The following is a 126,925-nucleotide window of genomic DNA, read 5'->3' as shown; positions in this document are numbered from 1 at the left end:
AGCTACTATTCTTTTATTATTGCTATTCTGTACAAGATATATTTCAATTGTCTGTTCAGTACCTTAATAAGATCAAAGCGATGTTTATTGCCCATTATAATATTCTACATATAATGTCGATTTTTAGTTTCTTCTTGTTGGTTGTTCTCTCATGGCTCAGGATTGTGACCAACTAAAAACTCCGTCATCATCTAATTCCATGTTTTTGGTAATGCACCAGATTTCAGAGCCTTACATGACAACTGGTCATGGTTACTATTCTGTACAAGATATATGGTAATTATGCCGCAGAGGTGGACACGAGCTTTTATATTTTTTTTTTACGAAAACAGTATATTCCATCGTAGTAGAATTTTGGGTTTTCACCGCGTGTCCTTCTTCCTTCTTTACTCGACGTGTCGGGCTCGTTGCAGAGGCCATTATCAATAGATGGTATTATGTTTTATGATGAAAATGAATGAATGACGTTTTTAACCGTAATCCATCATCTCTATTAATATTTTCAGGATTTCTATGGATATCAATGGCCTTCTTTATCAATCGTGCGAAATATCCTTTATTCCGACCTAATATCTTGGTTTCAAAGTCAAATTTTTGTCTTGTATCCATTGAGTGCTCGGAAATTGCCACATTTTGACATTCTTAGAGCAACGTTTACATTCACATACCTACACTACGTTTTCATCATAAAACATTATCATCTCTTGATAATGGCCTCTGCAACGAGCCCAAAACGTCGAGTAAAGAAGGAATAAGGACACACGGTGGAAACCGAAAAATCTACTACGATAAAAGACAACCGTGAAAGCCTCAAACAAAGTTTATTCCATGTAGACAATTATAATAAATACCTTTTTCTGTCAGCGCATCGGCTTTTCGATCCAATAATCGTTAATTGAAAATTTGAAATTTTCACACATTTTGATACACTATTATCACAAAATAAGATTATATGATGTAATATTAGGTTAGGGTAGGTTAGATTAGGTTAGGTTTGTTTTGGTCTAAAAAGAAAGTTGTAAAATCTCATGTCCACCTCTGCGGCACATTTACCAGATATATTTCAATTGTCTGTTAAATACCTTGATTGACGCGATATTTATTGCCCATTACAGTTATTCTTCTTATAATGTCGATTTCTAGGCCCTTCTTCTTGGTCGATTCCTTATGGGTTAGGATTGTGACCACCTTCAAATTCCATCATCTTCTGACCGAGCAAGACTTTCACGACTCAGTCATTTGCTTCTCACAGGATATAGTGAAGTCTTCCCCTAATAAGCTCATATAACAATTAGTCGCTTCAGCGCGTTTCACACATATTATTGAGACTCGTTCCTTTATCTGTACTGGACTGGTTCATCAAACACTCTATTCAATAAATAAAAAACATTTGTTATGTAATTCTTAATCTCTATTGAAAATTGTAGAAAAAGACAACTGTTTTTATATTGTTGATGTTTCATGACATTATCAAAAGGAACAAGTGGAAAAGTTACTCATTTGTTTCAAAACAAATGAAAATAACAGAACGTGAAAACATGCCCCATTTATTTTTAAATCAAATGGAAATGCAGTAAACTGCATTACCGCTCGAGCTTTTATTTATAATTTTCGTTAATTGATGTCACTACATCTCCATTGTCATTGATGCTAATGTTTGCACAAACATCATTTTCTTGGCAATTGAACAATATGGCAATATTATATACAGTAAAGTCAAAGAGTTGAAGTAATGGCTGTATACTCATTGAAATCATGATGTTTTATAATACATTGTTGCATTCCAATGAAAATTGAATAACGTTAATGGCAGTTAACGTTATTATCATTATTTTTTTTATTTAATAAGGAAAACAAACAGTGAAATTGATTACAAATATATATAAAAATAGATTGGAAAAAAGATATTCTAACCAGCAAAAATTTTATATAGTTAAGCCTTACAATGTAGAAAGAAAGAAAGTAAGAAGAAAATAAAATATAAAGAAATTATATTAGAAAAATGAGAAAAAATATTGAAGAATTATAGACAAACAAATATTTTTTTTTAAATATAAATATAATATGTGTATTAAGAATTATTGAAATGTATACATAATATGAGTAATCTAAGATAGAAAAAAAGAATAATAAAAAATAGAAAAGACATACATTCAAAATTGGATTAATGTCAATTTTACAATATTTTGGAAATGGCTCGTTTAAATGAAACTGGTGATTGAAAGGACCAACGGTGGAGAAATACATTTTGAAATTTAAACACGAACGCCGAATAAAGGAATTTGGTGCATATAATTAGAATCACTACGACTGAATGGTACAAAGTTTCTTTTCGCGTAAGTCTTGATGGAAAATGGAAACCCACCCGTTCGAGTAGGTTTGGTGAGTCAACAAAACAAATAATTATATTTTTTACAGTTACATAATATTAATATGTATTATTCGTTGGCAACTGTTAAATCTCAACAAGTTGCACCAGACAATTAACCTTCAACTTACATATTCATTTCCTCTAAATTATGCAACAAAAACTAAACCAAGACACAATAGATCTATGGAACAGCAGCTACCTACAGAAAGTCCACCGTAGGGTTATTAACACGGAAACTTATTCAAATCTTAATATCAGCCGCCACTCTTGACAGAAACATAAAAAACATTACACGAACTAACACAGATACTAATACTAATAGGCCACTGAGCACTGACAGCCTATCTAAACAGATTCAAACTGAGAGACGATGACTGCTGTTCGTGAGACGGAAACACGTCTCAAACTGTGTGACATCTCATTAACGACTGACTAATGATGAATGCTTTTTCCATTTTTAATTTTATGTGACAATGTAATCACCGGATAATCCAAAAACCTACTGCATGATGAGAATATTAAAAAAAATCGGTGTGTGTAGTACTTATGTACGCGTGTACTTATGTCTTTGGCTTAACAAAACAAAACTTGTGATAGCCTAGATTCTTTGACTAGCGCTTAATTATCTTGTTAAATTACACACGTAAGAAAACGGGCCGCTTATTGAAGCGCCGTTGGTTTATTTCTATAAATTTTAACTTATATTACCAAAATATATAACTATTTAACGTTGTTTTTATTTTAAAGTAACAACTGCCACTATGACGGTTAATCGTTTGTTTACGTAAGGAATTGCAAAAGGCCGAGAATAATAAATTTGCTGCCTAGGCAACGGAAAAATTCTAAACTATAAGATTATACTGTATAAACGTCACGATTGCAGTATCATTCTGTGGAGTAAAGGAAGTGCGTTCGGCTGTTCGAATCCAATTGAGTGCGTTATTTTTTGTGTGAAAAAATAAATTATGTGTTACATGCCACACGCCAAAAATATACTCTGATCTGATTTCCCAAACGCACCAAAAGACGTATAACTTCAAAAATGATTGTCTATGTAAAAGGTTGAAAGATTTATCTTTCATACGTTCATGAACCTGAGTGTTTGTGACGCAGTTGTACCAATGTACCTTTAAGATTCGGAGGAGACATCGATTCAAAAGCCGATATCTTTGAAGCACAGTAAGATATTACGTCTCAAAGGCATACATGAGCACAAATAGCACGCACGCATTGAACAAACGATATTTGGCCCCCACAGGATACATTGTTGACCCCTATGAGACTCCGAGTTGGCTGAATGCAGACACCGTCACACCTGTGTGTGGATTTAAAGTTCACTGGAAAGACCCGGCCATCGACGGCAACTGTGGGCTTTAGTTTTACATCCATCTATACGTAATTATTGGTTATATATTTATTAAAAATATATATATTATAATTAGTAATTCCAACATTTTATTACATTTTTGAGCTTCAACTGGATAGTATTATAATTCATTCATAATCGCAGGTTATTTTAATTAGTAAGCTAATTGAATAAAAAACCGAGGTTGGTAAAAAAGAAACATGTTTATTTAATCCGTCTCAGTTGAAAATTAGTCAGATTTATTTAGATGAAATGATAATATCATGGGATTGGTGCCAAAACTTGGTAAGTTGACAATTTAGGTATTTTGAATACATGATTAGTTATTTGTGTATTCAGCTAAATACTTATGAACTTGGGAAGGTATTTTTTCAGGTAGTGATTTTAATGGTAAAATTATGTATATAACTGCTGATTTTTCTCTATGTGGCCAGGAAAAAGTTTTTAAGTAAACATTTATTATTATTTATGTTGGTTAAATCGATGAACCTTTCACAAATGTATAACAAAAAGTTTTCAAGGCCAATTACGGTATTTTGGACGATTTTCTTCTTTGATTCTAATAAAAATGCACAGTAGACTGCAAAAATACCTAAAATCTGGTCTCCCAAATGTTGGTAAGTATAACGGCTTCAAAAATAAATAACATTCTTAGATAATGTGGGATATTAATGAATATACTGAAATAATAGAACATACTCCAATCTGTTAAAAAATATCATTCAATTAGATTTAGACTGCATACGTCTACCGTTTCGAAACGAACGTTAGGCGCCAAACCAGGAGCAACCTTCCAATACCTTGGTTGGCGTTCACTAGAGTGTGCGTGATTTCTGCTTTAATATAGTAAATTACAGTAAATTTTTGACGAGAAAAGACCTTTCCGTAAAATGCTGCAAACTTTTTGAAAGCTGAGAAATTTGAGATACAATGGCCGACCGATTTAACTGAGGGTCAGACCGACTTGAGAAGCTCTTCCCTTTCAACCGACATATGGGGATACTCTCACTGATCAGCATTTTGGAATTCGCCACATAAGCAAGTCGGAGATTCTATAAATCCAAGCTGACAGAGCTTAGAGTCAAAACCAACGAACTAAGGTCCGGTTAAGAACTAAGAAGTCCAGGAGTCTGGAGTCAATCTAGGTTATCTCCATGAGCCATTTTTTATTTGGAAAAAAATTAATTAGGCTAAAAATGGTTTATATAATATGTCAAACGTTAAATTTGTTTTTAATTCAAAACATGTTTTGAGACATAGACTTTTGGCAGTAAACTCACGATTAATAACGCCTAGTAGCAAGCATAAATTAATATAAACGTGGGTATTTAATTTTTTTGTTTATTCATAATGATAATATGAAGACTTTCATTAAAAAAGACAAAACAAAATGATGTGTTGCCACACAAACAACATAGCAACAGGCGAGATTAATATGGTAATAGTAAAATTACAAGATAAAAAGAACTTTTTATGTACCACGTTTTTAAATTTTCTGTTGAATGATATAAACTTGACAATTCTATGTATTGATAAATAATTTTTATTGTACTTGATAGAAATACTGAATAAATAGAGAATACTGAAATGTCATTTTGACATTTCATATTAATTTCCATAGTAACGCACGTGTATATATTAATAATTTAGTTGCAAGGACTCCTTAGCAACCAACGATAATAACTTTCCGTACAAAACAGAATTATTTGAAAATGAATTCAATTCTGCTTAAAAATGGCTGAAAATATTAAAAGAATGCTTTGTCGTCGTGTTTTGATATATTATAAAAGTTTAAAATGTCTAGCTAGTCGGGAAGTTAGTTAAAAATCTTCAATCGTCTAATACAAATCTTGGAAAAACTAGAAAAAATTTATACTGGACACACAAGAATACGAGTTAATAAAAACGTGGTAAAAATGTATTGTTTATTTACACTGCACATTCCTGTTTACCCTGTCGATAACAAGAGATTTAAATTATTCTCCTAGAAAAAGTGCAGAATAGACTTTCATTATTGATCGTTTCAATAACTTTATGGGTTAATATTAATATTATTATTATATTAATATTGATATTAAAATTATTTTTCTGTGGTATTCCAAATTATGTACTTACCCAAATATTGTATCTCATTTATTGAATTGAAAATAGTACATCCGAAAATTATTTTATTATAAGGCTAAAAATGATATTTAGGAAATAAAATTTAGGTTACCTTGTGTAATAAGCTAGTGCCTTGCTCATTTAAAATTTAAGAGGTCCATATTTACGACTTTCAAAATCTATCAATGGTTTTTTGTTCAATTAAATTGTCTCAAAGTAAATTTTATGAAGTATTTTTCTTTGAAATTTTATTCAATATTGGTTAGGCAGCATGTTTCAACTATATTCGTATTCGGAAATTTGTACGTAAACAGTTCACCGCAAGACACTTATTCGTGCGCCGCAGTACGTGAAACAGGAGTTCGTGTAACATTTAATCAAATGACGAGTTCTTCGTTAAACATTTCACCGTGGAGTATATTTGTACGTATGCTACAACATATGGAGACGTTTTTACTAGGTTATGGTTAATCTAATTGGAGCTGTACTATTTGCAAACTATCGCCCCATTTTGTAAAAAACGTACAAATGTATTCTACGGTGAAATGTTCAACGAAGAGCGCACGAATAAGTGTCCCACGATGAACTGCATACGTACAACTTACATGTAACCGTTTCAATATTAGTCTTGTTATAGATGCATTTTTTTTAATATTATATACATATTGTGTATATTTTATTATTCCATTACTTACATTTAAAAAAACTTAGACTTCACTCGTGTCAAGATTTTAATAGTATTAACATAATTATGTGCATTTGATAATTAAATAGTAGGATTATCTTAGCTTAAAAATTTTTCTACATATTATTTTTTACGTTAGTTTTTTTTTTCAAGGATGTTTTTTTTAATTAATGTCAATGTTCAAAAACCAATGTAGGATATGCAAAAAATTATTACTATCTATTATATTCCATGCCTATTTAATTAATATTAATATTTATACCCAGGATCTGAAAAGCGCTTAAACCTCCACTGCAAAGCTATTAATAATTATTTCCTAATACGCGAGATAAAATTATTTATATTTTTGATTACATGTTATAAAAAGAAGCTGTATTAATTTAGCTTATTAGATACAAATTGACAGTATTATTTTTATTGGGTACGTAAAAATTAAAATACATTCAATTTTATGGCAACATAATAAATTATTGCCTTTTTTCAAATTTTTTTGTATAATATTATATATTTTTTGTGTATTTTATTAACAATATTTAAAAAAAAGCCTTCAATATAGTATTATTAAAAAAACTATAGGTATAAGATTTATATTTATGTTGAATAAAGAAAATACTACTTGTATACACATTGGTATTTACTAATAATTATATAAAAGACAAAATAAATATATCGGCAAACTTGTTTTTGCGCAATCTAGTGATGACTTAGATACCTACTTATTTGGTGGTTCTTTAGAATTTAGATCATTCTAGTAAAACATCTTCTAGACATCTTTATTCCTAGTGGTTTCAGGTACGTGAAGGTCTATGGTATTGACAGATTTTAAGGCACCCTTGCGAACCGCCATTATAATATTATCTATCGCAATGCTTATTACAATGCAATAATTGTTATGTTGTCAGAATTTTTAAGGCTTTGATTATTTTTTGAATTTTAATGTTTTTTTAATGAAGCGTCAACGTCTCGCTTCGTGAAAAACCGACGCTGCTTTCAAAAATATTTGTATACGTTGCTTCATTCGCCGCACCTACGCAACGCGTGACCTGCCTACCCTCACAAGATGTCACTGCTGAACAAGTGAAGAAAATCTTTCGCCTACTCGTCAAATCTTTCACGAACTACCAGTAGTGGTAGGTATACTATTAGAATTGGGAATTACTGTACTAAACTATCAAACGGTTTAAAAACAGGGAGCTGTGCGTGATTAAGAATTTTGATCACTCGAGATGGTCGAATTTCAAAGTGGTCACGTTCTTCAACCATAAGGAAATCAAGAAGAGTAAGTATATACTTCGGTAAAGTATACTTCCAAATACATATTTTTATTTTTAATCGGATATAAGCTATGAGCGCGTTTACGCGCTCTATAATTCCGTATATAGGCGGCCATAGAAAATTAATGTGAATACGCGCTGTATTTATTATACTAGCCATGGTCGATTGTTTAAAATAATTTAATATATTATTTATACATACTGCCATGTCTTGGAATGAAAGTGAAATGTCTTTTGATATACTTTTAATATATTTTCAAAAAAATTGTTTAAAATGCTACAAAAATATTATAAAGTTTTATTTTTTCGCCGATTTGCGGCTCGCTGGGTATTTAATAAGTTGATAATATGTCAGGTCTTGAGGCACAATACCAGTTAGTAATTTAGTATATCAATGAAACAATCACAGAAACACCCAGGTTTTGAGGAAATGATATATATACTTACATAAATATATTATGTATCAATATGACGTCACCAGGAATTTAAATTTGACCCCCCGGATGACAGCCTGTGCCTTATTTATTGAGCTATAAGGGCAGCTATGATCATAAAAATAATTTAAAAAAATTACAGAACACCAAAATTGTATATTATTCATTAAGTTATTTTTATGCTGAAAATGAATAAAAGTTTTAATTTTTTTTTCTTAATTCAAGTAATATAACCAATGACATTAATATTATGGACGAAGCATCTGAAAAGAAATGACACTCACTTTTTTGTCGGGTCTGCTGAATGGTTCGGTTCGAACGAGTTCGCTCAAATGAGCATTGACACTAGAAACACTGCTCTAACGCCATTACGATAAATGTGACATTGCTATAAATTCCCGATGCGTGATATCGCATAATGGAAATTGCGTGACGTCTACCTATTCTGAATTTACTTGCTAGCTACTGTATTGAGTGCGTTGTCCATTAATAATGTCATTGAATATAACTTTATAATATACATTGTATTGTTATATTATATTTTTTCGCCTTAAATTGCAACAAATCAAACTACCCGATCCCATAGAAATTATTATGCAACGTCTTTCTATACTCTTTAGTTAGCATTTCAATTGAACGAGAACAAAATTTACTTTAATTAATAAATAGTTTTTGATTCAATACTAAAATTATTTTTTTATTGAATCAAAAACTTTCTTTGTTTATTAATACATACCTACTTATTAACTTGTAGGACAAGATATTATTCTGCATGTGAACAAATTAACATTGTATAAAAAAACGTGTATTATTTTTTTTTATTCCGGCGCCGATGTAAAACATGTACCAAAATACTGACAAGCAATCATGTGTGGTCAAATTTTGAACGAATGGTTTTATGTAATGTATTTTTATACTATGGCGCGTAAATTTGTCCAGTTTAAACTGTTCAAACTGCATTTGATGATTTGATAGCAACGTTTATAGACATGGACGTGCGTAGAGTCTGAAAACAGTGAAATCTGCACGGGTATTTGTATTGGAACACATTTTTACAAAGACAATAATTATTTATTTTATTCACGCACAGAGGTATCTAGACATGACATTGTATAAATCAACATTTTCCAATCAAAAAATATTACAAAGTGCGTCATCTATGAACTGCGCCGCTGTTATTTATGTTGATAATAATATTAATTAAGATTTGAGTAGCTTAGTATCAAAGTGGGACATAAGCCATTTACAAAATTTTACAGTAGACTCACAAACATGTCGTCGATGTAAGATTGGTTTCCCGAATAGACTAAATGTTCAGGAGACGAAAAAAAAATTTCATAATCCTATATTTAAATACATGGAGATATTTAAATTGTTATTTTTACAGCATAGGTATAAATGATGTTTTCATTACCATTACAAAGTAATTTCAAAAAAGGGATGGTTCTCGTCCAATTAGATACAAAAAAACATTCTGCATTCAGAGGTCGATTTCGACAAAAACGGATATTCGGGAAACCAATCCTATAGCGAAGATGTGTAAAAAGTGTCCGTTTTTCATATAACATTCCATCTTTAAACTCAAAAATCTCTATGAAAACTACCGTGTTTGATACTTTTGGTGGATTTTTTGAAAAGAGCATCACTTTTGCACTACCATAATCAATAATTACAACATGAATTTAGTGGGAGGTGGCATTTGTCCTACTTTGATACCAAGGTCCTCATTGACTATGCACATAATGTTGGGGAATATTATGATTTTTCGACGATTTCAATGTCTAGTCGAGATCAAGAGCTATACGTGAGAATGTAGTTTTGTATAGGGTATTTCCGGCGGAAAACAAAACAATTCAACTAGCAGAATTCATATAACTAGAGAAGGTGTACTATAATAAAGAAAAATTTGACGGCGGAAGGGTATAATTATTCTAAAAGAACGACTACAGTATAATACAGAAATAATTAAAAATGAAAGTTATTAATTACACTCAGTGGCCACCGCGCGGATTAAGCGTTGGACTATCACGCCGTGGGTCCCAGGTTTGAATCCTGGGTTTGGCAAGTACACATATTGTTTTTCGATTTGTGTCTGTCAGGGGATGGACCTAATATGTTGAGCAAGTAGCTGACATCCTTTTCTCGTAAAAAACAAAATCTGTTAATACAAACCTCTACTCTGTGGAAGCCCGTATGATCCTATTAGAATCGAACATGGTCGAAAAATAAAAAAAACAATATTTAAAATTGCAGCTGGATGGTATCAAAGGACGGTAACTGAGTGTGTTATTATAGATAATGCTCATGTTAGTGGGTTAGTGGTGAGTTATAACAATATGTATTCACAGAACCTTCCCACTTTATAGTTTACATATGACAGCCGTCGCTAGTTGAGGTGCTGTGTAACCTTAACATTTGATTGAGGAAGTATTTGTTAATTATCAATTATTTATTAATTAAAATTCTTACAGTGACTACAATTATGTACAGAAAAAATCAATTATACCCTGCGAAACCAAGTCATAACAAAAAATACTCGTCTATCTATAAAATATTTAAAATTATACCAATAAACCATACATAATTTTGGATATTTTAGAGATATAATAACATTTTTATCTACTATGGTTTGGTTTAAGAAGGGCTTAATAAATTTAAAAATAATAACCAACATGTGATATATGTACTCTTATTTCGACGAAGACAAAAATAAATATTAGTGAAAAAGTATGCACTGTATTTGTGTACCTATTAGTTCAATAAAAACAAATACGAAAATATGACAAAATTTAATGTGCACTATTTATGTTGGATCTTAACAGCCTAACTCCACCCTTCACCACTGCTAGGTATCTAATTTCATATATAATATTACACGTACATAAAAGATTTTAAATTACCAGCAAAAATGTTTAGTTTTAATAATACCATAATAGAAAAATTTGTATAATTTTATTTTCATTTCTGATATAATTTGCTGACTGACATTGAGTCAGACAGCAACGATTTTAAATGATTAAAAAATAAGTTTTAACTCTAAAATACCACATGTGAATAAGTAGGTAGCGTTGCATAATAAATGTATAATTAAATGTACTTAAGGTTTTTTCGTAAATTAAACACCATGTATAGATAAACAATAATAAAGAGTTTATGATATTTATAAATGTGACATAATATTATATTTACCTACATAATGCTGTCCGCATGAATTTATTTAAAAGCTCGAAGAGTCTTTCACTAAGTAGTTATACCATCACATTGTGGGTGACCTCCGTAGTCCACTGACGATAATAAATAACTGCTGGAAGAATAAATTATTCTTTCCAGACTATCCATTCTAATGTTGTTATTAAAAAAATAGTAAGATTTCAGTATTTTAGTAAGAATTTAATAAATTTTAATTGAAAACATTTATACTGAATTAATAATTAATAATTGTAAAAAAAACAGGAAAAGTATTATATTAAATAACACATTATAAATCAAAAGAAAATTACAAGATAAAAAGAACTTTTTATAATTAACAACGTTTTTAAATTTTCTGTTGAATCATATAAACTTGACTTGACTAGCTTAAACGATCAAAAAAAATTGTACTCGATAGAAATAATTGATTTCCATAGTAACGCACGTGTATATTATTAATTTAGTTGCTAGGACCCCAGACCTCTAGCAACCAATAATAGTGGATTGGATTTCTTCCGAAATAACTTTTCATACAAAACAGAATTAACTGAAAATGAATTTAATTCTACGTAAAGATGGCTAAAAGTATTAAAAATATGCATTGGCATAGTGTTCTGATATATTATAAAAGTTTTAAATGTCTAACTAGTCGGGAAGTTAGCACTGGACAAATAAGAATACGACCTAATAAAAACGCTGTAATAAAATGTAGACTAAATTATATTAAATAAAATCTATTTTAATTTTTCATCATCAATACTATCTTCCACACTATGTCAGGTCTTTAATGGTTACAGGATATTGCTCTAAAAGTTAAAAAAAAAAATGAAACCATTTTTTTCAGTCTGTAAATCTTGTTAATATTGCATTTTAGTAAAAATTTCCCCATATGTCATGATTTCGAGTGTATCGTCCTTTGGTTATTTTCAATCTCTTTTGGGGTTTTTTTCATGATCGGTGTTCTAAACTAGCACGTTGTAGACCATACTCGTACTTGAAGGGTTCCATAGATAAACAGAACAGTGAAAAAAAATAACAGCGATAAATATAACCATGACCTTTCAGGAAAAATATAACAATTAATATTGAAATAATTGTCGTATCTCTATAATTATGTTGTGTATAGATTTTTAGTAACTCAGGTTATCAATACGCCGTAAAAAAAAAAACAAAATTATATAATTTCTAAATTCTCTCTTCTTGGTCGTGCACTCATGGCTGAGGATCGTGACCACATTTAAATTTTGCCATCCTTTGAGCGACCAAGACTTTCCATCATTCTTGATCTTCCGCTTCTCTCAGGGCAGAATGGATGGTGCCTCTAGTCTGCTCTTTCACTTGGTCGCTCCGTCGCGCAGACGCTCTTCCTCTGCTTCGCCTTCCCTGGAGGCTACCCAAAACTACCAGTCTCTCCAGGTTGTCCGGTCCGCGCCTGACAATATGTTCAAAAAACTGCAGAATTCTTCTCAGACATATCGTCGAGACTCGTTCCTTTATCTTCAGTCTCTGGATGATTGACTGGTTCGTCCTGTGCTCCGTCCAAGAAATGCGAAGCATTCGGCGCCAACACCACATCTTAAATGCATCAATTGCCTTCCGTTCTCTTGCCTTCAGGGTCCACGACTCGGCTCAGTATATAATTATATATACGGGAATTATATATACTCCGTATATCTGCATTCATAATCATTGAAAAGCCTCAATTATAACGTGACTCAACTCGATGTTGCCGGCAAACTAGGTATATCTCGTCCTAATCAATCTAATAATATGTTCAAAATATTTGGATACAATCGTAGATTTAATATATAGAGCAAGGCATTCTAAGAGGGTAGTAGATTACGGGATACAACGAAATAATGAGTTTAATAATTCTGTGGAGTTATGCATGATTATCAAAATCAAGAAGATAAATTGAGGTTTTTACGCCGGATGGCCAACATGCACTGAATATATATATTATTAAATATTTATATTATAAACTCAGTTTTTATAAGTATTTAATAAATAAATAAATACGATAAAATGAATGTTTTGTTTTTCCCCTGGCTGTTCTGTTTGATCCGTTTACCACTTAAATATCATTTGAAGGTATATTTGCTTCCCAAGTGCATTGTAAATATTTTACCTTAACATATAAACGATGTTTCATTGGTAAGTGATTTTATAGTTTAAAAAAAATCGGTGTGTGTACGTATGTACGCGCGTTAGAAGTTATACATTTTTGGCGTAACAAAACAAAAACAAAACTTGTGATAACCCAAATTCTTCGACTAACTCTTAATTATCTTGTGTTAAATTACACACTCAAGAAAAAGGACCGCTTATTGGAATGCCGTTGGTTTATTTCTATACACTTTAACTTATATTACTAAATTATAATAATATAAGTATTTATTGTTGTTTCTATTTTTAAAGTAACAACTGCCACTATGTTGACAATAATAAATTCGTTTCCTAGGCAACGTAATAATTCAAAACTATAATATTATACTCTATAATCGTCACGATTGCATTATTATACTGTGGCGTAAAGGCAGTGCGTCCGGCTGATAACCGAACAATTGTGATTCGAATCCAATCGAGTGCGTTTATTTTTGCGTGAAAAAATTAATTATGTGTTACGTCATGTCACACGCCAAAATACACTCTGATCTGATTTTCCAAACGCGCCTAAAGAAGTATAACTTCACAAAAAAAGCTTCAGAAACAACGCTATTTTCAGGATAAATAGTTTGTTTTTATAGTAATTATTCACCAAATAATTAAAAATAATTAGATATTTAGATGACCTTATACCATGGGAAAATCCATGGACGTCATAATATTACTTGTGGGTTTACAAATGATTTTTTAAATCAAATAGTTTAATGAAATGAATAATACATTTGAATTAAGAATATAGCACTTGTTATTAAACAATCGTAGTTTGGAATACTTCAGAAATGTTAATATTACAAAAATAATTATTATGTCAAGCAAGACTCTAAATAACCTGTTTGCTGATTTTATCAATTAAATAATTCTATACAAAAATAATCACAATTCTAATGTATCAAAGCTCTGTACTATTATACCATTTAAGTAGTTTTTTTGTGACCCGGGTTTCGCCTTTCGGCATCTTCAGGCGTCATGTACACTCACCAAAGGCAAACACACACTGACAACGAACACCCTTAACTCTACCTTATAATAGTAAATCAATACAATAAAGTAGGTAAAAAACGACTTAAATGGAATAGTACAGAGCTTTAATCCATTAGAATTTAAATTCAAATTCCATCAAGTACCTTCGGTCGAAAGTATTAATATTAAAAATAATCACGTTAAAATTTACAAATAGAAATAATGCGTCTGTTTTGTTATACCAAATTCCATTAATATTTGTGACCATCTTTAAGCGGAAGTGTATGGTAACAGAAAACTGAAGACCGGAAAGATTAAAGACTTCAAGGACAAGCTTTCTTCGAGAAGTGGATCGAGATTGGCTAAGATGATTTAAAAATACGTTTGATATCCAGACTAATTTTCTCAGAAATTATTCTATCTGTTCACATTTTCAGTTTATATTATGTAAAATATTGTAATCGTCATAACGATAATCAGCCAGGATCAATCTACTATTGGATGAAGGATTTCCATAGCCCATTCTACTTAGTTCTTTAGTTCTTTACTGCTAGAAACATCTGCTGAACTTGGCAGGTTTATTGATTCAGCGGTTTTAGGGCGTTTATATGGTCACTTTACCCCTTAAGCCAGCGGTTTCCAACCTGGGAGGCGCGCCTCCCAGGGGAGGCGCGATCTATTGCCAGGGGAGGCGCCAAAATTTTTGAATACATTATTTTTTATACCATAATATCTACAAATAAATAAAAGTTCATATCTTAACGTAACAGTGAAAATTCAGTGCATGAATGTTTATTTTAATATATAATACATATATTTAAATCCTATTAAAAAAATATTTGGAGCGGAGAAATTTAAAAATGGCGCTTTTGCAATGGCGGTAATGCACAAAACGACCGCTGGTTGCATGAAAACAATAACCTCAAATTTAAATGTCACTCGTAGCTAAAGTGTCAACTGAAGCGTGTAGGCAGGGTGTGATATTTTTTTTTTAAATTGTTTTTGACGTGATTTCTTTAATATAATATAACAATAATACATGTCTCCACTTTTAAATGATTTCTACGCCAGATATATTGAAGCAAACCAAAATCTATTTCCTGAGTTCTTGGTTAGTTTGCTAATGCATTTTTCATATAATTTTATTAATAGTAAAAAAAGTTGCCTGCGGCGCTGCTTTGTTTCAAGGCTATTAAATATTTTTAATATGTGGGTGAAAGATCCTGGCCTGTGGGCCCTATTCACTATGTGGAGCTCATGATAGAATCCATTAATTTTTGTCAATGAACGATGATGAATTTGGTTGAATTCTTTTAAAATTGATTGTGGTAATAAACAAGCTCATTCGTCGCATGAAAAAAAAATTAATTAAAAAATTAATTTGATATAAGTAAGTAGTAAAAACTTGTGTGTTAAAAAAGTGTCTGTATTATTTAATGAAATAAAGGGGGGGAGGCGCCAAGATTAGATTTTTTTAAAGGGAGGCGTAGTAACATAAAGGTTGGAGACCACTGCCTTAAGCACAACTTTACGAGTGCATTTCTGACCTGCTAAGAAAAATTGTGAAAGAAGAACACAAGTTGTAAACTATCTTTTCTATTTTATTAGGTATGTAAAATTATTGGATTGTTTTGACATATTTTTTTTTTGACCATGTCCGATCCTATGGGCATCCACAGAGTAGAGGTTTGTATTAACAGATTTTATTTTTTACGAGAAATGGATGTCAGCCACTCGCTCAACATATTAGGTCCATACGCTGACTTACACACACCTTGAAAAACAATTACCATAACAATTGACATAATTAATATAAGAGAAAGGGAAGCTTAAAACTTGGGTTCTAATTCCACTAAAACCAAAAACACTATCTTTTTAAAGGGTAGTTTTGTCCTGAGCGGTTGGCCACACGGCATTTTTGCGGACATCACGTACTCTGTGATTTTTCCGTGTTGTGTCCAACATGCAGCTTTCCATGCCACGTTGTGATACTCTACAATCTACTGTAGTTTTGGGATTCCTCTTAATATATTTACGATATATATTTTTTTTACTTACATACGTGAGCATTGATAGTAGGTATATATTGGTTGAACACTACGGCTTACACAATGGAAGGTAACATTTAATTTAAAGATTCTATTCTGGCACCTAAACGCGCGTTATATCAGTTTATTTCTCCTAGCAATCTCGTCATATCCATTTCTAAGAAGATCATTTTTTTAGGCTCATTTACGAGAAATCATTATACATACTTTGGTAAATAAATATTTTTTTCTCCACGATAGACATAATTTGTGGCACACCCGATTTTAATACTATTTTGGGTTATGTATTAGTTTATCGTTACCTATCTTTGAAACATTTATTTGCTAGGTCCAGCATTCTATCATGGAGGTCTTTTGAATAATTTGGAAAGAAAATAATATCGTCTGAAAGGACTATGTCACTCAGTACTGAATAATTACAATAAAACAGATAAGTTAGGTCTAATTCAATATTTTTTGTAGACCATTCTGTTCTCATATTTTTTAGAATGGTTAAAGTCAGGGAACAGAATTTATATTGGATCCGTATTAAAAAAAAACCTATTAAAATTTTATGCACGAACGCCTCGATCTGATTCTTGGGGAAAAAAATGGTACAATGGTGATGCCAAGTAATAATTATTTCGGTAATTGGTACTGGTTATGCTTCGAAAATTGACCACGCAGTTTTTTGCAGTTATTGGAGAGCGGAGGTTCTAAGCATATGGGTCGCGCATATTGTGTGGGTTGTGAAATATTTTTAGCAATTACAATATTTTTGAGATAATAATTATATACCATACGTTGGAAGAATTCGCTAAAACTTATTATGACGACTACTGTTAATGTCTAATGTATAAAATATCATTATTTTTAACAATAATAATAATATATTTATATATTACATTATTACATACATTTGACACTCAAAACAATGTGGTCGAAAAAACAAATAATATTTTATTATGAATAAATGACAAATTTATGTATATATACATTTTTATTTAAGATTGGACTTGGTGTATGAATTTTAACTGGGATTTGAGTGAATATGTATCGAATGATCGAGCACATTTTTTTTTTTTGCTCAGTCAATAATTGATAAGGCTTTTAGTTATAAAGTCGATAACCTCCATATTCCGCTATTTCAAAATAATCGCAAAAATACATATTTTAAAACTGAATACTTCTTTACCTTTGTATTAAAATGTAACAAAGCAATCAATCAAATAACATTTTCTTAATGTCTTTTTAGCAATAAATAAGAAAAAATGTGTTTAAAGTCAGTTGTACGATGTAAAAATAATGTTTTATGAGTATAAACGGCATTGATATCAACCTATGATTTAATACGGAGCTGAATTTGATATTAATTTTATGAATATTATAATTATAGAAAATTACTTATAAATAAATCACAGACAAAAACATAAAAATAAGTAAAATAGAGGTTACTGACTTTGAAACTAATATACCCATTTATGCATACTGTATATTTTGTCAGATAGAGTGTATTTATTGAAATTTTCTTAGTATTTATACAGTATAACCTCGTTTTTGCGTGCCCAAAATTCACGTTATCCCGGCAATTGCGTGTAATTTTTTTCAGTCTCAATGTATTTTAGTACATTTAATACCCGCATTTACGTTTTTCTTTCCCGCGATTTACGTCGGAAATATTCAAAATATGCGAGTTACGTGCGCTTGACAATGATTGGTTCGTGACATGCGAACGGCGTAAGGTGTTTGTTATAGAAATGTGATATTATAGAAGGCTGGGACCAACCCCTGGAAGATTATGTAAACCTTGACTCCAATGTTATGACATCAGACTTGGTGGAAGTTGATGACACTGTTGACAGTCATTTAACACCAGTAGACCTTTTTTTTTTTTTTATAGAATTATTAATAACCATGTCCTTGCTTTTTCGTACAAGGTGGTTGTTAGTAATTTTGAACAATCACAAACACCCAGGCTTTGAGAAAAACACATAAATGTTTTTGTCATGACCGGGAATCGAACCCAGGAACTCTCGGGTGGAAGGCGAGCGCCTTACCCACTGCACCACGAGAGCCGCAGACTTGTCTGCTGAAGAAGAGGTTGATATTCCAACAAAAAAAGAAGCAATGAGATTCATCAAGGGTTTAAAAACCTACTTTACAAGCTTTGCTGATATTCAAGTTGACAATTTTAAATGTTTATATAGTCTTGAAAGAGAATTGCATAACAAAAATGCAACAAACTAATATACATGATTTTTTTAATTAAACGAATGTTGTTTTTTAATAAAACGTTATTTTTTTAGAAACATATAATTTAAGTGTTCTTTTTTTCAATACCCCCCTTTTACATTTTCCCTCCAATTAGGTTTTTTTTTCAGTCCCTTAAAAAACGTAAAATCGGGATTATACTGTAATTATATTGAGTCACGAGGATTTTTATTAAAAATATACAAAAAGCCAACATTAGTATCTAATCTAAAAACTGACTGTGTTAATACGAGTACATTTCGCAATAACTTATATGTGGGAGTATACTTTTATAACTCTGAATATAGAACAAAATATAATAAGAAAATGACTAATTATGCAATATCCATAATATATCTCCGATTTTTGTGAGTAAATACAGTAATGTTATCTGCAAAATGTAGATGACTAAAGTATTCACCGTTAGTAGATTCCATAGTTCTAGTAATCCAGTTGCCTGAATAGATCTTTCAGAATAGTTGAACATAGTTAGGGTAAGGTTATATTGCCTTGCCGGACCCCCCTAATAATACGAAACAGTATGCCGAGATTTTCTGAAGCGTGTTGAAGTGTTCAACTCATGTTTACTGTGAGTGGTCACGCATGCATAGCACGGATCTTTAATGTAAGAGAAATCCAAAAACGACGAGTACCGCAATGTGGCATAGAAAGGTACATAACGCGGAATGCAAAATACACCAAATGATAAACTGATAGAATATGAATATGCTGGTGTGGATAATGTTAGATTAGTACTAACAGTCATTTACAGTGATCCCAAGGAACAATAAACGACCACAGGTATGTCCTAAAATCCATCGAATTAAAGAACTCATTGAATTCAGTGGATGTACTTGGCAATGAAGAACTAGGGATCGAAGAATGGAAAGAGATTTTTATCCAGTTAGTAGATAGTAATGTTTTAATGAAAATTCAGCGTTGGTTGCTCTCGTAATCTAGTGCAGGCTCTGGCTGTTTATTCGGGGGCACTGAGCTTGATTTACGGAAAGGTCACAATATATTTATTTGATTTTTTCAAAGCCTGGGTGTTAGCGATTGTTTATTTTTTTTTTTACTAATTACACTACTGTTGTCGTGTCTCATGGTTTATTGTAGTGTTAAAATGAATACTATATTAGTTTACATATTATTAATATTTTTAACGTTACAACTTTTTCAAAGCTATGGTTTTAAATAATTACCGATATAAGTTTTATAAATTCTAATCTCAAATCTTGTGTCTAATCCGTTTAATGAAAGAAATAGTTTATTAAATTATTAGCAAGTCTAAGTACGTTATAAGAACTAAATAATAGAGTGATCTGCGATGTTGGTTGGTAATTAAGGAATTAATTACCTACCTTAATAATTTAATATACTAAAACCGACAGCCAACATTATAGCTATTCTATTAGCATTTCATGTAACAACTACTACTTTAAATCGTCGTAATTTAGTAAGATGCCCGTAGCTTAATTGGAAAAGCATACTGGCGCAAATCCAGAAGATACAATTTCAAGTCCTGTCAGGTGTCGTATTTTTTTTCTTGTCTGTTAATGCATGAGGTATTTTCAAATTATGTACGTATAATTAGTTTGTTATAAAAATATACAATTCATTAATTTAATTGTATGTGATATTTAAGTATTATTTTTGTGGGATGCGAAACCAAAATTGTTATCCTAATCTGGGTCGCGGCTTAAAAGGTTAAGAGAGACTGCTGGAGACGGAACTAGGTATGTAAGTGAGTTGTGTATTGCCAGTCTTAAAAAATCTATTGCGAGTGTAACAAGTGGTGCAAGTGTAATAGGAATCAAGATTGGATTTTGAAAAGTATTTTAACTAAAAAATATATTGCAGTGAAGTTATTCAATCAAGTGTATATTGTTTAATACCGTGTAATCACAACGGAATATTTAAAAAAATACTTGAAAGGTGAGAATTTAAGTTTTAAAAAAATTACAATGTTCGAGCTTATTCAATATTCAAGTTGTTCGAACAGTTTTTCCAAAAAAAATAATTGCTAGTCTTTCTCACAAAATGTGTTTTTATTAAAGTGGTAGAAAATGAGTTATAAAATAATTACAAGATAAAATAACTAACTATATAACTACCTATATAACTAAACTAACTATATAACTAAATATACTAAAAGAAAAAACAACTTTTTATATACAACGTTTTTAAATTTTCTGTTGAATCATATAAACTTGACTTGACTAGCTTAAACGATCAAAAAAAAATTGTACTTGATAGAAATACTGAATAATGAAATGTCATTTCATATTGATTTCCATACTAACGCACGTACATAACGTACATATTATTTAATAATTTAGTTGCTAGGACCCTCTAGCAACCAATAATGGTATCGCAATAACTTTTCATACAAAACAGAATTAACTAAAAATGAATTCAATTCTAATTAAAGATGACTAAAAGTATTAAAAAAATGCATTGGCATCGTGTTCTGATATATTTTAAAAGTTTCAAATGTCTAACTAGTCAGAAAGTTAGTTAAAAATCGATTGCGAGATTTGTACCGGACAAACAACCACCGGACAAATAAGAATACGACCTAAGAAAAACGTTGTAATAATATATATATATATATATATTTTTTTTTAATTTTAAGGCAACGTGAATAGCCATTTATTATATTATCATTGTGAAGACAAAAAAATATAACCTGTAGAAATCTAAGATAATTTTAAATCTAAAATTAATTTCCAATACCTTATTAAAATTGGTGTTAATTTATTATTTTTCATTGTTCGGAATAATGACAGAAGGTATTTCGGGCTTTGATTTACTTCCATTATTACAGGAGAACTATTTCCTTTGTACACACAAAATGTACAAAAACATCCCATGCATGTACTTACTAGAAAAAAATAACGACACCCGACGAGACTTGAACCTGTAACCGCTGGATTCGCGCCAATGTGCTTTTATAAATTATTTATGATCATTGTATTATAGAATGTTAAAATTTCAAATCTTGTCTATTGAACGTTGTGCGTTGAATAAAAAAAGTTTATTATTTACTTTGTAGTATAATTAATATTGTGTATTTTAAACAGTAGGTAGCAGTTTTTAGTAAAATTAGCACCTCATGCCACCACGTATTATAATTTCATCCATAGTTAATTAGTTATGATGTTATTTCTTATGTGGTGCTCTTATTATGAGGAATGATTTAATATGTAATTGTCGTTAATACTCCATTATATTATTATGTACGGCATTTTTCCCCATAGAGTGTTTTAGTAAATCTTGCGTATAATAAACCAGCAAAGAATGAATTTAAATTGATAAAAATAATAGAAATTGCCAATAATATGATAATAAATTTGAATTAATATTTAAAATATAGAATAGCAATATACTAGAATAATAAATGGCAAAAAAATATTTTACTACACAATGTTTATAAATAGTTCACAGTCTTTTCAGTTAATATACCATACCTAATTAAAAATATGAAAAATAATCCATTTGTCCTGGCATATTATTATAAATACCGTATTTGTAATTATTGAAAATATGCAAAAATACGTGTAACATAATAAATATCAGTGTTTGATATCTTGAATTAAGGACCTAAATCATAGAGTGAGTGCAATAATAAAATATAGTAACGACATATTATGACTATAGAAAGAAACAATATATTTTCTCTCTACTCAAGGTAATTAATACATTTTAATTATGTAATACCATAATGTAATCTAAGATTTTAAATACCGGTTTATCAGAACGCACAATATGTTTCCGTGCCATAAAGATTTATAGCCGAAATAGCTATAATCTAATTTTTTTTTTTTTTAATAATATTAATATTGAAATTTGCAGAATAATAATGTTACAACTTTTAATTGTGACGGTCTTGTTTTTAAATTCACAATATATTAAATATAATATACACGTTATAATGTTGTTAATAGTTATAAAACCATTTTATTATTTTCCGTATAATGAATAAAATACCACTTACGTAGCCTAATATGTGCAATATGATCAAAGTAATTCTACACCTTGCATAACAGGATAACTTCCTAATATATTGCTATTTAGAGCTACAGAATATTGAGGAATAGACTTTATTGGATACTGGCGTAAAATACGAAAATTAGTAAGAGAAAGATAATATTATATACCAAGCACTATTAGTAACATATATCAACATAAAGTATAACTAACGAGCTCAGACAAAAATTAAGTAATCGTCACTCGAACATCATATTATACAGTCGATATCAAACCTTTTAATCAAGTAGTTTGAAATTAACTTGACAGTTAACTAGTCGTACTTCGCACACTCTATTTGTCCTAATATTACATTAAACTATTAAATACTAAATTAATATCATTTTAATATATACATCCTCAAAAGATAATAGAATGTATAAAACAAATGCTTACAATAAATAATCATTAAAAATAGTTCTGTCTATCAATCGATTATGTATCGACATGTTGTACATGACAATAGTTGAAAACTACTTAGTTTAATTATTGCTACTTTATATTACTACTATATTACTACTCTTTTTATCTTGTAATTATTATAATATAAAATTATGATTTTATTTAATAGAAATATGTTCACCCATGATATGCAATCAATTATTTCAATACTGAACACTAGTATAAGTCCGATTTTTTATTACTTCATAGTTAATTACACATTTGCCACTATTTTATTCGTGACCTTTTGCGATCATTTCCTAAAAATATGCTGACTGCGATGAAAAATATTACTCGATGATAGGTTGAACATAATTGACATTTCAAAACATTTTATTTTTGCGGGAATGATTCATATTATATCTAAATAATTACAAAAGAAAAAGAACTTTTTATATACAACGTTTTTTAAATTTTCTGTTGAATTATTATGCTCAATATGCTCAAATTTGTACTTGATAATATGAAGTAAATAAAAAACAAACAAATATAGAATACTGAAATGTCATTTTGATTTCCACGGTAACGCACGTATATATTAATAATTTAGTTGCTGGGACCACCCCCTTAGCAACCAATAATAGTCTTTTATTTTTTACGAAATTTTTTGAAATAGCTTTCCATACAAAACAGAATTAGCTGAAAATGAATTCAATTCTGCTCAAAGATGGCTAAAAGTATATATTAAAAGAATGCATTGTGTTCTGATATATTCTAAAAGTTTCAAATGTCTAGCTAGTCGGGAAGTTAGTTAAAAATCGATTGCAATATTTATACTGGACAAACAACCACTGGAATACAAGCTAATAAAAACGTTGTAAAAAAACAAATAATCCACCAATATAATATCAATGCATCTCAGAGTGTAACACTACACGGTAGGAATATTTGAATTTCGAAACATTTTATTTTTGTGGGAATTGATATTTTATAGATGTAAAAAAAACAAATAATCATATTATAATGGAATTGCGGGTGTATGTGCATTAGGCAACATAACCGTCAAGCTGCTTTTATTTTACCAGGGTTGTTTTTGCTGCACGGGGTTTCGGATTACCATAATGCAATAAAATGCATTATTTGCCGACTTGTCTACATACATTTCTAATTTTTTGAAAATGTATTTTTACTGTTGATCAAGTAGCCCGGAGCTTAATAGTTATTATTGCATGCACGTTTAGTCTAGATACAACTCAAACTGAGATTTTAAAGCATAATAATTCATTAAGACTCATTAGGTATATGATATAACATATTATAATAATACTTAGTAACATAACGTCGCCCCAAAAGACAAAGGGCACATGTGCATAAATTGAGTTTTGAGAAAAACGCATTTTAAGTATTTTTGGAGTAAAAAAAAATTGTGGAAAAGTTATTACTTAATATTTTGAAAAAAATTTGGTACACATGTGACCTAATTAGATTAAAATGCATTTTTTATTATTTTATAATTTGTCAATTTTTGATTTTTAAGAGGTTTTAAGTCACATGTTACCTTTTTCCTATCTGCATTTATGAATAGCTTAATCTTCATCTTTTGATTTTCGATCATCCACATTACGCTTATTGTGATCTTCCAAAATATTTTTTTGGGTCTCTTTGTCCGCTGCCAACATGTTTTTAATTTTTTCACAAAGTGCCCTTTTTCTGCAACGAAAATATTTTTTTTATACAAAGGCCCTTACTCACTTTTAAATAATTACACTTGTTACCTTTTTCCTATATTATTTTTGTAAACATTGCACATAGTTTCTAAAATCGTGTACATGTTACCTTTTTCCTATACATTAAATGAAGATCAGTTTACAAATACACAAGTAACCTTGATTTTCTTTTCTCAATTGTGAATTCATGGGTTTTGCTTCACAAATGCCGTTATGTAGAGAAAAATTACGAAGAAAACTGCATTCATAATTCAAAACCGTCAAAATTACACATGTGCCTTTTTGCTTTTGGGGCGACGATAATATGCTCCAGTCATAATTAATATTGGGTCAAAATAACCTACCTAAAAATAGTTCATGTAAAGACTTTGCACAGTATGTATAGTGTTAGTGTCCATGTAATATCACACCAAAAATCAATACTTATACATGTTATATTATACATGTTATATTATACATGATGATATTAGAGGTAGATGAAGAGTCGTTGTTGCTTGGTTATTGAAATGTGGGATTGGTTGATACAATAATACCCTGACTATAATAATAACGATAATGATGTGAGATTATAATCTCGAGGTACTTACGTAAGATCGATATGCTATAAGAATGAGAGATTTGATTCAATAACGGATGTACTATCTCGAGAGAAGAACTCGTGCCAATAGCAGTACCTACGTCTCTACGGAGTGCTAGTTCGTAGATTGTTCTTCTTAATTATATTTAAAAAATGCAGTACATATATAATTATTATCGTAATTCTCAATAAAAACAAACACCACTGATCTAGTTATGATTGAGGAAATGCTGACAATTATTATTATTGCTAATGTTTTGTTTCAATAAAAAAACCTACATGTCTTATTAAAATGTGTCACTAATTTAATGAAGCGTAACATGATCGCTACAGCTACAGATTACTGCAGCCATCTTGGAAAATGGTGGAATATTTTAAGTTTTTCAGTTATATCTCATTATCGCCTGAAAATATTGAACAATATTTCAAATAAAAGTTATAAAATAACATTTGTTTTGTAAGTTTGATAATTTATTACAAAAAAATGTGTATTTTAGATAAAGCTAAATATAAAAAGAGTTTTTCAAAACACAGCATGTACAAGGAATGATTTTTGGTATGTTTTACTGGATACTAGCACTATGCATTCATGCAATTTCCTTTTAAGAGGAATTAATTCCAGGTAATGGGGCTGTTTGTACACATCAAATGAGTCGAAACCACTATAAGAAATTCTTTTATACGGAAGCATTGAAACATTAATTTTCAAAATAGTTCCTTAGATATCACGTTTATTTGTAACCTTAAATCCTAATTGAAAATGAAATATCAAAAAATGACGTAAGAAGTGTTAATTTAAATGATGCTAGTCCGTCTATTCGATTTGGGATAATATAAACTTTTTTTATTGGTAAAAAATATTGTAAGTACACAAAATCAGGTTTACGATAATATTATACTATATCAAAACACGTATTTACAAATATTAATGATAGAGAAACATTTAAATTTTAGCAAATCTACTTATTACATTAGACGAGTTATGGTTATTTACCTCTATATTGATAATGATTATGATAATATTTTTTAAAAAAACTTATGTTTTTATGACTATCGTATTGTATAATAATTCGATACCATATTTATATAGAGAAACAGCTTTAAATTTCAAATATCAATTAAGTTTTCCTCACTCAATTTCGATGTAGAAATATGTTTTCTTTATAATTCAATAAAAAAAAATCATCAACGGCTCATAAAATCGAATAACCCTTTCTGTGAATACTTATTAATATTCAATTATAAACGGGAATATTTGGGTTGATTATTTGTTAAACTGTAAAATTTTACCGTGCTAAGTTCATATGAAATAAATAAAAAATAAACAGATATACTTCAAAAATCGAAGCTTTAAAATCTTTGTAAAGGATATTTTGAGTTGTTTTCCTATATAACTAAGGTAGATGTTTATTGCACCCAGTGGCGGCTTTCCATGAAAATGATTCGGTGATCACTTCTTTCTGCACAAGACTCGGATGTTAGATGTGGTGGATCTAGACATATTCATATCACAAGATTATAAATAAATCTTAGTAGCTAGTGTGTTTCTTCGAATTACCTCATTAGAGACTTTTTTAATGTCGTCAATAGTAACACTCTTTTTAGTCCCCATTTACTTCTTCTAAATAACAATTGTAAATTACTTTTATTCACACAGGTAAATTTGTCCACAGTTACAAGACAAGTAGCGTTCCAAAATAATTAATTACATAACACAATCCATGTAATCTTGAGATAAATAGCCAATAAGAACATTCTAAACAAAAAGAGCAGTGTTTCAATTACAAATATCATTATTTATAACATGCTATTCAGTATAATATTTTTTTTTCAAAAAGAGTGTAAAAAAATACTTTTTGTTGAAAAATATATTACGCTGAATCAAAAACACAACGCATATGTACTTTATGAGTAATATAATATATAGGATGCGAAAATATTTTTAGGGGATTTTTAGGTTTCGTATTGCAATAGTTAGCGACTTTGTCCAAAGGTAAACGACTTGCCCATAGGCACTCGGTATCTGGTACGCCCCTAGAGGAGATAGGAGGACGACGACAAAAGATATGGAGAGAGGCTTAGTGTGAACGACTGAAGATAGAGCTCATAATAGAGATCCCTACAGACTGGTTGTACGGTCAACAATGCGCTTGAATGGGCTGTAGCGACAGTTTAAGTAAGTTTTAATATTAATAATCTTATTTTAATGACGATCTTAATTTCATTCTCCAGCTGACGTGATCTTCTGCGCCACCTATCCAATCTTCCACCTTGAGCAGGTCTATTATTTTTATTTATGCCAATTTTATAATTTGCCTAATGATGGAATTTACAACACGAGGATATAAAATAATTTACTTGTGTCATTGACGGAATTGTTAAGGTGACGCATCAGTGAAACGCCAAATAATTTTCAACTGTACGCGCGACGAAATTTTGTACTCGCTTCGCATTCATTGAGAGAACGTCGAGTCAGACATACGTCACTTTGCTGCGTGATGGCGACGGGCCAATTAATTCTAAAATCGTGTAAAGATGACTAAAAACGTTACCCATTTACTTTAAAAAGAAAACATGTCAATGAATATATTATTATTGTTACTAATAGAATAATAAACAGAACATAAAATGGACGTATGTTGGATTTATATGAGAAATAATATTTCGTTTGACAGGCGTCTTTTGCACCCGCGACCCGCAATCCGCACATCGCCTAGCAACGATCTTTTTAGACCGTGCCTCAACTAATGCATGGCCTTAATGGTTAAGGGCAATTACCCGGAAAATGAATGATGTGAATCGAATCCCGGTCGGCTCATAATATATTCTTTTTAATTTTTTTTCTAATAATGTTTCTGTTGTTTTTCAAAATCATGTAACTTAAATCTTATGTACAGAAATCAATATTAAAAAAAATAATTAATCAACTTAGGTAAGTGAAGGTCAAACAAATTATTCAATATTTTTAATTTTAACGCTTGAAAAAAAATCTTCATGATACTCTATTCGAGATGAACAAGTTCAGTTTAGCATTGTAAAAAATGTATAATTATGTGCAAGAATCTACCTGAAGTTATTTTCATAAAAAAACTGCGATACCTGTACTATAAATATTGAGTAATATAGTTTGATTGCAAAAAAGCTTACCTGCGCTTAAACTTGCTGGCTCAAAGTTTTGTAAACCTGTGTGCTGCATCCATATTGATTATTATATAATAATAAAGGTTGTATTAACTTATCTATCAGTCTATAATAATATGAAACACATGAAAGAAAATGTATTATGTAAATGTGTATAAGAGAACGAGACAGGAATAAGATGTATTAAAAGAGAAAAAACTTACACGTCCATGCAATATAAAAAATAAATCGGGTCGTTGAAGTAAAAAATAAATACAAAATTCTTTGTTAGTAGTACCTATTATACTCTTCTTAGATATTATTATAGAAAATAATACATCTAAGGCAAACACTTGTACGTGTAAAAAATTACACGTCATCATTGGCGGAGACATAATTTTAAAACACTTCTGATATATTTTTTTCCGATTATGATGATCCTAATTTGACCGACATGTCTACCAATCTAAATTTTTGCCGTATTACGAATTAGAGATAGCCGCCGATAACCGTTTGGTGTAAAGAATACCCTCAGTGATAATTTTGAAGAATACAAATGTAGCTGTCAGTATATTATTGATCATTATATCTATTTTTAGTGTATCAAATTATTCGACCGTAATAATAAATTCCCAGCAACTCATATACCGGTAAAAAAACTGTTTACCTGTGTCAGCAGATTGATTGGCAATATTAAATACGGTATCGCAATGGAAAATTAGTCTAATATCTATTCCCATAGTATCATATTATATTATGACTGTAATAATAAATAAATTCACAGCTACTCGTATTTAAACCGCTGACTCGTTAAATATAATTATGTACTGGAATATAATGTTTAAGTATTACTTTCAACTGTATAAATTACGAATACTGATTTATCAAAATGTCACTCGAATATACGTTTCCAGTCTGTTACCATCGCAGTCTCTATATCGCTTCGCCCAACATCTGATTTTACTGAGATGCAGACCTCGGATCCGTACCTATTATAAGTTTAGTATTGTAACATAACTGCTGTAACATACTATTGTACCAACCGTTACGCCCAATAAAACTCGCTCCTGCATACATCTTCGACTTCTTCATCATCATCATCATCCTCAACACCATAACCCACACATCAAACACCACACAAATAATATCTGAAATATGATAAGTGATAACTGACAAGAATAGACCAACAGGAAGCTTAAAAGCTCTTTGCGACGGAAAAATATTATTCGGCATATTTTAAATAAATTGTATTTATTCTTTATCGTGAATTCCAAAACTAAACGTAGTCTGCTTGAGTGGTAGATACGGAAGAAGGTAAGGTGACCATTCTATGTCAATGTTAATTTACAAAAAACCGGTGTTTTAATGGGAATACAAAATGGCTAAATTACGTGAGCAATTTCACTGACTAATATATTATTCACGTCGACCATCTTGCGCAATCATCAATCATCAATCATTCATTGCAATATTACAGACAACTATTGAGATCCCATCAATTGAATCGTGTTGCCACTTGTTGTGAGTGGTTTATATCAAGGGTTCTGAAACTATGGGTCGCGAACAAAAATTGAGTAGTAAGATAATAATATTTAGCCACGTGGCGTTTTTGACATTATATAATATAATTACAATTTTGACGAATCTTATTAGGCCGCTGCTTGGTTAGAATGTTTGAACATGTATATTTTTTTAATATTTAAGACATTCACGGTTGCTTGTTATGTGAGAGATTTTTGGATTATCATCGCGTTTTTTTCTCTTTCTTTGCTTCATGCTTGTTTATTACCACGTTTTTATTAGCTCGTATTCTTGTTTGTCCGGTACAGATTTCTTCTTGTGTGTCCAGTATATTTTTTTTTGTTTGTCCAAGATTTGTATTGGACGATTGAAGATTTTTAACTAGCTTCCCGACTAGCTAGACATTTTAAACTTTTAGAATATAGCAGAACACGACGACAATGCATTATTTTAATACTTTTAGCCGTTTATAAGCAGAATTGAATTCATTTTCAGTTAATTCTGTTTTGTATGGAAAGTTATAATTGTTGGTTGCTAAGGGGGTCCTAGCAACTAAATTATTAATATATACGTACGTTACTATGGAAATCAATATGAAATGTCAAAATGACATTTCAGTATTCTATATTTATTCAGTATTTCTGTCAAATACATTTTTTTTTATTAATACATGGAATTGTCATGTTTATATGATTTAACAGAAAATTTAAAAACGTGGTATATAAAAAGTTATTTTTTATCTTGTTATTATTTATTCATAATGTCAAGATCAATGCGGACGATGGGTTACGTTTAGGAAAAATTAAATATCCAATCTGAAATATCTGGTCGTACAAATGACAGTATACTGTCACCCTTATTTACCTTGAGCAACGTCCCTGCTAAATACATTCCTTTAAAAAATACACGCTCAGAGCTGCGTTTTTATCCATATCATATGGTACACTTCAATACATGCGCCCCTCATCTTGAAATGCCCCCCAGGCTAGGATGTTTGGCAGGCCTCCCTATCTATCACTAAGATTAAGGGCAGTGTGATGTTTTACAGTAGTGTTCCCCAAATTCAATGGTATTCAGTGTATTTTGCGATTTTCTACATTTTTAAATAAATCGCTTTGAATAATTGAGTTGTCGGTAGTCGGCATCATATTATGAACCACTATTTGCGACTCCCTCTTGCAGTAACCTAGAAACATAGGATATTTTTATTATTCAGGAAATATTACAAATAATTATAATAGTACCTATATAATCACGTGAATTATTATTTATTTATATCAATCATCATACCGTACCAAATTGCATAATTTACAATGTTTATATTTATTTATTAAGTGAAATAGCACTACAAGCAACTTTTATTTAATAAGAGAACAAAATTGTGGTGTGTGTTTATCTCATAACTAGTCGACCCTCCACGCCAGGCCCCCAGGGTGGAGTCCTGTCAGCCTCCCCTCTTGTGTGGACCATGCTTTTCAATACACTGTCTTTTGCGAATGGTTTCTGCAACGAACCGTAAAAAACGCGGTGATAAGGAGGATTTATTATGATTCGTATTTTTGTAGGTATTTACGATATATTTTCGAAGCTAAAGTCTGTATTGGTACTATTAGAATATTGTCGCTAAAACCTACATCAACGTAGGCAAGAAAATTGCCAAGTAGAGTTTGGCAACACGCGTACTGGATTGTAAATGCACCATTAGGAATATAAAATTAATTCGTTGTTTTTTGATCCATTTTAAAGAATTAAAGCACCTCCATATTTGTAGAACACGGATAATAAAAATTACTAGACTTCACAGGAAATGGATTTTTTTAAATTATTAATATCCAAGGTTAAGATCCAGAGCAATACGGAAAAAAAATAAAAATGGACCAAGAAAAATAATTATTGCATAAAGTATTATCTATGATAATATAATAATATATTATGTAAGTATTTACATACCAATCTTTTTTATCAAACAATTTTTAATGATAATTATTATTTTAATTCGTAATACATTAAACCAGAACACCTGCATATCAAATAACTGATTAAAATATACTGGATTTTCACATAACAGAATGCAAAAAAATGTACAGATAATTGTTAATACGAGGGTGGGTCAATAATTCCTTAGAAAAAAGCATTAAAACAGTTTTTATTTTTGTATTTTTTTTTAATTTCTCAACATAATCTCCTTGGAGCTCAATACACTTGGTTAGACGTTTCTCAATTTTTTTTAAACCGTCAGAAAAATAAGTTTTCGGAAGGTCCTCAAAATAAGCATTTGTCCGATCGATGACTTCTTCATTTGCAAAAAAACCTTGTCCACTTAGCCATTTTTTTAAGTTTGGGAAAAGGAAAAAGTCACTGGGGGCTAAATCTGGCGAATACGGTGGGTGGTCGACCAATTCGAACTTCAATTCTTCAATTTTAGCCATTGATCGTAAACATGTGTGAACACGGGCATTGTCCTGATGAAAGAGGATTTTTTTCCTGTTTTAATGAGGCCATTTTTCTTCAATTTCGTTTTTTAGCTGGTCCAATAAAGATGCATAATAATCCCCTGTTATTGTTTTTCCTTTTTCCAAATAGTCAACGAAAATAATTTCACGTGCATCCCAAAATACAGTAGCCATAACCTTACCAGCTGATTTTACGGTTTTCGCCTTCTTTGGACATGGTTTGTGCTTTGACTGTTCTTTCGTCTCGGAAGTATAGTGGTGTATCCATGTTTCATCTACAGTCACAAAGCGACGAAAAAATTCATCCGGATTGCGTTGCATGAGTGACAACAGGGCTTTAGAGGTCACCACCCTATTGCGTTTATTGTCGACTGTGAGCAAACGCGGCACCCATCTTGCAGAAATATTTTTCATGCCCAATTTGTCATGTAAAATAGAAATGACGCTACCTTTTGAGATCCCTGTAACCTCAAATATCTCACTCAACTTTAATCTTCGGTCACTTAACACCATATCGTCTATTTTATTGATCATTTCTGGTGTAGTCACCTCTACAAGACGTCCTGAGCGTGGTTCATCCTTTGTTGATGTACGACCACGTTTAAATTCATTTAACCAGTTATAAATAGTTGCGAGTAAAGGAGCAGATATGCCGTGAACTAAATCCAACTCATTTTTTATTTCCTTTGCTGTTAACCCTTTTATATTAAAATGTTTAATAACAGCTTTAAACTCAATTTTCTCCATTTTCCATTTTTCCATTTTCCACAAGAAATTTTTTTTTTAAAATGTACGAAAAACACACAACAACCCGACCAATCTGATTGAAACTTCGCAGCATACTGAATCGGTAGTGCCGCTGCATGAAAACAAACCGCTTACAGTACTAGTCGCGCCACTTGTCGGCTTTTCTAAGGACTTATTGACCCACCCTCGTATTAGTAGGTATTCGTCATTCCACGCCAGAATACTTACCATGAATTGGCTCTTTTATCCAAAGCATAAATAAAAAAAATATTGCTAGCCAGTCGCTCAACGTATTAAGGACTTCAGAGGTTATGCGAGTTGCTAACTTCCATTTATAGTTTTAAAAAATCTGTTAATACAACCACCAATCACAAAGTGGGAATTAGGCAAGTCATAGTAAGTATAATAATATCTATTATCATAATTTAGGTAAACATCTGTACTAAAATGTACAAATAAAAGAACAAGGTTCCTAATTAATATTTTAAAAAGTTGAGTTAGCTAGATATAATGCTTCATAAATGATGTAATATATTTAAAAAATATTTGTTTTATAATCATCATCAGCCTGAATCTATCCACTGCTGGATGAAGGCCTCTTCAATTTGCTTCTACTTCTCTCGGTCCTGTGCGTTGCACTGCGACGTACTTCCACAGAACTTTATCATTTCATCGATTCAGCGGCCCCTAGGTCTACCTTGTGGACGTTTTGTACCTCTTGGATGACTAAATTTGTCCAACGATTATCTTTTCTTCGAGATTTGTGTCCAGCCTATCTCCATTTGAGGCTTTTAATGAACTCTATTATATCGCAAACCCTTGTATGCTTCTTAATCCACTCATTCCTCTTTTTGTCCTTTCGCGTTATGCCCAGCATGCACCTCTCCAAATCATGTTGTGCTACTCTAAGTTTCTGGATCTCTCTTTTACTTATGGTCCATGTTTCACACGCATATGTGATTACGGGAAGCACACACTGGTTGAACACTTTGCGCTTTAGGCAACGTGGAAGGTCACTTTTGAAGATGTTATTCAGGCGGCCAAAAGCACTCCAGCCTAGCTTTACTCTACGAACAATTTCATCAAATATACATCCATCTATAGACACTTCTTGTCCCAGATAGATGTAGTTTTTCACCTGTTCAAGCTGAGTGCCATTGATGAGGATCTCTCTTTGGCCCGCAAAGCAGTTGAACATGACTTTCGTCTTTGTTACATTTATTTTCAAACCTACCTACTTTGTTGCTTACTCCAGTGAGTTCCTGCATTCTGCTTTGGAGGTCTTCTGAGTCTTGCGAAAAAATTACTACGTCATCGGCAAGCGCAAATGACTCAGGTATACTACATTTATGGAGATCCCTTTGTCATTCCAGTCAAGTTGCTGAATAAGTCTTCAAAGATAGCAGTAAATAGTTTAGGTGAGATTGTATCACCTTGTCGGACTCCTTTACTGATAGAAAAATATATAAATATAAATTACAATATAATATAATATTATCTATTTATTTTAATTATTACTGCGTATTAGTAATACAAGTGAATATCGTTAAATTTGATCTAATTGTATGTGTCAGTATGTATTAATGTAGTAAAAAATGCAAAAGAGTGCAAAGTTATAAAATGTAAACTGACTTTGAATTTATTTTTATCGTTATTTATGGCAATTTTAAAAATATTACTTTTGAAATCACTATTGCTAGTGCAGTAATGAAGAAAAATCAAACATTTAAATGAAATAAGTTCTGGGATTAAATAAAATAAATGGAATACAAAGGTAGTTTTCTTCATATTATACTATAAATAAGCTTTTCATAATATTATTATAATATAAGTTATTAAGTATCGAAATCATGTTATGGAGTAATTATTGCCATTTGAAAGTCTGAAATGCCCTCTAAAATCATGCATAATGCTAATATCTTTATACTTTATGTACATGTTCTACATATCGGACGACCTTGATTTTTTCTTCTAGCATACATATTTATATTATAGACACATAATCCGTTTAACTGTAAATAGGTAGGTACTTAAATTATTGACTTACCAACTTTTGGCAGCAACCTTACGGATATAAGTGCAGGACTCGTGTCCACTTGATACTGTTGCAGTAGTTACTCACTTACTTGTACTAGCGCAACAGATCATTTTATTTAAAAAAATATTCGTTTTTTGCTGCTGTTTTATAAAAATCAATAAATCTTGTTGAAAATCGAGTTTCTAGTTATTTTTGATTCTTCATTACATTTCAAAATAAAGCATTTTTATTATAATTTCGGATAATTTAAAAGTTTTGTATGATGTTGAAAAATATACCTTTCTTTTTACCACTACAACGTGGCGTAAAGCCCAATGGCAGTAGTGTAGCGAAACAGTAGTGAATTAATATAAGTTAAACAATCACAAATACTCAGATTTTGAGAAAATCATTTAAATATATTACCACATCTAAATATAAATTCTTTATCAGAAATTGAGTCCGTAGCACCTGGGTGAAAGGCAAGCAACGTATGCACTAGACTACAAGAGCTCCCAATGCTAAATGCTCATCAAATCATTATTATCTGACAGATAAAAACCTCTTTCCATTCTTTTAATATGTGGTTATTTATTGTTCTTTGGGCATCACTATATCAGTGCATTTATCCAATATGGTCACTGGACTACAAGAGCCGCCTGCAGATACAGATTTGCAACATATAAAATGATATAGATTTTTTTTTTAAATAATTTAATATTATTGTTGGCCGTTTGTGACCCATGAGCCTCTGGTTGCCGACTTCTGGTCTAGAACATCGACGCTAATACCGTTAGCCCATCGAAGTCTGGTACTTTCTTCTCCTATCCGCACACCTTATGGAATTTGCAAGATACCCGCCTATACGACTCATTGTAATTTATGCGCTGCACGTTTTCTTGTGTACGCATTGTGAAGTCGTCCAATCGAGATTCGGCTTATGATTTTCATATCCTTGTACAATATACATAATGATTCGTGATTGCATTTTTAATACCCTACAATCCATCGACCTGAATTGGGCAATTGATTTTGAGTATGATTGTTCAGCACTATGAGAAAACATAATATTATGATTAGCAATAAGTCCGTGTAAAGAATTCGTATTTATGTAAATAGATACCTAGTGATTAGTAGCGCTATAAGTATTGTTACAAAAAATATAATATTAAATAGGTAATGAATAAAAACAGAGTATTTTTTTTTATACACATACTTACGACTGTAGTATTTTTGAGAGGTATAATCGTTATATCTACAGCTAATATAATTACATCTAGATATTGAATAAATTATACGGATTTAATTACATTAGCTGTTTATATCACGATTATAATACAAAATAAATATACAGCATTTTGATTAAAAAAAGGTATACGGAGGAGGTGTGTATGTTTTTTTTCGTTTTCTCGCTGATGACGACGCGATATTATTTTTGATGTGATAATTAATAATTGAATCGCTTAGTTTCAAATCTCTCAAAAACGGTTTTTGAATATTTATTTTTATATATATATTTTTATGATGGCCGAAGATTGAGCTTTAAAAAACGTCAAAAACTGTCAATACGTATGATCAAAAATTAGGGTAAAATTCAAAACCCAGTAAAATGGTCTGGTATGCTTTTCAAATACCGCTAAAATGGATAAGCCAATTGCAGTGGCGTGAATTCAGTGTCTACAGGTTTGAGTCCCGTTGAACGTATTATTTAAAAAACATAATTTTATATTGATAATTTTAGTTACTTTGACTATTTTTTGAATAAATACAACCACATTAATTTTTTCTTCAATAAAAATAACAACGATATGCCTTTGACGATTTATTCATGCATTGTTATAATTTTTTTCAAATACAGTAAGTCCTCGACTTACGTGATTAATTCATTCCGAAGATATTCGTGTAAATCGAAAAATCGCGTAAGTCGAATAAAACCTAAAAACATGCAATTTTTTAAAATAATATGAGTAAGTTTCAAAGGATAAGTGAAAATAAAATGAACCTACATACAATCATTTAAGAAAACATTATTAATTGATGAAATGGTTAAAATTGTGCAATCCCCAGCAGCATCTCCACCAAGTAAAAGGGTTAGCCTATCTTCAGACACCTTAAAACCTGGCATAGATTTTTCTGGCAGGGATATTATTATATGACTGATTAGGTGTTTTTTTTCCAATAAGCCCAGTTTCGTCCACATTAAAAATTTGTTGTGGCAGGTAATCTTAATTGTTATGATTTCTGCTTAGACGCTTGATAAAATTCATAGCTTCCTCTGTATCTGCATACCTCGGCAGCCCCACCTGTTACTTTGATGTTGTGTAGTTTATTACGGCTTTTAAATTTTTGAAACCCTCCATGGCTTGCAGTGAATGTATTAGTATCAACACTATCATAATTTCTACTCTTTTTGTCTTCAAAACGACTTTAGCCTTTTTCTGTATGAGTATAAGCAGTATAAGTCGTATTGGAATTTATTTTTGCTGCATATCTTCCTTTTTCTGCCTATCTATTCTTTTCTATGGTATGGAAGTATGGACGCTAAACCAAGAGATGTCACGGAGACTTGAAGCTTTCGAGATGTGGCTGTATAGATGCATCCTCAAAATTCCTTGGACTGACCGGGTGACAAATGTTGAAGTTCTCAATCGAATGGGGAAGGACCGAGAAGTTCTACGTAGTATCAAAACCAGGAAACTACAGTACCTCGGCCACATTATAAGAAGACAAAAGTACGGCATTCCCCAACTTGTCATTCAGAAAAGATCAATGGGAAGCATATCAGAGGACGGCGCCGCATTTCATGGCTTAAGAACCTCCGTGATTGGTACGAGTGCAGCTCCATTGAACTGTTCCGGGTAGCAGGCGACAAAGATAAGATTGCTTTGATGGTGGCCGACCTCCGCTAGGGGATGGCCCAATAAGAAAAAGCATGTCTTCCTTCCATTTAACCAATCTCCATTTCTTCTATTAATATTCCTCTTTTCTTGGTAATTATCGTAGATTACATTATTTACTACTATTTTTTTAACATGATCTATATGCATATAACATAATCTTCTATGTAAGCACAAGCACAGATAAACAAACTGCAGCAAAAAAAGCATATTTTAAAAAATCGCAAAAAAGTACGAATTCCCGTAAGTCGAGGACTTACTATATGATTTTTTCTAGTGGGTATATTCAATATAAGAAATGTTACATTATCAAAATCTTATGAATTATTCAATGAATAAAATAAATGGTTTATTAAAATCATCTGTTGACAGAACTTTCATTGTGTGGACGTCCATTTATTATCTTCTTAGGATCAAACATTGTAAAAAAATCTCTAAATATACGCCGAATTATTATTAACACAGCACTTTTTAATTTAAAATGAATACATGGATAATATGTGTAAAATAACTAATAAACATTGATACACAGTTACGTTAAAGAAATGCTATGCTAAAAACTGTATCTGTAATGAAATAATATAACTAGGTGTCCGTCAAAGTGTATCGACCAACCAGTTTTTATTGGCCTAAAAAAGAGATATTAAAAAAATTGAACCAAGTACAGTTGTATCATCGTTGATTATAATTGCGGGGCTGAATACTCAAGCGATATAAGTGGCATGCGTGTAAAAAATAGTTGAGCACATTTAATTATTATCACGCCGATTCATTTGAATAACCGTCAATTATTATGCATAATTTGTGTAATTTTGGTCCCTATAATTCATATTAAGCGTTTCCTACATATTCTTATTAATAAAATTGCTACCTGGAATAAAATTTTGCAGTAACATCAGCTATATAATATAATAGTAGCTCATATTATTTAGATTCTAGTTATATCAAAATTAATAAATCGCCATATCTATACATCAGTTGGAGCATGTCGACACCAAACGGCACCTCCAAAGATACTTTTGTTACTTTTCAGTCTTCTTGCGTCATTCCAGGATACCCCAAACTCTTTATAAATAGTATTTCTCAGCCTATCAGGACACCAGAATCCGGTTGGCTTAAAGAATAGGCAAGCTAGGTTGTAATTTTCTTCAGGTGTCCGCAGCACGTGGCCGAGCCAGATACAACGTCACTCTCTGTATCACTCTGAGTATTGAGATACTGTTTATTCCGCTCTCTTATTTTAAATGTATACCAAAACAAATATTTATTCTCGAAGCTTAGTATACGATTGCTCTGAGCTTTCATACGTCAGAATGCAAACGTCAAATAGGCGGCATTTGGTTTTAAGTGAGTTTTGTCCCAGATACTTGGCATTGAGTTGATTATAGCGCCAACCTTCTCATTCAGATGGCGAGTTTTCATTTCAAAGCATAAAAAATAGTTTACCATATTATATTCGACGTATATGCAATAACTAGCTCTACTATCGAACTATCGAAGTTTACAGTTTTACGTCCTGACTATAGTAGGACTTTGTAAGTGTTTTTTGTCACACAATTTTTGTCTGCTAAAATCATTACAATATTTTATTCTTTCGTAATAAACTGATAATTAATGATGATATCAATGGAAAATTATCTTTATCAGCATTGTAATAAGGGTCAATTTCAAAACTGCATTATTTTGTATGCGTCAATCGAATTATTAAAATAAAAGGAAACAATAAAATACATTTTGGTATATATTATTACTTTACATAATATATTGCAACAAATGTGTTTTATTAGCTTTCTATAACCTCTTATAGAGAAAAAACCCATTTTTATTCAGATACTGTAATATGGATTGGTATATCCTGTAGATATACCGATGTCATCTTTTTAGATACTTTGTCTCCAATGAAAATATCACAAAAAATTATAACCTAAAAATACTATTGTTAATAGATAAAAGTCAAAATATAAAGTCAATAATAAAAATAAAGTAAAAGTAAATAATATATATTTTAAATATACGAAGGCGTATTACAATAATATTATAAATTGTTTTTAACTGCTTACTTATATTTAACGTTAATTTATTTAAATTAGTCATTATAACAAATGCGCACTTAATATTATGTGCAGTTATATCTATTACCTTCTCATCATCTCAGCTTATGATTCGAAAAAAATCACTACAAGTAATAATTTACATACAGTACCGTAAGTAAGAATGTACCACTTTTTGGACAGAGTTCATTCAACTTTCTAAAAGACTTGCTTAGTATGTCTTGTGAAGAATAGTTTTCACTATGTTGCTCTACATAATATTAAGTTTCATTGAACCTATTAGGGCCACGCGATTTTGTGAATAAATAAAAAATACACAAATTGTTATACTATGTTATATTATAATATCACAGATGTATACCTATACTATGTTATATTATAATGACAGAATGAAATGCTAGCCTCAAATGACAATCAACCAGGGCGCAAAACAAGATTATTTCCTTCTCATCTCTTCTGGGTCGTGCACTCATGGCTGAGGATCGTGACCACATTTGAATTTCGCCATCCTTTAAGCGACCAAGACTTTCCATCCTTCTCGATCTTCCGCTTCTCTCAGGGAAGAATGGATGGTGCCCCCAGTCAGCTCTTTCACTTGGTCGCTCCAGCGCGCAGACGCTCTTCCTCTGCTTTGCCTTCCTTGAATTCTTTCCTAATGATAATCATAACTTTTTGAATAGGTTACATTTTTAATTATTTAATTGTCAATTCTATAAGAATATCTGTGCTTTTATAATTATAATGTTTGTTGCCATCGGTAATTAAATATTTTTTTTTAAATTTCAGTCATATTTGTATATTCTGTTAGGTATATTATGACGCAGTCTAAACAAATAAATAATAAACATGCATTTATTTTACCATCCTTTCTGTATTTCTTTTTAATTATTTCTAAAAATAGGTTGTTTTCGTTTTTATTTTCATTAAAATTTTGTTTATAGCTTACTTCTGCTTTTAAATTGGCAATTTTGAATCCCTTATTTTTTTTATAAAGGACTTCATTTTGTAATCTAAATACCAAATTATTGAAACCTTGTTAATTTCCGGTATGGTGCCATAAAACAAAATAATAGGTAATAAAAAAAATTAGGTATAACCTTAGAATTTAGGTAAGTATATTTTTTAAATTAAAATTATGTGTAATTCAAAGTACCTATTCACAATACAATATTGTTATTCATTTGATTTTTATCATTTCACAACTTGCGAATTCCTTATTAATATCATAACTATTTAATCATTTATTATTTTTATTATAATAGTATAATAATTCCGTAATAGGTAATATTTTTAAAATTCGTTTATTGCACATAGATAAGGATTCAAATATATATATTAATAATATGTTTTGATATTATAAGTCGTAATTTTTTTTATTAATACCGAAAAAAATTACGAATATTTTTAATAAATAGAAAACAGTAGCGTAACTACATTCTACAAGACACCATAGTACCCGGTGTCCAGGGGGTCACATTTAAAATAAAATTATATAAAGTATAATTATTATTAAGTATGTCCAGGATATTTAAACATGCATTGACGTAGACTCGAATAAACTATTCTATTTATAGAGATAATAATACACTCAAAACGCTAGAAGAAATCTATATAAATGTGGCCACGTATTCAATTCAATTTTTTTTTTTTTTTAATATATTGTAGACATTACAAATTATAAGTTTAAGAAGTTCACAACATGACATTTAGAAACAAAGTTATATAAATATAACAGTATTACATAAAAAAGAGATAGATCAGTAGATAAATTAGATTAGAGGTACAAGGAACTACACCGGATGAGTTAAGCAGACCCTATTTTAAGAATTTATAAAACAGCGTCCACCTAAATTCATTCTCACGTAGGTGGAATATATCAACGCCCGAAGCAATTTCATTGAACATAGTTATCGCCCTCCCAATTGGCATTAGCAGTGGCAGGTTGGTTCTGCACCTTGGGAGAATAAATAACTGATGGTCTCTATTTCTAAGATAGTCATCTGGGACACACAGGTCAACACTACCCAGAATGGGAGAGTTCTCATTTATACCTCGTATAAGTCGAAAAAAAATACGTAGTTAAATAAAAATTTCTTCTAAATTGCAGACTGCAGTATGTAAGCATGCCTAAGAGAAAGTCAGTTGGATAAAGCCACGGATAGTATCCATGCAACCTCAAGTAAAGGAGTATATTTTACACGGTATAAATGAAAACTCTACTATTCTTGTATTTTTGACATGTGTGTCTATCTATAGACTATCTTAGAAATTCGGAACATCAGTTGTTTGTTTAATGTGTAGAACTAACCTGCTGTTGGTAATCAATATTTGGCCACGTATTTTTTTCGACTAATACGTGGTGTGAATGAGAACTCTGCCATTCTTGGTAATATTGACTTGTGTGTCCCTGATAACTATCTTAGAAATTGAGAGCATCAGTTGTTTATTCTCCCGAGGAGCAGAACAAACCTGCCATTGGTGATGCCAATTGGGAGGGCAATAACTCTGTTCAACCAAATTGCTTCGGATGTTGATATATTCCATCTACGTGAGAATGAGTATAGGTGGATGTTATTTTATAAATTCTTAAAATAGGGTCTGCTTAACTTATCCGGTGTACTTTCTTGTACCTATATACTTTACACATTTATACTGTAGAATAACTTAATATTGCATAATTACAGTATTACATAATACTGTTTTAATAATATTTCTTTATTTCTAAATGTCATGTTGTGAACGTCTTAAACTTATAATTTGGAATGTCCACAATATGTAAAATAAATTAAAATTTAAATTGAATTGAATGGATGCAACTAGGATGGCAATAACGGTGTCAAACCAAATCGTTTAAAATATTAATATATCCCATTTACGTGAAAGTGAGTTTAGGTGAATGTTGTTTGTATAAAAGCTGCTACTGAGACCTTACGCTAAGAAAATTAGAGATAATGAACATTGCAATACTTTGAAAAAGAAATACAATTCACTATGAAAATAGATTTAATCATGTTATTGGTATTTTCGTAATATTATATAAACAGGTAGGCAAAATCATATTGCGCAAAAGCAGTACATTATATTTTTGTGATGATTACTACAATATTTATGGTAATTGCATTATCATATGCCAAAGGTCAGCAAAGCGGTACTCACAGGCATCCAATTATAGCACCCGACACATTTTCAAACTCCTCCAATTCCATTAACATTTCCTTTAGGATGCCAATAAATTCTGTACAAAAATGACAATATTAGAGTAGATGAAAGGGAAATGCATATTATGGCAACATGACTTAGGTTATTAATAATTCATCATCATTATTTGCTTTTCTATAAAATCTCTAAAATTATTAGAAAGGCATATCAACACTACGAGTTTTTCTTACAGCCCACAAGTCAAAATACCAACTATTTTAATTTAACTCATTACTTTCATAATATCTTTTTCTTACGATCGAGTAATCTATGTCTCTCTTTGTCTCATATACTTTTAGATCTAATAATATATCATTGTTTCATATTTATATAAGTAGAATATTGAATCGCTGTCCTAATGGAAATGATTGGGTCTCACGACTAGGGAATCCAATCCCGATCCAAAATTCTGATCCCGGGATTACAATTTGACAATCCCGGGATTGACATTTTTTTCTACTGTTAATATAAAATTTTTATATTTACAAATAACATTAATAAAATCGGTCAAAAATAAAGCTAGTATAATTTATACTATTTAATATATTCATTGTAAATATTGAATACGCTCAATCTTGGAAATACACAAGTTTAATGGAGTAAATAATATTGTAATATAAATAATAATTTGAATTTAATATGAGATTGCTGTTTCTGATAGTAAAGACTTAATGAATGGGTTAGCGAGATTTAAAATAGTAAAGCAAATCATGGCGTACTTATGGCCTTTCGGCTTCATAAATCTAATTAGTCAGCCAAATATGAAACTGCCGTAAAACGTATGAGATCATGGTGAAATTACTTTGTTAATAGTGCGAAGCATTGTTTTTACCAAACTTTTTCATTTTTATTAATTTATGTGAAAAAAATAAAATGAATCGGCAACTTGCACATGGGTATAAATCAAACTTCATTCAAACTCAGTTTAGTTCTAATGTAGCTATATGTTATTAAAAGTATTTTTTTTTTTGTTATATTTTCGTTTTTATTTAATTTTCCATTAAAATTAATAAAAAAATCAATATTGAAAGTTTCGGGATTATGTTTATCAATCCCGGGATTCGTTGGTATCGAAAATAGCTCGGGATCCCGGGATTGGAATCCCTACTCACGACTGTACTCGGGTAACCATTCCTCAATTACTTAGGTTACCATACGAAACTGAAAATAATACACTAGGTAAAATGAAAATGCTTCTTTGGTAACATAATAAAATAAGGTTTCATCATTAATATTTACCATTTATTTTATCTATAAAATATTTTAAAAATCAAAACTCAATTAAAATCGTACGAGATTTTTTATACATTCTTACAACAGCCAACAAGACATAATCTTTGTCTCACCTCTTACTTTCATATCTCTTTCTCATAATTGAGTATGTCTCTCTTTGTCACATATAGTATTAGATGTGACTATTAGAATGAGATGTGCATTTATAATTTATGATTAGGAAATTAAATTTGACGGACATCTATCAATAATTATAATAAGATTAATATACTGGATTATACTATCGTTTTTGAAATAAATATCATTTTAATTAAATGCAATATTGATAATTCTATATTAACTGAAAAATTTGCAGTTTAATGAACTGAGTAACCTAAGGTGACATATTACAGTAACGGTAGTGACATTCTAATTCTTATAAAAAGTTACAGTAAATTTATTCAATGACTGTACAGTAAAACATTCGCTTGCGGCATAATTTTATTCGGTAGGTGAGTTTTTAGATTTAAAAATAAAAGTTTTTGCCCTGGACTATTTATTGTCAAAACATATTCTATAATTTAAAACAGTTCCAAAAAATACTTTTTTATGATTTGAGACGGTCAAGGCAGAATTTTATTTAATGTTCCGTTACTGATAGACAATATTGAACAATAAATGAACGGATGTAAAATATTAAGACCTCAGCTGAGCCATGGTCTAAAAAGATCGTGACTAGGCGATGCGCGGATTACCGGTCACGGGTGCAAATGACGCAAACCGAACGAAATATAATTTGTCATAAAAGTTCAACATGCGTCCTTTTTATGTTATGTTTATTAATATATTCGTAATAATAATAGTATATTCATTGGCATGTTTTCTTTTTTAAGTACATACGTCAAGTTTTTTTGTCATCTTTGCAAGATTTAAGAATATTTTCATCCGACACGATGACAAAACGAATCGACGTGTAAACACTTCGACTATCGCTCTCCGTATGGCAACGCGGCCGTAATTTCGTTCCATATACAGTTGAAAATTATTTGCCGGTTCACTTATGTACGCTCTTAAGCATAACTATATATCTAAGTAAATGCTTAAAGTAATTATCAATTAGTGTGTTCCCTGCTTCTTATGCTAAGAGTAATAAATTTAAAGCTCTTGGCCATTATTTTAATACAATACAATAATTGTGCCACGAAATTTTAATATAATTGACTAGTATTAAATAATTATCTGTCTAAGAATTATTTATATGTTCACAGATTTAAATTTAATTGAATTTAAAATGTAACCGTGACAGTCATAATAAATTTTATTGGACACATAATTTAATACTTATCCTAATTATTTTTAAGTAATAAATAATCAATATAGTAGCGTAGTGTAGTAGTGGAAAACCTTTTAATTTCATTTTAAAAACTACATTTAAATAACACGTTAATTATATCTAATGGCCAACAGCCCCAAACGCGCCAGTCGCGGTGTTAGCACTAAATGAGTTTTTGTTTATTGACTTATTTTTTCTGATATCCGGGCATGGGTGTATAGTACTATGACCGTCTGCTGGCCCAACTTGTGTTTATTAAGTTAGAACAATTTTGTATGTATTACATAATTGCAAAATTTGGCAGGTATAACATACTATGAAACTTAAAAGGTCATAATATGATAGATCGAGCAAAATCCATCACGCGATCGATATGATTGTACACATCATTGAAAAGTTGTAAATTTTTTCTCGCTTTTTAAGTAGGTATTATTTTAAGACCGGAAACTTTTAGTCCAAAAAACAATGAAATATGGTTATATTCAGCCAAACATTATTATGACGTATGCAATACTAGAATCCGTATATTCATTTCTTTATCTGATGATCGGAATGGAAATTTTTTAAAGTTTCAGTCAGCATATTGTATTATTTATTTCAGCAAATTACCTTCTAGGATATCGCCTGTATTAAAATAAAGTACAAGTAATACGAGAAAATTTTTAAATAAATGTACTTAACGTATTATAATTGACTAATATGTTTGGTTCCAGGTTGTAAAATCTTGAATCCAAGATGATGACTAAGATTCAACATGAACTGATGAGGACCAACGATGACAATCTTTACGTCAACATAGAATACCATGATAAGACACTTACTATGGTGCAGGAAAGTGTTCAAAGGATAAAGGATTGGTACAAGTATCAGCCACATCTGCCAGCAGTCGATCTTGGTAAGTAATAATATATTATATTGTAAGCATATCTTTGAAGCGTCTTCGTGCATGTTTTAACTGAGAAAACGGATATGATATAAAGTCGATTTGGTGTTAAAATAATTACTAATTAAATAGAATACGTAGCACACGTACTAAAAATTTTATTTTGAATATGTATTATTAACCATGTGGCGAGTCGGGACGAGAGGTCGGCCACTGTCAAGGCGATTTTATCTTTGTCGTCTGCTACCCGGAACAGTTCAGTGGAGCTGCACTCGTACCAATCACTGAGGTTCTTAAGCCATGAAATGCGCTCTGCTACGCTTCCCATTGATCTTTCCTTGAATGACAAGTTGGGGAATGCCGTACTTTTGTCCTCTCATAATGTGGCCGAGGTACAGTAGTTTCGTGGTTTTGATACTACGTAGAACTTCTCGGTCCTTCCCCATTCGATTGAGAACTTCAACATTTATCACCCGGTCAGTCCAAGGAATTTTGAGGATGCATCCTATATAGCCACATCTCGAAAGCTTTAAGTCTCCGTGACATCTCTTGGTTTCCTTGAATGACAAGTTGGGAAAAATTTCTTTAATTAACTCAATAATTAATACCAAATTATTATATTATATTATGCATTTAACGGTTATATCTATTTTATATTTTTAATTTGAACGAAAACCATCGAAAGGTTTCTGTCTCTCCTGTACAATTTGATTTGTGTGGATTACGTCCTTGTTCTTTTCTATATAGTCGATATATTTAACGTTTATTTTTGATATTACTGCAAAATTGTCTACCCGATTTAATATTATAATTTAATTTCATTTTATATTATTTAAAATGGACACATCAAATTATGTTATTCTAGACTTTGGTCATTTGAGATTTCAGCTTTCGGGATTTTGGCCATTCGAGATTACAACCCTAACTCCATTGATTACTTGAAAAAACACAAGTGCAAAAACATTTTATTTATCTCAATAAGCACTTCATAATACACAATATAAACTATTTGAAAGCAATAATTATTGCAATTGATTAATTAATAAATACAAAAATTACAAACGATGATTTGCGTTTTGTGTATCGCCATCAATCATATGTATACAACGCATGAGTACTGTCAGTTACTAAGTGGTGAATTAATATAAAAAAACTTCTTGTAGCTATATTATATACATATAACTTGTTTATTTTTTTAGCCATATACAATTTTTGTATTATATTGGACCTTTTGAAGAATATTCGCAAGGCACAAGATTGTGGTTTGTCCTGATTGTTTATCACGTGGTGTCTTATATATTAAGGTAGTGGCATTACACTGTGTACCGCGGCGATCTTTTCTTAAAAACTGTCAATAGCTTGCGATGCTCCCATGGAAGAAAAAAAATAAAACATTCTAGTGCAGTGGTCGGCAAACCGTGGCTTGCGAGCCAAATACGGATCTTCCACAATTGCCCTCTGCCTTAAATGACCTACCGACCTATATTATTCGTCGAGAAAAATTGGCGCATAACAAGACGCTTTACAACTAAACACGCTATGTCACATCATTTAGCACTAAATATCATATCGGTGATGCAAGGAAGAAAACAGTTGAGGAACTTAAGAAAAGTCAAGAAAAATCAAGTTCTGTATTTAATTACTAAAGACAATCTTCCAACAATGGTATTATTACAAGTTTTGTGGTTAGTAAAGAGATTTATAAGAGAGGAAATCAAGAGTAAATTGAGAAGTCGTCTTATTGATGAGAACTTGGAATTGTGCTTAAAATTAAAAACAACAACATGCAAACCTGACTTCCCAAACTATCCAAGGAGATGCAAGACCACTTTTCACATTGCGAGCTTGTCAGTCATTGTCATGATTTATTTTATGGATACCATACTTACAATTAATTTTTTTTCAAGAAATAAGATCATTATTACGTATGATATCAAGTTAATAAACATTGCACCCACATATTATATAATTTAAGATTAAGAAATTTGGCTCTCAAAAGAAATCTCAATCATTGTACTGTAGATATTTGGCTCTGTTGACAAATAAGTTTGCCGACCACTGCTCGAGTGCAAGAAACACATTAACATCACATATTGTATATAAACATATACATCTAACAGGCCGTGAGGTTTAATGATAGTAGTGTATTGAAAAAGTAGTGTAGTTAGTAGTAGAAGTGAAACGATCACAATCACCTAGGTTTGAGAAAATTACATAAATATATTATTGTGACATCATCAGGATTGAATCCGTAGTCCCCGGATGAAAGGCCACTCATCATTTCAGTTGAGCGCACGTAAGCGCATGGTAAAAATAATATGCTCGCTATGTCATTTTACTTGGTATTTAAAATATTATTAGGTAGATGCTCCTATCGCATAGTTAAATAGCATACTTTAAACTGAAAATGAATAATTGAGTCAGTTAGGAAAATCTGTCAAAATTTATAAAAACCACACTAAGATCACCTCACGCGTAACACGTCACACCACTAATCTCATGCGTGATAGAAAGTTCTTTTTATTTTCTGAAAAATTACAAATTTTCCAATAACGTACTCCATGTTGGTATTTTTTAATTTCATTGATTTGGTAGGGAGCTACAAATGACAATATTAATTAACACAATGTTTTTGTAGGCTCTCAGTTTTATTAGTAAATGTTTTGATTATTATAATGCATGCGCTCTCGTGAAGTGATGGTTATGTGTTTCTAGCAGGCACTACGCACTCTCTCTAAAATGGTCTTATGCTTTAGTTCTGGGTGGAAAGATTATTTTGGCGAAAGAGGAGAGAAATTTCGTTTTGGATCTTAAAACAGAGAAAACAAAATTGGAAGGAAAAGTTTTAAAAATGAGTCTGAAACAGTTTTTATAATATACAAAGAGATTACAATATCACTATTATTTCGATATAAAATGACCTGTGTCTTGTGTAACTAATATTAAAACTTTGTTTTTAATATACTTACTGTATAACAGTTATAACCATTTCGTTAATCCGCTAGTATTTTTTTACGGTTACTTTTACGGTTCAAGCCCAATTTGTTTCATTAAACTTTTCCATGCACCTTAAACCGAGGTCGACTTGTTTCTTTAGTTTTTACCAAAATATTTTTTATATTCCTAATCAAAAGATGAATCGTCATGTTTTCGGTGGATATATTGGAATATTTTGAGGGCACACAATTTTAAACCCCTGTCATCATGGGTTTCATGTAAATTGTACTTAAAACATTTCACCGTAGCACAGTTTGCTATAAACTTTCTTATCGGAAAGAGATGACCGTACACTATGCGGTCTCCAATTTTATTACATTCAATATGAACATAATGCATTGCTGATTTTAGCAAAATTCATGAATTCAAGAATGAAAACTTAACCTCACCTAACAAATAAACCAGTATATTGGCTATTTTCAAAATTTGTTTGCTGCCTGGCTTCCTTTAAAGTATAAACCGACAAGAACCGTGTTTTACTTAGACATGAATTTTATGTCAGTACTATACAACCAAAAGAGATTGGGCGGTATTTAATACTTTGGACGCGGAAGACGCACACGGTGCGTAATGACCAGGTGGCCGATCGATGTAATTAACGTGCATTTTAAAGGGGGCAATTAAAATCTCATTATCTATTCAGCAGCGAAAGCGTTAATGTACAGCCATATATTTCCGGTACAATATTTTACGGTGAACTGCATACCTACAAGTTTTCGGATACGGTTATAATGGATCAAATAATAAAAATGTTTAATTTCCATCAATTCTCACACAACAAAAATAGATTTGGTGTCTCTTAAGCCACATTTTAGAAAATCGTGTCTTTGCTATGTACTCGTACCTATACTGTATTATATAATATATTTACAAGCATATTTTTTAATTAACTCAAAAATAGTATTATCACACTTGAAACAAGTTAGAACTGTGGTGAACAATCAAAATCTAAACCGTCACCTACTAAAAAAATTAACTAAGTATTCAAAAATATTTATTTTAATTATAATAATATATTATTTTTATATACAAAAAATGTATTGATTCAAATTGCTAAACAGACTTCGTTTAGTGTGTTAATACAGTGGAACCTCTAATAACGAGCATATTTCGTTCCAGAATATTACTCGTAATGTGAAACATTCGAAGGGGGGACATGCTCGTCGAAGGTCAAAATTGAGTTTTTATTGTATTTTCAAACCATGATCCTGGACACTCCTTAAACGTTTTAGATAATCTATTTATATAATTTTGAAGCCTTATTATCCTCATAGTTATTTTAAACATTTGATGACTGCATAAAGTATTTTTGTTACATAAAATAGTATTCTTTTAAACCTCTCGCTCTAATGTTTTAGAGTATAGTCATATTTCGGTACATAACTGTGCAGTGGTGTTAAGATTTTTTACGTTTATTAATTTGTAAACGCATTTATGAAACCATTAGTATAATTTATTACGAGATAATTTTTGTAAAATATTCACGATAAAAAATTATATTGATAATCTCTGTGATCCCAAATTTGACAAGAATTAGGCATTTTATTATTCAAAAAATCAGCAAGATTAACACATTTAAAGATGATTCTAAAGATACTTATTATTATAAGCTATGTCTTTGACCATTCAAGTATGATAAACATCTTATGAATAATGATTGCTTTATAATAATTATTTACCTAAGAATAAGGTAGTGTTTTTTAGAAATACGCCATTTCTTTTGTCATTCCCCAGTGGTTAAGCTACAACATACGGCCGTAGCCATACATTGACAAACTCAATATCATTTTACTCCCTACTTTAATTATAGTTTGTCAATTTATGGCTACGGCCGTATGTTGTAGCTTAACCACTGGGGAATGACAAAAGAAATGGAGTATTTTTAAAAAACACTACCTTATTCTTAGGTCAATAATTATTATAAAGTTTATATATAAAGTAATTATAAGGCTTTTATTACATAAAATAGTATTATTTTAATCCTCTCGCTCTAATGTTTTAGAATATAGTCATATTTCAGTACATAAATGTGGAGTGGTGTTATGATTTTTCACATTTATTAATTTTTAAACGCATTTATAAAACCATTAGTATAATTTATGTTGACATTAATATAGTGAAATATTTACGATAAAAATTTTATTGATAATCTCTGTGATCCTAAATTTGACAAAACTTAGGCATTTTATTATTCAAAAAATGGGCAAGATTTACACATTTAAAGATATTTTAAAAGATACTGATTATAAGCTATGTCCTTGACCATTCAAGTGTGATAAACATCCTACGAATAATGATTGCTTTATAATAATTATTGACCTAAGAATAAGGTAGTGTTTTTTTGAAGCCATTTTTTTTGGCATTCCCCAGTGGTTAAGCTACAACATACGGCCGTAGCTATAAATTGATAAACTATAATTGAAATAGGGAGTAAAATGATATTAACGCGCGTGTTTAAGTGTAAGCAAAACAATTTTTCTCATTTAATAAATTAATGTACAATACCGCGATCCATGCTGAAAAAAATACTCATTTTTTTTTTATTTGTAACGTTTATTCAAAGAAAACTACTTATTATATTATTTATGAATTTATGACAATAACTAATTATTTTTTACTAAAAATCTGTCGAGAGATATTTATTTTTGCTAACGCTCAACATTTCGTGAAAATGTGGCATTGAATAAATTTGTAGCGCCCACAGCCACCGCTTTATGAGGGTGATGCTTCTCAATATATGACGCAACAGTTTCCCATGCTTTCAGCATTTTTCTTATTGCGCCAAAAGTTTGTTGTTTGCTATATCTTTGTTACTTAACTTACCGTAATAATATTGTATTTTCAGAGGATCGGTACTTGATGCGGCATTTAATCATCAGTAAATATGACGAGGAGTTGCTGAAGCAGAGGATAGATGCGCTGTTCACTGCTAGAACACTTATGCCACATTTTTTTAGTGACCGCGACCCCTGGCAAGATCGACTTTCAAAAGCACTGGACTCGCTAGAGTTAGTCATAATGCCGTCACTTACGGATAAAAAATACAGAATTATGGTTCTCAAGTAAGTGAATATCTAATATTATGTGGGAGGTTCAAAATAACTATTGATCAAGTCCAATTTTCAGAAAATTCGATTTTTTTGTTTCATTGTACCTATAGATAAAACAGATTTCCTATTACTATTTACAGAAGGTGTTAGGTAATTTAAATAAAATCAATTAAACTACAGTAGTTTTGATATATTTTGGGAAATTCGACAAAATTTTATACCTACTTACACTTTTTCATTCATACTTATTTGTTTTCGTTGAATTATGAATACTTATTACACAATTATTTATATATTTTTTTAAATTTAGTAAGCCCTGCTTACCATGATAAGTAGAAAATAATATTCTATCTATAAAATATCCAAAATGATGTATGATTTAATGGCATAATTTAATATATTTTATAGATGTACGAGTATTTTTTGACTATTATCTATTATGGCTTGGTTTCACAGGGTTCATTTAAAAACTACAAGCACAATCTACACATTGTAGTCTTAGTTCAATAAAACGAATAAGTTTAACTGTCAAAGTTTAGTGTGCACTTTCTTTGTCGGATCTTAACAGCCTACCTATTTACTCTTCGCCACTGTTGTGTGTTAATATCACAACCGTAGCTCTACAATTTTCCGCATAAATGGCGATACTGGTATTGATAAGTCATCAAATTTAATGACGTGAATCATGTCCATTTTGACAGTTCCTTTAGCAGTATAAAGAGGTATTTGCTAATATTATTAAAGTCTGAATATACTATAATATGATTCGACTATTTATTTAAATTGATCCATGTACTATCAAAATATGTATATACAGTGAAAACATTCCTGAATTTTACAAAAGGAGTTTTAACTTTAGGTCCAAATGTGTCAAGATCCATCTTGATGGACTTAATCCATAATTATTGTGAACCACCCATTTTATACCAGAAAAAATACAAGGTAGCAGTGCCACCTGTAAACATTATTATCGAGACGCAAAATATTAAACTCTTCCTCTTATGCGTTAAGAATATACATATTATCTTGCCTTACAACTTTATATATATTATTTCTATATCCCTCTCTCACACATATTTTCATATGTTTTCTCTTACCTTACCCCATTTAATACGTCTTACACTCATCCTTTTACAAGTATGTTCTATTTTTTCTTGTGTACTAGATACTTCACACTATCATGCCCCAGCATTGGGACATTGAGCAAGCACAAGGTCACGCTACTTCCGTGGATCCATCATCACGTCTCGCGTCTGTCGCCATTTAAGACCTACTTAGAGCATAGAACTTTTGTAGCACCGATACAGGGTGATAGGGTGATACACCGATAGCAACGAAATTCTTTAAGTTATTCCAGAACGAAACTAGGTGTTGCACTCTTACCGGCCGGAAGACATATCCCGGTCACGTGAACTCTTCGTGAGTACTTCAATCACCGATGTCCACCGTGTCCTCTGACAATCTTTTCGTACCAATGTACCCTTAAGATTCAGTGGAGACCTTACCACTATGTTAATGATTACACTTTTCCTTTCGCCTTCTATCATGGACTTACATTATGTTTTCTCTCACCTAACTTAGTACTATTTCTTCTCTCTCTCACGCGCTCTCCCGTACAGTTTTATATTATATGATTTATTTCTACCTCTGCTTTATAGACAGAATAATAAACAACTCATTAAATTATATAATATTATACATAATGCCATCTACTTTTACGGAAATTGACCGTTTCGTTGAGCCAACAGCCTTAGATCTATTTTTTTTGGAGGTTATTGTTATTTCCTATCCACTATAAAATTATTATTGTGACAATAACGTCATATTGATTGTGTGTGTGACTCTGACGTAAATTACATCGACTTGGTAAAGAAAGGACAAATTCTTCTAGTATTGCGGCCGCGATGAAATCTATTTTCAATGGTGTTAGTCTCATTTGAAAGTAACAATACAAACACCGGAATGAGTCACCTGTACCGCCACAAGATTTAAATACCTTTCTACGTGATGTGACTTCATATAAAAAAAAATTATAAAAGATCCTAATTCGCTGTTTTTTTTGTATGAAAATCATAAAACCAAGTATTTAATAAAAATGGCGTTTTATGTTTGCCATCCAATGACATTATTAATGGAAAACGCACTCAGTACAGTAGCTAGCAAGTAAATTCGCGCATAGCGATATTCGCACTTATATAGGTAGACGTCACGCAATTTCCATAATGCGATATCACGCATCGGGAATTTATAGCAATATCACCTTTATTGTAATGGCGTTAGAACAGTGTTTATAGTGTCAATGTTAATTTGAGCGAACCCGTTTGAAACTGATTTTTCGGCAGACCGACAAAAAGCATCGGGAATTAATAGCAATATCACCTTTATTGTAATGGCATTAGAACAGATTATCCCATTCGGCAGACCCAACAAAAAAGTGAGTGTCATTTTTTTCCCCAGATGATTCGTCCATATTAATATCATTGTTGCCATCCACAGTACCGTCTTAGTTGTAACGATATCCATATAAAATAATGCAGATTTTGTCCATTTATTATTTTATGCATTTCATAAAATGTGTTATCATTAATATAGATTAACAAACAGTACCTTTTGTTATGTTATTATGAACAACTATTCATGGACCGCTGGTTGCCGATATCTATTTTCAATGATACGCAACCGGTAATATTCAGGGTCAAGATTCAAATCCTCATGGTACCTGTATAAAAATATTTTTAAACGACTAAGATAAAAAAAAATATCATGCGCCGCCCATGGGTCACTGGTTGCCATCCTCTGATTTAAATAATTATATTTATTATAACTGATTGTTTCAGGCTCAATATCGATAATCGAGAGGACTATGACTTGGACATGGCATGCTTTTGTGGCTTCATGTTGGCTGACATCAGACTTCATACCGACACGTCACTGGGAGAGCTGTACATCTGGGACGCAACTAACCTTTCCATCAGTCAAATCAAGCAACTAAATTTACCATCATTAAAAAATTTAATGTTTCTATTACAGGTAAGAAAAGGTCAATAGAAAACTCTTTAATATTGCGTCCTCACTTTTTATCATTTACCAATCACTGAAATTACATGCTGTTTGTCAATAATTTCATTATATATATTTAACGTAACATAATAATATGTGCACCAATAAGATTGACTAAATTCACCCATGGTGGCCGCGTGTCTCAATCATTGGACTATCACGCCGTGGGTCCCAGGTTCGTATCCTGGATCTGGCATGTACACATATTGTTTTTCAATTAGTGTATGAGTCAGGGTATGGACCTAATATGTTTTCTCATTTCTCGTAAAAACAAAATCTGTTAGTACAAACCTCTACTCTGTGGAGGCCCATATGATCTTATTAGTATCGGACATGGTAGGAAAAATTCGTAACACATTCTTGTCACGTTAACAAATAATATATTTTTATTGGCGAGAGTTGAATTTTGATTATCAGCGCGTACACTACCAATATACGGTAGGCATGTCCGTTTTATTATTTTCCTGTCATTTTTGGTAGACATATTTGAATCTGTAATTCCATCAATCTGGCGCTGCAATGAAAAGCTAAATCATAGTGCTATATTGTCACAAAAAATTGACAGCTTTCAAAATGAAGCTCGATCTATGGATTGTAAAGTTAGAGAGGAAAAATTTTGCCCCATTTCCACAGCTGAACACATAATAATATATTGATGAAAATGAGCTTGAAGACGATGGCGATATCCTTGAGGTGATGAAACAGCATGTATTTATTCTTAGCGAATAAATTTCTTACTATTTTCCCGACCTACGAGAATTTGAAAAATACCATTGTTTTATCAATAACCCATGTGTAGTCTCCATTTATGATCTGCCTTCAGAGGACAATTTAACTCAGGAACAGTTTATTGATAGGGGTGCAAAACATGTTTTCTGTGACACGTGTCGTACCTAGTGATTTTGGGATTGAAATGGCACAGTACTATCCCGATGTTGCAAAGATGGCTATAAGAGTGCTGATTCCATTCGGAACCACCTATGAATGTGAGACAAATTTTTTTCTACACTACTTACTATCAAAACAAAATCTCGAAATATATTATACGCGACAAAATTACACAAGAGTTACACTGGCCAAAACAAAGCCAAACATAGAAGAACTGGTTTCGGACAAAGCAGATGCATCCATCCCATTAAAATTGTTATTTAAATTTAATGACTACATAATATGTAATATTTTCTGAATACAAAATTGTTTATGTTTTATTCACAACTTCCTATAAGCAGTGCCGCGCTGTAGGTATATTATGGCACCCTTGTGCAGTATTTGTATTTGTACCTAACCGATTTTTTTGAAACGGTACATGTTCAAACGCGCGCGATACCATGATCTTACTCTCCTTACTTCATTTATCGTTTCTCAATTTATGGCTACGGCCGTATGTTGTAGCTTAACCACTGGAAAATGCCAATAGAAATGGCGTATTTCAAAAAAACACTACCTTATTCTTAGGTCAATAATTATTATAAAGCAAACATTGTTCGTAGAATGTTTATCACATTTGAATGGTCAAAGACATAGCTTATATTCAGTATGTTTAAATGTGTAAATCTTGCCCATTTTTTGAAAATAAATTGCCCAATTCTTGCCAAATTTGGGATCACAGAGATTATCAATATAATTTTTTATTGTAGATACTTCACTATAATAACGTCGACATAAATTTTACCAATAGTTTTATAAATGCGTTTAAAAATTAATAAATCTAAAAAATCTTAACACCACTGCACATGGATGTACTGAAATATGACTATATTATAAAATATTAGAGCGACAGGTTTAAAAGAATACTATTTTATGTAATAAAAATACTTTATGCAGTCACCAAATATTTAAAATAAATTTAATGGATAATTAGGCTTCAAATTTATATAAATATATTATCTATAACGTTTAAGGAATGTCCAGGGTTATGCTTTGAAAAGCTCCATTTTGACTTACGCTGAGCATGTAGGCCCCTAAGTTTCAAGGCATTAAACCGATACTTGAAATGCATCTTGTACACAACGCTAATACAACTAAGTTGAAAGGCTCGGAGACCAGGTGCATGACTCAAGTGTTAAGTTTCTTTGAGCGGAGTATTCTCTGTGATATCTTCGGACTCATCATTGACATATAGTTGGAGTGGAGACAAATATGAAGGAATTATTTCGCATGGGCATCAATTACATAAATTATGTAGTTATATAGAATAACTCAAAAATATTCAAATAATAATATACCTACAGTAGAATCGACAAGTCATATTAAATTCATACAAAACTTGATCTGTTGCTAAAACTCCTTAGAAAAAGTATACAAGTCTCAGGACTCCAGCGTAAACTTCTTAATTTGGGAAAGAATTATTTTTATCTCGGAATCCATACTAGTTACGTCGATAGGCATTTATTTTGCTTGCTTTCAATCTGAATCAGTTCATCTGTTGCAATTCAGAAATAGTTTCTCGAGCGCAAAGTCATTCTTCCTTCAAACGTTATGTCAAGTAACACAGGATTAATGTAAACTGAAATATCTAACGGGTGTGAAGTAACAAGGAACCGATCTCGAGTGTACAAGAACATGGGTTTAGCCTAAACACGTGTTAAGAATACGCTTGCGCTTTGTTCTGATAACTTCTCATGGTTTTTGCACTGAATTTCATTCAATATTGGTGTATTTGAAGATTGCAATATTCACTATTGCACGTCAATAATGTGTGTTTTTGTAGAATACTCACACATTCAAAACCCTGCGTCAAAATTTAGTGTATTGGGGTATTACCATATCGGAATTATATTTATTAATCTGTTTTGTGCTTTATGTTAATATGCAGCCAAATTTTAGTATCTTTTATATTATTATTTTAATGCATTCTTTCTCTCTTATTTTTTACCCTACAATAGGCCAGGAGGCACAGTGACAGTAGTTTATTTAGTAATATAAGAGGAACAATCACAAATACCCGAGAATCGAACTTGGCAGAGCCATATAAAAAGCCAACATATTACGTACTGAACTACGAGGGCCGCCTGCAGTCAGGTATATAATATAATATTATATTGAATGTGGAGAATTTTTGCCAGCGCCATACTTTCTCTAATGAATGCATTTGACTTCCAACTTTTATATTATTATTATAAAAGATTGGCATAGTTTAAAAAATAACAATTAAAGCAGTCACTCACAAAAAAAGATAATCATACTTAAACAAGATTATTGATAGTGATAAACTCGTAGAATTTTTTGTATAACGTAATTAAAACTCCATCTATCTTACTAACTTAACAATTAATACAGTTAGTGCAAATAACTGCTTTTTTATAATTGCACAGCTAGTTTTTGTCTGCCATATTAAATTGCATTCAGATAACTGTAAGTCATCATCATTAGCCCGGGTCAATTCACTGCTGGATGAAGGCCTTTCCAAGCTTTCTCCAACTCTCTCGGTCCTGTGTCGTTCGCTGCCACGTATTTCCGCCGAACTTTACCAGTTCGTCAATCCAGCGGCTTTTAGGGCGACTCTGTGGCCGTTTCGTACCCCTTGGGTACCACTGGATGACGGCATTTGTCCAGCGGCCATCCTTTCGGCTAGCAATGCGCCCCGCCCATCTCCATTTCAGCTGTTTGGCAACGTCTATTACATCGCGTACTCTTATCTGCTTCCTAACCCATTCGTTCCTCTTACGGTCCTTTCGCGTGATGCCCAACATGCACCTCTCCATGCCTCGCTGTGTGACTCTTAGCCTTTGGACATCTCTTGTGTTGAGGGTCTACGTCTCGCAGCCATACGTGAGCACGGGTAGCACACATTGGTTGAACACCCTACGCTTAACACATAATGGTAGGTCACTCTTGAAGATAATATTCAGACGTCCGAAAGCACTCCACCCCAGCTTTGTTCTTCGAGCAATTTCATCGTGCATGCTTCCGTCTATGGACACCTGCTGTCCAAGATAGACGTAGCTGCTGACTTGCTCGAGTTGGGTGCCAGAAATACAGATAATCGCAGGGTCCGAAAAACAGTTCCTCATCACTTTTGTCTTTGAGACATTTATCTTTAGACCGACCGTTTGACTGACATCCGCGAGTTCTTGCATTCTACCTTGGAGGTCTAGCTGTAAGTAAATAATTTTAATGTGTAAATGTAAAAAAACCCGTAGTATAGTGATATGTAGACTGACTACACATCGAGCGGAACAGTTTTATCTGATGAGAAAGTTGCTTCAATGTAAGAGTATTAGAAAATTCATGAGGTTTCTTGCCATTTATATACTATAGTAATACAATATACTAAAAGTAGCCAAATTTTTAATCACTACGGGCGACCTGCTTTTGAAATTATTGGCGGCGGTCTACTCATATTAAAAGTAGTAATTTAAAGCCGAAAACAAGTCAAAATTGAAAATAAAGATAGATAATGTCAACAACATTTCAGTATCAAGTTATTTTTATAATATAAATTAATGATAACTTCAGACAGACTTAAGAATAGTATGTAAATAAAACAAGGTGTTTTTTTATTTTACTTTTATTTTTGCAAGTAATATGCTAATTATTATCTTTATAAATCGTAAATATTAACGTAAATAGCGTAATACCTTAAATGAGGCCATGGTGGCTGTTTTTGATTTTGTACGTAATCTTGCAAGAAATGTTATTAATTGTTGTAGGTATTTTTGCTTTCCGTAACTTGGTGCCAAGTGGATAATTATTCTCATATTGTTTATGGACTGTTCTAAAGTGTCTTTCAATATTAGCCACTTTTGCAAGTGCTACGCTTGAAAGACAAATAATTTATCTTTTTTCATCGTGAAAAAAAACTCTGTTCCCATTCATCATGATAATGATATATTTTGGGCTTCTTGGAACTTGTGGTCGGGTGATTCATTGTGGGTCAAAGAATAAAACTTCACTTATAGCGGAATGTCACTTCTAAACCCGAAACGGCGTATACGCCACGGTCGCCACGTGAGTTACCTACAAGTCAACTCTTGTTTTACCCGTCGGGTTTTAGGGAGAGACTGTCGTCGATAATCGGCTAACTTCCAGATTGTAGCGCGTTGTCTTTGTCGCATGGCTTGTCTCGCACGCTGTGTGGGACGGGCATCAAAGATGTGTACATATCAGATAGGCGGGCGACTAGGAATGTGGTTGACGTTTTGGCCACTCCTGTACTATTATACTGAAGATTTGTGAAATTAATATTATATTGTGACAATCGAAAGTTTGTTGAAATATATTACACAACTTGCTTAAGGCTAAGCTTCAGCTGGGGCACGATCTAAAACGACCGTGACTACGCGACGCGAAGATTATGCAAATGACTCGTCCAGAACAAAACATAATTTGTCATAAAAAGTCAACATGCATCAATTTAATGTTATGTTTATTGTTCTATTACTAATAGTAATAATATATTCATTGACATGTTTTCTTTTTATAGTAAATGGGTAACGTTTTTTAGTAATCTTTACACGATTTAAGAATTAATTCCCTCGTCACCATCACAAAACAAATTGACGTGTTCACAGATCATTTCCTCTTCGATTGCCAGCCAGTCCGAAATTTCGTCGCACTTATAGTTGAAAATTATCTGCCGTTTCACTGAAGTATCGTCTTAATATTGGTATGGTTCAGTGTAATATTAGAATGTGAAAGCACACCATCGACATCATTTTTTGGATCAATCATAAAACTCGTTTTATTTATTGCCCGGTATCCAGTTATTCTATCGCTCAGTTGTCTATATCGTCTACAAATTATCCTAGACGCCTTTTATCAAAATTCACAAATACTTCTCCCAGAGAATTTATGATTGAGGCTAATTATAGTAGCGAGATTCCGGTAGCTGCGAAAAAGAAATTAAGCAAAGATTTGTTTAATGACGCTATGAATTGTCTGACCAAAATATAGATAAATTTCAGGATCACAAAAAACACTGAACAAGATTCGTTAAAACACAAATATTTTGAATCTTTCTATATGGTTTTGACATCTGCACTTACAGATAATACAATAGGAAGAGACTTGATGCGTTTGCAATGACAATTGTGGTACTAGAAGAAGATAAACTGTATTTGCAGTCAAGCGATATTTTGGATACTGGAAGAGCCTGGCACTAAAGAACGTCTCTAAACCAACTGCAAGATACGCATTCTCTTTTTTATTTATTCTTTGATCAGGGGGTAAGAAAAGATTAGAGAGATCTTGGATAGTATTGAAAAGAAAAGGTTGCAAGGGCGTGAACCATCAAAATTGAGCAACACCACCTAGAAATCGACCCAATTAACAATAACTGAAGCAACCAGATTAGATCAGGGTCGTTCTAGAGAAGTAAATTACGCGCTGTAGCATTCCAGAGAGATTGTATTGGGGGGCGTTGAATATAAATACGGAAGCGGTGAGAGTAAAAATAAAATAGAAGAATTAAAAAAAAAAAAACTGTTCATACGTCATGTTTCATGTGTTGTGTAACGCACAGTTTATGTCGTGGTGATAACTATATTTTATAGAATAGCAACACACAAAATGCCAGCTATAACGATATGCGCTCATATTAGCTGACAAAACTTGTTGGAAGGCGAGCGTGTCGCCTAGATAAAAAGAACTTTTTATGTACAACGTTTTTAAATTTTCTGTTGAATCATATAAACTTGACTTGACTAGCTTAAACGATCAAAAAAATTTGTACTTGATAGAAATAATACTGAAATCTTATTTTGACATATCATATTGATTTCCATAGTAACGCATGTATATATTAATAATTCAGTTGCTAGGACCCCCAGACCTCTGGCATCCAATAATGGTGTCGAAATAACTTTTCATACAAAACAGAATTAACTGAAAATGAATTCAATTCTACTTAAAGATGGCTAAAAGTATTTAAACAAATGCATTGACATCGTGTTCCGATATAATCTAAAAGTTTTAAATGTCTAGCTAGTCGAGAAGTTAGTTAAAATTAATTGCAAGATTTTTACCGGACAAATAAGAATACGAGCTAAGAAAACCGTTGTAAAAATAGAGCTGAACATTGATAATTTGGTGATAGCGCACACACACGTTAACTTTGATTTGGATTATGTTTAATATTATTCATAATTTTTTTAATAATTAAAAATATGGTTTATTTTAATAAATTTAAAAAAATCCTATGGTTTAGAGAGATAAATACATTACAGTTAATAACGAAAAATTGTTACTGCATATTTCTATTTATTCGCTTTAAAAAGTGCGTTGGGGGATGTTGGGTTTTTTTTTTTGAAAAGGGGCAAAATCGGTTAGGGAATTTCTATTCTAGATGGAAAGAGATTGTTGGCAACGTCTGTAATTTCAGTGATTACCATCTTCAGTAATAAGGCAAATGTTATGAAGATTATGTACTTATCTTTAATAATTTGTTTTATTTATTTTTCAGAGCTGTTATGGGGCACCAATAAAAGGTATCCACATAATCAATGCACCTGCGATAGCAGAATTAGCGATTAGTGTAATAAAGGCAGGACTGAAGAAAAAAGTGAGTGAGAGGCTTGTAGTTCATTCATCAAAGGAAAGTTTAGAGGAAGCTTTCCCTATAAAGTATCTACCTAAGGATATGGGCGGAGAAGAACCATTTACTTTAAAAGAAATATCAAGTAAGACACTATTACATACTTACGTATTAACCTATTGGAGATAATTGGCGCCAATTTGACGCCGCTGTTAACCAAGTGATTCTGGACAATTGGCATTAGTTTGGCGCTGATTAATCTTGGTAAAACTATTTTTTTTATTATTTTTAGATATTTTTTAAAACTAGACAAATTTAACTACATAATTATTTCAAAAGTGTTTTAATACCTACATTTTGTTTAAATATTGAAAATAAAAATAATATAATAAAACTGTAGGTTGTTCATTTTTGTCTTAACTCATTTTAAATCTGACTAAAAAAATGTTTAACTGCACTATTTTTATTTAATACCGAATAAATATACACACCTGTTGTAATGTTGTAGTTAGTCTCCAAAAATAATTTGACATTACATTATATTATTAATATTTTTGGTAACATTTTTATATGAAAAATGCCAAATTGTCACTAAGATCTATATATTATTTATTATTGGCATTGCATTAGTTTATTTTTCACCGATTCAAGCAAGAGTGTCACGTCAGACTAACGCGGATTGCTAATAATTTTGGCAGATTCCTATTTTTTAATCGACTATAGAAAATTTTCAATTTATACCGCAAGATGTCGATCTCTATAAAATAAAATACAAAATAATACTATGTAGTATTAAATTTATGAATGTAAGCAGCGCTCGAAATGGAAAATTTTACGAACCGGAGCGCTCGATAATTTTATGAAAATATTAACGTTGTTATCTGATTGTATATGTATTTTACAAAAATAAGTCTGTTAGATTTTTTATTATATGACATATCTAGCGCAAGCGGTCAAATTACGAGTTTTGGAGATTTTATGAACCGGAACGGCGCTCCGGTGCGTTTTGGTGCATTGTAGGCCCTGAGTGTAAGATTTTTTTAATGAAAATACAATATTTTTAAAACTTTAAAGATAATAATCCCACATCGAAATAACGTTTTATTTTAATTGTATCTTTTTTTCATTTTAGTTCAATGGCAGAAGGCTATAAAAACTCCAGAAATGAGAGAGTGGTTCATGGACTTTGAAGTTATGAAGTCTGATGAATCCAAGAGGCTTCAGAAGAGCGATTTCATGATTGATGATATGGCAGGAATGAGAGGAACATTTAGAAAATTAAATCTCGATTAAATAAATATTTTCTTAACAATATGGTTGATACATTCAAATTGCTCAAATCCATCATAATAAATATACTTGCTAATTTAAGCTATCGCTATCGACCATTCAGATCCATATCCGACTGACAACCGTCATCCTGGAATCTTTGCCCGAGATCTTTTTCTCCAGTAGGTAACACTCCGCCTCTCTTTGTCTCTATTGACGTTATTCTCACATCTCCTCCGGGGGCGGCCCAGTAGTCGAGTTTCTACAGGGGTTTCTTCATAAACTTTATGTAGAGGTGGGGCTTAAATTATTAGCAGAATTAGTACGGATGTGGCACATTTTTTATTTGTGTCGCTAGATTTCAAAATCAGCCAAGTCCATAATAGACGAATAGGAGAAAAACAGTTTTTTGTTTTCTCAAGTACACAGTCACAGAGGTGAAAGTTTATAGTATTTCAAGTATAGAATATTTAAAATTAATAAGTTCAACATTTCGATAATGTAGAAATGTTAGAAAGCAGTAGTTCTTCATGAATTCACAAAAAAGTAAAAAATACATAAAAGTGGACTTTGAGATTTTGAAATCTAGCGACACATTTAAGCGGTTGAAGTATTCTTCAGAGAATTTTATTTTCGAATACTTTGATAGCCTTATCTTGTTTCTCCGTAATGCTCCAGGTTTCACTCAAACAGAGGGATTGGTTTGACGGTCACGTTGTATATCCGGAATTTTGTCTTTTTCGTACAATAGCTATGCCTTGAATAGACTCTTCAGTGCGAAGAAAGCTATATTTCCACTATTCAGTATATTTTAACATTCAAAGCTCATCTCATACATAAGTATGTTAATTAATTATTAAAATTTTTCAATAGGTTTGGCTACCCTTTTCTGTTTATTCCTAATATAAAATAATATATCAATTTAATTAAGTAATGCGTTATATTTTACAATATTGGATAAGATAGAACGTGAAAAATACATAGAAATGATATAAACCAAAGTTAAAAGAGAGACATAGTTACACAGTTAAAAAATATATTAAGTAGTAATTTTCTAACAGACATAATATTATTATTATTAGTATATATATATAGCTATTATAGCGTGAGGTTAAACAGTAGGTATTTCTGGAGCGCAGTTTAGAAACAAATCGATTTAACTGTCTAATTTATAAAATTGAATATATATAGTATAAAACTAAAAAAGATATATAAAAATATTTACGAGGTAATATAATTTTATTGCCTTGCACTTTTGCGTAAAGAGGCTCCCCTGTTTTAAAGTGGTTAGCGTCACAACTACTGAATCAAACTACCTGATTTGATTGCTTATTTATTATTACATGTGAATTACCTAGGTACTTATTGTGAATACAATTTTAAAACCCATAACTCGGTGGAGAGTCTAGCACTTCAAATGGTACAGTCAGGTATTACGAACCAATATTCCATACCTACAATAAATCCCTAAAATATATACACCATAAAAGAAATACATTTCCGCTTTTAAACAAAGCTTTTGAATAAACTGACTTAGAACCTAATAATAATTCACACCTATAGATTATAATAATATTGATTGACAGATAAAATAATAGGTAGATACAAAAATAATTTACTATAATTAATAAACTCAATCCTATAGGAAAGGGTGAATTGGCATATATATATGAATAGGGTGGCAGTGTTTACTGATTATTAATACTCACACCATACTCTAAAGTGATTAAAAAAATACCTATCATGCTATCAACTAAACGCGCGTGAAAGTCTTCAAGTTGAATATACGTACCTGTACACAATATATTCAAACATGTATGCCGCAGACTCGCTTGAGGAAGGGATTGGACGAAAGTCGTGTTCTATCGGTGTCTATACAGAGAGGATCTACAAAAAAATAATAAGGGTGGGAAAATGAAATACTAACACATATTATTCAATAATTAAATAATTGATTTACGTCGACAAAAATATATAAAATAAATTTAGTTATATTTAGTATACTGATTTTTTGTAATACAATTTAATATAATATAGGAAGAATTAATGTTTGTTGATTTTTTTTTATCCAATAGGAAATTCTAATCGGATGCATTCGGAATCAATTAAGACCTGAGTCGATGCACGTAAGCTGCAGTGTCGTGTATTTGAACCCTAAACCAATGCTCTACCTACTAGAATCACCTAACATAATAATACTAATAAAATATTAATCTTGCAATTGAGTTACGTAGAAAGAGTCATGCCTAACTCATATTTTTCAATTTTCTATTTTTTTTTGGTTAATAATGCCATGTGATTGATTATAAATTATTACCAATTATTAACAATTATTAAAAAAAATATTTAATTAAGAAAACTCACTTTTCACTATGTAAAAACCAATTCCAAAAACAACTCTTTGGTAAATTATATTTTGGCCATAAGTTCTTTCTAGCCAGCCAGGAAACTGTATTTGTTTTCGAACTGTAATGGTGAATTTTACATGTTTGAAGGAGATATAATGAGATTCACAATATTTAAATACATCAAATCGACAATGTCACTCATTAATATTCATGATATTTCATTAATTAGTGATTACGAAAAATAGTGCTCTAGTGTTTTTGGGGATTTATTCAAAACTTGATTTTTGGATAATGTGAGTTATGACTCTATGCGACTCAATTTATAATTATTGTCGAACAATAACTTCTTGTCTATGTGTTAAAACTGTGAAATAACAATCCTCTCCAGTGCAGCTAATCACACTTCCGTTTTCAAATGAGGAACGCACCAAAATTTATTATTTAATTTTACGCCCTCGTAGTGTACGGATCTATCAATGAAATTTGAGACTTTATAATAAAAATATGTCTAAAATAATGTTAGAATTATTATTAGTAAGCTTTTAAGTTCGCATCTAAAAAGAGAACCGACACATTATTTAAATACGCCTGCCGTGAGCACGTTGCCGCAATAACAGGTATGTCACTGAGAAGTTTTCTATAATAATTATGCGACTACACCTGTTGTTGCCAATTTCTTGTTGTGACAGAATATTCAAAATATTTGGGTAAAACCATTACAATATAATATATTTTAAATTGTCGTTATATAATAGTCTGCACTATGGAGCTTAATTTATAATTTTCCCAAAGTAACTCATGGAGTAATTTTGTATCACACTGTATTTGAATAGGGGCTTTACTATTAATATTTAACTGATTGTTTGTTTTGTTTTGTTTTGATAATTTTGGTGTTTCAAATAGAAAAACTACTTTCGTATAAGTCATAAGATGAAAAAGTTTTGGATTGAGAATGCACTAATATCATTCGAGACTTTATTCTATACAGTTTTTTCACAAATTTGTTTCATTTAACTGAATACCAATTATTATTGTAGTCACCTTTTTTATTTGATTTTTTTAGATATTATTGTATGAGGTGAAGTCACAATATAATATTCTTATATCTCAAAGTGTTTCTGTGATTGTTTCACTGCTACTATTAATTAACCTATTGTTTAACTCCTACTGCACTACTGTGATTAGGCCTCATGACCTGTTGTAGTATTAAAAAATAAAACAAAGACAATAAGTAAACGAATACTCAAATTAATTACATTGCTATGAAAATAACAAATTTATTCAAATGAATTGTTAATATAATGATAAATTTACACCTATATTCTGTGGCTAGGGCATAAGACTACTTAAGTCAAAAAGTCACCAGATAACTAGAACATCATCAATTGGACAGAATAAAACCAATTATTATATAAAGACTTTTTTTAAAACTATACATCAGTTTGGGTTGTGTTTATCCACCCTTATTTTCATATATAGATAACTTACATGATTAAGCTTGTTTGTAGTAGGTATACCATTTTCCAAACAACATTAATTATGACTTATGTGTGTATACACAAATAATGTATAGAATCTTATGATTTTTTGAATTACCTAGTAATTATTAAACAAAAAATGCAATTTCATGACTTATGTGATTTCACACCCACAGAATTTTTCTCAGATCGAAATTTTAATTTAGCTGATTATGAACAGTTTTAATAATATTGCCTATAATCTTGCCAACCATTCGGTTTTTTGCAATACGTACAGTAAAAGCGAAACAATAATGCGGTCGGTCGATAGTGTGCGTGCGTATGGGGAGCCGTGGTAAATGCCTGGCAGCCGATGACTGCATATTCATACGTATACGTACATAATATACAATCGACGAACCGCATCATTGTTTCGTTTTTACTGTACCTCTTTCGGGGAGAAAACAACTCGTAAGTATTATTGTTACTTGGATGTTACTTGCATCTTTTGAATGTTAAACCTCTCAATAAATATTATTGCAAATAACACTATATTATTACACAATATTATGTACTATATTGAATAGTAGATTTCTTAATTTTATATAAAAAATGTAACGAAAATGTTTTTCCAAATATTTATATATTTGTAAGTAGGTATTGTAAAAGAATACATTTAAAAAAAAAAATGTAATTAGTTTAATTATTATCTAAATAAAATTGTGAATGTATTAGAAAAAATATAGTTATAAGAATACATAGTGAATTTTATAAATAAATTTAATACGATTTTTTATTAATAAATTTCAGTTGAAACTACATGGAAGTTTTTATTTTTATTACAACGTTTTTCTTAGCTCGTATTCTTATTTGTCCGGTACAAATCTTGCAATCGATTTTTAACTAACTTCCCGACTAGGTAGACATTTGAAACTTTTAGAATATATCAGAACACAATGCCAATGCATTTTTCTAATACTTTTGGCCATCTTTAAGTGGAATTGAATTCATTTTTAGTTAGTTCTGTTTTGTATGAAAAGTTATTTCGACACCATTATTGGTTGCTAGGGGTCTGGGGTCCCAGCAACTAATTTATTAATATATACGTGCGTTACTATGGAGATCAATATGACATTTTAGTATTATTTCTATCGAGTACAAATTTTTTTAGGCTTAAAGCTAGTCAATTCAAGTTTATATGATTCAACAGAAAATTTAAAAACGTTGTACTTATATAAAAAGTTCTTTTTATCTTGTAATTATTTAAATTTACTTATGTTTCAGATATTCTTACTGATTTTTTTTTATAATAAAAAAAATATTGAATTCAAACTACATATTCGTGGGGTTACTGCCAGATGTTGGTAAGCCGACATTTGAGATATTTTGAGTAAATTATCATAAACGTGTATTCAGGTATATGAATTGCCTAAAAAAAAGGATCTACGGGAAAGTTGGTACTTTAATAGGTACCTTGTCATATTATTGATAAACGTTTGCAACTGCTGATTTTTCAATATGTGGTCAGAGAAAAATGTGTTAATTGACACTTATTAATAGATTAAATTTATTGTTGAACATTCAATGAATAAAACCAGTTACAAATTATTTATTATTCTTAAAATATAGCATTCTGATTTTTTTAAAAAATGCCAAAAATATTTACAAAAATGAACAACTCGTTTTAGATGTAGAATAGTGTATGTTGCAACATTCAAATACGCCAATATTGAATGAACGTCAGCGCATAAGCCGAAAGCAGTTGTCATAACAAAGGACAAGCATATTCTTTACACGTGTTTAAGTTTATACCATATTGCCTGTTACTCCGTACCAGTTAGGTATTTCAATTCCCATTATTTTTGAGTCCTCTGCTTTGGCCGGAATCACGAGAGATATCAAATTCTGTATCATTATTGTGTTATTAATTAAGAGGAAAATTTTTGATAAGCGAAACGCTGGTAGAAGAATGCTGTTATAATTAAAAATTATTAGAGAATGGGTAAATTTCAGTACGTTATCTTAATTTAGTTAGAGCTGCCACTAGCAGCGAAATCATCATCGATGTCCAATAACGGATAATGGCATAGGAAAAAACAGTTCTCTGTAACTAACACAGTGAGCGGCAAAATAGTTATAGTTTTTATTCATAGGTGCCATTGCTAATTTTATTAAAATATTATCTTATAATTTGTTACCACACGGCGTATTCAAGGGCCAGTTGTGTAAGGAATACTGAAATTGTAATTTCATTTGCATCGACGAATATTATTTTTCGTATTATTTATTATACACTTTAAAAAAAGTTGGAAAACAAAATTAATAAAATAAAAAAAACTAAATTTAATATATTATTATTGATAACATGGCACGAAAATACGTTAGGAAAACAGATAACAACCCAACGCTATAAAAATACTGACAAAATAAATATATTTTATGCCCGATTGTTATAAGTCAATAATTAATGTTTGCATTGAGAAACAAATTTAAAGCTAATATTATTCACTGAAACAAAGCTGGAAACCATTTGAAAATACCAAATATAAATCAATAGGTATTTGTGTATGTAGTAAATTGAAAACAATAATAAGAACTTAGAACTTCAAAGGAAAGTTATTGGTTTTATAAGAAAATACTCTCACGCAGTGTTGTAGTAGTGCTGCGCAGAAGCAAAGGGTGAAGGTAGGCTGTTAAGATCCGCCATAAATATAGTGCACATTAAACTTTGTTAATCATATATATTATTGTTTTTATTGAACTAAGACTACAATTACAGATGGCGTTGGTTAGTTTTTAAAAATCAATTAAACCCCGCCTAACCAAACCATAATAGTTTTGGTGTACTTTGGGCGGTACAATGAAATTGTGCACACCTTTTCATTCATATTTAATTGTTGTCATTGGATTAAAAATACATATTCCACATATTGTTGGCTCATTTTTTTTAATTCATGAAGCCTTTCCCTAAAGCAAACTACAAAAGATAAAAAAATATTATTCTATTTATAAAACATCCAAAGTAATGTATGATTTAATTGCATAATTTTAGATATTTTATATATAGATGAGTATTTTTAAATTAAATTAATTTTTAAAAACTAACCAACAACATCTGTAAATTGTAGTATTATTTCAATGACAACAAATATGTACGACTGATAAAGTGTAGTGTGCACTATTTATGGCAGATCTTAATAGCCTGCCACTATCCTTTGCCACGGAGTGCTGTGCATGGTTCCCATAAGGCTCAGCGTGGAGGATCGGGCAGTTAAGTGCAATCAACACATACCAATTTTTTTTACCTAATAGTTAAAAATATTTTATTTGAAGACTATTCACATTTTAAAATATCTGACTATGCGATAGAATTTGATAAATGCATGATGGTTGGTACTATAAATGTTAGTTGACGTGTTGAATTTTATTTTATAAAATTTTTGAGTGTGTTTCTTGACTGATAAAAATCGATATTTTATCCAATATGAAAAAGGCTTGCCTGATTCTTCACAACAACAAAAGGGGTTCAAGATCAGTGATTCATACTATTGTGATGTCCAGTGCCACTTCAATAATAATAGCGGATTTATTTAATTTTTAAATTTTAAACTTGTCAATCTCTATATAGATAAAAATCTCGTGTCACGATGTTTGTGCTCGCACTCCTCCGAAATGGCTCGACCGATTTTTATGATTTTTTTTATGTATATTTTTTAAATATGAAAATAGGTCAACAAGTATATTTCATACCGCTAGGTGATTAGATTATCTCTATCCAGAAAATTTTTTCTTCTATTTTTTTGACAATTTTTTTTTTGTATTTTTTTTATTATTTGGCATTAAAAAATACCTATAACCTCAAATTTTCACCCTCCTACCCCCACCCTCCCATTTTTTAATTGCGATTTTATTATTTTTGTATGAACAAATTTAACCGTCGTTCGTATTTCACACAACAGAACGAAATTATTTATGTTGTTGAATGACAGATGGCGCTACGTCCGAGAAAAATTCAAGAGAAGCGTCACGTCATTTTGATATTTCCTTCGGCATATCACAACGCAGTGCGTGCAAAATTTTGTACGATTTATTGTAATTTACCTATTTTTGTGTGCGTGTATTACAGTGCACAATGCCAGCAAGATACAAGGGGGGCCATTTGGGCCATCGAACGAATAAAGCAACAAACATGCGAAATAGTAGAGCAGAAAAAACAGACGAACAAATCCAACAAGATAACAAAAACGTGCGTGTGAGCATGTCGCAATTGCGTGCATCTCAATCACAATAGGCACGAGCTGAACGAAATCAACAACGACAATTGGAACGGAGCCAAGCGCGCCGGTTCGTAGTTAACACACGCAGAGCAAATAACCGACAACGCCAACAAGTACATAGAGCATTTACATCCGCTTCGTTCCTTCGTCTCGCATTCGGATGCGAGCCAGATATTGAATATTCCGCTCATCCGAAAGTGCTGATTGGTGTTATGGACAAATAATGTCCCCATTGTCATGCGCTCAAATTCAAACATGAGTCAGCCGGGATGTGTTGCGCATCAGGAAAAGTGCAAATACCAGAAATTGAAATACCACCAGAACCATTTAACGGCTTGCTCATCGGCACGGTTCCAGATTCAAAGCTGTTCCTGAAATCCATTCGCACATTCAATTTATGCTTCCAAATGACTTCGTTCGGAGCAACAGAAATAGTTCACAATACTGCGGCAAATGGTTAACAATTCCATTCTACGTTCGAAATCAAAGACTAAGTATACCACAAAGTAGGCTCATTGCTGCCAATACCAAACGAACCACATATTTTTTTACAAATCTACTTCATGGGCGGTGAGGACATCAATCGTGTGGATGCACGTTGCGGCTATAATAACCTCAATTTGCCTAATGCCAAGCGCATCGTCGGCGAACTGGACGCTCTATTGAATGAGCACAATGAATTATTGAAATTCTTCAAAGCACACATGCACGAATTGCAAAGTGACAATCACGCTATTGTCATCAATCCTGATAAACCACCAGCTGGAGAGCACGTGCGTTGATTCAATGCGCCTGTTGTTGACGACATTGCTGGAATCATGGTTGGCGACCGCACATCGACGCAAGAAATCGTGATTCGAAGAAGAAACAATAATCTGGAGTTCATCGCTGACACACACCGTTCATACGACGCTCTCCAATATCCGCTAATTTTCTGGAAGGGACAAAACGGATATTGCAAAAACATTAAACAACGAGATCCTGTCAAAGGTAATTCATTCATTATGAACGTCATTACTCATTTTGAATTGAGAAAATGAATGGTTGGTGTTTTTTTGTTTTTATCGGCGGTCATCGTCTACAGCGCTCCATTCCTCTTTCTGTCATAGATCCCATCCCCACACACTCACGATACATTCGTTATTGTTTATTTAACAACCAAAATATTCACTAGAAATAATTTATATGGCAGAACAACGTTTGCCGGGTCAGCTAGTAATATATATTACTTATAGAATATATTATATACGTATAGAATATATGAATATATACGGACACTTGAAGCTTTCGAGATGTGGCTGTATAGACGCATCCTCAAAATTCCTTGGACTAACCGGGTGACAAATTTAAAATGTTGAAGTTCTCAATCGAACGGGGAAGGACCGAGAAGTTCTACATAGTATCAAAATCAGGAAACTACAATACCTCGGCCACATTATGAGAGGACAAAAATACAGCATTCCCCAACTTGTCATTCAAGGAAAGATCAATGGGAAGCGTAGCAGAGGACGGCGCCGCATTTCGTGGCTTAAGAACCTCCGTGATTGGTACGAGTGCAGCTCCACCGAACTGTTCCAGGATGCAGACGACAAAAATAAAATCGCCTTGATGGTGGCCGACCTCCGCTAGAGGATGGCACAATAAGAATAAGATAGAATATATTATAATAAAATGTTCTTAGAAATTCAATTAATAGTGTGTGATATATTTGCCAAATATCTACGGATATCACATTATTGAACCATCCGACATTGATGCAGCGACTGCTTCTATAAACATAAATTCAGTGAAAATACATATTATATTTGATTTCTAAAATAATTTCACCGGAAAAACTACTTTTCCATAAAAGCAACCAGTATAAAGTTAAGTTATTCATATAAACAAAATTTAATATCACGTTGAGTATGCGCGGTGAGTACTTGAGTAATTGGATCTGCTCAGGATGTATACCATATTTTTGAAATCGTGCCGGAAATAACTTAGAAACATCTTAGTGTTCTTGGAAAATTCTTATTTTATAAACATAATTTTCTATTATATTTATGGAGCAACTAGTACCTACTCGGAATGCTATTAAAATATATAACTTACAATATTTCACTTTCAACCAACAAAGAAAATAAAATATTTGTAATGTTGTCTGACAATTAATTCTTGATGTAAATCAGAGGTTACCAACGTTATTTTCATCAGGAGCATACTTATTAATAGGGAGCGGATTTATATACAACAAAAATCATGATTATATGCATGCACGTATGCACCTAAAATCATTAAAATATGCACAGAAACCGAAGAAATATGCAGTTTAAAATTGACATTTACTGACAAAAAATTGAATAACTAGCTAGGTAATAATTTTTCAATATAAGAACAAAAAAACACACACAATGAATATAAAGTTAATCAATTACAATTTTCAAAATAGTTTTTTCACAAGTACAAATAATTGAATAAGAAATGCAATATAAGCCCAACATAACTTTAAAAACAAAAACGAACTTCTTAACTATTCCTAAATACTATTTTCTGTTTTTTGCACGAAAAAAAAACATTTTTATAACAATATTTTTTTCAATATTATGAATGCTCTGGCATTAAATTTTTCCGTATAGGTATCTGTCAGTATTTTGTTTATATGCGGAAAACGACCTTTCAACGTCCACAGAGGTGATTGGGCAAACTTTAAATAAAAGTGCCCGAGACTTCACTTTTTCTGATAAATCCACAGCTCGGAGATGGCATTAAAAATGGAAGTGCATCTAAAATATCTACCTTCCTAATTTAGTTATATTTCGATGAAATAATTAAAAAAAACTAAAATTATAAATTCAAAAGCTCTAAAATATGCATTTATTTATGAAATATATTATACTAATGTCTCAAATATGCATTTATATGCACTATACAATTTCATTTTTGGATTCCGTATCTTTCAAAACAGATTTCTGTGCAACTCTCATAGCTGTGCATACACCCTAATAAAACATGCACTAGCATATAAATCCGGGCCCTACTTATTATCTTTAACTTTAATCTGCGTTGAATATAATATATATTTATTTGCTGTTATTTTTTTTAAATTCGATTACTCATTTTGGGTACGTCGTATGTCAAGTGCAAAGAAAATGTATTGTATCGTAACAACCGAGTATACGCATACCTATAAATATACAAAATTTTCACCTTTATCTCGCTTGGTGGCAGCACTGCTAGTTGCGCTGTAATAAGTAATGTAAGAAAAAGGAAACATTTTTCAGAAATACGGTTAAAGCTCGTGGGCCCCACAGAAATACTTGGCGGGCCGGGCCGTAGTTTTCTCAGGCCTGATTTAAATTAATATTATTACCACTTTAAAATTCCAATGAAATCATATCTTTTACCACTTAAAAGTACACGATTTTTACATTTTCACCACTTAAATCCGATCGACGCGTTGGACATGCCTGTATTAGGTAATTAAAATAAAGTACACAATAATGATAATACTACAACATATTATTAATATATTGATTACGTATAATAAAATCCACTAGTACAGGGATTGGGTATCCTTTGTGCCAAAAAAATAATATTTAATTAATATATAATTTTAAGGATTTTTATTAAATTAACAGTATTTTTTTTATCTTCAAACAATAGTGCTTTTCCCCGAAACCAATTTTCAGTTAAAAATTTTTGAGGGCCCCATTTTTTGAAGAACAAAGAAAAATAATAAATGCTTTATTTTTTTAGCTTTTCCGGTGAATAAAATCCTCCAGAAGTCAAGAGTTTTTTTTACCTCTTAGTTCTAGAAAAATGTCTTCAGTTTTTAAACAGCTCTTTTTACTAACACCACAGAACATTATTCGTTATAAGTTATTTTATCAAACATAAAATATCTGAGTCGATTTTTCATTTTCCTATGACGTGCTACGTATCGTCGGTGCACTTCATGGTTCAAAGTGCATGTACTACAATCGCGTGCTAGCAGAATTCCCACGTGTGTCAAAGATGACACGTGTCCCATATGATTTTCAGCACTGTACTAGTGTATAATAATATAATGTATATTATTATCTATGTTGAGTAATTTCACTAAAGTACACTGAAACACCACTGTCAACAAATCGAAACGTCATAATCTAGTACCTACCTAATTATATTTTAATTTTAAAACTTATTAAACTAATATTGTATTAATATTAGTTACTAAGTGAATTAACATTAATTCATAATAATATGTACAAGACTATGAATGGTCCTACCATTTCTACCAATACAACAATTTATTATAAATCGGAGTGATGGACTCTCACCAAGGCCGATGAGTGTGTGCTCGATATATTCGAGATGAATATGGTGCGTAGGATATAATATGGGAATGGGTCCATACTAGAAGGAGGAGAAGGATGTAGGTGTTTGCCAAAACTTTGAGCTATATAAACTTTTCCAAGTAGATTCCATCGCCGCAATTGTTAAAATTAGCAGGCTTTCACGGACGGCCCATGTAGCAAAAATGGATAACACAAACAAACACCTCTCCAAACCAATCAGTCCGGCACCACACTCGGTCTCAATCGAGCGTATCACGAGCTCTTACGTTTGGATGCAAATGAATTTATGCCTTGTAATGTCGCAGGAGCAGATACACAAGACTAGGTCACCACGCTCTTAAGTGAGTTTTGATTGAGTTTACTGATTGACATAATTTAATAAAAAATCCCATGGTAGAGAAAATCACGGAGAACTAACATCAACACTAATACAAAAACAAAGCTGAAATAATACAGACATACAATAAATATGTGAAGAGATCTTTACGTCTGCAATAAGACGCTCAACTATTCCCTTTCGGAGCACATTCTCGAACATTCCCAGAAGATGTGGTTTGCATATTGTAGCTCTCCGCTACGATTATCGGGTGATAAGTTCAAGCTCAATGAGGCTGACAGTGAATCCAACATGGCCAGTCAAAAACTGACTGGTTTAGAGGTCAGGAGTCAGTTTAGCTATCTCCAATCGCCATTGTAGTGCTCAATCGCTGAGGGAAATCCTGGATACCAGATCAGACAATCAGAGGTTGATTGGCAGACCCAGACATCTGAAGGATACTGGTTGTTGGAGGAAGCTAAGACCCACCATAGGTTATTGGGTCACTTATCATGATGATAATTTAAATCAATTACACATTTATGCAGATTATAAATGTGTTAATTATTCCTTATAAAAGACAGATATTTTTTTAATTTTATTGGGATAATATACTATGTATTATGTATTCACATTAACACAATGGCAGAAAGTACACAAGACGAAATATTAAAAATTAATATTGAATTGGTATGTTTATATTTTAATAATAAGTGGCATCTGTAGTTGTCAATTCAGAACACTTTTTGGTGAATTCATTTATTATTTATTATATTATATTAATATTATACATCAGCAGATTTTTTGTTGCACACGGATTTCACGTTTTTATATAAATTTACCATTTAAGTTTCTATAACAAACATATTTCCCCTCCACAGGTTTATATTAAAATATATTTTACAAGAGACAGTTGTTTAGCTATTTGTAAATTCTTGCCCGAGTTAAAAAAAATATTTGACTACTATAACTACCTATATAAATGTACGAGAAATAACTCGAATAAGTGACAAATCAGAGAAATAAATCATTTATTTCAAACTGAATTTAAAGTGAACGTTCGTTCCAAATACCCACCCATTACAGAAAGTAATCAAACACCCCAAGTTTTTACAATTTTACAAGTTTACAATTTTCTTCATTATGGTGATAAAAATCTAACACTATGTGGTAATTATGCCAACTAGTTACTATAAATATGTCATATTATTTAATAATTACAAGATAAATATTATATACCACGTTTTTAAATTTTCTGTTGAATCATATAAACTTGACAATTCTATTTATTAATAAAATCTTTTTATTGCACTTGATAGAAATAATGAATAAATATAATAGAATACAGAAATGTCATTTTGACATTTCATATTCACTTCCATAGTAATGCATGTATATATTAATAATTTAATTGCTATGACCCCCTTAGCAACCAATAATAGTGTTTTACTTTTTACGATTTTTTTCGAAATAACTTTCCATACAAAACAGAAATAACTGAAAATGAATTCAATTCTGCATAAAAATGGCTAGAAGACGTAATAAAAGAATGCATTGTAATCATGTTCTGATAAGTATTCTAAAAGTTTCAAATGTCTAGCTAGTCGGGAAGTAAGTTAAAAATTTTCAATCGTCCAATATAAATCTTGGAGAAACAAGAAAAAATTTGTACTGGACAAACAAGAATACGAGTTAATAAAATCGTGGTAAAATACAATGCATTGTCGTCGTGTTCTGATATATTCTAAAAGTTTCAAATGTCTAGCTAGTCGGGAAGTAATTTAAAAACCATGGACAAACAAGAAAAAAATTGTAATGTACAAGAAAACCATTGTACCAGACAAACAAGAATACGAGCTAATGAAAACGTGGTAATAATAAAATATTTATTATATCTTCCAATAGGTATATAAAACCCGAAAGAAAAAAGTATTTAGTGTTCTTTATTCAAAACACAATTTTGTTTTAATTATTATATTAGGTATTAGGATTTTTTTCAATAATTCAATCACACAAAGCCGAGAATGATTTGCATGTAATGATGTAGATATTTCGTTTTTTATAAGTGAGATATATATTGCGTCACGAATAAAATACTTGGTACAAAAAAGAACCTTGGTTTTGTAATCCGGAAGATTTTAACACTATACAACTAAGAAATATTAAGCCTACTTCAGACAGAGATACATCTGTCTACGAACAAGTGAATCATCACCACTCGAGTCGCCTCACATTTTGAAATTTTGTCATTATTGAGTTAAATATACCAAGTGATTCTAAATGCATTAATCTATATGAAGAGAAAATAGTTGGCTATCAAAAGTCACTTTGAACCATGTGAAAATCGTTGACAACGTTGACTATGGTGTCATAACTTATAGTTTTCAATGAATAATATCCTAAACAAACTTAACCAAAGAAGAGTATTATTTTATATAAATATGTATTTAAAAAAAATGTAAATCGACTGACTCACTGATTAATATTTAAGGGAGTTCAATATATTTATTCTAATTACAATTTTTGCGATTATCTCAAAACTAGACTTTTGGAATGGATATGTGAGTTATGATTATAGGCAACTCATTTATGGTGCTATAAAATTTAGCAGGTCTTGGCTTCCTACAAAAACTTTCACCATTTGACCTTGACGATTCAGGGTTGGCATTTTTTGTAATTACTTTGACTGAGCATTCTTTAATCTCCTCGTTATGTGGCCAACACCGGATTGTAGAGCCAATGTAAAACGTAGTGTTGACCTTATGGCACTCAAATCGAGCGGGCCAACAACTACGTCTATCTTGGACTACACACGTAATAGTATGCATGACGAGATTGCTCGCAGAACCAAATTGGCATGGAATACTTTTGGGTGCCTAAATAGTGTCTTTAAAATTGATCTCCCATTGTGTTTCAAGCGTAAAGTGTTCAAACAATATATGAAACCAACGTTCACGTATGCATGTAAACTGTGGACTCTTATTGTAAGTGAAATCCGAAAATTTCGATCAATATCAATGTATGAGGCAGCAGACAAAAGAACGTGATGTAATAGAGATAACTAAGCAACTGACATGGCGATGAGCTGGTCATATCACCACTATACAATGGTATCCAAGGGGCATTAAACGCCAACAAATATGCACTAAAACTCACTGGATAGACAAACTCACAAAGTTTGTTGGATATACGTGGCAACATAGAACTACGGACAGATAAGAGTAAAGGGAGCTAGGGGAGACCTTGAATATACCACAGTTGATGATAATGATGGTGAGACTTGAAATAGTTAAATTAATTTATAAACTCTTTCTCTAGTGCAATCATTTTAATAAATCGTTTCTTTTATTCAACGAATAATTCACAAGATTTTGTAAATGTCACATTCCATATATTGAATATACATAACTTGAAAACACCTCAGATATAATATACTTAGATACTAGGAAAAAATATATCTGAAAAAAATACGATGCTTGACGGGATTTGAACTCGTATAACCACTGGTATCGTGCCAACTGTGCATTAACCAATTATGCTACGAGCCTCCTATCTAATAACGACAATTCAAACTAATAGGTCATACATGAAATTGGTTAATGCCCGTCGAGCATCGTATTTTGACAACGATTTTCTTAGCTCGAATTCTTATTTTGTCCGGTGGTTCTTTGTGCGGTACAAATCTTGCAATCGATTTTTAACTGACTTCCCGACTAGCTAGACATTTGAAACTTTTAGAATATATCAGAACACAATGTTAATGTATTTTTAATACTTTTAGCCATCTTTAAGTAGAATTGAATTGATTTTCAGTTAATTCTGTTTTGTATGAAAATTTATTTCGACACCATTATTGGTTGCTAGGGGTCTGGGGTTCTAGCAACTAAACTATAAATATATACGTACGTAACTATGGAAATCAATATGATATGTCAAAATGACATTTCAGTATTAATTGTATCAAGTACAATTTTTTTTGATCGTTTAAGCTAGTCAAATCAAGTTTATTTGATTTAATAGAAAATTTAAAAACGTTGTATACAGTTAGTTATAATTAAAAGTTATAAAATTTAGTTCTTTTAATCTTTAAATTATTTCAAATATGATTTTTGTAGTAGGTATATTTATAATAAATATCTAAAGTGTTTTCAAGTTATGTATGTTTATTAATCATTTTAATTTAAAGTGCATGTTTATGATAAATACTAATTAACATTAGTAGGTAAAGATACATAAAGGTTTTTGTAATATTTTTATTAGAATACAACACAAATTAATGATATAATTGAGTTAATAAAACTAACAAAGCAATTATCAAGTTAATACATTGCTCTTTTTTATTTTATAATTTAAGCTGTTGGCGTATCTTAAATATTTTTCACTCAGTCGTAACAAATAACTCAAGGTTATAACAGTGCCCAAGTAGTGTACATTAAAAGATAAATTATAACAAAACAATTTATTGTTAGATTTATTAATTTAAAACGAAGTGAAAGTACAGTTAATGTGATTGACATTAAAAAAGTTTTGTGGTAAGATTTAAAAAAAATTCTCTTTTTCATTTTTAAAACTTTAAAATCAGAGAACATAATACAAAAATAATGGGATTAGGTTAATATTCTGTGTGTAGTTATAAGAAGGTGTGATTCTAGGTTGTAAAAAAAATATGGAATAAACTGAAACACGTGTTAAAGAATAATAATATGTTATTTTCAACATTTGCGTCAGTACCTATTAACGTTTGTCACGTAAAAATGAAGCGCATTCAATATTGGTAATATTGAGGATCGGCCTTTTTTATTTCATGCGCTTAATGTTCTGCCCTTTAGTACTTCATAAAGTCTTCATATTATTAATCTGTTCTTTGATTGAGATGTTTTTTTTAAATAATGTGAAGATAGTATAACTCACTGTGGTCTCTTAAAATGAATAAAATTAACTTACATTTTCGTAAAAATGTATATTATAATATAAAACCAACTACGTTGTTTTTTCAAATGTTTGTTTTATCGAGTGCAAAGATTTAATCAGTTGGGTGGCTAGTGACTCTACCATTCCTTTCAAAACATTTTTTTAATTGATCGTTTGTGTCTTTTATTTAAAATTTTAAGGGGTTTTTTTTTTAACATGGGGGAGTTATCCAAGAGTTATTTTTAAACCTACAATATTGTATATCAAAATTACCAAATAATATATTCATATTGGGCACGTTCTCATGATATTTTTTTTGTATAAAAGCTTATTGATAAATGAACGAAAAAGTGTTCTCTTTTAAAGCTATCTGTAAATTTTGAATATATGTTTAGATCCATAATATGATAAGGTCAGTGGCTAAAACCCATTTTCTGTAAAAAAAATCTATCAAAAAATCTTCCAGATCAAGATCCATAACGGATGTCTTGTTATTTATAATATATAGAGTCTCTATGATAATATCTCCCCAATGACAATAAATTGTCTTTTGTTTAATTCATCGACACCTTAAGTACCTAACTACTTATCTATGAACCTATTGTTAAGAATATTCGATTTGTTTGATTTCGCCTATTGCAATATGTATAAGAATATTATATTATTAATCAACCCCAATTTATCCACCCTATCTAGCTATGTTACTTTACGCACACAAACCCCTCCCCTGTACATAAACTAAGCATCACTCATATTATTTAGTACTATTTCATTTATTTTATAGAATTGTAAATGATTCTATTATCATTAAAGTTGTTCAAACTTAACTAGTGAGTTGTTTTACTGCGGATCGATTTATTCTCTTTTATTTAAACCATGTCACTATACTTTGTGATTAATATTGACGAATAAACAACAGTGAAGAATATCTTCCACCTAGTCTTATTATTGACAAAATATACCTTACACTGGACTACGTGAAGGATCGGGACACGTTGGTAAGAATTTCCGTTGCCAAAAATAATATAACAATATACTCGAACACAACCAGTACTGATTAAAATAATAGTTATGTTAGGTGAATTAAATACTATATAATATTATGACTTATTTTAACTTTGCATTTTTATATATATGATTTTGTAGGCATTTATATTTCTACCACCTAATAAATATAAAAATAATGTTAATCAATTCAAGAAGACAGGACTGAGTTGTACTTGACTGCTAACAATTCGTAAACAATACAACTTTGTAGCGCTATACGAAATGAAAGGGACGACCTTGGCCATGTCTTTTTTACTTGTTCATCAACTTGTTAAAGTGAGGAAGTATATTATGACAGTTAATCAAATATCTCAAAATGTTAGTTACCATGTCTAAAAAAAGTTAATATTATTTAATAATCATTTAAAATAGAAAGCTAACAACAATTAGGTACATTCTACATAATATAAAATTTATCTACAGTAATTATTCTTCTACGGCGCTACATCCCGGGGTGGGATTTGGCCTCCTCCACAACCGCTCTCCACTCACTCCGGTCTCTCGCCAATCTACAGTAATTATTATGAATTAATAATTATTATGACTCTACAATAATTATTAAGGACATCAATATAAATTTGATTGGAAAATGATAATGTTAAAATCATAAATAATAGATGTGTGACAATATCACATATTATTATTGCTAATTAATCAGCCATTATTTGACAATTTATTTATCAGTTATAAAAAGTCCACTATTTTCCATTTATGTACTTAATAAAATTAATAAAGACAATATCGGAGTTAACCTTGTCATAACCATTTTACAAAGTTAATGCAATATAATTGATAATACGAATATATTATTATTAATAATGCAATTTTAACAATGTTTTTCTTAGCTCATATTCTTATTTGTCTGCTGGTTTTTTGTCCAGTACAAATTTTGCAATCGATTTTCAACTAACTTTCCGACTAGTTAGACATTTGAAACTTTTAGAATATATCAGAACACGATGCTAATGCATTTTTTAAATAGTTTTAGCCATCTTTAAGTAGAATTGAATTGATTTTCAGTTAATTCTGTTTTGTATGAAAAGTTATTTCGACACCATTATTGGTTGCTAGGGGTCTGGGGTCCTAGCAACTAAATTATTAGTATATACGTGCGTTACTTTGGAAATCAATATGACATTTCAGTATTGTTTCTATCAAGTACAATTTTTTTTATCGCTTAAGCTAGTCAAGTCAAGTTTATATGATTCAACAGAAAATTTAAAAACGTTGTATATAAAAAGTTCTTTTTACCTTGTAATTATTTGTTTTAGAAGAAGATAAAATAATAAATCAAAAATGACAGCTTACTTGCAACAAACACTTCTTAAGACAAATGATGATAATTTTTTGAAATTACTGGACGAGAATAACGTTTCAGAGGAAGTTATTAGAGAAAAAATGGCGCGCTTGAGGGACTGGTTCAAAATCCAGCCGCATTTGCCAGATATTGAATTAGGTAAGTGTGTTTATATTAATTTACAATATATTATGCTTGTATTTTCCAAGAACAGTTCGGTGGAACTGAGGTACAGAGCCGGTCTCACGGTTACGATTATTTTTTTTAATTTGAAAAATTTTCGGCGCCCCCTTTAAATTCCCTCCATCAGTGGTTATTATAATTGCGAATTGTTTACTTGAAAACTATTTTTTTAATCTTCATCAACAAAATTACCAATTACATAACAGTTTACTGGTCATTTTACCTATAAGTAAAATATAACTAAATCAAGATGATATTTTCCTTACCAAATTATTAACCCCTAAAGTAAAAGATTTTTTTTTAATTGAAAAATACTCACAAGGGTCTTGCGTTTTAAATATTTATTCAGATATTTAATAGCAATTACTGTTTTATATTTTTTGTGAAGTTTTTACGCAATTAGTGCGCGAGGCCCGTTTACGCTCAGTCGGTCCAATTTCCCTGACAGGGCCTGCTGCACTTGCACCACTAATTGTAGAGATCCTTAAACTAAAAATACAGCGTATTTCCCTGCTTTGGATATTATAGACATTTTGTTGGTTAATAAACTAGGGAATACTTTACTTTTCCTGTCAAATTATTATCAGCCTAGGTGCTTTATTTTCATAGTTTTAATAACGTTATGCAGAACTTCCCGGTTATTTCCTATTTATTTGGAAAACTATTAGTTACCTTATCAGTTGAAGAAGTTTCGAGGTAATCTCTTTGCGGGTATATTGCACTAAGCAAGATATCAATAAGGTGCCGGTCCACCTAATATTCATATAATATACAAAGATTTTACATTCGCACAGAAAAGACAACATAAGTTTTTATACACTAGTATAACATTATTTTGAAAGTGACGAGGGCTCAAAATATAGCTTTCCAGTCTCCCAAAAAAAAAAAAAATGGTGGTATTTTTAAAATAATATAATTTTTCTTCACAAATACATTGTTACTATTTTAAAAAAAGTTTACTTTATTCCAATAATGACCACTTTTTAGAGAAGCTCCACTTTCGTTGCCATCAAAAAAGGCCTAATGGTATCTATAGGAATTTATTACATTCGGTGACAGTTGAAAAATAAGAAAAAATTGGGTTACGTTAAGTCAAGTTAAACGCCATTTTATTCATACATTACTAATTCACATGCTTTACAAGTAGGTACATTATTATGTTCACTTTCACATATCTATATAGTAGCATCTTGACTGCATTAATTTATCATGATGACATTTCTCTTTTTAGCATCCATTCTTAGATGCTATAAAAATGATGGGTAAGTTTGTATCTTTCATGAAACAATGTGTTTATAAATTATTTTTACTCTTTGAATGTAATATTTCGCAATAGTATATAATATCTGCTATCAGAATGAGCGGACCTTGTAGGCGATTTTGAAGGCCAAAAAAATACAAATTAAATACAATGACTTTAAATTTAAATTACTTCAAATTCTATTAATTAAAGGCTTTGTTATTACCAAATCAATATGTGAAATTTTTTTAGTAATAATAATATTACAGAATCAAATAAAATACATAACAATATTTTAATATGGATTGAACGGACATAGAAGGACAATGGAAAATTAGCTTCCTCTTCAAAATTCAACGAAAACTCTATGAAAACTGGTCGATATATGTTATAAAATATAAAATTCTAATAAGTACCTACTTATCGTATTTTGAAATCTATAGATGGAATCTAGGATAATTTGACCCAGTTGTGTCTACTATTATTAACTTGACAGTTATTATTGCTATAGCAGTGCGGGTTAATTTATACCTAAAATACACGTTAGTTACCGTACGATTTAAAATAGCAAATTGTTAACGAGTTTTCAAAATAAGCATAATATAGAAAAGGTATTTTAATTTTCCAACAATTAGTAGATTACTTTCTAAAAGACAGAACAGTATTATGAGTCATTCAAGCCCTCCGCATGAGCCGATTTTAGTGAGTAATGTTTTAAATAGTTTAATAGTTTTACAGGTGCATAGCCAACACGCCAGTGTTGCCATAATATAATTTATAAAAACATCGCTTGTAAAATTATAACATTGGAATAAATATTCGATATCTGGCAACACTACGACACGCACACTGTCACACATATTTTCGAATAACCCAGGAAAGGGTCGCGGAGGAAGCGTGAAGGGGGCGAGGCAAGTGCATGAAAAAGTTCGTCATGTTTTGAAGGACAAACACATGCAATAGCTCTGTCTATATTTTTCTTTAATCTAAGGAGTCATTATTACTTCATTTCAAAGGTGGAAGTGATAAATGGTAACACATACTTATTCATACATGGTCGAAATCCTGCGAAAAAAAAATATTGACTGAAGTAACAGTTCACTCGAAGCCGAGTATCTGCGAGTCCCGCTTACATTACGGTGCTGCTTTACGGTAGTGAGTCATGGCACCTTACGAAGGCTTATTGCAAGGTTTTTTTGGTGAATACTGGGTATACGGTGTGACTTTAGGAGTATCGAGGAGGTAAGAGAGCAGTCCAAGCAGCTTTTTATCATACTGAGAATGAGGAGTCGACGTTGGATCTGGCTCGGCCACGTACTGTAGATATCTCAAACGACCTCACCGTGACAAGGATTCTTAGAGGCACCATTAAGTGTCCATATGCATATACATATAAACTGCCACAATCCAAAATACGTCAAACGGAGAAAATCAGCTTTGAAGTTTTTACCTTTTGCATTTTTGTACTGTGTTTTTTAAATATTATATTTAGATATTGAATGAATTTTTGACTTGAATTTGATGACTTAGAGCTATGCGATATTTACTATTAGCGATACAGTGAAACGTAGTAATTAACTCAAAACACGTAATTTTGGACTTGTGGCGGTTTAGTTGCTGGGTACGATATATGCATTTTTTTCCACCAGATGTCGTTTTTGCTTCACTTTCAGATATTTATACTATAAAAGAATATTCTTTTCGCTCGAAACTATTTTTATACCTATTTTACTGTTAATAAAATCAGTATTTTATTTTAGATGATCAGCATCTCATGCGACAGATAGCATACTACAAATTCAATGAGGAAAAGGCAAAGAAGAAAATGGATGCACTGTTTGCGGCAAGAACATTGTTACCAAAGTATTTTGGTAACCGTGACCCTTGGAATTCACGCATCTCCAAAGCCTTAGAAACTTTGGATTTAGCCATAATGCCGACACCTTTTAATAAGAACGAGAGACTCTTAATAATGAAGTACGTATAAAGTTACATTACACTAACCACAGCCAAGATAAATTAATTTTATATATTGTTTGTATGAAACGTTTGTACAATGTGCTGCGTAGCCAATATCAAACTCTGTGAGAGTCATTCTTGGCCAGCAGACTACTTTAGCATTCCTTGTTGCTTCTACCGCTAACCGATTTTATTCCTCACTTACCATACATACATAATAAATATCATGCTATGATATTCTGAAATTTAATTTTAAATGTGAACACGGTCATCCATCTGCGGTGAGAACTATTTCAAATAATGTTCATGCGAATATTTAAGACTTTCCTTCTAACGAAAAATAATTATTTTTTTAATTACATTTTAACATACTATTTAAATAATACTTAGTCATGATATTATATTCTACAAAAAAATATTTAATTTTCTTGAAACCAACTACACTCACCAATCAGCATAGTTATACGCAAAGCAGCCAGTCCACACAAACCTCAAGCAGAGATAAAAGCACTTTTATGTAAAGTGAGTTTCTTTAAATCTACAAAGCCTCTGTATACTGTTTATACCTTTTGAATGATAGATATTATATATATGATTTTGTGTAACTTATAAAAAGATAATAGATAATAAGAGATAAAGCATAAAATCTATGAAATTTTGGTGTTTTAGCAGTCCAGGCTGTTTTGTGCAAAACGGGTTTCTCTCTTATTAAACTCTTATTTTTGTAAGAAAAATCGATATTCTACATTTTTTCTTAGCTCGTATTCTTATTTGTCCCATACAAATTGATTTTTAACTAACTTCCCGACTAGCTAAACATTTGAAACTTTTAGAATATATCCGAACACGATGCCAATGCGTTTTTAAATACTTTTAGCCAACTTTAAGTAGAATTGATTTAATTTTCAGTTAATTCTGTTTTGTATGAAAAGTTAATTCGACACCATTATCGGTTGCTCTGGAGTCCTAGAAACTAAATTATTAATATATATACGTGCGTTACTATGAAAATCAATATGACATATCAAATTGATATTGCAATATTATTTCTATCAAGTACATTTTTTTTTGATCGTTTAAGCTAGTCAAGTCAAGTTTATATGATTCAACAGAAAATTTAAAAACGTTGTATATAAAAAAGTTCTTTTTATCTTGTAATTATTTGCATCTAATTTCTTAAAAAAAACCTTCTAAGTTATTCAAGTAATATGGGAGTTTCAAAGTTCTGAAAATAATTCGAAAAACTTGTAAATTATACATTAATATTTAGCTGCCTGGCACTGATTTTTACATGAAAAATCTATATATTATATATAATAAAATGAAAAACATATAATGTAATTGAGAAAATAATGTGAAGAAAAATGGAGTGTAGATTTTAATAATTAGGTAAGTAAATAATATTATCATGTGGCTGCTTTTTGCAGATCGAATATGGCATATTATTAGAACGCATTTATATGAGATTTTTGTATGACAGCAGCTTGGCTGATTTGTGCAGAATGTAAAACAAGCGTATGAGATTATGGAAATCATAATACCTTATGTTTTCAAAATTGTGGCCTGGCTGCTTTGTGTATAACTACGATTATTATATTATTATATTATGATAAATTGATTGTATTCTCTATTATCCAGACGGACCTATCATATAGTATAATTTAACACTATAACAGATTTAGCGAGACAGGCTAAGATGAATTTTGAGTAATTTACGCATACAAAATATACATAAACACAAACATACTTTTTGTAAAAAAAAAATACGCACATAGCGTCAGAATCAGAGTCATAATATTACCGCATGGAAGGACGCTGTTATTTTAGCCTTTCATTTAAGCAGAAATATTGGATTAAACACCTAACCGTTTTTTTTAATGGTATATGTTCAAACACGCGCGTTAACATGATCTTACTCCCTACTTCAGTTTTAGTTTGTCAATTTATGGCTACGGCCGTATGTTGTAGCTTAACCACTTGGGAATGCCAAAAGAAATGGCGTATTTCAAAGAAACAATACCTTATTCTTAGGTCAATAATTATTATAAAGCAATCATTATTCGTAGGATGTTTAGCTTATAATTAATACCTTTAGAATTATCTTCAAATGTGTTAATCTTGCCTAATTCTTGTCAAATTTGGAATCACAGAGATTATCAATATAATTTTTTATCGTAAATATTGCACTATAATAATGTCGATATAAATTATACTGATGGTTTTATAAATACGTTTAAAAATTAATAAATGTGAAAAATCTTAACACCACTGCACATGCATGTACTGAAATATGACTACATTCTAAAACATTAGAGCAAGAGGTTAAAAAGAATACGTTTTTATGTAATAAAAATACTTTATGCAGTTATCAAATGTATAAAATAAATATAAAGGATAATAACGCTTCAAAATTATATAAATAGATTATCTACGACGTAGGAATGGCCAGGATCATGCTTTGAAAATGCAATAAAAACTCCATTTTGACCTATGCTGAGCATGTCCCCTCTTAAGCAGAAATATTGGACACCGTATGTGAAAAAAAATGTATGAGTAGTACTTAAATTTAATATTGTGTTAATAACAATTTTGCAATACGATGTTAACTTTTTGAAATTCTAAGTTTTCATAGCGATTTTTTATATAGCAAACTATATAAGTAGATATACGTTATTTTGTACTTGTGATGTAATGGATAACATGCTTGACTAATAATAATAAGACCGTGTACTTGTAGTTGTGCATTACTTTTTATGGTTATAAATCTAGTCGTTTTTTAGTGAAATATTTACATAAGTATAAAAACGTTAAATATATCATTCTATATTCAGTAAATTAAACCAATAAAATACGAGTACTTCAGATAACACAAAGTTTAAATTTAGGTTTCGTAAATGTGGCTATACTCACCATTTGTCACTGATGTATAAATAGTGTACACGCACACCCTGATGAATGAGTTCCTACAATCTACATCATGGGTGGCCAACCTTTTCAGCAGCCGGGCCAGATTTAAAAAATGAGATTTCCTACCGGGCCGCACAACCGATTTTTTTTTATTATACAACACAAAAAAGAAATATATATTATATATTAGGTATTAGGTATAATAAAATAAAACAAAAATGAGAATCAAACATTTTTATTAGATTAGACTTTTTTGAAATAATAATAAAAAAAATAATAATAATTAGTGAGAAGTTTGATTTTGTGTGGCAGAACTAAGTGCATCAATATCGATATCGAATGAGGTTGTTCGTACACGCAAACAGTTTTCCAAATGCACATCAGTGATTCGTGTTCTCACTCGGGATTTGATATGCTTCATCCGACTACAAAGCTGTTCACATGTGTAAGTGTTTCCAAATAGCGAAGTCATCATTAGACCATGTTTGTAAAATGCAGGATATTTCTCCTTGTCCAAATATGTTTTGTAAAACTCTTCCAAACCAACCTGATATAATTTCTTCGTGTTGGCCACCCATGATCTACATGCATTACATTGTATTTTTTTTAATTGCAGGTTTAACATAGATAATAGTGAAGACTTTGATTTTGATCTATCTGTCCTTTGCGGATTCATGATATCTGATGTAAGGTTCTATTTAGATTCAACCTGGGGTGAGAATTATATATGGGATTTTTCCAACCTTTCGTTCAATCAAATAAAACAAATGCACCTACCCTCTATCAGAAAGTTGACACATGTTTTTCAGGTAAGAAAAATGCGTTATTAAAAGCATTCTCATATTAATAAACAGACGACGGTTCGTGATCGTCGTCATCATCGTCATCATCATCATCATCATCATCATCATCATCATCATCATCATCATCATCATCATCATCATCATCATCATCATCATCATCATCATCATCATCATCATCATCATCATCATCATCAGCATCGTCGTCATCATCGTCATCATCGTCATCGTCATCATCGTCATCATCATAATCGTCATCGTCATCATCATCATCATCATCATTTCGGGCATCCCTTTGGCTGTTTAGTGTTTCTTGGGTACCACTGTGTAACGGCACTTGTGATTGCACACTTGCCAAGCAACAACAATGTCCAGTTAGTTCATTGCAATTTAATCTGATTAGCGACCTTTATCGCAATGCGTACTCTTGTCAAACTTTTTATCCATTATTTTATTTTGTGGCCTTACCGCGATAATTTTATCAGTTTCATCTGAAATATGAATGACAGTTAGGTAGGTACATACAATAATAATTATTATCGTGGTATACAAATATACGATCTGAGTGTACCCATTTAATCAGCATCCATGGCGGAATTGCAATTTGAAGTTTGACATGCCCTGTAAAATCAGGCATGCTGGTAATATTTTATGTGCATGTTCTATAATATATATTATATGACAACGATTTTTTTTCTAGTACCTATACATATTTATATATAGACACATAATCCGTTGTTAACTCTAAATACCTAAATTATCGACATACCAACTTTTAGCAACAACCTTACGATATAAATTATGTATAATTATATTGTATATCATGTATTTTATGTAAAATCAAGGTTATTTGATATATGGAGCATGCAAATAAAGCACAAAAAAATCAGCATTATGCCTGGCTTTAGAGGGCAAGTTAAACTTGAATTAAAATTGAAATTACTCCATAACATGATTTCGAGACTTATCAATTTTTGGCAGTAACACCACAATAATATTATATTACATGTTTATATCGTCTTAATCTAAGAACCAGGAATTTAGAATATATTATAATAATAATAATTAATCATCTCAAATACATTATTTTATTATAATTCTAGTCCAATGGGAAAAGGCTATCAAGACGCCAGGAATGAGACAATGGTTTATGAACTTAGACCTAATGAAGTCTGATGAATCGAAGAGACTTGGAGAAAGAGACTTTCTGCTTGATGATATGGTGGGCGCAAGGGGAACGTTCAGGAAACTGGATCTTGATTAACTTGTATTACTCATATTGATGTACTTATACTTTTTTTTATAAAACCATGAGAGAAGAAAAAATGTGAAAAATTATAATGTAAATGTTTTAATATTACTACCCAATTTTAAGTTAAATAATATTGTTTCATTATAATTATCGTCACTGTTCTGGCAGAAAACACTAATTCGAAAAAATGACATTTCGAGTTAGTACCAACATGTTCCTTATTTCAAGCTTTACCGTCTGGAAACCTTCTTAATAAATAAACAGTCTTTATTATTTTAAAGTCATCCTTTTTACGATTACTTAATAAACTCACATGATAGACCATTATTTCAAACATTTTAACAACTTCAAAGTCAAATTAGTCAAAACTAGTATTCTCCAGTTAGTGTGTTCTGCCAGAACAGAGACGATATATACATAATCAGAGTATAATAGGAGTTAGTCTATTTTAAAAAACATCGATGTTTTTAAAAATAGATGAATATAAAAAAAATATTAAAACTATGAATTAGTCAAAAATCGCTTAGGTGATGCTTAAAAAACTTAATAAACTAAAATTTAATAATAAATATGACCATAAAATATATGTAACAATAGGGTACGGTCCGATTCAACAAATTCACATTTTATTACATTTTTTACAATTGTAAGTTTATCTTTGATTTAAAATAAAAAATATTTTTCTTTTTAATGTTTTCAGATACATATCTATTCATTAATACAGTTGAAATTGTAAATTATCAAAATAATGTCTCAAATTGGAAGCTTCGTATTTTTCCGCTAGGTGCCTCTTTAAAGAAGGCTCAGCAAAAACTTCACTTTAGTGATATTATTTAATAAATAAATTACCTATCTATACCTAAACGAATATCATTTGACTTAATAATGGAAAATAATGGTAGTAGAAATTAGCAAAAAAACATTTCAATATGACAATGGTTTTATTTTATTTATCGTTTTTACTTGTTTCTACAATAAGTATACAATTAAATGTGCTTTATTCAAGGGCAGTCCATTAACTTCGCAGATTATGTCACTCTAATAAGAGACTTGCTTATGTACTTTGTGTTTTTAGTACCTATTTAATTTTGGGCCTTATTTGTTGCAGGCCTTCGCTTTCCATTAATGAGTATTGAATTCTTTCTCGACTCTTTTAAATGAGCACTATATTGCCGCATACCGGAAGTTATCGTAGAAACAAAATATACGACCAAAAATATTATACAGAAGCATATTGAAGCATTTCTTATTTTGTTAGAACTAATGAATATTAATATTTTATAATAGACACATATATTTATATATTTTAGCGGCATGACTTCTAAAAAAGATCCACGTAATATGGCGCTACCCATTGACTGAATGCCGCAAGCGCTATGTAGACAGATTAGAATTTAACTCTATGTTAACTCCGTAATTTTTACTCACAATTTTACAGCCAGTCAGCTCAGTCTAATTAGCTCTGACTCTTGATCATACAGGTCTTCTATTTTGAAACTAAGCGCCTTACACTGCCGAGATTCGTGTCTAGTGTTAAGTGTGGTTATCTAGTTGTAAAATTCGATACCTACCTGAACTTAACTAATTCTTTGGCCAGTTTGTCTGGTAAATGTGTATTCTATTTTATAAATAAACCATCCTATAATAAAATATGTATATAATATGTACTCAGAGACCTCAGAGTACGTCCTAATGGTGAACTTTGTCAAAAAACCTCATAATGTCGTCGGTGTATTCATAAGGAATAATTAAATTGAGTTACTTTATTAAAATTAAATTTATTGTGAGGTTACGATGCTTTCTAAACCCCAATTTAAATAAAGACATTAGTAAATAATATTATTTAAGTGGTTAATAAGTTCTACTTAGTAATGAAATAATGTCTGTACAAGACAACGTAAACATTACATATTAAATAATCGAGCTATCGTATTTTCGCATCATAATATTATTTTCTCGATCTTTAAATAAAATTTTCTTTGACAGTTCTAATAATTCCCGCGTCAAAATTATCTTTCTCTCATCCTATTAACTGAATACCAAGAATTCTGTTCTAAAATATAAAAATATAATCTAAAAACAAAAATAGTGTAATTAAAATTATTTCCTGTCCTCCGACACAAAAGTTGTCGTATTGATCCGGGGATATCTGTATTATTTTTGTAGGTTTATATGAACTCACGACCTTTGTTATTTTTATAAAGAAATTGTATCTCGTGATCTCGCATGACGTTTCACTCAGCTTTATTAAAATTCTTCAAAGTTTTGAGTTTAGAGAAAGCTTTCGCTATACATTTATACTATATTGTCTGCCGTATAGTATATAGACAGCCCACCTGCCTTCTCGAGTTCACTCACAAGTTATTATTGCAGCACCTTACTAAGAGCAAGACGGACGGGGATTACAAGATGGGTCATTTCTTTGATATACTAGTTATCTATTTATAAATCAGAAAAATAATAAAAAAAATATTTTGAAAATTAGACCGTGATACGTATTCATTGACTCGTCGAATATACCATCAAAAAATTATAATACTTTGTCTTATGTAGCATAATAATAATTATGAACTACGAGGGTTGTCCAAGAATTAAAGACCTTTATTCATTTTTGGCGACGCGGATGTTATTTCTCAAAAATAGCAGCACTGGCGTGTAGCGTAGACTTTCCTCTTCAGAACGAGTAGTGAGCCGGCTCGGTAGCTGCTTCAGTATGACCTTTAGGTCAGTTTACAGTTATGGTAATGTGATGAACCAGCGAAACGTCAGGAAATGGTGTACTGAATTTCGAGTAGAACGAGTATTCATGATGTGGAGGGGAGAGGAAGGGGGTACTCAATTGGTGACGTTTTGTTGCCGTCTGACAGTCCGTGAGCTCGCATATTTGATCCCAGACATCATTAAGTCTACCATATAAACGATTTTGTGGGATATGCAAAGGCGTGCTCGTTGGATGCCCAAAATGCTAACGGAAGCTCACAAACGAAATCGTGTGAAAAGCGCTTAGGTCTTTTTGAAGCTTTTGGAGTCATTCAAGTAGGATCCATCATCCTGCTCATAATCCCGACCTGGTGTCGAATTATTTCCTTCTTTTTCTTCACCTGAAGCAACATTTGGAAAACGACCGACGAGGACGTAGAGGAAGAGATGAGAACATTTTTGAGGTCGGCGGGACCGGAGTTCTACTAAGAAATTGAGAACCTAGTGGCACGGCTCACCAAGTGCATCGATCGTAACGGGGACGACGTTAAAAATAGCGGGGATATGTACCCGAAATTTCGTATCCTTTTTTGTAAAAATAAAATTTTCCTGATTTTTAAAATATTATTGGTCTTTAATTTTTCATCATCATCATCATCATCATCATCATCATCATCATCATCAACATCATCATCATCAGCGTAAAAATAAAATTTTCCTGATTTTTAAAATAATATTGGTTTTTAATTTTTGGACAATCATCGTAAAATGCCGAGTCATGGTTAGGGATCGGATTTATATGCTAGTGCATGTTTTGTTAGGGTGTATGCATCGTTATGAGAGTTGCACAAAGATCCGTTTTGTTGTGCATATAAATAAATGCATATTGATCATCATAGATTGCCCTACGGTAGCTGTGATCGACTCATTTTTTTACCCGAAGCATTCACAAAATTAGATCACGCGGACTTCACTTTATAGAGTCACTGGAAATGGTGGAAGATGTTAAAGAAATATTGTTTTCCATACCAGGTGTGATGGAAGACATAAACGAAAAAATCGCCAATATTTTATCCAGAGATCCAGATTTACAGAATCTACAAACAAATGCTGACAACAAGTGACTAAAATAAACAATATTCACATTTCGGTATTATTAGTTAGATACCTAAAATAATCTTGTTTAAACCTATATTACTACGGTACATTGGTACGACTGTGTTACAAACACTCTACTTCTTGAGCGGACGCAGCAGCCCTCGTTGATTGACGTAATCACGAAAAGACGCTTTACTTGACTGGGACATGTGTTCCGTTTGGCAGAGTACCCATGTTACACAGCTTAGAGGGTTCCATTACTGTGGCTGGCCCTCCCTCATCCTTCAGCGATGCTACAAAAGTAATCTACACGCTGCGTGTCTGGCATGATGGGAGGCGCGAGAGTTGATGATAGACCGATGGAACTTGTGCTTGCCGTATGCTTCAATGCGGGGGGCATGATAGGGCAAAAGAAAAAAAAGTAGATATAAGTATAATAATATACGAGTAATATAATAGTTATAAGTCCAGATTCTTTCTTTTTCAAAGGCACTGACAAATTATACGATACGTAATCCAATTTTCGTTTAGATTAATTGTAACGTAAAAATATTTAAAATACATAATTTTGGAAACACTTCTGAGAAAATATAATATTATAACCAATAGAAAAAATCTTTTTGAAAAAAGTAAGACACCCCACAGGAAAATCCGTGACGTCGGTTAGTTATTAAGCTAATACCTACTTTGATTTAAAATACAAAAGCCAATTGCCAAATAGTAGCTTGATTTGGGAAGCGCTTCAGTGAGTATTAAAAGGCCAATAATAGTAAAAGTTTGTCGTCATTAAGTATGACTCTTTTAGCATAGTGGACTATGTGCGTGGGTGCGATATCTGAGAGATGTAGGTTCGTTTCCTGCGTGGGGATGTCTTTTGATGATTTTTTCCATTGGTTATAATGTTTTCTCAGAAGTGTTTTCAAAATTATGTATGTTCAATAATCAGAATGTTACATTCTTAAATCTTGTTAATTATTCGTAAGTAAAAAAAATTAATAAAATAAATGCAATTGACTAGTTTTGGATATGAATGACTCTGCGCTAAGAATCGGCATTGGTGCCAGGTTTTAATCAAACAAAAGCATGTGTGAGAATGCTCACCGCTGTCATTGTAAAAATTCCCATTCACACCTTTGCAGAGGAGAAAATTACACACGAAAAATAAATGCACATGTAGTCAAAATGTCGACAAAGATGAAACTTTTCCAGAACCATTGTTAGTGGAAAGAAAAGAAGACGTCTTCAAGGAGGCTCTAGTTCTGTTTTGAATATTGACAAATCTACGATATTAGGCTTGTAAAATTGTAGGGTGCAGACTTGGTATGTGGAGCGTACGTTTAAAGTGTTAACAATAAATAATTATTGTACGTATAGCAATGAGATATAATGAGCATAGCAGATATGTCTGAAAAAGTTTAATGTGCACTATTTATGGCGGATTTTAACAGCCTACCTCCATCCTTTGCCACTGCTATGTAGGACATTACAACTTTTTGTACCTACATAATATATAATTGCTGTTTTGTGATTCTTAAATATTATAACGCATTTATTGAAAAACTAACTTTCCAAAACATAACAAACCAAACTTTCAAAATATTAATTTATTTAAAATTAAGTCATTTTAAACATGTTTGGCAGTTGATGGGATGAAAGAGATATAAGTTCGTCTTGCTAGAAGTTTTTTGAAGGAGAGATTATTGATCATTACAAGAATACACTGAATACAATAATATTGATGATAAAGTAAGATTATAATCGCGGGTAATGATGTACTGGTGTGATCGATGTGATCAATTTATTGATTTTATAATGAACTGAGAGACTTGATTCGCGTGAAAAGACGTCAACTATGTCGAGTGAATAACTTGTGAGAATAGTAGTGCGTCTCGTGACGGATTCGATGAGTTGAGTGAGGATTCTTGCATTGTTCTTCCAATTTATACAAATGCAGTTGTTTGGGCTGATTAGGATCCCAATCCCATCCGTAAACCCGCAAAAATATGTCACGCTTACCATCCTTATGTATTAATGTCATCCAGGCACTTAATAATCCAGGGTCATCAGTAGACCGTGATTTGATAACAGGCAGTTATTCGTAGACCACAACTGCGTAAACTTGATACAGGGTGACCGTCGTCCAATTGAACTTATCTGATCTATGTCTAATTCTGAACATTTGGCAAGCCGTGATGCCGGCTGTTGTGATTCATCAACTTCCTTCTTCAAAAGTGAACCGTCAAATGCTGCGCAACGGGTAACCCAATAAACAATACCAGGCAAGTGCTAGTGCAACTAGACCATGGAGTCTGCCCGAACAACACCAAGGTCAGTGCCTGGATCAACTCTCGTATTAACTTCCCCCCTAGATCCATAATCCACAAACATAACAACACTGCAAAAAGCGTAACCAACAGTACATAATATTATATTACAAGAGATTTTTTTGCAATTACCAATCATAACAGACACTTATTAGACTATTATTATCATTTTATTTGTTTTGTTTTGACAACAAAACATACATATTAAAGTGTGTTACTCATTAAAAGCTGAGTTGTATGATTGCTATACATCTTTTACCCTATTACACACGACGCAAAGATTGTGTAAACGACCCGTGCAGAACAAAACATAATTTGTCATAAAAATTCAACTTGCATCCATTTAATGTTATGTTTATTGTTCTATTAGTAATAATAATAATATTATATTCATTGAAATGTTTTCTTTTTCAAGTAAATGGGTAACGTTTTTTAGTCATCTTTACATGATTTAAGAATTAATTACCCCGACGCCATCACAAAACAAATTGACGTGTTCACAGCTTGATTTTCGCTCTCTGATTGGCAACGAGTCCAAAATTTCGTCGCACATAATATAGTTGAAAATTATTTGCCGTTTCACTGAAGTATGCTCTCAATAATTACTTTCTTATAATATCATTTTTAATTTAAAGTATTATCAAAGATAGGAGAAGTATATAAATTTATCGACTTTCCGAAATCGAGTAAAATCGTGAGATAAACTTTACAGCTGACACTAAAATAAATTACTAAAACAATAAAAAAAGGTAAAAAAAACTTTAAACACAATCGCGTATAAAGAAAATATAAATTTCCAAAGAACTAGGTTTGTATTGTAAGACACAAGAACGGTACAAGAGAAAACTTTGAAAAAGGCTTGTATGGGTTTTTCGCAGCTCAAAGAAAAAATTCGTAATATTTTATGACAAAATATTCATATATCTATCCTTCGTAGATTTTAGATTTCAAAAGAAAGCTTTTGAATACCTACTGTAACTTTTCTATGCACTGTACTATTTGAAAACGGATAGTGTTTTTAGCACTTCATAGTAATATAACGTTGTAAAAATAAAACTTATGAAATATAAAATTATTTATATTATATTAGATTATATCTACATAATATTATATTATTAATACTATGTACAATAAGATCTAAAACTGAGAAAATCGATATTTTTTTAATAAGATCTCTGATCATCGGAATCCGTTGATTGAAATTTAACTAATGTGGTGTCAATTTTGTACTATTCTATAGAAATTTGTAGAATCTCACGAAACTACATACTAGATATATATCAATAGCGAGGAGTGGAGGTAGGCTGTTAAGATTCGAGACGAAATAATTGAGCGTAGTTATAGGCAAAGCAGCCAAGCCACACAAACCTCAAACAGAGATAGAAGCACTTTTATGTAAAGTGTGTTTCTTTAAACCCACGATACCTTTTGAATGATAGATATTATATATTTATAGATTTTGTGTAACTTATAAAGAGATAAAAGCATAAAATCTATGAAATTGTTATGTTTTAGGAGTCCAGGCTGTTTTGTGCAAAACGGGTTTTTTAGAATGTAGTGAATTTTGAATGCAGCCAACTTATTTTTGTAAGAAAAATAGTTATTCTTGCATCTATTTTCTTAAAAAAAACCTTCTGAGTTATTCAAATATTATGGGAATTTCAAAATTCTGAAAATAATTCGAGAAAATTGTAAATTATACATTAATACTTAGCTACATGGCACTATTTTTTATATGAAAAATCTGTATACAGTTGTTTCGTGTGATCGACGACAGTCGGACGTCTGCACTAACGAGTTAGCGAGTGTTTAAAAATAATAACCGGTTAAGCGTGCGGACGTAATAATAAATTATTGTTACAAAGTTGTTTACATTTTAAGTGTCTCTGACTACAGGGGCGCTTACTAAAAATCAAAAAAATACAACGATGCCAGCAATGGAACACCAAAACGATACCCAACAAACAATGTCGTATGCATCAGTTGCACAAACAATGCAATTTCCGAAGAAGGAGCAAGCCATCGTTCTAGATGCTATCGATGGCATTTCTATACGAAAATACACACTATCGATCGGGAATAAGGTAGGTCCATGTCATATAAGATATGTATCTAGGATTTCCCAGGGAAGAATATATATATACTTGAGTAGTCAAAAGCAAGCAGATAAATTAACAGAAAATCAAGAAACAGTTAAAATTGGAACCCACATACTAGAAATCAGACCGCTGATCTCCAAATCAAAGAGGATAATAATATCGAACGTGTGTCCTATAATTCCACACAGCGTTTTGGAATCAAAACTCAATGAATTAAAATAAAAACTACATCACGTATCACAAACATCAGAGCTGGTATTAACGAACCGGGTTATGCACATATTTTAAGTTTCCGGAGACAGGTTTATGTAAACCCAGAAGACACAATAAAACTGCCAGAGTCAATGCAAATATACCTATTTTGATAATACCCTGTACTGGATTTACTTCTCCATCAAAAAATTTACATGTTTTATAATGCAAAGAAGAGGGCCATCTGGCCAAATATTGTAAAACAACTGAAAATAGTGAACCTCACACTGTAAAATTGCCTGACTCTCTCAATGTACCAAATGTGTTAACCTCTCTGTCGTTAGAGAGAGAAAATACACTCCATGAGGATAAACTTGCCGCAGATATAGAGTCGGACAACTCTATTATCAACAAAGATACGCCAATCGGTTCAAAAAGGCCGTTGACCAGCCCAACTGATATCAGCAGTGTAGACTTTGATTTTGAAGATACAGTGAAAAGGAATGCAATCACACGCATTCCTGCACTCCAACAGACACCCAAAAAATCGAAAAAAGTATCCACTGAGGATACAAATGAACTGTTACTACCTGCCAACAAACATGTCGAAAGTAACTGTCATAGATTTCCCATGGACTATGAAACATTACTCAGTTTCCTTGTGAAAACACATGGAAATCCCAATACCGAAATGATCGAAAATGAATTTACTACGGATAAAGAAGCTCTAAATAACATGCTCACGGAAATTTACAGTTATTTAAAAGAACGCAGCATTAAAAGCCGCATAACAAGAATCAAGAAAAGACTATGTAATCCACAATTGAAAGCCTTCAGTGAAGATGTTAGTTCGTTGGAAGGACAAGAGGAACAATAACATAATGCATAATTCCAGCAACAAAGATAGCCAATCTATTCAATATGATTTACGTATTGTTTTTTGGAATACAAGAAGCATTCTTAATAGAATAGAGGAGTTTAGAGTGATGCTAGATGAAATTGATATATTTATAGGCGTGGAAATATGGTTAAACGACACTATTTCTCACATAGTTATTAACTTTCCAGGTTTTATGGTGCTACGGCGAGACAGGACGTACGCCAGAGGGGGAGGTATAATTTTTATTATTAGAAATACTATAGCTTACAAAACTATTAACAACCTTAACATTCCGAACATATCCACTGAAGTTTTGGGCATTACATTGACTAACCTTAAAGATAAAATTAATATCATTGCAGTTTATAGGCCCCCTAGCAATAGCGGAAATAATACAGATTTGTCACTTCAGGAATAGGATCAAGTTTTTAGTAATACCCTATTAGATGATAAATCCATATTGGTGGGGGACTTCAATGCCCACAACGTCGCTTGGAATTGCAATATAAATGATATTAATGATTCTAGAATCATCTACACTTTAGCTGATTACGACTTAGTTTTAATAAATAATAATACTAAAACCCATATTGATCTGCGACGAGGTACAAAATCAAATATTGATTTAGTTTTTGCTTCTCCTAATTGACAACCAAATGTCATATTCTGCGATTTGCAAAATCTTTAAAACGCATTTATATGATATTTTTGTATGACAGCAGCTTGGTTGCTTTATGCAAATTTAAAATGTCATATTCTGCGATTTACAAAATCTTTAAAACGCATTTACATGACATTTTTGTATGACAGCAGCTTGGCTGCTTTATGCAGAACGTAAAACAAACGTGTGAGATTATGTAAATCACTATAACTCATTTTTTTTCAAAATTGTGGCTTGGCTGCTTGGTGTATAACTATGCTCAATTAGTGCACACTTAATTTTGTCAGTCCTACGTATTTGTTTTTATTGCACTAAGAATACAATTTGCAGATGATGCTTGTTAGTTTTTATTATTAGTTAAAATTCATGGAAGTAAGAAAAAGCTTTATTGCTTTCAAAATAATAGAACTTTTAAAACATTTAGAATTATTGTCTCTCTGAAATTTGCGATAGGAATGCTGGCGAAATTTTAAAGTCTTCTCAGAATTGCCAGTGCTGAATGAAGGTAGTAAATTAAACTTTTTACAGTTTTAAATAGCAGTAAACACAATTTAACATGCTCCCATTTGGTTGTTCTCTGCATAGTAAAATGCATTTAGTGCAAACGTGCTCCACAATTACTTATACTCCGTCTGGGCCATTTATTCCCTATGAATTTTTAGTGAGCCACGTCTGTTAATTAACCCGAGAAGTGTATTTTTGCCAGACACTGCAGCTAGATACAGAGAGTTAATAAATGACATTACTTATTTATTATAGATTAAAATAAGGATAATTTATAATTTGGAATAGATATCCACATATTTCAGATAAATATGTATTACCGATCGAATAGAACTACATAACAGTACCCACCAAACCAACCTGCCCCATACTACACTCGGTATTAATCAAGATTACCACGAGGCCATTCATTTGGCTGTGTAGGTACGAATACCTAGGAATTTCACCACGTACTCAAGTATGTTTTGACTGAGTTTACTGAGACTTAATTTAATAAAAGAGCCAATGGGAGACAAGAACACAGGGAATTAACAAAAATGAATGATTCTTATTAATTTACATATAACATGTAAAAACAAAGCTTACAACTGACTTGAGTATCTCTTCACTTTTGGAGCACATTCTCGGACATTCCCAAAGAATGTGGTTTTCATCCTGTAGTTTTCCGCCATATGGACATGTTGGTCAGGTGACAAGTCCAAACTTAAAAAGCTGGACAGTGAATCCACTGTGACCTGTCAAGAATTGACTGCTGTGATGGTCGGGGGCCAAACTGGATCTCCAATCGCGATTGAACATTAGGAAAGAACAAAATAAATATTTATGTCTGCCTTTGGTGGAGGAATCTTACTTTTGCTGACATTTGACGCATAAATTCTTATTTACAACTTTACTGTCATTATAATATATTATTTTATTTATGAATGTAATATATAGATAAATATTGGTCAAATGGAACTGTTTTGTTCAAAATTGTTTTATTTTTCACCCATTTATAAGTAATACCTATGTTATTTTCTTTCAATGTATTTGCTGTATTTAATTTAATTTAATTAAGCTATCTTTTCTGTGTTCGCCTGTTATTGGGACTATCACTAATTATTATTCTCCTATTTTATATTTCATAATGTATTTTTATTTTGTGATTGATGCTATTGGTTGACCTAAATAAATAAATAAAATAATAATTTCAAAAAACAATATATTTCACATATTAAAAGTTGTAATATTAAAATAAAACCGAATATTAAATTTGTAGTACTAGTTCCACGTATTTTAATATTAGCCAGGACCAGTTTTGTCTGCTTCAAAGGGACATTATATGTACAGATATTTATATCAGTAAATTTTAAAAGGTTGTTTTTTATTGAAGCTACGAATAGTAATTATTAAAAAAAAATCATTAAATTTATTTGGTTTATTATAAAATATTATTATAATCGCATTTCGGTACTTAAGCACCATAAAGACGTGAATATTAATATTTAAATCATAAAAAGTTACTAAAAATTCCACATAGTTATTAAATTTTGTTAATATTATTTTTTATACTCAATCTATAATTCTATACTATAATTTCATCTCATTCCATTCATACACATAATGTATAATTCTTATTACTGCCACCTGTATTAATTATCAATAATTTAAATTGTAATTATTTTAGTTTTGGCATATAATGCAAGAGGTTCCTTGGTTTAAACCCGTCTGGTGTTTTTTTGTTATTTTATACAGTTTGACGTAAGTACTTTCTATTATTATAAGTGTTATATTATATTTCTATTTGAAATGAAATTGATTAAAATAATAAAATTATCTATCATGCGACGGTCAAAATAAACCGCGTGTGTTGTAGGCGTAAGGTTTTGAGTTCGATTCCCATAGTTTGTATTTTAATTTTAAATAAATTCGATCGTGCAGTTTTCCGTCATAAATTAGTGAAATTTAATCTACCGGCAATAATTATTAATGTTGCGTTTAAAAGTTTGAATCAAATAAAATAAACAAAAAATATTAGTTTCGAACGTTGAAAGACCCTATGCAACTTCCATAAGCAGCTTAACTCTTTAAATTTAAAAAAGATATATTATCGTTGTTCATAATAACAGCGAAAATGATAACAATGACTATTGTTGACGTCATAATTCTTGAACTGGTAAATTATTTCGGGACCTTCCAACTGCGCAATAACCAAACCGCTTTTTATTGTTTAATACTTTTTTGTGGGTTAGATGATTAAATTTATTAGAAATTAAAGTTTTGTATAGATGGGAAAATCTACGTAGGTACCTACTTTGTTATAAACTTCGAATTGATAATTAAATGATACACTTAGTTAAGCTTTTTGGAGTGAGCCACAAGCCTTTTCTCTGCCTCACGATATTACTAAGCAAGTATCTGACAGGCCGCAGATTTTTAACGATACACTTAAAATGTCAAGCAAAACTCTTACTGCAATCGCTGTATTACCGATAATTTGTCGCTTAATACTTCATAATTATTGAAAAATATGTCACTGTGTCTTTAATTTTTTTAGATTATGCAAATCAACTGACAGAGGCTAGTAATTTGAGTTTTAAGTCGGGTGAGGTGGGACAAATTGCGAAAATTATATATGCGGCCTGTCAATCACGGCCTTATAGAGCAAGATAGCTCGCTGAAGGCATATAACCGGCTAGTGGTATCGAACTTTGGTCTGGAATACTTTAAAATGGGTTGTCTTCTAATTACTACCAGAGCCGAGTTAACTCATCAAAGCATATGTCGTATAAGGCCATGGACGAGTTAACTCGTGCGTTTTTGTAAACGTCAAATTTATGAATAAACTGTTTTTGTATATTTTCTAAACAATATTCATCACATTAGTGTGAAAATATTCATGATAAACTCAATAGATATTTTGATTTGGTAAGGCTTCACAAATATTTATCATTCTGTTCTTATTTTATATTATTTAAAGGATTTATTTTTAATAAAATTGGCTGACTGTGAAAATAGTTAAAATAATTATTTAATTTCGCATAATCAATAAAAATGTAGAGTGATTATTATAGATAATGCCATATTTTTATTTAGATAAACGATTAATTAATTAATAAACGACCAAGCCGTAGATTACCTGATTTCAATCTCCCATGGTAATGCCATGCTCCCATTTCGTGTCACCGACCCTAGATAAAAGACTGTACTATGAGAAGAAATATAATACTAGTATAGTTATAATACTATAAAATGGAGGTTTCATAGTTTATACCTGGTGTAGTTACGTTTTATTAGCAATAAAAACAGAATGTGCGGTATAAAGTCGATATTTGCAATAGTAATCCCAAATTGCTAGTGTACTTATTTCGACGTCATCTGTGAGAATTTTAATGTGGTCTGATCCTACACAGGGCGTTGACCTATATTCGTTATTTTTATTCAGTGTCACATACGCATGATGAGGTGCTCGATTTATTATAACAAATATAAAATTTCGTGCCATTTGTATTACCTGGTTTAACACTTCAGATTTGGCAATGCAAAATAATATGCTCGAGCAGGAGTCAATGCAAAGCCTTGTTCTTTTTCTATCTGATCAGTAAGAATTGTTAGATGATAACTAAAATGTAGAACTGTATTAATAAATGTTACCAACGTATTTTTTTCCATGTGAGAAAGGATTTAATATAATATTGTATACTTAAGCGTCTTCAGATATCTTTAAATGCAATTATTGATTATATAATCGTTTTTTATTATGTTAACTGTCAATAATTCATGATGTAATGCTATATGGAAGAATGAAGAAGTATTGTATAATTATAGAATGAAATAGAAAAGGAGTTTAAAAATTGTAAGAACAATAGTTAAACATGAAGTGCCAACTAATTTAATCGATAGAACATGAAATAAAGTACTAGTTAATCTCAAAGAGTATAGATTCGGCTTTCTGCCAACTTAACCCTCTGCAAGGAATGTTTCATATCATTATCTACCTCGAATAAACTGTCATCAGTAACCTCGTTTGAAATATGAAATTATAATTTTTGGGCACCTTGAAAATGTGTGTTTTACAAAATTAAATATAACAATATAAAAATAAGAACATATTGTAGTTTGTTAAGAGTTATTTAATTACACACAACACAATTACGTAAGTACAACAAGCGTACAACATTGAAATTTAGAATAGATACTAAAAAATATAGAAATTTAATACAAATTCGAGATGTATTTGCTTGGAACGAGTCATAGAGTATTTAAATGGTTTTGATTACTTAACTTTTATATTTTAAATGATGGCTGCTATTACAACTTGGCTGGAACTGTTGTTTAAAGATGATTCCCGTCCGAAAGGAAGCATCTTCAAATGGCGTTGAACTGTTGTTTCCGTTGACAGGGACACGTCCGTACTATATTTATAATAATCTCGGAGTGAATCATATTTTTGCGGCTGGGAATAATTTGTTTGTTATTTCCCCTTCCATGTGACAGATTATTGTATCATGCTTTTAAAAGCGGGAAGACTTTTTATTGGTTGAATTATAACGGTTTATTGTTTTAGGTGCAGGGTTGACACATAATGTAAACAAGGTTATGCCAAATTTATTTGTTAATTAATTAACGGTATTTATTTAGTTTGCGTTTAAGATGTAGACATGTTACATGAAATGTAACATGACAGTAACTGCATTGTATTATTGATTAATTTAATAAAACGCAATTTTTTAGTACTTATTCCACTTTTATTATATAGAAATGTTATTGTAAGTGCTTTTGGTTAATTTATCTTTTTGTTTTGTGTTAATATGTTAATAATCTTAAAATATTTTATGTAGTCTAATAATGTAGTATGAAATATTAATATCCAACCTTATTAATTTTAAACATACATAATTTTGAAAAACACTTTCTGAGAAAATATATTATATACAATAGAAAAAATCTTTTTTTGAAAAAGTAAGCCACCCCGGCAGGGAATCGAACCCTGCATCTCCCGGGTTTACGCCCCATCCACGCATTGTATTGCATATATGCTACGCGGTGACAAACTAATTGCGACAAATTTTAAATTGGCCACTTTTAATACCCACTCATCAGCGCTCTTCTAAATCAAGCTACTTTGACAATCGATTTTTGTTTATTAAATCAAAATAGATACCTTTTACTTCAATTACTAACCGACGTCGTGGATTTCTCCAATATTTTTTATGATGTAACTTACTTGAACTTGCTAATAATTTATTCGGGTGGCTTACTTTTTACAAAAAAAAGATTTTTTCTATTGGTTATATTATATTTTCTCAGAAAGTGTTTTTCAAAATTATGTATGTTCAATAATTAGAATGGTACATTCTTAAATCTTCTGAATTATTAGTTGAATATAATTAATAGTTTTTTATCATTAATTTTAATTTACTTGATAGTGACAAAGTACTATTGGACGAATAATCCTAGAAACTGGTTCAGATTTATTAAATAATAAAAGTAGAATAAGTTCAAAAAAATTTGCGTTTTATTAAATTAAGGGGGATATGCTCAGCGTAGGTCAAAATGTAGCTTTTATTCTATTTTCAAAGCATGATCCTGGACATTCCAGGTGTTCCATTGTAGATAATCTATTTATATAATTATGAAGCCTTATTATCCTTTATATTTATTTTAAACATTTGATGACTGCATAAAGTATTTTTATTACATAAAATAGTATTCTTTTAAACCTCTCGCTCTAATGTTTTAGAATATAGTAATATTTCAGTACATAAATGTGCAGTGGTGTTAAGATTTCTTACATTTATTAATTTTTAAACGCATTTATTAAACCATCAGTATAATTTATGTCGACATTATTATAGTGAAACATTTACGATAAAAAATTATATTAAGCATTTTATTATTCAAAAAATGGGCAAGATTAACACATTTTGAAGATAATTCTAAAGATACTAATTATAAGCTATGTTTTTGACCATTCAAGTGGGATAAACATCCTACGAATAATCATTGCATTATAATAATTATTGACCTAAGAATAAGGTAATGTTTTTTTGAAATAGGCCATTTCTTTTGGAATTCCCCAGTGGTTAAGCTACAACATACGGCCGTAGCCATAAATTGACAAACTAAAACTGAAGTTGGGAGTAAGAACATGTTAACGTGCGTGTTTGTACATGTATCTAACCGATTTTTTTTTTTTTAAACGGTACATGTTCAAACACGCGGTTATTGAAAATAGAATAAAAGCTACATTTTGACCCACGCTGAGCACATCCGCCCTTAATCAATAATTTATATAATCGTCAACAAAATTTGGAGTGATCCTGGACCGAAAAGTAATTAGGTTAATACTTTGATTTACTTTAAAAATACAAATTCCAATTACCAATAAGTAACGCAATTTAGAAAGCGCTTCAGAGAGTAGGTATGGTAAAAAATCCATTAGTTAAATTTGTCGCAATTAGATAAGACATGCATAGCATGGTGGTCAGTGCACATGGGCGCGAATCCTGCTGGTTTTTTTTTCAAAAAGATTTCTTATAGTATCCGAAAAAAACTCCTGAATCGTAGTTTCTGCCGTTTATTAATTGTAAAGTAACCAAAGGTGTAAATGTAAAGGTTACATGGTGTATGTATAATACTATACGTTAGTATCAGTCATATAGCAATTTTATACTGTCGAAGAAATGTTCTTTATTTTTAGTAACGTACCTCTTTGCACAAAAGAATGGCATTCTATGAAGTTCTGTCTCTTATAGAGAGGGCACATTCGACTATTATCCTTTTTATTATTTCTTTCTTTATTTTCCACCGATATATTATTTTTACCTGTAAGTATAAATGTTCAAAGATGATATAGAGTAACTATCTCTTTACTTACCTACCTGTTTCAAGTTAAACTTTGCGGTTCTGAAAATGTTCAAAATTTATTTATCTTTTTCGCTCAAAAAAAATAAATATTGCCTTAAAGTTATTATCCAATACACCATGACTAGTAAACTGCTATCATTGAGCTTCATGCTTTGTTCACCATTGTTGTGGTGCTTAATGAAAAAAAGGAAAAGTTGAATAAGTCTTTAACCTTCCCTTTACTAAGATTATAAATTATTCAGACCGTTCCGGTATTTTCACCATCGTTACCATATGAGATTGACAATATTCCAGTAGGTAAAAAAGGAAAATGCCCATTTTGGCAACATAAATATGTCTAATAAAATGTTTCATCATCATTATTTGGTTTTTGTTTTACCTATAAAATGATTAAAAAGGTATTAAAATTTAATTATAATTATTGTAGAGGTTTACCCAACTCTACAACCGATGTATTATTATCTATATTCATTTGTATAACATAGACAATAATACTAAGCGGAAATGAGTCAACAATTCGGTTGCAATTTGGGCCTCCAACAATACAGGCATAATGCGAGCAACTCCGCATAAAGTTTCGATATCGAATTCAAAATCATAATGTAACCTTCAGTAACAAAGTATAAAAACAATGTGACAGTCTTATTTTAGTGCCGTGTTAATCTTAAATGTTTTAAGACAATATAAAACAATCCATATCAAAGCTGTGTCTCATTTCAATTGTGCCTCCGAACATTATATTATCACACACACGAAGCAACCTTCTACATAAAATTAATAGACGTTATATCTTCACAACCTACAACATTAGATCTAACATATATAAGTATGATAATATAAGTCATAATATGAGTGTTTTCGTATATAATTTTTATTTATTTAAAAAAATATATCATATTTATATGATGAAACGTAAATACAGTAGGTAGTATCCAAGGCACACATTACCAATGAAAATTAGCAAATGCAGACAATGATTTCAGCCTATTGTCTGTCACCTGAGAATATCGAGCAGTCCTACAAATTTTATCATTGCTTATTGGACCGCAAGTTCTTGAATTATAGTTATACTATCATAATTTGCTGATAATCGTGAATAATTTAAGATTTAAGTAATTATTTGTTTAAAAAAAATTAGGTAGGTAAAAAATAAAAGAAATAACAGATATTTATTTTCAATAATTAATTAGAGCCTAATTTTTTATTTTGTACCTACGCAAAAAGTATTGCAGAAATAAGAATGAGGCCATCTAAATATTAATAATAATAGCGTAATTTTTTTATAAATTCTAAACATAATATATAATCACGGTAGCCGAGCAGCTACGCGGCATGCTTATAATGTCGTGGTTCCTGGGTCATTCAATGTGTTTTTGGATCCAGAGTATAAACCTAATAGGTTGAGCACGTGACTAACGTCCATAAGTATCTCTTAATTAACATGTTTTCATAAACCTCTAAGTGAGGTGGTCCTGACTGCAGATCCACATAAGATTATAGAGCCAACTCAAATAAATAACTAATTGAAACGTATAGCTAAAATTATGTTATATACTTTTATATTTAAAAAAAAATACCGATGTATTGATATTTTTTTATCAAGATTGGTACCTTACCTGTTATGTAAGTAAATACTAAATAAATGATTTGTTATATAGGTACAATAAATAATATTGCGTCGTAATAATATTTTTATTTTGAAAAGGTGGAATGATTGAAAAGTTTCAAACTGTCTGAGTGGCGCCTGATTCGACCTCCCACACCACAAGCGGATATAGGAGAACTCACATTCTCGTGTTCGCACCCCAAGCCAACCCCGTAAAGGTTTAAACTCAAAGGGTTGTAAATGAGATACGACTACCTCTAAATTGTCATGTATTGACAGCAAATGTATGGCTTTGTGTGACATCCGTGTCTACAAATAAAACAGTGATACAGAATATATGGGAAAACGGAAGTTTATATAAGTCGAATAGTTTTCAGTGGTGAGGAATGTCTATCAGATGTAGGTAAGTGATATGCAACCAAAGAAAAATGTTCATTTAATATAATAATACAATAATAATTACCGAGGCAGATAATTTTAGAATAATCTCTGAAGTAAACAAAAAATATCTTAGTAAGTATTGTCACATGCTGTATCGAATCGACTTGAACCCAGATGCATTGCAACCCAGCTGTTGAGTTTAAATAATTAAGCCATCGATACTATATTATATTATTGTAGGGTTGGTCGATGTGAGGGCCAATGGCGTTGTGACGAGAGAGATGAGAAGTCGTTGTCGTGATTATGATGTACATACAGCTTTCTACAATATTACGTTGACATAAGATCTGACGTTTACCGTCAGCGCCTCTAGCGTCAACGCATGTACCTAGCTCAACTCACCCGCAGTGGACAGCGGCGGTTGACTTTTAGTATGCTACAGTGAAGTAAATTTGCGTAATGTTTGCGCAACTGGTCACTTGTGCTTCATAGTGCTTTATTCAGGAATTGCCGTCCTGGGTGTCCTTCAAAGATCTTCTTCGGTATCCGTGACTCCCAGTCCCAGTTTAGCCTCTGGAGTTTTATGAAGGTGGAGACTTTCGAATCTTACGAATCCTGATTAAAGCATTATAATGTCTATGGAAAACATCAAAATAGCACACATTTATAATAACTGGTTACATTTGTATTGCGACAACAAAATGGCAATAAATAAACCCAACTAACAAAGATGTTACTCGTGTTTTCATCTTATTAAATTATCAATGTCACTGCGAGTAGTAGTGTTCGTACCTTTTCGGCCGATTTAATATTATTTATAGTAGTAATTGTGTCTGTGTATAGATATTTGGTATGCATAAAGACGTATAGTAACAAGATCATTTTAATCGTTAACCTAAAATTCAAGATCAATCATCGTTTTTGTGAAATTAAGAAAAGTTCAAAAGTGCTTCAAAGTTATATTACAGTATCAATATCGCGATTTATGTGTCAGTGCTTAGTCAGGCCAAAAGTGCTTAATTGACGTCATTACGCTCATTAACATTTAATTAGTATCTACGAAATAACTGAAAGTGTTGATATTGTTTATCGTGTTTTTATTATCTGTCATAAAATTTAAACTATCTACCATTTAAAATTTAAAATGAATACAAAAATGGAATTGGTTCGATTGCTCGCATTATTAAAGTCAGCTGTTGACCGAGTGGAAGCTCTTCAGAATGTAATCGCTACTGGATTGTGTGACAAATGCAGCTGTCACCTGGAGTACATTTCTTTGGAGCAGCCATTGACTATTACCACTGCTGTACAGCCAATCTCTTCGGTCAGTCCAGTCCCTGCTGTCCGTTCTAAAACAACAGTCATTACAAGGTCGAAAACAAAAAAAATTAACCATGAGTAAGCCACCTGTGGCTCCCAGCTGTGCAGAAACATTTAATGTAGTGGCTTTACCGGCCACACCGGCCCCTTTTCAAGACAATATGTCGCAGTCAGCCGGCACTGACGATAAAATATGGACCACGGTGGAAAGCAGCAAACGTCAAAACAACAAGTTTACCACAGCAGCTGTTAACATTAGAGGTACCAAATAAGGCACTGCCTCCTGCTCTGGTATCGAGAAGACAAAATTAATTCACGTTTGGTCGCTTCATCCTGATACTACCGTGGAGGCATTGACTAGTTTTTTAAACGAAAGTGTAGCTGGTGTGAAAATATCTGTTCATAAACTTCTAACAAAGAAAAATTATGCTTCATTTAAAGTTGTCGTTCCGGAGTCGGATGTAACCAAATTTATGATACCCGATATTTGGCCTGTTAACTCGGTCGTAAGCGAGTGGCAGTGGAACTCGTAGTCCGAAACTGTGACGTCCAAATAATATTAATTCATTTCAGAAGCTAGATATATATTATCAAAACGTTCGGGGTCTTCGAACTAAGTCCGTTGATCTGCGAAATGCTGTTCTAGCATCTGACTTTACAGTCATATGTCTGAGCGAAACTTGGCTCAACAACTCAATGTGTGATTCCGAGCTGTTTGATGAAAGATATCTGGTATTTCGTTGTGACCGTAGATTTCGACAGAGAGGTGGTGGCGTTCTCATTGCTGTACGCTCCGACCGAGTGGACAGTATATCTGTTGTTGACTGTCACTTTGCTGCAGCTATTGACGTCGTTATTATTCGATTACGGTGCAATGGGTCATTTTTCACTGTTTGTTGCGTGTATTTTCCACCGCGATCGTCTCGCGATGCATATAATTCGTTCTTTTCATACTTTGAAAACTTGCCAGTTGAAAATTGCATAACCATCATTGGTGATTTCAATTTGTATTCATCCTCGACAAATATCGATCTGGAGTTTGCTCATTTTTTGTCCTGTATGAATCTCAAGCAGTTTTCAGAGATTTGAAATGTAAAATCGCGAATTTTGGACTTAGTTTTGGCGGATTCAGATTGTTGTGTACCGGTACATGCGTGTGCCGACCCACTTATACCTGAAGATGCATATCACCCAGCGCTCTCAATAGATTTGCCATTAAATTCTTTACGGTTCACAAATAGTCGTATTAAACATCATAATGTTGGAAATGGAGACAGTAAATGTATTGAATCGAAGTTTATTAATAATAATTTGTGGAACTTACCAATGTATATATAATGTATTTGACAAGTCATTCTTTATAAAAAAAATCATCGGGCTCTTCGCGCAGCTACCCAAAATGGTTCAATTTTGATTTCATTAAAAACATTCGACTAAAGCACTTGCATCACAAAAAATGGAAGAAATCGAAGTGTCTCAGCGATTATATTTTATTTTCTAATCTGCGTAGGAGTGTGCATCGTTCCATCGGTGCTGCGTATAAGTCATACATTGATGGTATCGGGGGGAAATTAGCGTCAGATCCTAAATCATTTTGAAATAACGTTAGAAGTACGCGCGACTCTACTGCTCAATTATCATCTATGTCTCTGGAAGGGAGTGTTTTGAGTGGCTCCCAGTCCATTGCTAACGGTTTCGCTCAATATTTTATGTCTGTATATTCTAAAGCTCCTTCGATATTGCCCACACCTCACCCGGATAGTATTTCATCTTCCTGGCCAGTACTAGATATTGGTCTTCTGGATGAGACTGACATGGTGTATGCTTTCTCTCGACTATATCCAAAATCCTCAGTAGGTCCTGATGGTATCCCCCCTTGGATTTTAAAGGGCTGTCATAAGTTGTAAACTGACCCCCTACTATATTTATTTAATCTCAGCCTAAGTACTTCTGTCTTCCCAGATTGTTGGAGCCTAACCCGTATTCGTCCGGTGCACAAAAAAGGCTCGCGCTCTGAAATAATAAATTTTCGCCCGGTGGCTGTTCTATCTGCACCAGCTAAATTATTTGAGTCTATTTCGCATAGGTATATTTATAAACATGTAGACGGTCAACTGACTGACGCTCAGCATGGATTTCGATCAGCTCGATCAACAGTTACAAACCTTATGACGTATACTGAGTACATATCTCATTCGCTGAACGTAAATTATCAAGTGGACGCAATTTATCCAGATATGTCAAAGGCTTTTGATCGGGTAGATCATGATATTCTCATTAACAAATTAAGTGCAGTAGGTGGATCTATAAATTTTATCAACTTTTTCAAATCTTACTTTTCGCATCGCTGTCAATATGTGGAGTATGCAAGGTGTAGATCCGACGTCTTTCAAACTTATTCAGGTGTTCCCCAAGGATCAATAATCTTGGTCCAATTGTGTTTCTTATATTCATTAATGACATTGCCAATGTTATAAATGGAATCCAGTTTTTACTCTTTGCAGACGATTTAAAATTATATGCGTCAATTCACAGTGAATTAGATTGTCACATATTACAAAATAATCTCAACTCAATTGAAATTTGGGCGAAAAAAAATAAACTCGAATTTAATACTGATAAATGTGTGTGTATTAGCTTTTCGAAATCAAGATCTCCAATTATTTTCAACTAAAATATGTCAAATAGATTACTGAAGCGTCAATCAGAAATTAAAGACCTTGGCATATTGTTTGACTCACGTTTATCATTTCACTCGCACATCACTTCTACGGCATTGCGTGCGAGCAAGCTTCTAGGATTCGTCATGAGACAAGCCAAGTCATTCAAGAATCCAACTGTTTTACGTACACTCTATGTGTCGTTAGTACGGAGTATTTTTGAGTATGGCTCCATCATCTGGAGTCCTTATGAAGTTTCATATAAGCTTGTTTTAGAGCGTGTTCAGAAAAAATTTCTTCGTCATCTCTATTTTAAAGTTTATAATTATTTTCCTTTTGACACCTTCTCAAACGAGTATTTTCCGACTAACTTTCTTCAAGGCATGCTCGCCTTTCATTCTCTTGAAGCTCGTAGGTCACTTCTGCTCTTAAATCATTTTTCCCTGCTCTCACGTGGTTTCATTTTCAATCCCGATATTCTAGAAAATTTAAATTTTTACACACCCGTCAATTACATGCGTGGTCGCAGCCATGACCTATTTTGGGTGAAAGCTGTTTCCTCATGTCAGGCTCACCAGGCACCAATAGCGAGGGCTGTGCGGTTGGTCAATGCACTCCCTAGAGATGTAGATATTTTTGGCGATCCATTATATATTCTGTTTTTTAAATTCTATTTTATTGTTTAATTTGTACTTTTTGAATCATTGTTGTTTTTTTTAAATATTATTTCTTTTGTATAAAACTATTTTTGCTTTCTTTTTTTCCTCCACTTTGTTTTTTTCTGATTTTTCGAACTAATTATTTGTAATTTTTATTCTAAATGTCATGTTGTGAACGTCCTGAATTAATAATTTGTTATGTACTCAACGTGTCTTTTTCAAATAAATAAATAAACATGAATATAAATAACAATATCATAATTAATAGTGTATCTAATTGTACATATAATAAAATATACATTTTGAGTACAAAGTATTTAAAAATATTACAAGTTCGTCATAGTAGCCATTATGTATTCACAGACTCCCTGTTTATTTTACATTAGGCTGGCAGTACACCTTGTAGCAATCGGTCTCAATAAATTAATTAAAACTAGAAACTTCAAATCCCAGATTAAGAATTTTGGCGAGCGTCCATTACAGCGACCGCATTTAGTTTGTCCCTCAGGGGTCGTTTACACCCCTTTTAAAACTAAATATGTAGTAGCGGCAGGGTTGAATGTTGCTTCGAAAAGGTATAACTAGGCACCTGCGAGGAGAGGCGTTGACCCGCTGAAGATAGTTAAAATTATAATTTAGGTAGTTAAAGGAAATAACAACGTAATTATTTACCAATTGTACATAATATAACATAACATATAACATTTTATTATACATAATACAGAAATCAGCATTGGTTTATCGCAAAACTTTAGAACTATAATATTATAAATAAACAAAATGTAATAATAAATGTGTTGTTATTGATTGTAAGTCGTTTCATATATAAATAATTACCGTACAAAATAAGTATTGATAATTAATAATTTAATTTCGTATTTATCGATTCCTCGATACCGACTCGTTATATCGATTCCTTAGTGCAATGACGATTAACTGGTAGATGACAAAGCTTGTATAGTAATGAAATTATAATAAAGTACTGTTAGCGATGGGAGTGTCATTAACGACTACCCAATATTAAAAAATGAACGATAAATTCTCGAAATTCTGTGTAGATAATATAATCACGAAAGTAACATCGCAAAACTTCATGAAATATTAAACAACAAAATAACACTACAAAAAATAATATATTCTAGTCATAAATAAATTACAGAAATAAATCGAGGAACTGAGGTACGTGAGAGGCAGTGAGCATATTTCACCTTTAACTCTAATCCAGTGAATTTTTAATATCTTAACCTCTTACAAAATAATTAATGCAAATACGTCAAACTGACAATATACTAAGGGTCGTATGCATGAGATTCCCAAAAACCTTATAGGCTATATATACTGCACGTTTGTATGAATGAGTACAAACGTAATTAGCTGTTAAATGACGTCACGAATGTGACATTTCATGTGTCATGGTGTTCGTATTATAAAATTTTATTCCCCGATAAGTAATTCAAAATTTTGAAATTGTAATTGTGTCTGAAAGTGTGCGAACGGTACCATATAAATTTAATAATTATACATGAATAATTATTATGAACTTTAAATAATTTATCAGCTATTTTAACACATTAATTTTATAATTATTCTACTGTACGAAAGGATAAAGTATTGCCGGTAAACTTTTCCATTTGGTGGCAAACACTGAATACATTTGGTGGCAATACTGAATATTATTATGACTAACTTCACTTCAATAAATATGAGATGGCAAAACGAAATAAGAATAAATGACAGAAAATGCAAATGATTTAGATAATAATATGTAATGATCTCTGTATAATATTATCATTAATACCAATCACCGTATGACACTATTGATGTTTCCAGTGTATTTGAGAGTTGTGCCTTGTTTATTACAGTTATCTTACAATAATTAACTAGGTAGGTAGGTACCATAATATTTTGAAAAATGCAAAATGCTTCCAATTGCATATTTTAATGCCAGATACAGCAGTAGTTACATATTTTTGCAGTCGTTTAGCAGAGATATTTTATCGTAATCTTACGTAAGTCCATCTTATCTCTCCATCAGAAATATTGCAAGCGAAATAGGTACGAGGTATTTTATCAGTTACCTACTATCTAGATTATCGACTAGGGATCAAAATTATACGTATTTTGTAAACAGCACGACTAGGAACTGTTTTTAAAGTTCGCAAATGTTTTACAGAGTCTACAAAACGAACAAGGGCCTCAATCAAACGTTTGTTGCAATGAATGCAAAATTAAAATTACATTTGAAAGCGACAGCTGAGGCAGCCATTTTTAATGGCACGTGACGTCATATCGCTTACGTCACAAGCAGTGCTATACGCTATTTGATGGAATATCGGTTAAATAGCTTATAAAGAATTTGGGAATCTCATACATATGTATACTAAAAGAGCGCATAGATGAAAAGCAAAGTGGCACGTTACGGGTAACTGCTTCTAAGACAATCCCAGGTATATAAAATACAGATGCTTCATATCAAAACGTAGAGTCCTATGATACGCTCTATTAAGACTGGATGTGGTGCGATGCGGGTGTGGTTTGGTGTAGCCATTAACCTGATCCGTGCCATGGACGAATTAACTCACCAAAGCATGTATGTCGCGTCAGGCCACGGGCGAATATATTCGCGAGTTCTTGTTAACGTCATAACTAATTTCTGAATAAGCATGTTGTGTTGCTAAGTTTTCACAAATATTTATCATTCCGTTCCTATTTCATATGTTTTAAAGGATTTATTTAATTCCGAAAATAGCTGGCCTACAAGTGTCCACCTGGTAAAAATTGGCTGGCAGTGATAAGGAAGGCTTACCTCAACCTACAATGTATTTATCTTCCTCGTGTCTATTAAAAACGCGTAAAATGCTTCTTATATTTATCTTTATATCTAAATAGTGTAAGTACATTAAATTTGTGTTTAACTCTCTCTTACTAACTTACTTGTGACCCCAACATGAATATACGTTGATAATAAAGACGTATAGGCAGCTTCCTTGAAGTTTATGGAGCAGAAAACTGATCAAATTCAGTGTAAGTACGTACAATAGTCTACTGAACTGAGTAGTAGAATAAAAAGCCTATCAACACCGGTTAGTAGGCGGCTCTCGTGGTGCAGTGCGTAAGGTAATTGCCTTCCACCCGAGAGTTCTGGGTTTGATTCCCGGCAATTTTTCTCAAAGCTTGGGTGTTTGTGATTGTTCAAAATTACTAACAACCACCTTGTACGAAAAAGCAAGGACATGGGACATAATTCCAAAAAAAAAAACACCGGTTGGTTGTAACGATAAGAACTTGAGCTAGAATATGATAGAATCGTGTGCATTCCCATTTCAACGAAATTCCCAGACATTTTTCCAGTTGTCTATTTGCTAACTGCTGGTATAAAATAATAACGTCCACTTAACACGGTATAACACGCATGATTTCAGTATGCAATATAATAGCTACCGGCTTGCTTTTGGATAGCTAGAAGCATGTCTTTTGTTTCTCTAGGGTAGAATTAGAAACATCTACTTAATTCTCCCCTCTTCCATGTAATTTTCGCTGCAATCATAAGATTTCAATTATTATAACCAGGTTGCATTTAACAACAAAATTCACGTAGTCGGACCCGTGAAATACGTTTATGTCAATATTCCGAAGGCAGAAATCCCAAAAGCCGAAATCTGGAAGACTTCGTTTTGTTGTCAGGTGCGAGAACGAACAAAGCGGATGGTATGCCGACACGTGAACATGCTACGTACAATTGACCGTGAGAGAAATAGTCATTTTCTAGATTCAGGCCACAAACACTCAAGGATTGGCCTTCTGATTTGTTCATCGTCATGGCGAATGCAAGACGAATCAAAAATTGAATTCGTTTAAACTGGAATGGCACATCGGTTAGGATCATTGGAATTCTCGGAATGAGAACTTCCTCACCTTTGAACATTCCTTTGATTATCGTCGCGTGACTTAACACCAAACGCATTCCGTTACAAAGTTTTGGTTTATTCAGATTTCGAAGCATGATGACTACCGAGCCAACCTTCAGTTGTAAATTATGCAGTTGCAAGCCTGGCAGATCAAATGAGTATAAAAATTCAGTTGGATAGTTGGTTGCTTCGTCTTTGTTTGTTACACAGACGATAAATTTGAAGGAATGCAGTGGACCAACGATTTGATTTTGAATTGTGAAGTTTAAGTGATCCCCATCTTTGTTCTTTGCTGCAAGAATTACTCGTTTACTCAACCAATTGTAATTTTTGTGGTTAGCAAATGATGTTCGAGAACACTTTGTCGATGAGGTCGTCCTTCGTTGAGACGAAATTGCAAAAATTCAGCGGAAAAGAAATCAATCCGTTCGATTTGTCGACAGAAACACGGCCGGTACCGATAGTCAGCAATTGCTTGGAGAAATCTTCGGCAGATGGATAATTTAGCAATGCAACTCGCATGTTTGTCGTCAGCTGAAGTTTCTTCACATAGCGCTACAGAGTCGATGATTTGAGGCAAGCGTTTATTTCATCGGCAGCGGTCGATCTTGAAATGACTGGTAGTGTTTGGCGGAAATCGCCAGATAGTAGAATCATTGTGCCTCCAAAACATCTTGAGTTATTGCGCAGATCTTTCATAGTTCGATTGAGTGCTTCCAATGCGCGTTTGTGCGCCATTGTGGATTCTCGTTTGATTTCGTATCTAAGTATTCGTCTTGTCTGGGTTGGCTTATTTTTGCATTTAGGTCGCCCATTATTATAAAAGTTTTATGTGCTATTATAGTTATAGTTATAGTAAAGCTAATTATAGTTACTTTCTGAAAAGTAATTAGTACTGAGTAAATCACTATATCGACTGTAGAAACGAAAAAGGCCGTAAACCACACAAGTCAAATTTACATTAATTATTTAAAATACAATAATTGCAAGATAAAAAGAACATTTTATAAACCGCGTTTTTCAATGTTCTGTTGAATCATATAAACTTGACAATTATATGTATTAATAAAAACTTTTAATTGTACTTAATAGAAATACTGAATAAATATAGAATCCTGAAATGTCATTTTGACATTTCACATTGCTTTCCATAGAAACGCACGTATATATTAATGATTTAGGTGCTAGAACCCCCTTAGCAACCAACAATAATAACTTTCCATACAAAACAGAATTAAATGAAAATGAATTCAATTCTTCTTAAAAATGGCTAAAAGTATTAAAAGAATGCGTTGTCGTCGTGTTCTGATATATTCTAAAAGTTTCAAATGTCTAGCTAGTCGGGAAAATAGTTAAAAATCTTCAATCGTCCAATAAAAATCTTGGACAAACAAGAAAAAAGTTAAACTGGACACACAATAAAAAATCTGTACCGGACAAACAAGAATACGAGCTAATAAAAATATCCTTAAATATACACAAGTTTAACGTGCATGACAATTAATATTTTAGTTTTTATATTCCTAATCTAATATTAATTATTCAGTTAATTTAATAAACAATAACAATAATATGATGGTTAAAGTTGTTTTTCCCACTTTATTTCCTTCTTTTTTAAAATTTGCAAGCTAAATTTAGAAAATAAATCGCCGTTTACAGCTTATATCCAATCCATCTTATCCAATAAAACGTATTTTGAAAGACTGGGGGGTTACGTCCTTTTCCCTTTTTATAGTCGATATTATATTGAATTAAACTTATTCTTCGTGGTAATTTTTTACGACGTATTTATTAGGTCGTATTCTTATTTGTCCGGTGGTTGTTTGTCCGGTAAAAATCTTGCAATCGATTTTTAATTAACTTCACGACTAGCTAGACATTTGAACTATGAATAAAATACGATGCCAATGCATTTTTTTAAAATACTTTTAGTCATCTTTAAGTAGAATGAAATTCATATTCAGTTAATTCTGTTTTGTATGAAAAGTTATTTCGGAAGAAATCCGTAATCCAATCCACTTATGATTGGTTGCTAGGAATTTATTAATATACGGAAATCAATATGAGTGTCAAAATGGCATTTCAGTATTATTTCTATCAAATACATTTTTTTTGATCGTTTAAGCTAGTCAAGTCAAGTTTATATGATTTAACAGAAAATTTAAAAACGATGTATATAAAAAGTCCTTTTTATCTTGTAATTATTATAACTTTAAATCTAAAACCACATGGGTATTACTGAAATGATATTAATTATGAAAGCTTGAAACCAAAACGGTAAAATATAATATATCATAGTTTATCGAAAACCTTGCGAAAAAAATTCCCCAGTTAAAGGTATAAAAATATTGATTTTGGCCTCTTTCAGTTCGAGTTTTCACCTGGCTTCTCGCTGTTGTTTTTTTGGCAAGAAACGAACTTAAAACAAAGAAGAGTCTACTCTAGTGCTCACTGCTCGTTACCTGAGAAAGGAAATTGAGTTTTAATGGGTTGAGTGGGTAAAATGCAATCGAGATAGGGTTAATCGCAACAGAACGATGTTTTTAAGGATGTTTTTTCGTTTATTTTAAATGTTATTACTTATGGCCCTTTTTGCTATGCGATAATAATTGCTTCGCTGTATTCATAAACAATAATAATTATGTAATCCCACCACTGAGTAAAAACTGAGTCAATGTGAATTTGATTATCCAAGAGGGATTAGCAATTAGGGTAATAATGTTTTTAAAAGTTACATGTAAATTATTGCACGTAGGTATTACATTTCAACATAGCACAGTTCGCCATGAGCTATCTTATCGGAAAGAGATGAGAAAATTCACGAATTCAAGAATGAAAACCTAACCTAACCAAACCAGTAATCCAGTATATTGGCTATTTTCGAAATTTATTTGCCGCTGGTTTCTTGTAAACAGAAAAGAACCGTGTTTTATTTAGAGATGAATTTTATCTCAGTACTATACGACCCAAAGAGGTTGGACTGTCTTTAATGTACGACCATATATTTCCGATAGAACATTTTACGAAAAAGTGTGATACGGTCAATGACATATTAAATAGACAACTCACTTCATACCGGCGCGCACGAGAAATTGTGCATGAAAGTCATTCACAGATGTATAGGTAGATGTCACGTGACCATATGACGTATCCATTTCCATTATGCGATACAAGCTTCGAGAATTTATAGTAATATAACCTTTATTGTAATGGCGTATTAGTGTCATGACTCATTGCGTTAGAAACAGATTCTCGGTTACTTACGACTTCTCGGAGATTAGCCGCAAGTGAGCCCAGCTCATCACAGGCGACTGTCCAATGGTTTCTGTCATTCAATTGCATTGAATAAACATTATCTTAAAATGGCATTTTATAAATAATAATAATAATATATAAATATATATATATATATATAAAATAATAAATAATACATCGTCAATACATCGTAATAATCACATGAAAAGTGATATCCCATCTTTCTTGGAGTGTTTAGTAGATTTTTTTTACAATTTTTAACTAGGCACATTGGCATTTTGTAACACAATAATAACGGTAGAGTCAAAACCTGACAGTCAGAAATTTTGTATGGGCAGACCCAGCGGTGTCGCCAGACCGCTTGCAAGCAGAATGTTCATTTGAGCGTAGGATACCGATATTAAAATATGAATTTCGCCATCCGGCAGACCCGACACAAAGTGAGTGTCATTTTATTTTCTAGATGCCTCGTCCATATTAATGTCATTGGATACGGTGAACTGCATTCGTACAAATATCCGGACGTGGCTTATCCACATGGTAAAGCCACATGTATTATAATTTTAAATCGTTATTACGGCTATTATGAAATGAATTTTAATCTATACTTATTATATGATTGAGTTATGGTGAATGAAGGTCTCCTCTAGTTCCTTCTACTCTTCTTGGTCCAAAAACCTTTCTAGCCTCATATTTTTGTAAAATCTTATTGAGTTTGTCGATTCAGAGGATTTTAAAGCGGTTCTGTTCCCTGTACAAATATATATATTTACAACAAATGAATTCTAATTATCAGCAATAACTAGTATAACTATCGAAGATTACAGTTTCGTCTCACAGCCTTATATAGTATGTCTTGGGTACAATAAGAGGTCAGTTTTGAAGACACTATTTAAGTACCAGAATGTGGTCCATGATTTTTCGTTTCTGAGAGAAATATCCATCAGAAGACATTTTTATGCTGCTGTTGATTTGACATAATCTGTCATTTTTTTTTAACTTAAAATCATTTCCACATATTATAAAAACATCATAGCTCACTCCAAATTTTATTTTATACACGTAAATATTAAGTATTTTATACGTGGACTTAGTGAAAAGCTTTAAAAAAAACGAACCTATAAATAATAATAATAAAAAGAGTGCGGCACTTCGTACCCTTGTAGCACAGCCTCAAGGGTTCCGTCGCCGTGGCCGGCCCTACCTCACCCTGCAGCGATGCTACAAAAGCGACCTCACCCTGCAGCAATGCTACAAAAGCAACCTACGTGCTGCAGGTCTGACATGGCGGGAGGCACAGGAGTTGGCGATGGACCAAGGGAAGTCGTGCCAACTTGTGCTTGCCCTATGCCCCAATGTTGGGACGTGACAGGGTGAAAGAAGAAGAAATAAAAATAATAAATATGATTGAAAAATACGACTCATAAAAAATGTCGCAACTCTGTGCTTACCATAACCTTCAATACTGATGACTTATATAAATAAGTAATTTAGTTAACAAAACATCACTCTATTAAATCGAATAGATAATCGAAAAATATAAAGTCTGTAATAACTCGACTATCCGGTTACAAATACAGTTGGGTAATTTAACATGCCTAGTTGGAATTAAATCTTTTACCTTTTAAATGTTAGATTATTATAAAAGCACCGACACTGAATAATTGAGGGTCATCATACACGTGTTATAATATTATTCAAAATATTTCTCTTTCAGAAAATTGAAGCAAACAACTTAGCTGTTTGACGAATATATTATTTAGTCACCCTGTTTTACAGGAGAGGCTTAAAAACCGGTGCCACGTTCAACGTTATTAAAGACATGGTCCCATCGCCACAGACTTTTGGTTGTATGAACATAATACAGTACTTTTACAGGTACCCTGTGATTTTCTGTTTGGTAGTGGATTGAGGTAGAAAATTATTGTTTGCTATTATATCAGTTACCTACTTAAGAAAATACCGAAATAGTATACTGTAATAATAGTAATAAAAACATTAAGTAATTATAATAATATTACGTATTCGTTTGTCTTCATACCACACCAAATGATATCCACTGCCAGCGTTGCCAATTTAACGCTTTTCTTACCAGATCTAGCGTTTTTTGATAGGCATCTAGCTTGTGGCATTTTTACTGGTATTTTTTGATGCCTACACAGCTTTAAATATTCTGAAAATACACTAGATATTTTATTTATTTATTTTCATGCATAATTTATGACTATCACATACCTACGTAATGTAGATAAGTAGGTATCTATTTTAGTAGCGTGATAAATAAAACAATATAATTTTACGCGTTGAAACAATAGGAGCATTCATGGCCTTATAGTGAAATCGTATCATTTAATTTAATGTATGTTTAGGTATGTGACATCAGTTTGACGATTATCGGAATGACATTAAACGAAATTTGAACGCCGTTGACAAAATCTAACGTTTTTTTTCTGTCAAATATTTTTTCTTACCCCGTCTGGTATGCTTTTGTCAACGACAGTTAGCAACACCGTCCACTATTTATAATGACTTCCGTATGATGATTAAGCTGGAACTGGCTTCTGATGGTCTTGTAACCAAGAGTTTACTTAAACGTAATGTGTAATAATTTCCATATTATGAAATAGACAACTATTGAAAATAACATATTCTTTAACACGTGTTTAAGTTTATCGCATATTTTACCATATTCCAT

The 126,925-nt window shown here is 31.6% G+C and overlaps 1 protein-coding gene and 1 long non-coding RNA gene across 3 annotated transcripts; both read left to right on the top strand.

The window, feature by feature from the left end:
* Nucleotides 1–20,586: 20,586 nt before the first annotated feature.
* On the top strand, nt 20,587–65,362 carry LOC147069593 (alpha-tocopherol transfer protein-like). Its single transcript, XM_085950170.1, has 6 exons — nt 20,587–20,760; nt 46,802–46,983; nt 52,814–53,030; nt 55,856–56,048; nt 63,481–63,697; nt 64,685–65,362. The coding sequence occupies exons 2-6, from the start codon at nt 46,824–46,826 to the stop codon at nt 64,843–64,845; spliced, it is 948 nt and encodes a 315-aa protein (XP_085806296.1). The 5' UTR covers nt 20,587–20,760; nt 46,802–46,823; the 3' UTR covers nt 64,846–65,362.
* A 16,560-nt stretch (nt 65,363–81,922) lies between these two features.
* LOC147069592 (uncharacterized) lies at nt 81,923–93,832 on the top strand. Of its 2 annotated transcripts, XR_015071142.1 has the most exons (6): nt 81,923–82,070; nt 83,920–84,010; nt 84,768–84,952; nt 87,977–88,193; nt 91,699–91,964; nt 92,913–93,832. It is a non-coding gene; the product is annotated as an uncharacterized LOC147069592 (long non-coding RNA). The 2 variants fall into 2 exon arrangements; XR_015071141.1 differs by lacking the exon at nt 83,920–84,010.
* The last annotated feature ends 33,093 nt before the right edge of the window (nt 93,833–126,925 follow it).

Source organism: Rhyacophila brunnea, unplaced genomic scaffold (genome assembly GCF_057557595.1).
Source record: "Rhyacophila brunnea isolate RB1 unplaced genomic scaffold, BYU_Rbru_1.0 scaffold_23, whole genome shotgun sequence".
Classification (NCBI taxonomy): Eukaryota; Metazoa; Arthropoda; class Insecta; order Trichoptera; family Rhyacophilidae; genus Rhyacophila; species Rhyacophila brunnea.
Note: the sequence above shows the minus strand (reverse complement) of the source record. Positions and strands in the feature narration are given on the sequence as shown.

Coding starts and splice junctions, on each gene's coding strand:
- LOC147069593 (XM_085950170.1), top strand. CDS start 46,824: ATGATGACTAAGATTCAACATGAACTGATGAGGACCAACGATGACAAT. Junction 56,049..63,480: donor ATTTAATGTTTCTATTACAG/GTAAGAAAAGGT, acceptor TTTATTTTTCAG/AGCTGTTATGGGGCACCAAT. Junction 63,698..64,684: donor TACTTTAAAAGAAATATCAA/GTAAGACACTAT, acceptor TTTTCATTTTAG/TTCAATGGCAGAAGGCTATA.